This window comes from Globicephala melas, chromosome 17 (genome assembly GCF_963455315.2).
Source record: "Globicephala melas chromosome 17, mGloMel1.2, whole genome shotgun sequence".
Taxonomy (NCBI): domain Eukaryota; kingdom Metazoa; phylum Chordata; class Mammalia; order Artiodactyla; family Delphinidae; genus Globicephala; species Globicephala melas.
In genome coordinates this window covers 12,265,365-12,409,543 of record NC_083330.1, presented here as the reverse complement: position 1 = coordinate 12,409,543, position 144,179 = coordinate 12,265,365, and the positions used below count along the sequence as shown (strand labels likewise).

At 37.4% G+C, this 144,179-nt stretch overlaps 4 protein-coding genes, 2 long non-coding RNA genes and 1 other non-coding gene across 11 annotated transcripts in view; 6 read left to right on the top strand and 1 right to left on the bottom strand.

Moving 5' to 3' along the window:
* The window catches only part of COPS5 (COP9 signalosome subunit 5), a 21,900-nt gene extending 6,867 nt beyond the window's left edge, over positions 1 to 15,033 (top strand). For 2 of the 3 annotated variants that reach the window (XM_060287240.2, XM_030859619.3), the window contains exons 6-8: positions 3,779 to 3,890; positions 7,393 to 7,541; positions 9,235 to 15,033. In XM_060287240.2, coding sequence (XP_060143223.1) covers positions 3,779 to 3,890; positions 7,393 to 7,541; positions 9,235 to 9,319 — 346 coding nt within the window. In that variant the 3' untranslated portion in view covers positions 9,320 to 15,033. The remainder of the gene's footprint in view (positions 1 to 3,778; positions 3,891 to 7,392; positions 7,542 to 9,234) is intronic. The other variant, XM_030859617.3, reaches the window with a different exon arrangement.
* Positions 15,034 to 33,838: 18,805 nt separating this feature from the next.
* Positions 33,839 to 71,262, top strand: PPP1R42 (protein phosphatase 1 regulatory subunit 42). Its single transcript, XM_060287499.1, has 8 exons — positions 33,839 to 33,967; positions 35,903 to 36,069; positions 37,475 to 37,613; positions 39,481 to 39,597; positions 55,720 to 55,837; positions 57,710 to 57,841; positions 64,516 to 64,675; positions 71,151 to 71,262. The coding sequence occupies exons 1-8, from the start codon at positions 33,839 to 33,841 to the stop codon at positions 71,260 to 71,262; spliced, it is 1,074 nt and encodes a 357-aa protein (XP_060143482.1).
* Positions 71,263 to 72,915: 1,653 nt separating this feature from the next.
* Positions 72,916 to 79,949, top strand: TCF24 (transcription factor 24). The gene is made up of 3 exons (XM_030859622.2): positions 72,916 to 72,999; positions 73,603 to 74,015; positions 79,836 to 79,949. The coding sequence occupies exons 2-3, from the start codon at positions 73,626 to 73,628 to the stop codon at positions 79,947 to 79,949; spliced, it is 504 nt and encodes a 167-aa protein (XP_030715482.1). The 5' UTR covers positions 72,916 to 72,999; positions 73,603 to 73,625.
* Positions 79,950 to 95,148: 15,199 nt separating this feature from the next.
* On the top strand, positions 95,149 to 98,407 carry LOC115854959 (uncharacterized). Of its 3 annotated transcripts, none has more exons than XR_004040184.3 (5): positions 95,149 to 95,549; positions 95,858 to 96,125; positions 97,621 to 97,741; positions 97,979 to 98,047; positions 98,224 to 98,407. It is a non-coding gene; the product is annotated as an uncharacterized lncRNA (long non-coding RNA). The 3 variants fall into 3 exon arrangements; XR_011376870.1 differs by having other exon boundaries at positions 97,979 to 98,051; XR_009559583.2 differs by lacking the exon at positions 97,979 to 98,047 and having other exon boundaries at positions 95,150 to 95,549.
* On the top strand, positions 97,826 to 97,908 carry LOC115855087 (small nucleolar RNA SNORD87). Its single transcript, XR_004040276.1, has one exon. It is a non-coding gene; the product is annotated as a small nucleolar RNA SNORD87 (small nucleolar RNA).
* Positions 98,408 to 100,613: 2,206 nt separating the features above from the next.
* Positions 100,614 to 141,166, bottom strand: MCMDC2 (minichromosome maintenance domain containing 2). The gene is made up of 15 exons (XM_060287239.1): positions 141,103 to 141,166; positions 137,657 to 137,849; positions 137,439 to 137,569; positions 137,302 to 137,361; positions 135,270 to 135,465; positions 134,537 to 134,659; positions 134,314 to 134,418; positions 129,906 to 130,031; positions 127,693 to 127,930; positions 121,065 to 121,270; positions 114,528 to 114,694; positions 113,840 to 114,019; positions 111,413 to 111,555; positions 107,667 to 107,776; positions 100,614 to 101,912 (listed from the first exon to the last, which is right to left on the bottom strand). The coding sequence occupies exons 2-15, from the start codon at positions 137,748 to 137,750 to the stop codon at positions 101,746 to 101,748; spliced, it is 2,046 nt and encodes a 681-aa protein (XP_060143222.1). The 5' UTR covers positions 137,751 to 137,849; positions 141,103 to 141,166; the 3' UTR covers positions 100,614 to 101,745.
* LOC138842391 (uncharacterized) lies at positions 139,449 to 142,558 on the top strand. Its single transcript, XR_011376857.1, has 3 exons — positions 139,449 to 139,473; positions 139,673 to 139,770; positions 142,531 to 142,558. It is a non-coding gene; the product is annotated as an uncharacterized lncRNA (long non-coding RNA).
* The last annotated feature ends 1,621 nt before the right edge of the window (positions 142,559 to 144,179 follow it).

Genomic DNA, 144,179 nt, shown 5'->3' with positions numbered 1-144,179 from the left:
GGATTCTGTTTTATTTTTCAATGAGAGGTTTGGAATTAAATCACTTAATTTGCTCTACTGAAAAGAACTTAAACCATTCCTGTTTGAGAGAATTGCTCCTAAGCATGGAAACGCCTTTGCCGTGATACTTTAATTTTCAGAGTTAACAATTTTTTTCATTTATATTGAGTTGTGGTATCAAAAGCTTATACCTTTAATACCTGCTCTACTTCTATCACCACCAGCAGCAGCTTTTGAAACAAAAAAAGACTGCGGGAGTCTGTGCTTTCTGTATCCAAACAAATCTGCATTTCCTGTTTTTCTGAAATATAAGCCTATCAAAGAGGAGTTACTGCATTCTAGCTACCTGCACTGCTAAAGCGTAGAATTTTGAACCTGGAATTACTAGGATATTCAAAGATACTCTCTTACTTAGGATCAGTTCCTAAATAAAGAGTAAACTTTTTCATAGGGCAAATAAGTTGCTTAATTTATTTTTATTTCAAATCATTAATGAAATATAGTGCCAAGTTGAAAGAGCAGGGGTTTTGTACAGGCTCATTATATATCCATTTCCTTACTTATTTGACAATGAGCTATTATTTGTAGTTTATATTGATCTTTTTTTTTCTTTTCTACATTAAATTCTAGATCATAATCCAAAGTTTGTTTTAAACATAGAATCTAATATAGATACTAAATATATTTAACTTTGAAGAGGCTTAGTAAAAATAGGACACAAAGTGTTTTTTAAATTAGCTTGTATGTTATCAGTGTTATACAGGCACATAGTTTAAAGAGTCAAATGGTTCTTTGAAATTTATTATAAAATAAACAATCTTGTACCATTTCCTTTTGCATCTCCCAGAGGCAGTCACTTAAACTATTATAGTTATTCTGTTTAAGTATTTACCCCCGTATCTTCAGACAGCATGCTGATAGTGCTACTTCTTGATTTTCAGTTCTAGGCAGTATCTATTATTGACTTCCCATACAGAAGATGAGGCTTTAGCTCCACGAATAATTTTGAATATTCTCCTTGTTTTCAACTCTGCTACTGAGATTTGCAGCTAATCACTACATAGTAGACCAAAAATTTTCATTGCATCAACCTATGGAATTAAAACAGTAATAACATTAAGGTGGTCCATATATTTTAAAACATGAAAGTCTATTCTAGACCTCAAGTTTGAGTTCCCTTATTTTCCATCCTTTATAAATCTAAATATCTGTTACTGTGCTCATCCTCTCATGTCTTTTTCCCTCAAGTATCAGAGGTACAACCCCTCCTTTCTAAAACTGACCTTTCCACTTGAGCCCCTGCCTCCTCTCCCCATACCTAACCCCCTCAACTCCCAGGGCCTCACTTCTTAAACAATGTCTTAAATGTCTACACTCTGGATATAACAATTAAGACCGTGAGGTTTTGATAATAGACATAACTTAACATATCCTTTTGCTGCTACTTTCTAATTCTGTGGCTTTGAACAAGGTCTTTACTCTCTAGAGTTGTTTCTTCGTCTGTAGAATGGGAATAATAAATCCCTCCTTGTATGGTTGTAGGAAAGAATAAATGAGAATGTATGTAAAGCACCAGGACATAGTAAGTGCTCAAGAAATACACTATTCCACTTCCACATTTCACTATAGCTATGTCCCTTTCATATACACATATGCATGGATATCTTAATCTTGAACAAGCCTTTACTTAGAATTATCTTTAAATTCTTACTCTTTTTTTATTTCTTCACTCCTGAATTGAATGAACAAGAATTTTTTGTCGTATCCATGTGTGCTTATCTTTTACACCACCAACCTGAGTGTAAGCCTTTATCTCCTCACATCTGCCACGCTGCTGTGGCATCCCTTGTGGTATCCCTGCCTCCATTTTGTCTCCTTTAACACATCTTACCACAGCCAGCTTTCTAAACCACCTCTTTGGCTATATCATTGATCTGCTCAAACACTTCTATGAGTCCCAAGTACCTAGAAGATCATTTCTTAGCCTTTTATGTAATGTCCTCTGCCAGCTAGACCCCAACATAGCTTTCTAGGTTTCCCTTCACATAATTCTTCTGCTCCTGCTAAACTGTCCAGGCAAACTGATTAATTTATTATTCCCTTCACGACTTTCCTTTTTGTGAGTCAGTGCTCTCTGCCTAATACTACCTCCTCGTTCTCAGCATATCCATACTATAGACTCATGTAAGGGTTACTCTAAATTCTGCCTTTTCCCTGGGGCTTCTCAGGCAGTTCTGTCTATACTAAGAGTACTCATTATCTCTAACATTCAATTGGCAGGTGATTAATTTTAAATATGCACCATAGCACCACTTGTTATTCAACATATATCATTATATATTTAACATTTTGTGGATTCACCCCACATTTCCCATAAAAATGGTAAGCTCCTTAAGGTAAGCAAGTCCCTTGTGTTTCTTTGTATCCACTGATGTACAGAACATAATGAGATATTTATTATTTTTATTTATTTTTTATAAATTTATTTTATTTATTTAATTTTGGCTGCCTTGGGTCTTTGTTGCTGCGCGCGAGCTTTCTCTAGTTGCAGCGAGCAGGGGCTACTCTTCATTGCGGTGCGCGGGCGTCTCATTGCAGTGGCTTCTCTTGTTGCAGAGCACGGGCTCTAGGCATGCGGGCTTCAGTAGTTGTGGCTCTCAGGCTCTAGAGCACAGGCTCAGTAGTTGTGACACACGGGCTTAGTTGCTCCATGGCATGTGGGATCTTCCCGGACCAGGGATCGAACCCATGTCCCCTGCACCGGCAGGCTGGTTCTCAACCACTGCGCCACCAGGGAAGCCCCTGTGATATTTAAGTATTTATTACTTTAAAAAAATATATATGTTTCAGGGCTTCCCTGGTGGCGCAGTGGTTGAGAGTCCGCCTGCCGATGCAGGGGACACGGGTTCGTGCCCCAGTCCGAGAAGATCCCACATGCCGTGGAGTGGCTGGGCCCGTGAGCCATGGCCGCTGAGCCTGTGTGTCCGGAGCCTGTGCTCTGCAACGGGAGAGGCCACAGCAGTGAGAGGCCCGCATATTGCCAAAAAAAATTTATTTTTATATATATATATATATATATATATATATATATATATATATATATATTTCAGACATTTAACCAAATTTTCCTTGCTATCTGTGATTATAAATTAGGTACCTTTGGAAGCAGCAGTAATTCTTTTATGTGGCTTAAGGACCTACCTTAAAGTTTGCTTTTCCAAAAAGCAGTAGGTCCTTATTAGGGGATTAAAAAGGGAGGAATGGGGAGTCCACATGACATTTTCAGGAGCTTTTCCTTTGTTTTTGTTTTTTAATTTTTATTGGAGTATAGTTGATTTACAATGTTGTGTTAGTTTCAGGTGTACAGCAAAGTGAATCAGTTATATATTTTTGATATTTTTTAAAAGCCTAACAAAAGTTATAGTTGACCCTAGAGAGGTAGTTCATTAAGTTTGTGTGCTATTGGCCGGAATTTATGAACTCAATGACATGGATAAACATATGTCATTCAGAAGTGTTGATTAGTTCTTGATAATTTCTTGGGAATTTCTGGGCTCTACAGAGGGGAGAAATATAACAACAATGTTTATTTAGTTATCAGATTTGAAACCATACCCCTAAAGAGTAAGGAAACCGTGTTTACCTGTTATTCTATTAGACTAAAAATTAAAATATGACTATTTGGATATGAAATGTAATTCACTTAAATTTGGCCATAACCTTTATATGATGTGGTTGAATTTTTTTCACTCACTATATTTGTGCTTTTGTTTCATAGATATTATGCCTTAGAAGTCTCATATTTCAAATCCTCTTTGGATCGCAAATTGCTTGAGCTTTTGTGGAATAAATACTGGGTGAATACGCTGAGTTCCTCTAGCTTGCTTACTGTAAGTACTATACTTGCAAGGAATGTGTTTGAATTTTTTATCAATCTATGTAAGTTGTTTAATATCTGAAACTCTTTTTCATGGAAAGGCTATATCTGACTTGGCCAATATATTAATTAGGCCTGGGGGCAGATTCTATATGACCAGAGGTGGATTGTGATACTAGGCCAAGCCAAGATCTGTGTTGTGTACCACTGAGACTAAGCCTAATATATATACAAATATAGTGGCCAGATGAGGGTGAGGTCTCCCCCTGCCTTGAACAGACTCACAGAGAGAAAAATACAAATACTGTTTTTTGTTGTGTATGTCAGGTAGGTCTCTGGTTACAAGTGACAGGAGACCCAACCAAGCTGGCTTAAACAAAAAAGAGAATCATGTAAACTGCAAAGTGCAGGAGTAGGGCTTACTTCACGCACAACCTAAATTTGCATTCAGACAATATTATGAGGTCTTGGTCTTCCTCTCTCAGCTTTGATTTCAAGTCAGTTGGCTTCAGTTTCAGACTTCATGTGAAACCAAGATGGCAGCATTAGCGTAGATCTCCCAGCCTCTCAGTTTCACACTGAAAAGACCAAGATACACACATAGCCCCACATATTCCCAGGCAAAGCCTCATTGTGTCTGGAGTTTTGTAGGTCACATGCCCATCCTTAAACCTGCTCTGGGTGAAGGGCATGAACACCATGAGTTCATGGGCCAGGGCAAGTGCTTTACTGCTGGGCTGGGGTAGAAGAAACTCTCAGGAGCACGTGGACTAAGAATGTCCTCAGAAGGAAATCAGAATATCACTACCTTAAAGCAGCAGATGCTAAGCAGAAAAAAAAAAAAATAGTAGTGAATATATCATTAAAATCTAACATTTAGAAGAATATTTATTTAACAAACTTCTATCTAGAGCTTAGTAAGGAACAGTTTTGTTTTGGATTTTTTACTTTTTTTTTTTTTTTAAGTAAGCTACTTCATATAGCACAGTATAACATAGTGGTTAGAACCACAAAATTTGGAATAAAATAAACTCAGTTCAGAAACAACTCTGCCACTTTACTAGCTGTGTGTGACCTTCACAACATTATGTAATGTGACTAAGCTTTTCTAGTCTAATGATAATAGTACCCACATTGTTAAGTACACTGAGATTATATGAAATATTTTATATATAAAGTAATTAGCAAAGTACTAGGCATATAGTAAAGCCTCAATAAATTATTGTTTGTTTGATTCATTGTATTCATGGGAAAAGACCTCACTTGAGCATATTTACTATGGTTTTAAATATAATTCTGACAAGCTTCCTGTTATTTCTTTCTTTTTTTTTTTTTTTTTTGCGGTACGCAGGCCTCTCACTGTTGTGGCCTCCCGTTGCGGAGCACAGGCTCCGGACGCGCAGGCTCAGCGGCCATGGCTCATGGGCCCAGCCGCTCCGCGGCATGTAGGATCCTCCCGGACCGGGGCAGGCGGACTCTCAACCACTGCGCCACCAGGGAAGACCCCGTTATTTCTTATCCTCAACAGTCAGAAATAGCAAATTAGAAGGAAAGAGAGTGATCATAATAGCAAACATTTATTAAATGCTTCCTATGTACCAGGCATGGCTAAATGCCCCATGTGTGGTGTTTCCTTAGAGGCAAGTACACTAATAGCAGCCAGAAGTGACACATGATGGCAAGGGGAGGAAACAGTAAGACTGGAGCTTTCTGAACCTTTGTATAAAAGCATACAGCTCTGGGCTTCCCTGGTGGCACAGTGGTTAAGAATCCGCCTGCCAATGCAGGGGACACGGGTTGGAGCCCTGGTCCAGGAAGATCCCACATGCCACGGAGCAACTAAGCCCGTGCGCCACCACTACTGAGCCTGCATGCCACAGCTACTGAAGCCCGCACACCTAGAACCCGTGCTCCGCAACAACAGAAGCCACTGCAATGAGAAGCCCACGCACTGCAACGAAGAGTAGCCCCCGCTCGCTGCAACAAAAAAAGCCCGTGGGCAGCAACAAAGACCCAATGCAGCCAAAAATAAATAAATAAAATAAATAAATTTATTTTTAAAAAAAAAGCATACAATCCTGTTTACTCAGCCTGTGGCTGTCCCTGTATTCCAGAACTGCATATATTGAGGACATTAATAATCAAGAAAAGGTTAAATTATATTTCCTCCTTTTTTGTAGTTTTATACCTAGTACATTGCATTACTAAGCATTCTAAGAAAAAATATATAAATATATGTTCATCTCTTTCCCCAGCTAAAGCATGTAATCTAAAAGCTACAAGAAAAAATTTATTTTCTGATTTATATTATTTCTCTGTGTGTTTGAAATGTAATTGATTTATTTTTTCATTTTAATAGGATAACTCTTTCTGCCATCCTACATTTTTATTGGCTTGAGCTAAATCTTCCAAATGTGACATGGTCTACAGATATTAGTGTTTTCTCCAAATCTGTGGGGGAGAATGTATTGGTGGCCTAAACCATTTAGATCCAGAATATAATTGCATCTTTTTAAAAATATCATAAGTTTGTAAAATCATTGGAAAGCTGGTAGCATTTTAAAGGGCTCTTTGTAGTAACTATGATGACAGCAAATAATGTTTTTAAATGTCTTGTGATTGAACTGTATTTCCTACACACTATTTTACAGACTGAGCAAATAGAATAAAATAAAGATATTCCAGTAAAATGTTTTTTAAAAATATTACAGTTAAGTATACATATGTAATTATTAATTTTTTTGTTTTTAAAATGTATGAAATAGTAACAGCATATATGATATTTCAGCTTACTAAATGTGGGTATCCCTGTGAGTGTACAGCAATACTCTAAAATATAACTATGGCTATAGCTAGGTGGAGGGATTGGAGGTATTTCCTTTTTTTTTTAATACTGCTCTACATTTTCCACATTTTCTGTATAACTATTAATTTTATAATCAGAAAAGCTAAAACAAATGTAATTTTTAAAATACTGTCATAAATACTAATTCTGGAAGTTCAACATGAAAAAGTAACAAAATTAGCTAACAATTATTAAGGCTTCACCAGGTGTCATTGACAGTCCTACGAGCTTTATATACATCACTTCACATAGCTTTAAGATAGAAATTATCACCTTCCTCCCCCATTTTCACAAGAAGACTTGAAGGCACAGAAAAGTAAAGGAGTTCTCCCAAGGCCCCCCAGCTAATCTGCAGCAGGCCAGAACCTGGATTCAGATCTGTGTACTTCAAAGCCTCTCATAATAACAAATATTAGATTTAAGCAGTCAAAAAGAACAATTCCAAATTTAATCTTGAAATTATAAAAGGTGAAAAACTCTACACTTGAACTGCTTGAGCTTTGGAATCAGTTTTTGCGAGTATAATTTGACTTCTTCCTTCACTGACTATCCACTTAGATTTCATAGTGGAATTATTTGTAAATGAAACGTTCTATATGGAAGAAAATTTACATACTTTTTTAATGATAGACTAGTATCATATATTGACACAATATCATTTTCCCCACAGAATGCAGACTATACCACCGGTCAGGTCTTTGATTTGTCTGAAAAATTAGAACAGTCAGAAGCCCAGCTGGGACGAGGGAGTTTCATGTTGGGTCTAGAAACACATGACCGAAAGTCAGAAGACAAACTTGCCAAAGCTACACGAGACAGGTAAGTTAAGCAAATCTATTCCTACCTCTAACTTTTTTTCTTTCAAGATTTTCAAATAACAGGATTCAAATTCCTTACGGTTAAACTTAAAACTTACAATTGTACCTGAATATTAATTTATTTGGACCTTTAAGAGTTCTCAAATGCAGGTTTTGACTTTGAAAATTTAGGAGACAGTAGGTACATTAAAGGCTGTTAAGGGTCTAGGTAATGTTATGAAAAACTTGCAGTCACCTTTTCCAGGTTCAGCTAGAAAGTGTAAGAAAGAAAACCAATCCATTGCTGGATCTTTAAACAAAAACAAAAACAAAACCTTGCAAAAGGATGTCCTCAGCTATTCTAACCTAATCATCATCTGAAGGATTAAATTAGGATTTAAGTTTATCAAATTTCAAATTTTTATAAAGTTTTAAACCCCTAAATATCAGAGAAGTGGTTGTATCTCTCTTATTTTTCTGAAATAATCCTTTATACAGTAATTGAGTATCCCAAATTTCACTACAAGAATTTGTTAGGAACAAAGTTGGGCTGTGTTCTCTGATAACTCATGAAATAATTATGTGGTCCTTCAGATGCATACAGGATTGGGAAGACTACTAAATAACATTTACTTTCACAAAAATTTGAATTTTAATGTGATAATTAGGGGTAGAGAGGAAAGGAAGACTATGTTGACATCTATGTAAACCAGTACCTTGGTATCCATTTTAAGAAAAACTGGACTAGTTGATAGGAAAGAAAAGAGAGAAGGGAGGGTGCAAAGTGTATTAGGAGTAGAAGCCATCTTGGGTTAGAATGATCTCATTCCCTTCTTCTCCATGGGTTTTTAAAAGGTATAGAGGTAGTAGCCTGGATAAAAATTACATTTTTCTTTGGCACTAGGTCTTACTTTTGATACTTGCTCTGAGTATGTCATTTTGCTCATCTGTCTTTACATGTGTCTGATTTTTTAGTGTCTAATTTTATCTGCATTTACATCTCGATTTCTTATGAAGCAAAAATTTCACTGTGGGAATGTAGTTATGTAAGAAGAAAAGTAGGAAGGAGGAAAGTAGTAGTACAAAAGTAGAACATTTTCCTTCTGGGAATAACTTTACAAGAATTGCATCTCTTCTGAATTTTGGTGGGTTTTTATTGTGTTTTTTTGTTTTTGTCTTTTTGTCAATTTTAAAATGTAAGTCCTTCACCCACTAATCTAACTTTGGCTTTGAATTGTTTGAAGGATGTTTGTGATTATTTCAGGAAAAAAAGCATAAGATTCATTAAAATCATTTTTAAAAATTATTCTAAGTAATGAATAACAAGGAATAGCAGATTTTAATGTAACATTGGAATCAATCTATAATTATAAATTATAAATAACTTCGGTAACCTTCTAAAACAGAACTTTTCCCAAACCTTCTGACAAATAACAAAATTAACTGTTATGAATTATATCAAATTTTACATTGTCATTCTCTTGGGAAGGTGTTAGTAAGTAGTGAAATGATCAAAAGACATGCAGAAGGCTAAAAATCACTATAGTATACTATAAAGAGTAAACTATAAATTGGTATAGTATATTTTGTGGAGTATGAATAGGACCAAAAATCATTATTTGGGTGCAAGGATGGAAATGGGGGAGGGGGGATTTGCATGTTTGAAATAGTTCTCAGTTCTTGTGACATTATGTGATGTGTTTTTTTCTTTCCAGCTGTAAAACTACCATAGAAGCTATCCATGGATTGATGTCTCAGGTTATTAAGGATAAACTGTTTAATCAAATTAACATCTCTTAAAAAATCACTAAGTAGTACTTTTGCCTGAAAGCCAGTATGAGAAAAATACTCAAGTAACACTTTGAAACCAGTTACCAAAAATCTGATTAGAGGAATAAGGTGCTCTGAAGTATCCTAAATATTAACATTCTATAATAAAATTCTTTAAAATAAAATGGTTCTTTCATTGTTTTGTGGGAGGGTTACATTATTTTTCTAGTATCCTTTAATGTTCTTAAATATGAGAGAAAGAAATATTGTTAGAACCTTTCTGTTTTTTAAAGTCTTGCCTATATAAATTAGTCAAAAGATTGCAGCATTTCACTGCATATTATCAGAGCCACTTTTCAATTTGCCTAAACCTTCTTTTGATAGTCTGTTAGTAAAAATACAATTTAATGTAACATTTTTATGTTCCTGTGAAACACTGTCACACCATAAATTATTTTCCTGAAAATCAAATAACTTAAATTTGAGACAGAGCCTAGCACAGGTATCTAGTCATTCAAATATTCACCAAGTGCCTTTACTGTACCAGGCCTGGTTTTACTCTCGAGATATTCTGAACAAGACAGACCTGGCCACTGTCCTCACAGAACTTCCAGTGGTGGTTAAGTTAACAAGAACCTAAGTATACTGCTGTGAAGGGAGAAATAAAGTGTGCTGGGGAACTCTCAGGAGGAACACTTACCCCAGAGAGGAGTTACCCAGGTAGGCTTCCTGAAGCAAGTGACCTGACGTTAAGCTGAAATTTGAAAGATAGGAGGACTAGCCAGAAAAAGCGTTAAGAGAAGCTATTACTTTCTAAACAAAGAGTACAGCGATATGTGGAAGGCCTGAGGCAGAGAGCAAGAACTTAGAACCTTCAAGAACTGAGATTCATTTAGATCTGAGAGTGTTGAGTAGTACATGGGGAGAGACAAGAGATGACTTTATTCATTAAGATGAGCATAGATTCTGCAGGGGCCTTTTGGACTTTATCCTAACAGCAATAGGAAGTTAAAAGAGTTTTAAACAACAGAAATGTACTAGACGGATATTTCTAAGAGCACTCTGTTAAGAAAGCTGTGGTCGAGGGCTGGATGAGATCAGATGAGATGCTTTGTGGAAATAAAGACTGAGAAGAGGGCCCAAGATATGGCAAACATCAAATTTAAAATGGTCAGAGGAAGGGGAGACCACAAGAGGTGACTTCACATGTGGCCCAGAGGTCAAGGAAAACAAAGTCTAAAAGTTTCTGATTAGATTTAGCAAGGAGGGGTCTTTGGTAAGATGAGGATGCCAGTTAACATTAGTATCCAAATACTTTCTCAGACAGTTGATGATATAGTAGCGTTTTTGGTCTCATTTTATATCCCTTTAAATAAAAGCAGGCATCCCAATTTCAGATGGCTCAACCTCACCTCCATTTTTAGGCCTTTTTAAAAAAAAAATCATGACTGCCTCCAGTGAGCAGCTAAAAGCTGTGTTTACTGCCACAGCCTTCAGTGATACCAGCTCATACCGAGCCATTCAATTAGGAACAATAACAAGCTCACTGAGGTTTCTCTGACAGACATGATTGAAGGATTGAAGTTTTGACATGAAAGAGTGAGTCATTGAAGTTACCATGAAAACATACTAGCAGTTTTCATTCCAAGACTTGACTGTTATCCACATTTAATTTGACATTGGTGATCTAATCAATTAAGATATCTTGGTGTGATGGAAAATGCCTATGCTAACAACAGGGAATTGCCAGAAAAAGAAAACTTGTCAGTCCTAACTTCACTGGACTCAGTATTTCGGTTATGATGCCTTGGTTGCAAGTAATGACAAAAAAAAACAGTTGCTTAAACAAAGAGAATTTGTTGGTTCACCTAACTTCAGAGTCCAAACACTTATTTGGCTTAGGCATAGTTGGATTAAGCTTCCAGTAATGGTTCTCACAGCTCTGCCCTCCACATGTTGACCTAAACCTCAAGCTGGATTCCTCCACATTGGCTGTACACCACACCATCCAGTCACAGGGAAAAAGCTGCTCATGGTTTTCAAAGTAAGGTTCTGACTTCACTCTAATTGGTCTAACTTGGGTCATGAGCCCACTCCTAGGATTATATATGTATAGTGACTGGTTTAGACCAATTAAGGGTAACTCCTGGAGCTGGGAGTGGGGTCAGTAACACCCAAAATTCATGACTACTACACACTAAGGCTAAATGGATACTACAGAGCAACCAACAACGTCCCCTCTGCTTAACAGTCCAGCCCACGCAAAAATAGCCCCACAAAAGAGTATTTGCATTCTATTGTAAATGCAGTTACTTTATTAAAAGCAAGAACCTTTATAAATATTTTTAAAGTATATCTTTAAGTTTTAATGTATTGTCATGATCACTTTTGATATAAGTGCTCTAATTCATAATACTGAGATTTTAGGAAATCAAGGGTCAATTTGCAGCCATCATTCAGAAACTAACTCATGAATTGGCATTGCTTTTTCCTGCAAAGTGTTATCTTACAGCCTTGAGCTATTCAGGAGCTGAAAAGGCCATTTTCTAAGTGAAGTCTGGTTTTTGTTCAGCTTCAAATTTTTTCAGAGATAATTTCTCAAGCTCTATGGTGATAATATACAGGAAATGTCAATCATCGTCAAAAACTTAATCCCAATGTCCAAGTAATAAAACGAGCCAGAAGCACAGGCTGGAGCAGAGATAGAGAAGTCAGTGGATATGGGTTGGGGATTGGGACCAGATAAGGGTACAGCGAGATCCCAGAATCAAGGATGTTCCAACTTTTCCAGATTGTTTTAATATCTCAAGGTCCCAGTTCCAAACAAATCAACAACATTAACTTTGCTATATATTGTTGAGAATTTATGCATTTAGTATCATTTTTAGGTTATACTGTCCAGTTATATAAGTATGTCATTCACACATTTTATTTATTGATTAACAATAAGACACCACACAAGTTGTTATTTTGAAATCAGTAGTACTGCCAAGAACAAAGAGCCAACAGGGGCAGAGAAACCATTTGTGCTCCATTGTTTCTGAATTTGGAAAATTGGCTCTGAGACCAAACATCACGTGCTCCATTTGAGGGATCAAGTCTGAAGATTGTTGTCACAAATTAGTATGACTACCTGGTATTCAGGATTTTGAAAAATCACTGCATTGCATAATAGAATAATAAACTGCCCTATAATGCAGCCACTTGAAAATAAACACAGAAGAGCAGGAACATAAGTAACTTTACAACGAATCAGAGGAACTGTTTGGGAGTTGGAATGCTACATACTGCAGAGGTTCAGAGTTTCCAAAAACTGTTCTATGAGTGATGAGGTACAGATGCATAAGTCATGCATGCAGAGAAGAGTTCTTTTATATTGCTAAGTCTGCATTGTATCCACATGTAGCTGACTGAAATGAACTGAACACAGACTATTGAGTTTCCAAGGTTTCTTTCTAAATTTCTGGATTGTTTTAACTATAAACTCCAAAGATACATACATGGGTGAGCAATGTGTTTTTTTGTTTTTTGAAGATATAAAAATATACTACACGGAATGATGGCTCTGGTTTTGCTCATCCATATGATATAAAATAAAAGTTGATTATGTTCAAATTACAATGGGGTAATTATTTCATTCACTGTTTAATAATTGATGTGTCTATGTCACTGCATTTGAAAATTAAAAATCTACTTTTGTGTTCTCTCATTCTGGTCAATTTTCAATACAGCAAATATCTTTCGCAGCAAATAAATTTACCTTCTTAGGACCAAGTGCTAGTTTAAGGACTTCAAGTAATTTGTTCTGAGGTAATCAGTCTGTAAGTTTCTAAAAATTTCTAAACCTTTTATCCAAATATTACTGGAAGAAATACCATTTATCTTTATAAGTAAAAAGTTGTGATCTACTTATTTTAGAAAATTAGTTACACGAAACTCAGGTCAACTGTAACCAGACTGGCATATTTAAACTTTTGATCTCAGAAATCAGAATATTACAAAAATAAAATAAGGAACTCTGTCATTTCAGGTCAAATTTGGGAGGAAACAGCTAAAATCATAGCTTGATAACTAACACCAATGATTAATTGCTTTTTCAAATGTGGATTATCTTGGTGCCAAAAATTATGGAACAATTGCCTAACAAATTGGAGAGTCCCTGATGTCAGTACTCATATTTTCTTTGGATTATACTAGGCAATTATGCTAAACTTTCTAATGACTGAGTAAAATGGTATTGTGCCTTGGGGCACATTTTGATGAACTACAGTTGTACTTTTCATAACCTAAGAGGCATATGCATAAAGAAATACATTGTCAAGAACAGAGCTTTGTGACTTTTATGTTAGGTTATAGAGGGTTATAAATATCTATCATATAACTATGAATTTGCTTACCATTACAAAGCATAACAAACTACTTACCTTCCTGAAAATTTAGTTTCTACAAGCTCATCTGCAAATAAATGTTTTATTTAAATGATTCATTTTTGTTCCTAGAATTTTCGACTTTATACTCCATGCTCGATTTATTATTTGAATAAACTTCAATTTACTCTTTGCATGATTGACAACACTAAATAAGTCCTTTAAAACATGTATGTATTTAGCTTTAATCTTTTACTTCAACTCATATGTAATCCTTCTATCATTTCTTGCATGTGTTTCTAATATAATTGAGGCTATTAAGATTCTGCGCTTAAATAAAGTAACAAAAATTAGACTAAATAAAAAACTAATTTATGATCTTACGTATGAGGGCATACCGTGTTGAATAATTACAGTCATCTGAAAAGTTCTATACCTTCAGAGAAGTTAACTTGATATGCCACTGATGTGAGAATTATACACAAATACCACTTTCTAGGGGAGATTATTTTTAAACTTTCTAACTGGTCTTAATATTCAAGGTAAAACACTACATTACTTAAAACTAAGGAACTGTGGCCTGTTGTAATGGTAATTTATTTAGGCAGACATCAACACCATGGACTTCTAGTTATCCCAAGATCTAAAAATAGTTTATTAACAAGTGCTTTACCCTACTGTGGAAAACAGTATGGAGATTTCTCAGAAAGCTAAAAACAGAACTACCAGGACTTCCCCGGTGGTCCAGTGGTAGAGTCTGCCTTCCAATACAGGGGACACGGGTGCAATCCCTGGTCGGGGAACTAGGATCCCACATGCCACGGGGCAACTAAGCCCGCACACCACAACTTCTGAGCTTGCACGCCTCAACGAGAGAGCCCACATGCTGCAAACTACAGGGTCCACATGCCCCGGAGCACTCACGCCACAACTACAGAGAGAAAACCCACATGCCTCAACAAAGATCTTGCGTGCCACAACTAAGACCCAACACAGCCAAAAAAAATAAAGAAAATAAATAATAAAAATAAATATATTTTTAAAAAGATATAACTGAAATGTATTTTTTTAAAAAAAACAGGGCTTCCCTGGTGGTACACTGGTTAAGAATGTGCCTGCCAATGCAGGGGACGCAGGCTTGAGCCCTGGTCCGGGAAGATCCCACATGCCGTGGAGCAGATAAGCCTGTGCGCCACAACTACTGAGCCTGCTAGAGCCCACGAGCCACAACTACTGAGCCCATGCTCCGCAACAAAAGAAGCCACCACAATGAGAAGCCCGCACACTGCAACGAAGAGTAGCCCCCGCTCGCCACAACTAGAGAAAGCCCACGCACAGCAACGAAGACCCAACACAGCCAAAAATAAATAAATAAATATTTAAAAAATAAAAAATAAACAGAACTACTATATAACCCAGCAATTCCACTCCTGTGTACATATCTGAAAAAAACAAAAACACTAATTGCACCCCAATGTTCATAGTGGCATTATTTACAATTGCCAATATGTAATTGGCAATACAATATGGAAGTGACCTATCTATCAATCAACAGGTGAATGGATAAAGAAGATGTGGTGTTTGTATGTGTACATTTAGATATATACATACATACACACACAATGGAATACAACTCAGCCATTAAAACCAATGAAACTTTGTCATTTGCAACAACATGGATGGACTTGGAGGGTGTTATGCTAAGAGAAATAAGTCAGATAGAGAAATACTGTGTGATATCACTTGTATGTGAAATCTAAAAAATACAACAGACTAGCGAATAAAACAAAAAGCAGACTCACAGATATAGAGAACAAACTAGTGGTTACCAGTGGGGAGAGGGAAGGGGGAAGGGGTAATGAAGGATAGGGGATTAAGAGGTACAAACTATTATGTATAAAATAAGCTACATGATATACAACACAGGGAATATAGCTAATATTTTATAATAACTATAAATGGAATATAACCTTTAAAATTTGTTATATTGTATACCTGTAACTTATATAATACTGTACATCAACTGTAACTCAATTTAAAAAGTGTTTTACCTATTTCAGTAAAGAGCAAAACTGAAACAAAAGCTCTATTAAATTAGAGATTTGGGAGCACAAGTAGAAATTTTATTTTCTAATATAATATTTTCTGGTGGCTCCTGCTACCAGATTTCTAAGAACATCTTTGATGATACTATATTCATCACATTAATAGCACACTAGAAGAACATTACATTAAAAAAAAAGAAGAAGAACAGGGCTTCCCTGGTGGCGCAGTGGTTGAGAGTCCGTCTGCCAATGCAGGGGACACGGGTTCATGTCCCGGTCTGGGAAGATCCCACATGCCGTGGAGTGGCTAGGCCCGTGAGCCATGGCCGCTGAGCCTGTGCGTCTGGAGCCTGTGCTCCGCAACGGGAGAGGCCACAACAGTGAGAGGCCCGCGAACCGCAAAAAAAAAAAAGAACATTACATTTCAACCAAGACTTTGAATTTCAATTTATAATAATAAGTGGCCACTGTTCTTTCCTTCAAACTCTAAATGTAATATAATTTTTCTCACTAACAAAAGAAAAATTTGCCTTCTGCCTTATGACCTAAATGCTGCTATAAACCAAAATCCAAATTTATCACTGTGGCCTAAAGGCTGATCTATTTCCTGCTTTCCTCTCATTCTGTTCTCCCCCTCCACACTGCTCCAGCCACAGTGTCCTGGGGTCCTTATGCTCATCCAGCTCTTTCCCAACTCCGAGCCCTCACACTGGCTGCTTCCCGGGCCTGGAACACTTCCTCACAGGCTCTCAAAGGCCTGGCTCTTTAAGCTGCTCATTCTTCAAGTCTCAGCTCAAATTCTGCTTTCAGAGAGGCCTAGCCTGTCTCTCTCATCTAAAGAAAACACCTCTCTCCTTCCCTCCTTCTTCCTTACTTCTATACCCCAGTTATACAGTCATTTTATCCTATTTATTTCCTTCACAGAATGTACCACAACCTGAAATCATCTTGACCATTGAGTTGTTTACTTTTTCACTATCTGTCTCCCCTTCCTGGATGGTAAGTGCCACAGGGATGGGGACTTGATCAGAATACCTTCGACATCCTCAGCACCTTGAACAATGGCACATGGTAGGCAGTTGGTAAATATCTGTTCAATGAAGAAATAAATGCAATGGACATTTCAATTTGCTTTTAAGAAACATTAAAATATGTGTTTTTAGGATAACAAAATTAAATGTTTATCCCTTTTTATGGGAAGCTGACTTGTTTCACCATAAGATTATGATAAAATGAAAATCTTTTCACAAACTTCTTAACAGATTTAAAACAAGAGAGAAAAGTTTTTTTTTAATTTTTCAGTCAAGGATCACAACCGCAGAAATATGCAAATGGCTATACACAGTAGTAAAAAAAAAACACCAGCCATTTTCAAAAACAAGCATGAAAGAATGGAACTCTTTTCAAACAAGCTAACCAAAAAACAGACAGGAGCCAAAAAAATAAAGCAGTTAAATACAAATATACAAGATGTTTTCACTGATTTTAACAAATTGTTTTGCAAAATACAAGACTATAGTGTATTACATAGCTGAGTTTCACTCTTAGCTTCAATCCATCACCAACTAATTAAACTTTTGCTGAACTTATTATTGGCCTGATAAACTTAAGCAGTGTCTTGGATCTCTATTAGAAGACAGAGGTTCCCCACCCTTGTTTCGAAAGACAATTTTTTTAAAAATCCCTAAAACATAAGTAATGATCTGTTCCTGAAACCTAATCTAAACTTTTTCCAAAATTATAAGTCCGTTTCTTGCAAATACTTCCTCAAAGACTCAAACTAAAGTGTTAGGCTCTACTGACGACAGATTTTTCAGGAATCTTCATTCCTGAATAATCAATTAGAATATCTGTGGCAATGTTTACAAAAATACTTTTCAGAAAACAATTTTACTCTAAAATATATTTAGACATAAATGTTACTTTCAGGTAATGAAACTGATTTTCAGCCTAGATCCTTTAATTTACAGTCACATCTAATAGAACTTTAAAAATACAACTTGAGAAAATTTTGTGTACTAAAATAGAACTTTTAAAAAATTAATAGAACTTGTCCAAGTCCTTTCATGTCCATTCTTAGGTACTGATGGGAGCACGGAGAGACTGCTGGATTTGACAGTCGCTTCTGAGATTAAGTGGACTTGATGTGACCCAACGTGGGGGCACTAGTATATGAGAGAGTACTCAGGCTCTACTCTGAGTAGCAGGGTGGAACTGTGGGCAAGACAGGAACTAGAGGAGGCAGATCACATTTGTGCAGGATAGAAACGAGTTCAGTTCTTGACAGGTGCAGGGTTTTTTCCCTCTAGGACATTCATATTCAAGTGGAATGAATGTCCAGCAGCTGGTTGCATGCATAGGTCTAGAACTCATGAGAAATACCTTGGATTGTTTTATACAAAACCTATATAATCATCATTTACATTTATAGAATACATTATATAATAAATGACATAAATTGTTTAAGTAATCATTTAATTACTAAGTTAAGTTTTAAAGAAATTATTTATTATTGGTGCCCATATTGTGTACATCAAGCCATTAAAAACCCATGAAGCTCTCAATTTAACGATCATGACTAGGTTACAGAAATCAAGAGTAATCAAGCCTTGGATGGAAACTGCCTCATTCCTGAACAAAAAGGCTTCCTTTGTAGACTCTACAACTTAGAGCTTTTATAAATGGATACTTAATTTAAAATCTTTTGTTCCAGCTAAGCTACAACCTCCTATCATCACCTTCATTTCTCTCCTCTGAGCTTCCCCTCAGAAGGTCCTATGAAAATGGGAATCATGTCCCAAATTTCTAAGTAAAATTTCCCTCCTTAAAAAAGTTTTCCATTGTCCCCTGTATTAGTTAGTTATTATTGCATAAAAAATTACCCCAAAACTTAGTGGCTTCAAGTAACACACATTTATTATTTCACAGATTTTATGGGTCAGGAATTTGAGTTCTCTGCTTTAGGGTCCCTCATGAGGCTGTAATAAAGGTGTGGAATAGGTCACATCTGAAAGCTCAACTGGGGAAGGACTGACTTCCAAGCTTAAACAGTAGTTGTTGACATTTAGTTTCTCATTGGACTGAGAGTCTCAGTTCCTTACTAGTTGTTGGCTAGAGACCATCCTCAGTTCCTTGCCACATGGAGCTCTACTAAGTGACAGCTCCATCAAAGAGTGCACGCCAAAAAATGCAATAGAGTTTGCTAGCAAGACAATCTTTTGTAATCAAATCGCAGAAATGGTATCTCATCAACTTTGCCTTATTCTATTGCTTAGAACAAGTTACTAAGTCTATTCCACACTGAAGGGGAGGGGTTCACACAAGGGCATGAATCCCAAGAGGTGAAATCATTGACACCATGTTGGAAGTCTGCCTACCATACTTACTAATATTTACCAGTCTACAAGGTCAAAATAAAAAGAGGAGCTAACTCCAATAAATGATATTTCTGTATGGAGTTATGTGATGATATACATATCTGGGCCCTTTAATTTGTTGGTTTTTCAATGAAAGGAATAATTAAAGTGTTTTCTGTGTAGTATGTACTCTAGAAGGTCAGGAAACATACTAATTGACAAAGATACACAGAACAATATTCTAAATAAAAAATGTGTTTCTGTCTAAAGTTACTTGGAAACTCTACTGGAGGCTTCAGAAAATGTGCTCTTTAGCATATTATTCCAAGAGTGTCTTTTAAAATTATTCTCAAGACCTCACATTTTTTTTTAACAAATACAAATTTCTCAACATCTGTCAAAGTGTAAATCTTAGAGTATTATATGCTGAACTTACAGATGTGGCACTGAAGACAAGTATTTCTTGCAGTTTGCCAGATTTCTGCCATATTAGAAAATACACAGATGACTGTTTAACACTGTGTGTCACTAGACAGGAATTATATTTCACATCTTAATGAGAAAATACTGTCTCAAACTTGTTGCATTAAAAAATTAATTAGCAATTCAACCGTTTTAAAGTATTTTAAAAACTAGCTGTCACAAAGAGATTTTCAATTCTACAAACAGCAGAATCCGAAATGAACTTTCTGAATACAATGTTATCATTCTTAAAAACCTGATTACTAAAAAAGAAGGAAAAATAGGGCTTCCCTGGTGGCGCAGTGGTTGAGAGTCCGCCTGCCAATGCAGGGGACACGGGTTCATGCCCTGGTCCGGGAAGATCCCACATGCCGCGGAGTGGCTGGGCCCGTGAGCCATGGCCGCTGAGCCTGCGCGTCCGGAGCCTGTGCTCCGCAACGGGAGAGGCCACAACAGTGAGAGGCCCGCGTACCGCAAAAAAAAAAAAAAAAAAAAAGAAGGAAAAATAAACAGTCATAATCCCGCCACTATTAAATATTTTGGGATATAGATACAGGTATAGATCTACAGCTCTACATCTAAACCTATACATGTATAGACATAGACATATATCCTTTCAGACATTTAAATATGTAGATAATTTTACCACAAATGAGATCATACTCCTCTTTACAATGACATATGAAACTGTTATAAAACAAAGATTAACAGAGCAACTGGTTTTCAATGAGGCATTGCTAAACATGTTTCCAGTGAAGTAATGTTAGCAGCAAGTTAAATGAGAGCTACACAGAGCAATAGGATGGCCCTGCATATAGTGCTGGATCTATTGTTCCCAAATGAATGACCTTTAAAATAGATAAGACGGGCACCTGATTTGTGCTGTAGTGTTTTAACCATATTGTTTTGATCATTCTTTTACTTTGTCATATCCTTCTGTAGCTGTTTATTCTGTTAGGTACTCTTCTTAAATTCTTTCCTTCCCTAGTACCTGAATCTAATTTACTGGTTTCTAAATCACTGAATTATTATTTGTTCTTCTCAGAACAAATCTCACCTCTGATAAATCCTTCTCTGATATCTTAACTAGCTTTGCTTCCCTCTTCCATCCAAACTAGTTGGCATAGTTATTAACTTACTATTTCTCTTTTCCCCACTTTCTTCCTCACCACCATTTATGACCCCATGGTTTCAATGATTAGTTCTATTCTGGAAACTATTAAACCTATCTCACCTCAAGTTTAACATGTGTAAATGGAAATTCATTCACTTCCCCCAAAATTACTTGCCTCCCTCTCCAATTTCTCCAGTATTGTTCCTTTATTCTACTTAACACCCAGGAATTATCTTCAACTTCTCCCTCCCTTTATCCTATCCAATCTCTCTTTATTAAATCATGCTTCAAGATGCCTCCTAAATTTGTTCATCCCTTGTCATTTTCTTTGCCTTCACCCTAATACAGGCCAACACTGCTTCACAACTAGACATTAGCAACAGTGTCCTGAATGGGGTTAGGATATCTGTCCCCATGCCCCTGTCCCTCTTTCTAGGCTACTCTTACTGCAACAATCAGTGAGATATAAGGAAGGGGGACCTGTGCTTGAAATTAGGGGCTCAAGGGTAAATTCTCTCTCTGCTACCTCAGGTGTCACCTTCAGCATATCTCTTTTCTCTTTCTAGGCCTAAGAATTTCCTTATCTGCAAAATGGCACATTGGACTGTCCACGTGGGCTCTAAGCCTCTTTGTAATTCTAAAAATCTCCTACTCTGACACTTCTTTGTTCAAGGAACAGCAATGATTTTCCAGAGTGCCCCCACCCTAAAGATCAGAGCTATTACGGTTTTCTGGTTTGTACTGTCCCTTAATTCAGATTGCTCACTTTACCGTACCCCTAATGACAAGCCTTTCCACTTGTTCTACTGTTGTTCTCCTTCATTTGTAAACTATATATTTTCTAAATGTTTGGGAGTGACTCCTAATGTACAAAGCACTTTGCCAGGTCCTGGGAATAGCAAGGTAAAAGACATAATCCTTACCCTCAAAGAATTTACCATCTTATTGGAGATATGGGTAACAAACAGACAGTAGTGTGTTAAGTGCTATGCTAAAGAAGTTACCATATCCCAGTTGTTTGGGGGGCAGAAAAAAGCATCACTTAACATGACTGAGTACCTAGGAAGGCTTCAGAAAAAATGCACCAATTCCAAGCTGAGTCCTTCAATCTTAAAAGGGAAAACAAATATTAAGGAGGAAAGGTGTGTCCTATTGCTACCCTGAGCAGCAGGAGAGGGAGGGTAAAATTTTTTTAGTACTGGGCCAAGTGCCAGATTGTAAATACTGAAGAGGGAAAGAGGCAAGCAGTGAGGCTGGTCATTATAACCGGACTGGAATGCCACCCTAAGGAGTTTGGATTTTATCAGAGGAAAGGTGAAGTATGTCTGAATTTGATTCAGACAATTCATTTCCTGCCCTATTATTGGGAAAACGTGGTAACTGGGCACTAAAACGTTCAAAGCTGATGGCAAGGATAATCCAGTAGGGGGAAATGGTGACCTGCCAAAAATTGTTCTGGCTACTGGTTGGTCTACGAAAACGCTAATGTGACCGATGCCTTACGGCCTCATCCCACTAACCAACCTCCACTCGTACCCTGCCTAGTGGCTCCCATCAACCCCCGGCCGCCAAGACACAGAGCGCTGGGCCCGGGCTAGGACACAGAGGAGAGCGCTTCCGGAGACCTCGCGAGATTTCCTGTGAGCCGCGACCGACCAGACGCCTCTGTCTGGTCGCCCAGCAACCGCACCTGCTGCCGAGGAGGCCGGGCACCCGCGAAATTTACCAAACCTGAGTTACCGACCCGGCTCATCCCGCGAACGGTGAGATGCCCTCAAGGGAGAAGTGTGGGAACCGAGGAAACCCTACAGCCATGTTTCTCAAACTTACCTGCCAGTAAGATCTCCTGACATCAAGAATTTCCAGAAAAAGTCTGAAAGTCTGTATTTTAAACAAAGGGCTAGAATCAGGCAAGGTTGGGAAACAGCTCTAGGGGAGGGAGACACGGGTGGAGTGGTAGCCAAGAAGCTGAGGAAGCGGGATTTGTGGGTTTGAAAAGAGGAAAGCCTCACAGCCGGCGATTTAGAGCATCTGTAAGCCACTGGGTTTGGGGCTACCTAAGGGAAATATACAAACTGAATTCGGAAACGTCCCCCGCATCTAGCTAGTAGGAGCCCCAAATGATGAAAGCCAAGGGGTCTACTAAAATGGATTTCCAAAGCACTTGTATAGCAGCTCTAAGCTGTCCCCACTAGCGATCTGGAGAGCTAGAGACATCCTAGCAAATGGAGCCCTGAGAGTACAGAGATACGTAGTAGGCAAAAATTATGGAAAAGCAGTTTCTCAAACTTTAGAAAATAATGAACCACTTTTAAAAGAAAATCAAGGACATCTCACAAGTGTTGACATAATTATTTCAGTTTAAACTCCTGAAGCTTATAATATCTCTGAAACAAACTATAGTACCAATAAAGTTTAATATTCTATTAACAACATGAATGGTGGTGTTTTGATGAAACCAAATCCTCTCTTGTGGATTTGATTGCTATAATGCACATTCTTTTGAGTTAACAGTCTCTATCATTGTATGTTATGGGTTCAATTCTCTCCCTTTCCACATTCAAACCCCTGGAAAGTTTGCCTATAGCTTGTTGATGAGGTCCATTGGCCTTCCCCTGGTTTAATAAATACTTCACTTATATATTACATTAGCCTCTTTCCTTTTCTAGTTGTCTGAGAGAAATTTACTTCTATACAAACACCAATTTGTGCACTGGAACCTAGAGACAAAGTCCATTTATAGCATGGTCATTCATGAGGATTCAGATGATCCAAAATTTCTGTTTTAGCCCAGGTTAGAAAACAGAGCCTGAAGGAAAAACTCATGTGATAACACTTTTTGGGAGGCTGTAATCTCAGGGAAGGAAGAGAGAGGGAAAAAAGGAATGAGACAGAGATGGAAGGAGAGCAAATATAAGAGAATGTGTAAGGCAGAAGTCTACAGCATGTTTTCAGAGGGACCTTTTGAAATGGCTGTGTCTCTTAAAAGTCTATGGGGGAAAGAAGGGAGAATAAATCATTCATGGTTCCTGTCTCCCATTAGTAAAAGTTACTCCCAAAGGGCATTGCTTCCTTCATAGTATAGGCTATCTCCTGCATGGCCACCTGCACAGCAGTCTCCTGCCTCAGCTGTAAGGGAGAAACCCTGGGATGTATAACCTTTTTACGATGTGCATTTTTACCACAGTTATCGTGTAAAAAATATATTTGAAATTTCTAGAAAAGTATCTAAAATTTTAAAATATGGGCCAAAGAAATATTTTTAAAATACTTTAAATATTTAAATAATTTTAAAATATTGCATTTCGACACATTAGCTAGAGAGAATGTAATTCCTAAAAGAATGACATTTGCAATATAAACAAAAATATATGATCCCTAAAAATGACTCTAAAAAAAAACCCTTATGCATGGCCTTAATTAGGAGAAAATTATAAAACTACTGAAAGTCATTAAAGAAGCACTCCAAAAAAGGAGACATACCATAGTGATGGAAATGATAACTCAGTATTAGAGAGATGTTAGTGCTTCACAAATTATTTATAAATTCAATGCAATTCCTAACAAAATTCTGACAGGATTTTTCATGGAACATGACAAGTTGATTTTAAAATGTATATGAAAGAGTCAGGGAGGAGAGGATTCTGGGAATATGCCAGAATAGGGAGCATCTGTCTCCCCACCTAAACAACAGCTGCACTGGCAGAACCTGTCTGCTGTTAACTATTTTAGAATGCTGGAGTCTGCTGAATGCTTACAACTTCCAGGGGAAGGCTTAGACAATAGACTGCATAAGCTGTGGTTCATGTTGGTCAGTTTCAGATCTTACCTCTGCAATAGCTGCCCATCCCCCACACCCAACCTTGTGGCAGGAAGCTGTGCAGGGACTTCTGGAGCATCTTGCACACAGCTTACAGGAGCCAAGTGGGCAAAAAGCACTATCCACCAAATATTGAGGATCTGCCCGCTAATCATTCATTGCTGCTTCTGATCACAGAGATGCAGACAAAGAGGCTGTACCTCTCCCCACTGTTGCAAGCCCCACTCCCTCTGGCTGAAATGACTTCCAGAAGGATGTAAAGGGCTACTGCCCATTGTTTCCCCCCTCTTCCTTTACTTTTCTCTTTTTCCCCTTTTGGAAACCAGACATTAAACACTAGGGCATTCAAAAGCAGCTCTACATAAAGGGAAAAACAGAAAATGACCTGTACATGCCAAAAGAAAGGTTCAGACTTCGAAAAGACCTGAGAAGACCTTAAGTTTATACCTCAGGCTGATCCCCAGCACAGAGATAGCCTGTAACAATTAAAACAAAAACAAAAAAACAATAACCAAAAACAACAAATTCTGGGGAAGGAGGAGAATCTGATTTTCAGAGCTACCACATTATTAAATTAAAATGTCCAGTTTTCCACAACAACAACAACAACAAAAACCAAGGCATACAAAGAAATGGGAAAGTATGGTCTCTTCAAAAATACATAATCAGGGACTTCCCTGGTGGTCCAGTGGGTAAGACTCCATGTTCCCAACGTGGGGAGCCCAGGTGCAGAACCTGGTGGGGGAACTAGATCCCATATGCATGCTGCAACTAAGCATTCATATGTTGCAACTAAAGAATCCCACATGCCACAACAAAGATCCCGCATGCCACAACTAAGACCCAGCGCAGCCTAAGTATTTTTTTTAAAGTTTATTAAAAAAAAACAAACTACATAATCAGAAATTGTCCCCGAAAAAGACCCAGTGGCAGATATACTAGACAAAGACTTTAAAACTGTCTAAATGATGCTCAAAAATCTAAAGCAGTAGAGAAAGTCAAGAAAATAATGTATGAACAAAATGGAAATATCAATAAACATATAAATACTAAAGAGAAATTCTGGAGCTGAAAAGTATTGAAGAAAAATGAACAGAGCCTAAGGAACCTGTGAGACAGCATCAAGCAGACCAACATATGCACTGGGGGAGTCCCAGAAAGGAGGGAGGGAGGAGGGGAGGAGGGAGAGAGAGAGAGAGAGAGGAGAGAATATTTGAAGAAATAATGGCCGAAAACTTCCCTAACTTGATGAAAAACATAACTCTAAACATGCAAGAAGTTCAATGAACTCCAAGTAAAATGTACTCAAAGAGACCCACACTGAGACACATTACAATCAAATTTTCAAAAGACAAAGAATCTTGAAAGCAGCAAGAAATAACTCATCACATACAAGGAATCCTTAATAAGATTATCAGCACGTTATTCATCAGAAACTTTCAGGTCAGAAGACGGTGAGCCAATATATTCAAAGTGCTAAAGAAAACAACCTGCCAACAAAGAATCCAATATCGACAAAACTGTCCTCCAAAAGTGAGGCAAAAATAAAGACATTGCCAGAGAAACAAAAGCTGAGAGAGTTCATTACACTAGACTTGCCCTGCAATAATGCTCAAGGGAGTCCAGCAAGGTAAAATGAAAGAACACTGGATAGTAATTTGAAGCCACAAGAAGAAATAAAGATCTCAACAAATGTAAAAACAAGGGGAACTACAAAAGCTAGTATTTTTGTAAAAATGGTTAGTAATTCCACTTTCTGTTTTTCTACGTGATTTAACAGACTAACACATTTAAAAAGCAATGAGTCTAAAATCTAGTAGTATTGTAACTTTCGTTTGTAACTCCACATTTTGTTAAATAATTTAAGTGACTAATGCATTTAAAAGAATTGTTAGTTTATATTTTTGGGTACACAATGTATAAAGATGTAATTTTGTGAGATCAACAACCAAAAAGGTGGGACAGAGCTATAAAGACACAAAGTTTTATGTATTATTTAGGTTAAACTGGCATAAATCAAATTAGAGTGATATAACTTTAGGATGGTAAATGTAACCACATGTAAATGTAACCCCATGGTAACCACACAGAAAATAGCTCTGGAATATACACAAAAGGAAATGAGAAAAGAATTTAGTTTCACTGCAAAAAATCAACTCAACAAAAATAAGACAGGAAGACAGAAAATGAGGAGCAAAAACAGTATAAGACATATAGAAAATAAGTAACAAGATGACAGAGATAAACATTTATGCACCTAATGAAAAACCATCAAAACACAATATATGAAGCAAAAACTGACAACTGAAGAGAGAAATTATTACAGTTCTACAGTAATAATTGTAGACTTCAATATTCTACTCTCAATAATGGATAAAACAACCAAACAAAAGTAAGGAAATAGAGGTCTTAAACAACACAATAAAGAAACTAGGTCTAACAGATATATACAGGACGTTCTACCCAACAACAACAGCAAGCACATTCTTCTGAAATGCACATGAGACATTTTCCAGGATAAACCATACCTTAGACCACAAATTAAATTTCAATAGATTTTAAAAGATAGATATAATACAAAGTATCTTCTCCAACCACAATGGGATAAAGTTAAAGATCAGTAACAAAAAGAAAATTGGAAAATTAACAATAAGCAACGCATTTATGGATCAAACAATAAATCACAAGAGAAATTAGAAAATTCTGAGAGATGAGTGAAAATGACAACACAACATACCAAAACTTATGGGACACAGGAAAAGCAATTCTAAGAGGGAAATTTATAGCTATAAATGCTGACAGAAAAAACAAGAAAGATCTCAAATCAACAAGCTAACTTTACAACTTAAGGAACTAGAAAAATAACTAAGCCAAGGCTAGCAGAAAGAAGAAAATAATAAAGATTAGAGCATAAATAAATGAAATAGAGAATATAATAGAGAAAAAACCAATGAAACCAAAAGCTGGTTCTTTGAAAAGATCAACAAAATTGACAAAGTCTTAGCTAGATGGACTAAGAAAAAAAGAAGACGCAAATAACTAAAATGAGAAATGAAAGCAGGGATGTTACTACCAATTCTACAGAAATGAAAAGGATTATGCAAGTACTATGAAGAATTGTATGCCAAAAATTGGATAACCTAGATGAAATGGGAAAATTCCTAGAAACACAAAGCCTACCAACACTAAATCATGAAGAAATAAAAAATCTGGGGCTTCCCTGGTGGAGCAGTAGTTGGGAGTCCGCCTGCCAGTGCAGGGGACACGGATTCGAGCCCTGGTCTTGGAAGATCCCACATGCCGCGGAGCAGCTAAGCCCATGTGCCATGGCTGCTGAGCCTGTGCTCTAGAGCCCGCAAGCCACGACTACAGAGCCCGTGTGCCACAACTGCTGAGGCCTGCGCGCCTGGAGTCCGTGTTCCGCAACAAGAGAAGCCACCACAATGAGAGGCCTGCGCACCGCAATGAAGAGTGGCCCCTGCTCACTGCAACTAGAGAAAGCCCACGCAGAGCAATGAAGACCCAACGCAGCCAAAAATAAAAATAAATAAATAAATTTATTTTAAAAAAGAAATAAAAACTCTGAATAGACTTATAACTAGGAAGGAAATTGAATCAGTAATCCAAAACCTCCCAACAAAGAAAAGCCTTGGCTCTGATGGCTTCACTGGTGAATTCTATGCAACATTTTAAGAAAAACACCAATCCTTCTCCAACGTTTCCAAACTTTGAAGAGAAACAAACACATTCTTACTCATTCTGTGAGGCCAGCATTACTGTGATACCAAAGCCAGACAAAGACTACAACAAAAGAAAACTATAGACCAATATCCCTTATGAACACTGATGCTAAAATCCTCAACAAAACACTACCAAACCAAATTCAGCAGCATATTAAAAAGATTATACACCATGAATAAGTGAGTTTTATTCCTAGAATACAAGGATGGTCAACATGTAAAAACTGATGAACATAACATACTACATTAACAGAATGAAAGGAAAAAAACACATAATGCAGAAAAAACATTTAACAAAATTCAACAACCTGAATTTTCACAATAAAAACACTCAACTACCTAGTAATAGAAGGAAACTACCTCAACATAATAAAAGCTATATATGAAAAACCCAAAGTGAACATCAGACTTAATGGTGAAAGACTGAAAGCATTTCCTCTAAGGCAAGAATGCTCACTTTCACCACTTCTGTTCAACATCACACTGGAAGTTCTAGCCAGAAATATTTGGCAGGAAAAAGAAATAAAAGGCATCCAAAATGGAAAGAAAGAAGTAAAATTATCTCTGTTTGCAGATGATATGATCTTATATGTAGAAACTCTAAAGATTACATACACACACACACAAATGTTAGAACCAATAAGTGAATCCAGCAAAGTATCAGGATACAAAGTCAACAAACAAATATCAGTTGTGTGTCTATACACAAACAATGAACAACCTGAAAAGGAAATTTTTTAAAAATTCCATTTTCGGTAGCACCAAAAAGAATGAAACACCTAGGAACTAACCAAAGAGGTGAAAGATTTATTCACTGAAAACTACAAAACACTGTTGAAAAATTTTAAAGAAGACATAAATGAAAACATATCCCCTCTTCAGGGACTGGAAGACTTAATATTGTTTAAGATGTCAATAATACCCAAAGTGATCTACAGATTCAATGCAAGCCTTATCTAAATCCCAAAGATGGGTTTGGTTTTTTTTGTTTTGTTTTTTTGCAGAAATAGAAAAATGTATCCTAAAATTCATAAGGAATCTCAAGAGATCCAACTATCCAAAACAATTTTGAAAAAGAACAAAGCTAGAGGACTTGTACTTCCTGATTACTACAAAGCTATACTAATCAAAACAGCATGGTACTGGCATAAAGACAGAGATATAAACCAGTGGAATAAAACAGAAAGCGTAGAAATAAACCTGACATATACAGTCAAATGATTTTTGACACGGATGTCAAGACCATTCAATGGGGAAAGGACAGTCTTTTCAACAAATGAGGCTGGGAAAGCTGGATATCCACATGCAAAGAATGAAGTTGGACCCTTATTTAACACCATATACACAGATTAACTCAAAATGGATCAAAGACCCTAATGTAAGGCCTAAAACTGTAAAACTCTTACAAGAAAACACAGAGCAAAAGCTTCACAGTACTGGATTTGGCAATGATTTCTTAGAAATGACATCATTGACACAGGCAGCAAAATTAAAAATAGGCAAATTATAGTTCATGAAAATTTTTAAAATTTGTGCTATCAACAGAATAAAAAGACAATACAGAGAATGGGAAAAAATATTTGCAAGTCATATATCTGATAAGGGATTGATATCCAGAATATATAGAGAACTCTTAAACCTCAAGTGGGCAAAGAACTTGAAAATATTTGCAAATCATACACCTGATAGGGGTCTACAACTTAACAAGAAAACAACCTGATTAAAAAATGGGAAAGGACTTGAATACACATTTCTTCAAAGAAGATATACAAATGGCCAATAAGCACATGAAAAGATGCTCAACATCACTAGTCATTAGGGAAATGCATATCAAAACCACAATGAGATACCACGTCATGCCCATTAGGATGGCTACTATCAAAAATACAGATAATAACAAGTGTTAGCGAGGATGTGGAGTTATTGGAACACTTGTGCACTCTTGGTTGGAATGTAAAATGGTAAAGCCACTGTGGAAAACAATGTAGCAGTTACTCAGAAAATTAGAAGTAGAATTACCATAAGATCCAGCAATTCTGCTTCTGTATATATACCAAAAAGAATTGAAAACACAGTCTCGAAGAGATATTTGTACACGATGTTCACAGCAGCATTATTCACAATAGCTAAAACATGGAAGCAACCCAAATGTCCACAGATGGGTGAATGGTAAGCAAAATCTGGTAAATACATACAATGGAATATTATTCAATCATAAAAAGGAAGGAAATTCTGACTTATGCTACAATAAGGATGAATCTTGAGCACATTATGCTAAGTGAAATAAACTTAGCCACAAAAATAAAATATTATTCTACTTATATGAGGTTCTTAGAGTCATCAAAATCATAGAGACAAAATAGAATGGTGGTTACCTGGGCCAGCGAGGAGGAGGGAGAATGGAGAATTATTGTTTAACAGGGATAGAATTTCAGTTTTGCAAGGTGAAAAGAATACTGGAGATAGATTGTGGCAATGGTTGTACAATATTATAAATGTACTTAGTAAAACTGAACTGTACACTTATAAAATGGTTAAGATGGTAAATTTTATATTTTACCACAATAAAAAAATTGGAAAATAAAAAAGAGTTAAGAACCAAGACTAACCAAGGTGGAGCGATATTATTAAGCTGTACTAATTTAGACAGGGTTGCCCTGGGGATAGATACATAAATCAATAGAAGAGAAATGAACCATGCATATATGCTGGGATAATTGGTTCTCCATAAGAAAAAAATAAAATTAAGTCTCTATCTCACTGCTTATACATTAATCAATTCTAGATTAAGACCAAAATGTTCAAAGCAAAACTTTAATATATTTAGAAGAAAATATAGGTCTTTCTCTTAAAATTAGGATAGGGAAGGAGTTACTTAATAAGCTACAAAAAGCTTAAAACAGCAAAAAATTTCTTGATACATTTTACTATATTAAAAAATACGGCTTCCACTTTTTATAAGATGCCATTAAAACCAAACTGAAAAATCAAGGAGAAAAGACAAGCTACAGCTTGGAAATAGATATTTGCTACTATAAAATCAATAAAATATTAGTATCTGATAGAAATACACACGTATCTAAAAATTATTTATAGAAACAGAACCCAAAAGGAAAAATAGGCAAAATATAAGAAACCAAAATTAACAGAAAAGGAATTCCACATGGTCAATAACAGGAAAAGACTCTCATCGAATGGCAAATTCAAATCCATTTTTATTTCATTTTTATAAATAAAAATCTCTAAGAAAAGAAAAACAATGAGATATATCACACCCATCAGATTGGCAAAAAGTTAAAAACTGCAAATATCAAGGTTGACAGTGGTGTAAACCACATTGCAGAGCAACAGAAACTCTCTTAACTGCCAGTGGTAAAATTCTTTGGAGAACAATTTGGCAATATACAGTAACGCTGAAAATGTCAGGAAAAGCCATCCTTAGTTTTAAACCTTAAAGAAGCTCTTGCACACGTGCTAAAGATGTTGTATATACAAGAACCATAAAAGCAACACTGCAAAAGCAAAGAATTAAAACACAAAAAAATCTATCATCAGAAGAAATACATTTCTTACAATAGGATTTTATACAACAGTGCATATTTCCTAGAGCTAATACACATCAACTCTGATGATTCTCACAACCAAAATATTTTTAAAAAAGAAAGTTGGAATCAAAATAATACCATTTATGACTGTAAAAATGTAAAAAACGATACCATGTATTGTTTAGATACACACATATCTATAGCAAAAGTATAAAGACATGAATAGGGATGTCTAAATTTAGAATAAACCCTAAATTTGAGAATGGAGCAAGAGAAAGATATAGAGGGGTTCAAATGTATTTGTAATGTTTTATATTTTCAGCTGACCTATGGATTCATGGGTGTGGTGTTATTCTTTATCATGAAATATTTTTAAGGTCAGATTAAGAAAAGCTACTTATACTTAACTAGAAACTTTGTTCAGAATATTATTTTGTCATGTTTGAAATTTCATCTGTAAACAATAAGCTTAAATTTTTATTATAAAAATAATGAATTTATGGAAATTTCAAAAATCTATGAAGATTTCATAATTTTATTCTGTAGATTATATCTTGCATTCTGAAGAGCCTAAGGATACATTCTATATCTTAAAATACTTTATTGTGGGTATTTTATATAATATAGCCTGGGTAATTATATGCCAATGAGTGAGAACACAAATTTATCTTTCAGTGAATTCATTTTTTCCTCCTAAGCATTTATTTCACGTCCAGAATACCACACAAATTGAGGTGTATGGTTGGTGAAATTCCAGATACATTGGAGTAAAAATGCTTAATTTTAAACTGTATTTTTGGTTACATATTGAATAAGAGAATATAAAACACAATTGGGGAAACTGGGATATTTATCACTTAAATAGCTATACTTTCTGGATGATTGAAAACAATGGGTTATCTCAAACTTATGGACCACATATGGATATCTTACATAAAGGAATATTTTATTAATAGCATGTTTTCCTTATTCAGCAGCCTTAATATATTCCAGGTGAAATAATGAACAGTTATCTGTGAACAAAACAATTGTAGCATAATGACAGCAAACGTTTATTGACCTATATACCAGGTACTCTGTACATGATTATCTCATGTAATCCTCACAATATCCCTTGCAAGTAGGTACCATTATCCTACTTTTATAAGAACCTGAGGTAACATGCCCAAGATTGCCTAACCAGTGAGCAGTGGAGCCAAAATTTGAACCCAGGCAGTCTGGGTTGAGAAACACTGCATTATGTTGCCTCTTTCTGGATTACAGTTGTAGTAACATAAAATGTCAAGGCCAGCTCCATTTTTAAGTATTTTCACCACTGTCCTGTGAATATGCTCAAGGTTTGCATACCATGTGTTCTGACTTGGGAGACTAATAAATATGATCACTTGGTCTCATTTTCAACTGTCACTAACTTGAGTGGTTTGAGACAGATCTCTGGGCCTTAGTTTCTTCATGTGAGAACACTAAATGATACTGAGGTCATTTTCAACTCAAAGAAAAATAATCCTTTAAGAGATGCCCACAATAACAAGTCAACACTAGGAAGAGGAAAAGATTTAAAAGTGAAAGTGAATGTGTATAGTGATTTAATCAATTTTGGTGTTTTAAATATTTTTATGAAAATAATTAAGGCTATAAACTTAGAAAAAACCTAAATATCCCTAAAAATGTCTATGAACTAGTTTATCAAACAGTTTTATGTAAGAAAATTACAGATTGAGTCAAAATAATTTTTCCTAGGGCTTCCCTGGTGGCGCAGTGGTTGGGAGTCTGCCTACCGATGCAGGAGACACGGGTTCGTGCCCCGGTCCAGGAAGATCCCACATGCCGCAGAGCGGCTGGGCCCGTGAGCCATGGCCGCTGAGCCTGCGCGTCCGGAGCTTGTGCTCCGCAACGGGAGAGGCCACAACAGTGAGAGGCCCGCGTTCCGCAAAAAAAAAAAAGAAAAAAGAATAATAATTTTTTTTCCTAAATTGCTATGTACATAATACTTTTTTTCTTTAATTTTTAGAAAGTTGGGCATAAAAAAATACCTAAACCTGCTTCTTAACATGGTACCAGAAGAGAGCTATTGCCAAGAGTTTGATTTATAGAGAAATCATGGTTCGACTGACCTTGGATCTAATTGCCAAAAAGAGCAATCTTAAACCCCGAAAAGAAGAAACCACTTTACAATACCTGAAGAAAATAACTCATATAAATTTTTCAGCCAAAAATATAGATGCAATTGTAAGAACTGTGAAATTATTTCCTCTTTTTATATAATTAACAATGTAAAGTTTAGAAACTGGTATCAGGGCATACTTTCTTTTTAACTATATTTTGATTAGTCAGCTTTATATTATGTTTTTATTTTAGTTTCCTGCTTGTGATGTTAAACTTTAAAAATTAAGCCTCTATAAAATACACCATTGTAATTGTTAAATATATGTGTTAAATACATATGTTCCCCTAAAATTCTTTATAGTGTAGCAAACTAGATTTAGAAGTATATGCTGGAATAATTTCAAAGATAATTAGTTTTGGATAATTCCAAAGCCTTGGAATATGAATTTTTAACATATCAAAATATTAAGAATTATATGTAAGTACCATATTTCAAAACATGAACAGTGACATCTTTTTTGCACATAATTTGACTGGTTATATAAATGTAGGTTATACCATGTCAGTTATATCAGACAAGATTATGTTAACTTGGATATATACTCTGTGCTAAGCTAATTTTCTCTGTGCTAAGCTAGTTTTTGGCTATAATTTGGAAAATTTTAAAGGCAGCAATAACCCTTTTAGGCCATTTGTATTGGTATCCATTGTCTACAATAAAATGCTAAAGACTACAGATAAGCAAAATTTTCTTGGAAGCATAAGCTACATGAGGGCAGGGATCATGTCTTTTTTTTTTCACATCACTCTAAATCCCCTATCCAGTACAGTGCCCGACTCATATTAAGTGCTTTAATAAATATTTACTGAACGAATGAATGAATGAAAAAAACACAAAAGCTCCAGGCAAAATTGTCAATTAAGACAGTCAGGGTTTTTTTTTTTTGCAGAGACCTTCTTCAGCTCCCATTCTATATTCCTTTCCAGTTTCCAAGTGAGCCTTTTCCCTAACTGCCCAAACCTCATGTTTCCTTTTTCCCCAGAGAACTCTGCCTCATCATACCACCACAGACAGCTTTCTCCAGAGAGCTTCCATTTAATGTACTTTTGGCTCGTCACAATCAGTGCTCCTTCAATGTAGAGGACCTCTGTTAGGAGGAAAGCAAACTGGTTAAAATAATTCAACCAGTTCCTAAGATGTGGCTGTATTTTAAAAATCTTGTTGACTTAATGAAAGCTGAGATATTTTTGAGCAGAATTTCACTTTACCTCTTGCCTACTTACTCTAGACTAACTCTACCACCACACAAGAAATGACAGACTTTTTAAAATACCTTTATTTTCTTACCTCAAAAGTAAGTGGTGTTCATTTAAAAAACACATATAAATACATATAAAATAAATATAAAAAGAAAGAAACTGACTTGTAATCCGTCCGTGCAGAGAAAACCACTATTAACATTTAGGTGATGTCCTTTCAGTCTTTTTTCTAGGCATGTATTCACATAATTTTACAATAATGGGTCATGTTGAATATACTGTTTTCATTTTATTATTAGATCTACAAGATATTACTAAAGAAATTAAAGGATAATTAATGGTTATAAGGTATTCCCTTCAATAGCATTATCATAGTTTCTCTATTAATCCATTGTTCTTGAATATCTAGATGACTTCCAGTGGTTTTTCAGTTTATTTCCAATTTATTTCCAATTTATTTCCAATCCTACAGAAAGATTAAGCCCTGATTCATAATGTTGAAGCAATTATTTGTTAGATGCTTCAACTTCCAGAGGAGCCTAATTGCTTCCAAGGAAAACTGCTTGCCCTGAGAAAATCTTTCCTAACAAACACAATTTTATTGATAAGGTTACAGAATACTAAAACCTAGAACTAATTTTGTAATCATTCTAGTCTCGTTTTGACTGTGCTAAGAACAGAGGAATTCTATTCTTTTATATTAACCTTAACGAAATGTGTAGAATGATTAAGTGAAAAACTTCCTTAAAAACACAAGTTTTCAGGAGAAATTATCACCTGTTTTTATTTTTCTTTTAGGAAGACCTCTCTCTTTGCAAAAATCTTAGCGTTTTATATTTGTATGATAACTGTATTAGTCAAATCACTAATCTGAATTATGCCACAAATCTGACCCACTTATACCTACAAAACAATTGTATTTCATGCATAGAGAACCTCGGGTCATTAAAGAAACTGGAAAAACTGTAAGTGCTTTTATTTCTAAGTAATGTAATTGTCATCATTACAGTAATATTTTTGCATTCATGCATTTCCTTTATCTGCCTCATTTTTATTCTTTTGCAGTATTATTAGTACTAAATAGACTGTTATACATGTAATACTTGACAATTGGTGTTTTATTAACCCTGATAACTTCTTTTGAAGGAGGGTGAGTTGTCTTAAGGGCTTATAGGGATACATACCTGAAACCTGCTTATTTAGGCTCAACTGGTGAAAAAAGTTTCCATGGAACCCAAATGAGTTCTGTATCTTTTAGAATCACACATCTCAAAAAGGCAGGGTCATAGAACTGAAAACGTTGATATAGATTTGATTGTAAAAGGCATTTACTGCCTATGATGATTTTAGTTAAACAATAAGGCCCAGTGGATCCAATTTCCCCAGATTGGAGGAACGATCAGTGATTCTCAAAAAGCAGGTCAAGGGCCTCAGAATGGGGAAAATAAGTGGGGTGGGAGACGCTTATTAAAAATTCAGATTGCTATACAAAACAGATCAGCAACAAGGCTTTACTGTGTAACACAGGGAATTATATTCAATATCTTATAATAACCCATAATGGAAAAATAATCTGAAAAATATATATATACATAACTGAATCACTTTGCTGTACACCTGAAACTAAAACAATATTGTAAATCAACTATATGTCAATTAAAAAATGCAGATTGCTGGGTTCCAACCTAGGTAACCAAATCAGAATCTCTGGAGGTTAAGCTCAGAAATCTTCATTTTTAAACCTATGACCCAGGTGATTCTATGCACTTCAACACAACAGGAGCACTGGCAGACAGGACTATTTCTCTCACTTCAAAAAAATAAATATTTCTCAGACTTAATTAAGTGTAAGAATCAAATAAATAAACTTTTCATTGATTCAATATATAAAGAGAACATTCTGCACGTACAGTTGACCCGTGACCAACATAGGTTTGAACTGTGCAGATCCACTTACACATGGATTTTTTCCAATAGTAAATAATACAGGACTACACGAGCCATGATCCACAGTTGGTGGAATCTGCAGATGCAAAGTAACCAGAGATACAGAGTCCCCACTATAAGTTTTATGCAGATTTTCCACTGCATGGAGGTCAGCGCCCCTAACCACACACACCCCAACAATGTTCAATGGTCAACTGTATAATTTTCACATAGCTCCATGATTTTGTTATTATGTTTTTATCACTTCTAGACCATGATGCTCTCAGAATGTCTATTTTAAAATGGTTTACGGGATGGTGGTGGTGGTGTGATGAACTGGGAGATTGGGATTGACATGTATACACTGAGGTCTATAAAATGGATGACTAATAAGAACCTGCTGTATAAAAAAATAAATTTAAAAAAATGGTTTATATTTTGCAGATATCTGGGAGGCAACTACATTGCTGTCATAGAAGGCTTAGAAGGCTTAGAAGGACTAAGAGAGCTTCATGTTGAGAGTCAGAGGCTTCCCCTTGGAGAAAAGCTCCTGTTTGATCCAAGAACTCTTCATTCTCTGGCAGTAAGGCCAAATTTGAGTATTCTGACAAAGAATATAGTGATCAATGCTTATAATGAAAAAAGGAAGGTATATCTGGACGTTGTAATACTCTGCATGTTTATATGGCCAGTTGAGAATTTGAGAGCTAAAACTAATTTTTCCTAAATAATTTCTCAGAGACTCAGCAGCTATAAAATGGGAATAATAATTCCTGCCCCTAGGGTAACTGGAAGGATCAAAAGAAGGATGCGAAAAGGCTATATAAAGTATGAAGTTCTAATACAGATGTTAACTCATTCCTATTTTGACCTTGGTGTGATCATGATGACTTAAAACTTAAAATTTTAGGAAAAAAGCCTCAGGAAAGAGGAAAGCACAGTTATTTGGAAAAATTTAAACAACCTAGAGAATCATTATAATGATAAGTCATTTTCTCCCTGGATTCTGACTTGATTGTAGGTTGCATTACGTACAGCTCTGCCTCATCCAAAGCAGGTAGAACTGGGAACAGAGATAAGAGATTCCAGCTGTCACCTGACAACCGCTCAAATCACATAGAGGTGTCACAATGAGTTGAGAAGCAGGGAGTCAGAGGGTGCCAATCCTCAAAATGAGATTTGATAGGATAGGATATGCTACTTCCAATTCTGGAGCAAGGGATGTAAATGGAACAGATTTCGTTGGTTTTACTTTAGAGGGCCCAAAAACAGAGGGCAATAGAAGGTTTTTTTAACAAAATTTATAACAATTGAGGGGTAGTGCTATAAATTGAAAAAGAAAGGAGTGATCTGATTTCTGTCCTACCCTCCCTACTATCCCATAGAAACAACTGTGTCTCAGCTCAACCTCAGCTGAACCAAGCAGACTCATGCCACTGTGGAGATGGATAGTTTTATTACAGATTATGACCAAAAACGTTTTTGCTTGCTCATTTTTGCAGATTCAAGCAGATTCTGAAATTCTAAATATAAGGTATACTTTTTAAGCTGTACAGCAGGTCTTAAAAAGTACCAGGAAGTATCTTCTCTAAAGGTTAGCCATGTGTGGACACCTGGGTGGGTACTCTCCATCTTGGTAGAGAATCCCAGGCCTTAGATTTTAAGATGGCTCTGATTTAGTATTGCTCTATTGTATATTTATGTCCTCATTAACGGCTGATGTTGAACTTCTTGTTAATTAGATAATTATTATTTTAACTGGTTTCTGAACATATGGATTACCAAGAGAAAACTATATGGAGAGATAGACATAAAAATAAAAATCAGATATTCTTTCAATTCTTGGTCATGTTTCCTATTTAGAAAAATAAAGATAAAAACTATTTCTCCCAGGGACTTCCCTGGCGGTCCAGTGGTTAGATGCCACGCTTCCAATGCATGGCGCGCGGGTTCGAGCCCTGGTTGGGAACTAAGATCCCACATGCCACACAGTGTGGCCAAAAAAAACCCCAAACAAACAAACAAAAATTATTTCTCCCTAATCTTAGTGATATTTAACACAAAATGATAATTTGCTTGAACTGAAATAAGCATTTTTTCTATATTGTGTTATCATTTGCTTATTGGGATATCTTTGTTCTCTCTTTGCTTCTTTCTTGGCTTCTTTCTATAAATTTCTCTTATATCTTGGAAGAGAAATTGGACTTACAAAGGAACTTTAGACAAAAATAGTAAGTTACATTACAATTACTATATAGCTCTAAAAATTCCATCTGAAAAAAAGTATGACATAAAAACAAAATCTCCAAGGATTTTTATTTTCTTGCCTAAAGAGCAAAACAGCCTGAACTGATAAATTTTTAATTTTTCACAGATTAGGATTTCTGGTTTCTATATATAGTATTTAATTAGACTATTTATTAACCCTAATGTAGTTACCTTTCTTACAGAAATCCCTCTCTATATTGAATATCAGCAATAATAATATTGATGATGTAAGAGACTTAGAAATACTGGAGAATCTTAATCAGCTCATAGCAGTTGACAACCAACTTCTGCATGTGAAGGTAAGGTAAAGGAAAAATTCTTTAATATTTACATGAAATTGTGATTGAAAATACTTATTTTGCTAAATAACTATAAAATGTATTAATTTTAAAACGACTCTGAATTTGTCCTAAAACAAGTTTATGAATCTTTACTTCTTAATGCATTTATTTGCATAATTCTGTGTCTTACCTGGTTTTCTCTTCCATACCCCAATGCCTCCATCCCTCACCAACAGAAAAATGTTTCTCTGAGAAGGAAGTATATACTTTTTCCACTCTATATTATTTTTCTATCAAATGTTTCCCTCTGGAGACTAGATTTCTTGCCCCTTAACTCTGCTCTCCCAGCGAATGAGTTTCTAGTAACTGTGACTAGACTTGAACTCTCTCCCAGCTGCTCCTCCTTGGGGAACACCTGGATCTTTCATTTATTCTAATTTGCACTAGCTATATTCATGTCATGTTATGCCATATCATGCCATATTCATTCCATTACTCATTCATTCAAACATGTATTGGGCACCTACACATTTGCCAGGCACTATACTACTCCATGTATTGAAAGAACAGAGGAAGAAAGAGTAGAGTCCCAGAGATTAAAAAAAACCCATGGTCAACAAGTGATAAGACTACAATGTGATTCTGTTTTCATAAGTATTGTGGTATCACTAACTTAGCTTGGGGCTAGGGAAGGCTTCCTGGAAACAGTCATCTGTGAGCTGAACCATTGCCAAAACCTCATAGTTTCTGGTTTGGCAATGGGGTGGGCTATTATATAATTTTTTTAAAAAATAAATTTACTTATTTATTTATTATTGGCTGTGTTGGGTCTTCGTTGCTGCGTATGGGCTCTTCTCTAGTTGCAGCGTGCGGGGGCTACTCTTCATTGCGGTGTGCAGTCTTCTCATTGTGGTGGCTTCTCTTGTTGCAGAGCACGGGCTCTAGGTGCACAGGCTTCAGTAATTGTGGCACGCGGGCTCAGCAGTTGCAGCGCACAGGCTTAGTTGCTCCATGGCACATGGGATCTTCCTGGACCAGAGCTCGAACCTGTATCCCCTGCATTGGCAGGCAGATTCTTAACCACTGCGCCATCAGGGAAGCCCTGTGACATAATTTCTTTACATAGGACCATAGAAGGAAGAATAGGCTTCTTTCTCCCATAAACAGAGCTCTTATTTCAAAACCACTTTCAGACGGCTATCATCTGACCCTAAAAAAGTTACCCCTGGTCTTGTTTACAAATTCAGGACTATTACCTGGCTCATCTCATAACTACTGTAAGCAGTAGATAATTATGAAAAGAAATATTATTCTACTACAAATGAATTCCCCCAAATATTCAAAATGCCATTAAACAATCATGGTAGATATTTAAAATAAAAAGAAATAAGGAAGCATGACTCAATTAGTCATTTCAACTTACAACATGAAGGAATTAAGAAGTTCACGGGATAAATTCTGCATTCAAAATATTTTAAATTTTAGACTGCTCTTCTATGCTTTTTCACTGGGCATTTTGTATTCATCAGAATTATTTAATTTTCCTATGATTTCACAGTATTTGTATCCATACTGTGATAGATGGGTAGTCTTATATAAGATACTGTATACTATATATATGATCCTATTCAAAGTGACAGAGCCTGGAGTTTAGGTATTTGATTAAGTAGAGAGGGCCTGGGATGTGCACAGTGTTCAACATTCACCCCATGGGAAATGGGAACAGAGTGGCTAAAGACAGCAGCTCACCTTTCCTGGGGAGACAATGGTGGAGAAATCCGGTCTCCCAAATCTGCAAGATAAGTATTTTCCCTAAATGTTTTTGAAGGCCAGGTTCTAAGCACAATGCTTGGCAAATGTTCAGTAATGAGTGCTGAATATATCTTGAAAGATCTGGTTAGTTGTTAATTATCATAATTACCAAGATTCAATGTAGTTATTGTCATTACTTTTAAAGTCTTATTCTATTATGCTTTAAACTCTGAATAGAAGAGGAGAGTTTAATAGGACAAAAATGCTAGCCTATAAATACTCCCAAAGGAAGTTTTTCTGAATGACATAAAAACCAAGCTATTTTGCCTACAATGATCCTCTAAGGCCAAGTTAACATGAGATTAGAAAGGAAGGTATAGGGGCCATGGTCATGAAATTGACTATATTCTAAGTGCAACAGAAAGTCACTGCACTTAGAATAAAGGTCCTTTTAGGCCATGGTCATGAAGTTTACTATATTCTAAGTGCAACAGAAAGTCACTGGAAAGATTATATTTTTTAAAGATTTCCCTATCAGCTATGTGAAGAATGGGTTACAAGAATGACAGCAAAGAGATCAGTTGGGAGACTACAGCAAAGATTAAGAGAAGACGGCTGCTTGGAGATAAAAAGGGGTGGATGGATTGAAGGCATATTTAGATTGAACTCATGGAATCTGCTGATTAGTAGGATGTGTAGGAATAAAGAAAACAAGAATCAAGGTTTTTGTGTGAGGAACTAAGGAGACAGTGGTAGCCTTTACAAGTTGGGGGATACAAGGGAAGGAATAAAAGAATTCCTTCTATTGAGAAGCCTATTTGATACTGAAATGCACATGTAAAGTAGGCATCTGGAGTTCAAAGGAAAAGCAAGATTGGAAAGTTTGGGAGTCAACAGCATTTAAATGATATTTAGAGCCTTGGGACAGGGTGACAGACAAAGATAAAGAATAAATGAGGCCACTCCAATATTTAGAGATCATTTAGATGAGAAGGCACTAGTAGGAGTCAATGATGTAGGAGAAGACAAGAGAAAAAGGAGGTTTAAGGAAGAGGGAATGGCCACTTGACTTGAATGCTGTTGAGTAGCTGACATGAGGGCAGATAAGAGGTTAATAGAAATGCACTGAATCTGGCAATAGTGAGATTAGGTCTGGTCAACTGTGTTTTCTGCATATTTCAGAACAGAGTATTTAACAGGTGTTTGCATTGTTTTTTCTTGTAACCAAAGCCCCACATACCTGTTAGAAACTTCTTTCCATGTTATGGATTGAGAAATTTCAGGCTTTTCATGAAATACTTCCCCATACCTGAAATTTCAGTATATAAACTAAAGGACAAGAGAAGGGAAAATTAAAAGGCTAAAACACCTTAAAAACAAAGTTAGAGGGGACACGTTTAATTTGTTAAGAAGTTGAACCAGAGAGGCTGTCGTTCAAAAATCACAGCTCTGTGTCTATTAAATAAATCATATTAAATAAATCTATTAAATAAATCATATTTATAAGTAAAAACATTGCCACAAAGAAAACTCCAAGCCCAGATGGCTCCATTGCTGTATTCTATCATATACTTAAAAAGGAAATTATATCAAAATTACAAAAACTACTTCAGAAAAATAGATAAGCAGGGAATACTTCTCAACTCCTGTTATCATGCTAGCATCATCCTATCCCCAACACTATTGCAAGAAAACTACAATGAATAAAATAAATAAAAGCAATATCCCTCATGAACATAGATTCACAAGTCCCTACCAAAATATTATCAAATAAAATCCAGCAATATAGGACTTCCCTGGTGGCGCAGTGGTGAAGAATCCAGCTGCCAATGCAGGGGACACAGGTTCGAGCCCTGGTCTGGGAAGATCCCACATGCTGCGGAGCAACTAAGCCCATGCACCACAACTACTGAGCCTGAGCTCTAGAGTCCACGAGCCACAACCACTGAGCCCACGAGCCACAACTACTGAGCCTGCCTGCCACAACTACTGAAGCCCGCGTGCCAGGAGCCCGTGCTCTGCAACAAGAGAAGTCACTGCAATGAGAAGCCCGCACACCGCAAGGAAGAGGAGCCCCCACTCGCCGCAACTAGAGAAAGCCCACGCGCAGCAACAAAGACCCAACGCAGCCAAAAATAAATTAAGTTTTAAAAAAGTCCAGCAATATATAAAAAGATTATCCATAATGACCAAGTGAGATTTATCCCAGAAATCAAAGATTGGTTTGACATTCAAAAAATCAACGTGATGGGGACTTCCCTGGTGGCACAGTGGATAAGACTTCACGCTCCCAATGCAGTGAGCCTGGGTTCGATCCCTGGTCAGGGAACTAGATCCCACATGCATGCCGCAACTAAGAGTTTGCATGCCACAACTAGGGAGCCCACCTGCCATAACTAAGGAGTCCACATACTGCAACTAAGGAGCCCGCCTGCCTCAACTAAGACCTGGTGCAACCAAATAAATAAATAAATATTTTAAAAAATCAATGTGATGCACCAAAAAGATTAAAGGAGAAATATTCTATGATCATCTCAATAGATGCACAAAATGCATTTTTAAAAGTTCAACAAATTATAAATAGAAGGGAACTTAACCTGATAATTGGCATTCATGTAAAATCAACAAGAATATCATACTTGATGATTAAAGACTGGATTCTTTCCCCCTCAAGACAGGGAGTAAAGCAAGGATGTTTACTGTGCTCTATAGAAGGCTTAGCCAGCGCAATAGGCAAGAAAATGAAACAACACTCAGTTTGGAATGGAAGAAGTAAAACTATCTTTATCTGCTGACTACATGATAGGATATATATTTAAAATCACAATCTACAAAAAGCTATTAGAACTTACAAATTTAGTAATGTCATAGGATACAAGGTCAATATGCAAAAAAACAATTCTCACATACTAGCAGTGAACAACTGGAAAATGACATTTTTTAAAAATACCATTTACAATTTATGTCAAGAAAGATTAAATACTCAGTAATAAATTTACGAAAATACATGCAAGAGCTATAGAATAAAAACTATAAAATACTGGGAGAAATTAAAGAAGACCTAAATAAATGAAGAGAAATAACATTTTCATGGACTGGAAGACTCTATATTATTAAGGTGCTAATTCTTTCCAAATTAATGTATACATTCAACATAATCCGAGTCAAAATCCCAGCAGATTTTTTTTTAATTGACAAACTGATTCTAAAATTTACATGATAATGCAAAGGACCTAAAATACCAAAACAATATTGGTAAAAAGAATTAATGTTGGAGAACTTACACTACCTGATTTCATGACTTTAACATTATAATAATCAAGACAGTATGGTATTGGCATAGGATGGATACAGAGATCAAGGAAACAAATTAAAGACTTTATAAATAAATCTATACCTATGTTCAACTGATTTTTTTTTTTTACAGAGGTTCTAAGATAATTCAATGAGGGAAGGATAATCTTTTCAACAAATGCTGGTGAAACAACTGGACATCCAAATAGTGAGCCTTCACCCTTCATACTATATACAAAAACTTACTCAAAATATAACATATCCAAATTTAACTGCTAAAAAATAAAAGTTCTAGAAAAAAAACATACATTTGAGTTCTTTAAAAGAACACAAAAAACATAACCTATAAAAAATTGATAAACTGGACTTCATCAAAATTTAAAACCTGCCTTTTGAAAGACATTATTAATGAAACAGTGAACCACAGAGAGAAAATATTAGCTATCATGTACCTGACAAACAATTTTTATCCAAATATATATATATATTTATCCAAATATATATATATTTATCCAAATATATATATATCCAATATATTTTTAAAAACTTTTACAACTCTATGGTAAGAAGAAAAGCAACACATTAAAAATGGGCTAAAGATTTCAACAAAAACTTACAAAAGAGCATATACTAATGGTCAATAAACAAAAAAAAGATACTCAGTATCATTATTCATCAGGGAAATACAAATTAAAACAAAGATGTGATACCACTACAGACCCACTAGAATGGCTAAAAATAAAGAGACTGGCAGCATCAATTTTGCATGAGGATGTGGGGCAACTGGAACCCTCATTCATTGCTGAGGAAAATGTAAAATGGTACAACCTTTTTGGGAAACAGTTTAACAGTTTCTTATAGAGTTAAAAATGCACTTACCATATGACTCAGCAATCCCATTCTTAGGTATTTACCCAAGTGAAATGAAAACCTATGTTCACACAAATACCTGTATGCAAATATTTATAGTAACTTTATTTGTAATTTTGGAAACAACCAAATCTTCCTCAAACGGGAATGGAGAAACAAACTGTGTTCCATACAATGGGATATCACTCAGCAATAAAAAAGAATAAACTACTGACGCACACAACAACACGGATAAAAATCCGATTATACTGAGTGAAATAAGCCATACAAAAAAAAGAGTACATGCAGTATGACCCCATTTATATGAAACTCTTGAAAAGTAAAAACAAATGTATATGGTAACAGCAGATCAATGGCTGCCTGATGGGAATGGTAAGAGGCTGACTGGAAAGGGCCATAAGTGAATCTTTTGGGATGATGAAAATGCTTTTTTTTTTTAATTAATTAATTTATTTATTTTTATTTTGGGCTGTGTTGGGTCTTCATTGCTGTGCGTGGGCTTTCTCTAGTTGCGGCAAGTGGGGGCTACTCTTCGTTGCAGTGCGTGGACTTCTCATTGTCATGGCTTCTCTTGTTGCAGAGCACGGGCTCTAGGCACGCAGGCTTCAGTAGTTGTGGCACACAGGCTCAGTAGTTGTGGCTCATGGGTTCTAGAGCGCAGGCTCAGTAGTTGTGGTGCATGCGCTTAGTTGCTCCACGGCATGTGGGATCTTCCCAGGCCAGGGCTCGAACCCATGTCCCCTGCATTGGCCGGTGGATTCTTAACCACTGTGCCACCAGGGAAGCCCGAAAATGTTCTTTCTTGATTGGTGGTCATTGTATGGATGTACATGGTTTGGTCATTTAAATAAATGTATTTTGTTATATGTAAATTATAATTCAATAGTTAATTTTAATATTAGAAAAATTCTCCAGAACCAAAGGACATGAGTTTCCAGATTGAAACAGTCCCCCAAATGCCAGCACAGTGGATGAAAACTGACTCACACCCAGGTCTATCCTTAAAAGTTTTTAGAACACCAGGAGTAAAGAGTTCCTAAAGGCTTCTACAGAGGAAAAGAGGATCATAATGCAAAGAATCAGAAATCAAAATGGAATCAGAATCATCAGACTTTTCAATCTGGAAGATAGTAGAATAATGTCTTCAAATTTTTGAGTTAAAAATATTCTCTATCTAGAATTATATATTCAGTCAATTTTTCAAGCAATTATGGAGGTATGAAACATTTAAAAAATGCAAGGTTTCAAAAAAATTTATGTCCCACATACGTTTTTTAGGCAGCTCTTGGAAAATGTGTTCCACCTAAACAGGAGAGGAAAATAGGAAGAGGGAAGACATGGGATCTAGGAAACAGAAGAAAGGTTAAGGAAATTCCCAGAAAGAATCTGAAGGGAATTTGAAGTGAAGGAATGTCCTAGGAAAACATCTACTAGCCCAGGCTGCCTCAGGCTGAATTGGTGATAAATACATAGAAAACTAAGCAAATAAATAACCAACCAATTTTTAACTCTAGGGAAAATAAGAAACAACCATAGTGCATTATGTGGTTTAGCTCTGAACAATACTTAAGTGATCTTAGTAATATGGTCAATGGATATTAATCTTATTAATTTAAGTATGACTCTGTTGACAGGATGGAGGAAGGGAAGAGTCGTAGGGGTTGGAGTAATACTTATGAAAACTAAATCATCATCTTCCATAGTAGGAATTCAGTAAATACCTAAGATTTAAAAATCAATAAACAGCAGTTGTTATTTAGCAATGTGGAGGTAAGTGTGCATAGAAATAGCTGAAGTGGGACTTCCCTGGTGGTCCAGTGTAAAGAATACGCCTTGCAATGCAGGGAGCGTGGGTTCGATCCCTGGTTGGGGAACTAAGATGGGGCAACTAAGCATGCCCACCACAACTACTGAGCTCGCGCACCTTAACTAGAAACCCGACCCTGCATGCCGCAAACTACAGAGCCCATGGGCTCTGGAACCCGCACGCCACAACTACAGAGCCCACGCACCCTGGAGCCTGCATGCCACAACTAGAGAAGAGAAAAAGCGCACGCCATGACTACAGAGAAGCCCACGTGCCGCAACGAAAGATCCCGCATGCCTCAAGGAAGATCCCGCCTGCTGCTGCTAAGACCTGATGCAGCCAAAAATAAATAAAAATAAATAAAATGTATGTTTTTTAAAAAAAAAGAAAGAAAGAAACAGCTGAAGAAGTTGAATGTGGTTTTGTTTTAAGCCCAAAGGTACTCTTCACTTTTTGTTATAAACCCTATGGTCTTATTTGATTCTTTAACTGTGTTGATTGTATTGCTTTGATTAAAAAAAAAGAACATAATTTAAAAAACAGTGAATGGCTGGTAAGGAACAAATGGTTAATATCATTGTTATTGTATATCACCATATCCCCCATTAGACTGAGAGCCTTTAAGAGCAAGGAATTTTTGTTGATTTCAGGATTCCCTAGAGCTCAGCCCAGTGCCTGGCACATAGTACACACCTACTACATGTTTATAAAATGAATGAATACAAGAACAATTTAAAATATTCAACTATCTGGGGAAGGAATGCAAACCATTTAGCAAGTTCCAGAGGCTGGGATAAGCCAAAAGTTGCTTTTCCCTCCCATAGAGAAAAGATATTCAGGGAGTGAGGATGAAATCTGAAGTTCTTTTACTTCCAGCAAGAAGACACAAGCAATTAAAAATGCCTAGACACAGCTTCTTGGAGGCCTGAATATAGACTTGCCTAGGAGTCATCGGAAATGTGCTTTTGTGGTCCATTTTAAATCATCCTCTGAAGGCTTAGTCAAAGGACATGAATGTTAGCATCAGAATATTAACTTATTTCTCTGTATCTATTCCTGGGATCAGTGTCTCCATTTTTTGGATTTAAATTTTCCATTCTTTATACTCATTGATTGAAGTTGCCCAAAAGCTGCTGACATCAAACCCTGTGCCATGGGAGAGAAAGCTCAATGTGCCATACATAAAGTCGCTGACATCCATCCTAACTAAGAGTCTTCAACAACAGACAGCTTTGTGCCATGGGGAAAAAGAAGTGGACGTCATTAGAGAATTCTAACAAAACCACTATAATTACCAAAGGTTTTTAGCACTTAGACCAGCTGCCTTTAAATAGCCATTGTAGGTTCCTCATATGCATCTACAGAAAATACATGAAAAAAGAAAAAAATGAAAAAAATAATGATCACTTAGGATGGTTGCATAAGGACCTGGAAGAAGCTGGGCCAAGTGGCTTCTGTCCTTCCTGCTGTTTGGGATTTCATTCCCTTCCCTCTCACTTCTACAGACTCACAGCTGCCAAGGACTCCTTCCCCCAAGATCCTCTAACCCTGCCATCATCTCTCCTATTCCCTAGTCCAAAGTCCAGGGCAGAGACTTGGGGTGGGGGAGGAGAAGGTGAGAATGGCAGAGGAGTAGAGGAAAAAAATAGAAGATAAATCCTGTCTTTCCTCTCTTTCTCTATGTCTGCAGCACCTCTAACCAGCAAATTTTTCAAAACAGTTCCATATAATTTCTTGTTTAAAATTCTTATCCTGCTTCTAAACCATTCAATCATATATGCATTCATTATTTCTTCTTCTTCATTCATTCAAAACACCTACCACGTGGCAGCACTTCCTAGACAATGGGGGAGACAATAGTGAGCAAAAAGCAGATACAGGGCTTCCCTGGTGGCACAGTGGTTGAGAGTCCACCTGCCAATGCAGGGGACACGGGTGCGTGCACCGGCCCGGGAAGATCCCACATGCCGCGGGGTGGCTGGGCCCGTGAGCCATGGCCGCTGAGCCTGCGCGTCCGGAGCCTGTGATCCGCAACGGGAGAGGCCACAACAGTGAGAGGCCCGCGTACCGCGACAACAACAACAACAAAAAACAGATACAGTCCATGGACTCAAAGAGCTCTCGGCATTGAGAGGAAGAGAAACGTTAAGCACGTAATTACCCCAAAACAAAAGTAAAATTGCATCCGTGGCAAGTGAAACAAAGGAGAAGTATGTTGCTCTGAAAGCCTGTAACTGGGGGATTTGCCTTAGGGAGCCCAGTGAAGGCTTCCCTTAGGAAGGTATTGCTGAGCTGACCTCTGAGAGAACAGAAGGGCTTACCAGGTAAAGAGAATAACATGTGCAAAGGCCCTGGGGCAGGTAAGAGTATGACAAAGATGAGGAAAGAGAAGCAGAGACAGTAAAGATGGAGCATAGCGCAAATAGAGGCTGGTGGGCAGATGAGCTGCATAGGCCATGATAGAGTTTTGTCTTTATCCAAGAACAGTAGGGAGCCACTGAAGGTGTTTAAGCCAGGGGTGATGTAATTATAGATTAGCATTTTAAAAAGATCAGTGTGGATACAGTGTGGAGAATAGACTGAAAGAGGCCAGGCTGGTTAGGAAGTGAGAGATGGTGGAAACTTGAACAGGTAAAAATGAAGTGAGCCGACAGACTGGAAATCTGTTTAGGAAGTAAAGTGGACAAGACTTGATGGTGAGTTGGATATAGGGAGTGTGGAAGAGGGAGAGGTCAAGAATGGTTCTATAGCTTTGCCTTGAACAATGGAAAATAGGGAACTCAAGAGTCAGGTTTAGGCGAGAGAGAGATCATGAGTTTTGGTCACATAGAATCTGAGGTGTCTTTGAACTGTTCTAGAGAAAATATCAGTAAGACAATTGGTTATATGACGCCAGAGCTCAATGGACAGAAGAATGTGGGAGTCTTCAGCATATTGGTTAAGTGCCCACTGAAACTGTCATCATGGATGAGATTGCCTAGATACGGGAGGAGACAGTGTACGATAAAGTGCTCAATGTGGCTTCCCACAAAATCTGGTTCTTCCTCTCACATACAGATGACCCTTCCTTCCTTGGTGTAATAGATGTTTTACTATTTCCATCAATCTGGCCATCCTTTTTCTGTAAAGGGTCTGCTTATAAATGGAGAAGGTGGTGGGTTACAGGAGAAAAAGTTTTTCTAACCATGACTTTACATTCTTCTGTGGTCCATGGAAGAAAAACACTGTTTGAAAGGAATAAGTGTAGATTATAGAAAAGGATGCAAGAGAACTGATCCCTGATGGTCTGCTGCAGGGACACCTACTTCTGTCCCCAGAGGGTGCTCCACTGCTGGGGAAACATGGTGGTAAATTACAGGGAGGTTTTATTGCACTATCACTGCACAGATATTCTTTGGGCTTTTTCTTGACTAAATATTTTTATGGGCTGATTCAGGCAACAGTCCACTAGGCATAGCACTGTTTTTTTTTAACAAGATGTGTTCTCCATTCTCAAAAGCAACTTTTAGGAAGCAGCCTGTTTATATACTGGGGATTTCTAGGGCCAGAGGTTTGTTATTTGTGGGTCAAAGATTCATGCAGGATCCAGGGAGCCTGCAAGAAAAGTCATAAAGGGTGCGGTCAATAGGGTAAGTTGCTCCAAAGAATGAGACTAAGAAAGTCCGGGGAGTTCCCTGGTGCTCCAGTGGTTAAAACTCCACACTCCCAAAGCAGGGGGTGCTGGGTCGATATCTGGTCAAGGAACTAAGATCCCACATGCAGTGCGGTGCGGCCAAAAAAAAAAAGAGTCCGAAATTGTCAATGTGTAGCTCAATGATAATGTTAGCAGTGCCTGACCAAAAGCACCAGGCTGCAGGAGTGCCCAGTGACTGAGGAAGCAGAGGCAGCGATCTAGACTCATAACTCCAAATGTGGTCCTAGAACCAGCAGCATCAGCATCAGAAATGCAGAGTCTCAGCTTCTGCCCCAGACCTAATATATCAAAACCTGCATTTAAACAAGATCTCTAGGTGATTTGTAAGGACATAAAAGTTTGAGAAGAACTGGTCTGGACTCAAGAAGTGTAGTGATGGTATGTAAGAGGATAAAAGTCAGAGGTGAGGGATAGACTGGAAATGGAAATGCAAGAGAAAGATGATCCCAAGAGGAGGAGGCCTGTGGAGAGGGGAAGGGATAGAGAGAACTGATTAGTTTGGGAAAAGAGGTGGGACTTTTCCTTTGTTAATAAAAATCAGAAAGAAGAATGGAAGAGGAAGTGTGAGACCAAAGGCAGATAACTGAGAAAACTCTGTGCTTGATGACTCAGTTCTCCCCAATAAAACTGGTGGCAAAACCAATCACTGAGGAGGAGAAAAAAAGGTTGTAAGTCAAATACTCCATACTTTAGAAACTCCCTTCTTTAACTCTACGGCTCTAGTTTCAATGATATTTATTTTTGATTAACATTTCTTTCCTTTTTTTTCTGTAACTCCTTTAAATAAGCATGCAGCAATGTATTAAAATATTAAATTCTTTAATAACTATAATAAAACTTGGAGTTCTACAAGTAGCTTGATGAGCCATGAACTTTTCTAGGGCCAACATTATATATTTTGCTGACACTATTAGGTCAAATATCATGGTTGCAAAAATGTATAAAAACTTGAAAGAAAAAAATTTTAATCTTTACCTATAGTTTTTATTTCTGCAAAGTTTGCTAAATCAATAAAATGATCTGAAAAGTTCATCTCACAGTCAGATATATCAGTGATTTACTTCATTGGTTTTCTGATGACCATTTATCATGAGGTAAAGCATCTTAGAATGAATGGTGGAAATCAAAAATTTGACGTGCTTGCCTCTTAAATAAACTAAATATTTGATTTATAAGACACAAATGAACAAACCACTACGGCCTGTCATGTTTTTCCAGTTTCTAATTTATTCAACCTCTGCTCAATATTGATTCTGACAAGCAGAGTAACCCAAAGATAAATTTATTCACTCCACAGTTTAGTCAGGAACAAGCCAAAAATTATAGATTTTCCCAGGCAGATGATGACAGGCAGTCAGGGGGATGACAAATGGCTGTCTTTAGATTTAGTTAGGACAGTTGGGCTAGACGTTTCCGATAAAGATTGGAGCACTCTGGTCCAATACAGGTTCATCAGCAGCCATCATTAATTGTAGAGAGAGCACTGCCAGTGCAGCAGGCTCCTATACAGGAGCTGAGGCACCAACCCTGCATGGGAAATAGAATTGGCTCTTTAGTATTTTGCAGCACTCCTCTAAGTGATAGCGTGACATGATCATTTATCATACAGAGACTGTCCAGAAAAGTGTCTGCTCCCTTTAGTAACTTATTGAAGGTCAGGAAAGTGAAAGCATTTTATTAAAGACAGGAAGGCAATGAACAACCAGAGCGTATCCAAAGAGTAATCATATTGCAGCACAGGATTAGTTTAGTCTTAAATAAACATACACTGGAAGGAGTATGTTGAGGATAATTTATCAAGTGAGGAACAATTAACAAAAATCTACAGGATTCTTTTTATCTATATAAATTTAAAGTTCTCTTACTGCTATTATTAACTTTTGGATGATGGGCATCATATTCAACGATGTACAAAGATGCAATGCACAATTCCATCCTTAGAGTTTTTTAAACCAAGAGAAATACAGTGAAACTCTCACATAAAATAATTATGGCTGTATCAAAAGCTGTGGAACAAATGCTGTGAAGAGGGCATAATCCAGGGCCCAGGACTGAAGGATGAAGTTACAACTTCTGAAGAGAGCTTTCTTTTACGAAGTCAATTACTTGTCAGTGGATCAGAAGCTTATTCTCCCTTACAACAATTTTTGCTCTCTGCTGACCAAAATTAAGAGAAAGGGAATTAACTGAGGAGTGGCAGAGCAGGCAAAGAGGAAGAGAATTAACACATATATTCTTTACCTGCTTTGTTCCACGCACTTTATATCCCACAACTAACCCTAATTATCCTTACTTTATAAATGAGGATACAGACTTGCCTAAGGTCAAATAGTAAGAAGCAATGTCAGAAAGTTTAGGGTTGCCTGTATATTTTTAAAACAAGTCCTTATATTTTTCACATAAATTATTTATTTGAATACATTAGAGTCTAGCACAGAACTTAGCCCTTGACTCAATAAATATCTGATGAATAATGAAGTAGGCAGAACTCGAGCCACCATTTTATATACGAAGACATTGGTCTCAGCAAGATTAAAGTGCTCTGCAGTGGGTTCTGGACATCTGGCTGTCCAGCAGCCAGATGTTCAGCCAGATGAAAAGACAGCATTTCTTCATGTAGATGCAGGCACATATCTGGATGTTCCATATTTGTTACCTCCTGGATATGAAAGTTTGGGAAGGATTTTTAATATATAGAAGGGAACTGCTGTCAAAGCTTCATAGTAAGAAAAAAAATTTTTCTAAAACCTAAAGAGTAAATGCAGTCTTATCATAAGAAAAATTTCCAAAAGTGGAAAAATGAAATATCTAAGCAACAGTAAACATGGATCAAGCAAAGAATAAGATGGAAGGTATAAATAGTTAAATTAAATGGATATACAAAGCTGAATGGTATCAAGCTTTGCAGGTGAGGAAATGCTATGGGGAATAAAAATACCAGGCAATGCATTATCAATTACTTTCAGCTTTGCAATTAAGAATATGTATGAATTAATCCATAACTTTTATTTCCCAATTTTCCCTTATACCCTATGATAAGTTTGGTCTTGGCTTGAGGAAAACAGATAAAAGAATCATAGGTGTTTGTCTGCTGCTATCCTCTGGAACTTTTACTAACTTTGAAATCCTCATACCCATATTCTAAAGAAATGCAATCCTCCTGGATGTGTACAACATCACATATACGGCAGTGCTCTGACAACCAGAAAGCTCTCCACAGAATTAGTTATTATCAGTATTTATTATTAATATTAGCAAAACATTTGCTTTAAAGTAATGTTTTTGCCCTACTGAAGGTATTTTTCCTTTTCTTATTTTTCTGCCTGTGGCCACTGAATTTTTACAAATCAATCATGGGCTATAGAGTAGAAAAAGTTTTTCCATTACTTGTTTTGAGTAATTCTTTACAGATTAAGTTTGGGGCATATATTGATATAAGAAATAAAGTATAAAGTATATTTCACTTCCATTAAATAGTAGCTAAGGGACTTCCCTGCTGGCGCAGTGGTTAAGAATCGCCTGCCAATGCAGGGGACACGGGTTCGAGCCCTGGTCCAGGAGGATCCCACATGCCGTGGAGCAACAAAGCCCATGTGCCACAACTACTGAGCCTGCGATGTAGAGCCTGCGAGCCACAACTACTGAGCCCACATGCCACAACTACAAGTCCACATGCCTAGACCCTGTGCTCTGCAATAAGAGAAGCCACTGCAATGAGAAGCCCGCGCACCGCAACGAAGAGCAGCCCCTGCTCGCCGCAACTAGAGAAAGCCCGCGCACACCAACAAAGACCCAACGCAGCCAAAAATAAATTAATTAATTAATTTTTAAAAAAATAGTAGATAAAGTAAAATATATACATAAAAAATGAGGAAGGGGAGAAAGCAAGAAAAGGAATGAGAGAAAAACAAGGCATTGGAGACAGAGATATTGGATTGAAAAAAAATTCAAATAGGGAGAGAGAGGAGGTGAAGAGGGCAAACTGAGACAGCTGGTTCTTAAAGGCGATCAATCTGTTTTTCTCACATTTATTTGGATTTTCAACCATGGAATAACTTAATTATTCCTTTAAATATCAATAAGCTGATTTTCTTATGAGCTATTAAAACATGCAAATGTTTATGATGTACATAAAACAAAACTGTACCTACAGTATGATGACAATTAAAAAGGAAATCCCTATGCTCAAAAAGAAAACTAGAAGGATACATAACATATTAAAAGTGATCTTTGGGTGATAAGCACACAAGTTTTTTTTTTTCCCTCCTATTTTCCCCTTTGATATTTTTTTAACAGATTTTTTAAAAAGAAAAAGCAACAATAAATATTGCTTGTAATGTCAATGGACTGCTTACTTACTACTCCATAATGGCCTTAATCTGTAAACTTCCATAAGCTCCACTAAGAACAGGGCATCTTCTGTAGCATGGATAGCCAGAGGCAAAGTGGTTTCTGAGCTGCAGGTTGGGTCCATTTAAGGGAGTGTGACAGTAGAGTTCTGTGGCCCCCAACTCAGGACCCTACTTTTTGCCTCATCTTTAGTCCTCTCTATTATTAGTATAGACTATTTTATCAAATAAACATTTATTGTAACCTAAGTACCTGGCACTGAGCTAGAACTCCATGGAAAACAGTAATTACCTTTTAAAACAGTTAACTGACATGAAAGAAATATTGATAATATGAAATACCTGTGTCTTGCTTTTTTCTTCTCTAACGATAGGATTTGGAGTGTTTACTGAACAAGTTGACGAAGCTGTGGAAAATGGATCTAAACAGAAATCCTGTTTGTCTCAAACCGAAATACAGAGATAGACTAATATTGGTGTCCAAATCACTGGGTACATGTTTATATTATATTAATATGATTTTCTTAGAGAAAGAGAGCTGGTTAACTCTTTAGTTAATTTATCAGCAAGCCTTCAGAAATATGAATATGACATCTGGATCTACAAAAATGGTCAACTTTAAATTTGATATTTTAATAAAAGCAAAAGTTAAAATTGAGAAATAAAACATGAAAAAGATCTGCTGTTCAGAAATAATTAAGACATCAGACACTCTTTCTTTAAAAAGAAAATGTGGCTGTTACCAACAAAAATGGTTAGTCATAAATGTGTAGAACTTGCTGGCCGTTTGCCAAATTTTCACTGGCACAAATCCTCTGAAGATCCGGAGACTCTTGGTTCCGTAGATAAAATTGATCAAGGTTTTCATTGCTTGACACTTCCCAAACGGCACCTTAAGAACATACAGGAGTTCCTTTCATTTGAAAGGGGAGAAGGTGGGGAGTCCCTTTATGAGATCCGTACAAATAATAACATTCCTGAATCCGCACTATATAAGGGGAAATGGACCAATGCTCTTCAATAGGTACCAAGTTATACAGTATCAGAGAGATAATCACTGCCCTCTCACAGAGGAGATTTGTGAGAGTGTTTCTATGACATGCTGTACTTGAGTATAAAAACTAACGTATGGCAAAACCACTTCAAAGCTCATAGCTATAGTAAACTTGGTTAATCATAATGCTAGTACAGTGGTTCTCTTGGGGGAAAGAGGGGATGACAGAAGGTATATCAGAAACATCCAAGACGATTTTTCAAAACACATATGTGAGAGTCACACCTTACCTACCCTCTACCCCACCAGCCAAGAGTAGGAAACAGAGAATACACAGGAATAACAGTCATGTATATTTTTAAAGGTAAATTACTCGTATATTTGTACTTGGAACACTATCAGTCATTAAAAATTGTGTTTAAAGAAAGACGTGGTAAAATGCTCACAATACAATATTAAAAAGTAAAATGTGATACTGTATAAATAGAGAATTCCATTTTTATATAATACACACATATACACACAATACACACCTAGAAAACAAAACAATGCTAAGAAATATACTAAAGTGTTATCCGTGGTTGTCAGTGATTATTTCTGGTTGTGGAATACAGGCAATGTTTTGTTTTCTCCATTTCTTTGAATTTTCCAAATCTTACAACACACAAACTTATTTAATATGCTCAATTTTCAAAACTTTTTAAAGAAACAAAATGTAAAGATAACTGAAATCTCACTTCATAGAACGAAGAGGCCAGTTATGCGATTATTCCTATTATATCCTATATCTTAGGATATAATAAGCATTATTAATGTATGTATTTTTAAAATACCATGTTACATATATAAAACTTCTTAATGAAATTAACATAAAATATATTTTACTTTTTCCTATGAATAATCATAGAATTATTTAAATGAATAGATAATATTTAATTTTTGTTGAATATGACATTTTTGTTTTTTAAAATACTTTATGATCCAAGAAGGGTGACCATACATCAAATTGTTTATAATGATTACCTTTGCTAGTGATGGGAAGGAGAGATATGGATAGCAATTACAGAGCCTTTTTATGTTTTTTCCATCATGTTTCAGTTGTTTATAATATGCACATATTCTTTTTGAAATCAGAAAAAATAATTAAAATAAAAGCTCAACAAAAACAGAAGCTGTGTAAATAAGGTATTTTAAAAATAAATTTATTTCAGCCTATCGTGTAGCTGTTCATGTGTCCTAAACCAGAGGTATATATATTGTATGTGTATACATAATATTTATATATTGTATTTATAATGTTCATGCTGTATTGATACATAACATTTATAGCATTTATATACTACATTTTTTAACATATATATTTTCTCTAGAATTCCTTGATGGAAAAGAAATTAAAAATATGGAAAGACAATTCCTAATGAATTGGAAAGCATCCAAAGATGCCAAGAAAATCAGCAAAAAAGGGAACAGTAAGAACGAGGATATAAGTAACTCACACATAAGTAAGTAGACTGTCATTCATTAGTTAATCACTTCTACTAGCAAAGAGAATATTCTACTCAACAAAAAAAAATACCAGAAATAAGGGGGATTTGTGGGTACATGCATGTGTGTATAAGTGCTCCAAGGCACATAACTATAGAATGGAATGGAGAATATTTGTAATTTTTGAATTCTGAAATTGTGTGTTTTAAGATTTTGTGTTCACATTAATATTAGAATCCTTGTTACAAAATTAAAAATTAAGCTTTGCATTATCAAAAAGTCTTAAAAACAATGTTGTTATGAACTAGCACTGAAAAAATAAGAAAAAGAGTGTGTTTATTTAAAAGTAGATAAATTTTTATATAAACTATTTCTATTTAAGGTAAAGCAAATGGAACAAATATGGTGAAATGTACCCAACGTTAATTCTAGTTTGTTAGATTTTTGGATCACAGTTGTAGCTATTATTATTTATCACTGATTCAATAAATAAAATATAAATATATAAACAAACAAAAAAATAATGGGGGTTTGTTTAGATTTTTTATGGGCTTTTTTTAACTTGTTTACAATTCCTAGGAAATTTTTCCTATAATGTTTATATATGAAAATGGTAGTTACCATATATGAAAAAAGCTATGTTTAGTTCATATTGAGTATAACTATGCCAGCTATATAAACAGAGAGCCATGAGGGTGGGGAAAAGTGTATAATTTTATATCTGGCAAAAGTGCATGACACTAGTTATATAAATGGTGAAACAACAATCAGCTATGTAACTTGTGAAACAATTCACAAGTATATTTGTTTAGCAAAAGTGCAAAAATCACATTTTTCATCAGGATAAAAAATAAAAATGTATCACAACCACATATGTTCCGTATACTCTGTGGCCTGTCCTCTTTCTTAAGTACACACCCCAACATTTGAATATTTTGATTATAATATGTCTAAGGTTGTGTTACAAGGACACACCAACCTCCCCTGCCTAACTAATGAAACTAAATGTAGCTAAGTATGATGTGTAACAATCATCTTTAGCATACTGGGGAGTATCCTAGAATTCACTCTTCACAGATTCTATAGTCCACAAGGCTGAAATGAGGCCCTTGCTCTGTTCCGTGACAGTGTTTGAACGCTAATGGTCTTCTAATTCCACAGCTAACAGGGGATGGAGACACAGAAAGAGGTGAGACCAGGGGAACAGGGAAACGGAAACCAAAACAGTGTAGTGAGGCTTTATGCATAGATAGCATATCCTAGGAGCTCTATCACTCTAGGACTAGGAGGTTGAGGTGAAGAGAAGCAGAGATGGAAAGCTCTGATGATTTTGCCATATTGTATCCCCTGAATATGAATTGTTAACATTATTTCAAAGAATTGGACTTTTTAAGCTGACAATATTCACATGAGTGATGATATTGTGTTGGCAATATGAACTTCTCAACATCTAAAACCTATAAAATGGACAGGAGGCATTTCTCCTCCTCTGCTTATACCTGGCTGGCTGTGAAGAGCAAAACTAGACTCAGGATAAGGACTTGCATATTTTCAGTATTACCCCAAAGATGCCAAAGTACCACCAAAGCAATGTTGAGAAAGAACAAAGCCAAAGGGATCACACTCCCTGATTTCAAACTACAGTTGACCCTTGAATAGTGAGGAGGTTAGGGGTGCCGACCCTCCCCAAAGTCAAAAATCTGCATGTAACTTTACAGTCAGCCCTCCATATCCTTCGTTCCGCATCCAAGGATTCAACCAACCTCAGATCGTGTAATACTGTAGTATATACTATAGAAAAAACTCCACATAAAAGTGGACTTGAGGAGTTCAAACCTGTGTCATTCAAGGGTATACTACTGTATACTACAAAGCTACAGTAACCAAAACAGTATGGTACTGGCACAAAAATAGACAGATCAATGGAACAGAATAGAGAGACCAGAAATAAACCAACGCCTATATAGCCAATTAATCTACAACAAAGGAGGCAAGAATATGCAATGGGGAAAAGACAACCTCTTCATTAAATGGTGTGAGGAAGACTAGACAGCTACATGCAAAAGAATCAAACTGGACCAGTTTCTCACACCATATACAAAAATAAACTCAAAATGGATTAAAGGCTTAAACATAAGAGCTAAAACCATAAAACTCCTAGAAGAAAACATAGGCAGTGAGCTCTTTGACACTGGTCTTAGCAATATTTTTTTGGATCTGTCTCCTCAGGCAAGGGAAACAAAAGCAAAAACAAACAAATGGGATTACATCAAACTCAAAAGCTTTTGCATAGCGAAGGAGACTACCAACATAGTGAAAAGACAGCCTACTGAATGGGAGAAGAAAATTGCAAATGATAGGACTGATAAGGGGTTAATATCCAAAATACACAAAGAACTCATACAGCTCAGTATCAGAAAAACAAATAACCCAATTAAAAAATGGGCAGAGGACCTGAATAGACATTTTTCCAAAGAAGACATACAGATGGTCAAGAGACACATGAAAAGATGCTCAACATCACTAATCATCAGGGTAATGCAAATCAAAACCACAATGAGATACCACCTTACACCTATCAGAATGGCAATTATCAAAAAGACAACAAATAACAAGTGTTGGCAAGGATGTGGAGAAAAAGAAACCCTGGTGCACTGCTGGTGCAATTGTAAATTGGTGCAGCCATCATGGTAAACAATACAGAAGTTCCTCAAAAAATTAAAAATAGAACTGTCATATGATCTAGCAATTTCACTTCTGGGTATCTACCCAAAGGAAACAAAAACATTAATTCAAAAAGATATACACACACCAATGTCCACTGCAGCATTATTTACAATAACCAAGATATGGAAGCAACCTAAGTATCCTTCAATAGAGGAACGGATAGAGAAGATTTGTGATATATACAATGGAATATTACTCAGCCATTAAAAATAAAAATAAAATCTTACCATTTGTGACAACATGGATGGATATAGAGGGTATTATGCTAAGTAAAATAAGTCAGAAAGAGAAAGACCAACACTGAATGATCTCACTTATATGTGGAATTGAAAAAACGAAACAAAGAAAACAAAACAAAAACAGACTCATAGAAACAGAGAAGCAGTGGTTGCCGGGGAAGCGGGATGAAAAAGGTGAAGGGGATTAAGAGGTAAACCTCCAGTTATAAAATGAATAAGCCACAGGGACGTAATATACAACACAAAGAATATGGTCAACAATATTATAATAACTTTGCACAAGGACATATGGTTACTAGGCTTATGGTGGTCATCATTTCACAATGATACAAATGTCAAATTACTACATGGTACTCCTGAAGCTAGCAAGATATTGTACATCAACTATATTTCAATAAATAAATAAAGTGATTTCAGGCACACCTTGTTATATTGTGCTTTACTTTATTGCGCTTCACAGATAATGCATTTTATACAAATTGAAGGTTTGTGGCAACACTTTGTCAAGCAAGTTAATTGGCGCCATTTTCCCAACAGCATTTCCAATAGACATATCTCCAAAGAAGACCTACAAATGGCCAACAGGTATATTTTTTAAATGCTCAATGTCACTAATCAACAGGGAAAGTCAAATCAAAAACACAATGATGGGACTTCCCTGGTGGTCCAGTGGCTAAGACTCTGTACTCCCAATGCAGGGGGCCTGGGTTCAATCCCTGGTCAGGGAACTAGATCCCACGTGCCACAACTAAGAGTTCACATGCTGCAACTAAAAAAAACATCCTGCATGCCGCAACTAAAAATCCTGCACGCCACAACGAAGATCAAAGATCCCGCATGCCGCAACTAAGACGCGGCAAAGCCAAATAAATAAATAAATATTTTAAAAAAAAACACAATGAGATACTTCCTTATACCTGTCAGGATGGCTATTATCAAATGACAAAAAAAAAAATGTTGGTGAGGACATGGATAAAATTGGAACCCTTGCACACTGTCGGTGGGAATGCAAAATGGTGCAACCAATGTGAAAAACAGTATGGCAGTGCCTCAGTATTTTAAAATAGAATAACCGTATGATCCAGCAATCCCACTTCTGACTGTTTATCCAAAAGAACTGAAATCAGGATCTTGAAGACACGTTAACCCTCCTATGTTCACTGCAGTACTATTCACAATAACCAAGATGTAGAAACCTAAATGTCCACTGACAGATGAGTGGATAAAGAAAATAAGGTATATACAAACAATGGAATACTATTCAGCCTTAAAAAAGGGAAATTCTGTAATATGAAACAATGTGGATGAACCTTGAGGACATTATGCTGAATGAAATAAGCCAGTCACAGAAGGACAAATATTGCATAATTCCACATATATGAGGTATCTAAAATAGTCTAATTCATAGAATCAAAGAGTGGAATGGTGGCTGCCCAGGGCTACCGGTGGTGGGAGAAATGGGGAGTTACTAATCAACAGGCATAAAGTTTCAGTCAAGCAAGATGAATAAACTCTAGAGGTCTGCTGTACAAAGTTGCACCTAGAGTCAACAATAATGTATTTATTGTACACTTAAAAAATAAACAGGGTAGATTTCATGTTAAGTGTTTCTACCACAATTTTTTTTAAAAGCCATACAGAATGTTATATAGTACAGAAGCATCATTTCATACCTTGTTGTAGTTGCTATCATGATAATCATTAATAATTTAAAATGGAAAGCACTCCAGTCTAGGAAGCCAAGAAGAGGGGGCAAGGGAAGAAAAGAGAGCTAATATTTATTGTGCCAAACATTTCAGATATTTATGCGCACTACTGCTTTAATCATTGTAACTTGTGGAAAAGATAATTATTATATCCATTTTGCAGCTGAGAAAGCTGAGTTTTAGAAAGATGAAATAACTTGTCTAAGGTCACAAAGATAGCAGGGAGACAGTGATTAATCAGTTATCTGACTTCATCAAACAGCTTTGGCTTCTAGTGACCACTCTACTGATGACTGGCTGAATCATGCTTGGACCCAACGATAATAATGTCTGCTCTACGTAGAAATTCACTTCAGTTTAGTGGGAATTTAGAAAAATCTGCAAATGTGTAAATATGTGATATGTAAACATATAATTTTTATAAACAAAAAAGGAACTAGGGAGAAAAATGAGACTATATTATGAAAGAACTTTGAAATTTTAAAAGTATTCAAATAGGGGCTTCCCTGGTGGCGCAGTGGTTGAGAGTCCACCTGCCGATGCAGGGGATACGGGTTCGTGCCCCGGTCTGGGAAGATCCCACATGCCGCGGAGTGGCTAGGCCTGTGAGCCATGGCCGCTGAGCCTGCGCGTCCGGAGCCTGTGCTCCGCAACGGGAGAGGCCACAACAGTGAGAGGCCCGCGTATGGCTAAAAAAAAGTATTCAAATAGATTATATGATTTACTATATTGAAAAATAGACTGTAAGGTCAATTAAATTAAAATTAAACTGAAATTGAAAGCTGACTAGCTGTAATAGAAATTATGTGAGTTTTCCTCAGGAGTACTCAGTTATCCTCTCTTGGCCATCTATAGATGTCCTTCTTCCTCACCACCTACACATATTTGCCAACCCCATCCAAACAAATGGTACAGTTCTGAGCTTCCCAGGCTTACAACCTGTGATATCCCTGGATACACGTATTTAACACGCAATAACTCTGTCCTTAGGTATGTGGCCAATAGCTTACACTATAGTCTTTATGTAAAGTGTCTGTTATTGCCATTCAGGAGAAATGGAAAGAATGACTTAAAGTCTAGAAGATATACTGTGTATATTTTTAAATCTACAATATACCTTCAGGTCTTTAGAAGAGCTAAGACGAACCATTTAAAGATACCCCTGTACAACCAAATACATTATAAGTGAACAGGAATTCTTAGGAAGATAGTCATCTTTGTATTTCCTGACTACATATTTTTGGTAGCCCTATAAATTTGGAGCTCTATATGGTAAAATTACCTCAGACTTCAAGGATGTTACAATAAAATAATCTTGTCTTAAATATAGTCACACAACTATATAGCTCAAAATTAGAAGCAAAGTCAAACACTTTAACAAAATTCAAAATATCTGAATGCCCTTCAGCATTTTTTTTTTTTGGTTGAACTGGTTTTGTTTTATTCAGCATTTATTTTTGTAGTGCTTTGATGGAAATATTCATTTAGTCATTTAATAAACATTTGTTGAGCATCTTAGATGTGCCCAAGACTATGCTAGGCCCTGGGAATTAGAGGCAAATAAGGCAGTCTCCACTTGAAAGGAAATCATTGCTGGAAAGGAAGGAGGATCTTTAAACAGGGAAATGATGTGGAATGTTAAGTTTGGAAATAAAGGTATGAACATATTACAAAAACTATAATTGACTAATCTACTCCCTAGAGGTTAAACACACTGAAAAAATAAACTCATAACAGCAAAATGCAAGGGCAGTTAATATTTATATTAATGTTGGTATACCCATTTTGTCTCTGAGAGTTGACCATAAATTTTGCTGTGTAGGTTCTCATGTATGAAAGTCTGTGATATTTTTATCTTGGATATTAATTTTTTATTGGTTTTGCTGTGGATCTATATAACCTCATCTAATTCCATTTCATAAAACATAATTTTAGATAGTCTAATGCTTTTCTATGCTGTGTTTGCAATTTAGTTATTAGTTTCAAAGCAGAATGCTTTTAATTCTTTGTATGTTACAGGTAACTTTGAAACAATGTATCACATAGTTCCTGTTTATTACCCACAGATGGGTAAGCCAAAATTAGTTTTTTTCTCTGATACACAAAGATGCCTTGCAAATGGAAATGCATCTCCAGAAAGCTCCCAAGAAGATAACCCTAAAATTATTGAAGACATGGGGTAGGTTCTTTCAAATATTTTTGTGTGTGATTTATCTTTTGGGGGGAGGATGGGACACCCTCACTGTCAACAGCACAGAGGAAGAGAGCCCCTCCGTCTGTCTCCTCGTTCTCTGTTCTCAATTCTTCTTGACCAAGCACCAAAAAAAAAGAGTTTATTGTTCATCGGCCCAAACAGTCATAAAGTTGCAGTGGAAGGGTTGATTCAGGAAGAGCTGGGAGTCACAGACTAGATACACCTACTGAGGTAGGGCAGGTGACTCAGGAAAGTCCCAGAAGCAGCATGTAAAGATGTCTGAATGAGCAGGGATCATATCAAAGGAGCCAAAGGCCCAGATGATAATGGGTGGTCCATTAGTGAGTAGATGGCTACAGCAGGGCATCTGGTGGCAGAAAGGAGGAGAAGTCAGAGCACTGCAGAGATAGGCTACTTTCACCACTTCTCCAAACCAAAGGTTCTTAATCTGGTGTCCCTGAAGGATACATTAGAAGTTTCATTAGATTCTCAAAGAGATTTATGATCCAAAAAATAGTTTAAGAATCACTATTCTAAACCTTGAGTATATACATAATTTAGCTCATTATGAATCAGCTCTGAGTCTCCTAATGAGAAGAAAATTGCTTTTTTTAATCTTTAAAAAAGATGTTATTTCTCTGATGTAAAGATAAATCATACCAGAAAATAACTTCCTTTATTCATAAAACTAACAGCCACCTGCTATATGCCAGACAATACTCAATATAATAAAAACTCAAATGAGATAGTCCTGATCTCAAAGATCTTGCAACAAGTTAGTGTGAGAGTCAAATGTGACACCGCTACTATACACTGTGATAAATGCTATGGGCGTTATAAACCAGATCCTCATACATCCTACAAATTATCCATTCAACTTTTCTTCATTTATAATCAATACAATGATTGCTCTATTGATCTTTCCAATCATACCATAGTAGTCACTACAATATAATAAAGGGCAATAGTGTATTTCATTGAGAAAGCCATCAGAGCCAGTGGATGTACTCTGGAATAGATTTCCTTTTTCCAGAACTGCCTGATGAAGATCACGTGGGTTTGTCACCAGACCCTCTCTGCAGGGTCCAGTCAAGGGATGGTGATTTAGCATTCCTTAATGGAGCCCTCCTGAAGAAGACCCATGAACAACAGTGCTGCACTACCCTACCCCCATTCCCTGAAGAGTGGCTTAGGCTTGCCAGGAGAGGCTTAAGGGAGAGAGAGTCCTATGAGTCTGGAAAACGCTTTATCTGGGGAGAGGCGATAGGATATATAAGGAGTCCTAGTTTTGGTCTTGCCTCCTCTCCATTCACACACATAAAAAACAGAGGCTGTCTGAGAATTTGCCTTACTGATTATGTCCATTATCACTGCCATCAAAACCATAGCCAGTTTGTTCATAGCACCCCAACAGTTTCTTTTTTTTTTTTTTTTTGCGGTATGCGGGCCTCTCACTGTTGCGGCCTCTCCCGTTGCGGAGCACAGGCTCCGGACGCGCAGGCTCAGCGGCCATGGCTCACGGGCCCAGCCACTCCGCGGTATGTCGGATCTTCCCGGACCGGGGCACGAACCCGTGTCCCCTGCATCGGCAGGCGGACTCTCAACCACTGCGCCACCAGGGAAGCCCTAGTTTCTTAAAGATTTACATAACTCACGTCAATTCCACAACAGCGTTCTTGAGTCTTGTTTCTTTGCCAAGCATTTTGAAAGGTCTTGCTAGTATATCATCAAGGTGGAAAAGAAAATAATAAAAATGAACAGAGCCTCAGAAAACAATATTGGTAAATCTGTACATTGCCACACACACTGTTAGATCAGTGGCGAGCTATGGCACATACCACATATTCTATAGCCCCAAGCAAAACTCTAGTCACTTGGACTGCACTGACAAATCACTATATGCTCATTTTCCTAACTAGGAACACTAAACACAGAGCTAAATGCATTTTTAACTGCTAAGTACTGCTAAGATAGGCTACCCTAAAGAAACCAGCAGAATAGAGGGGTTCCTGTGAGAATAATATAAAGAATGCCCTGCTTCTGCCACTATCAGTGAAGTTTATTATGTTCAATCCTGATTCCTAAGTTTTATAATGTGAAAAAGTATTACATAAACATTTTCTTTTAAATATTTTTTATTTCCTCATGTAACATTTTCATTGAGGACATGCCAAAATATTGTTTTGGTATCACAAATGATCTAAATCTTATTAAATGGGAATATCAGTTCTACCTCTCTTTAATAAAAGATGACCAAATATATTACGGAATTTCATTAAGCTCTTGATAATAGATTGTTAGGGTATGCCTATTGCTAACATTTTACTAATTTAGTGTAAGGCTAAGAGACAATGAGGATAAAATTAGAAGGTTAGTAAAGTATTAAAAACAAAATATGCGGCCCAAATGTAAAGAACAGATTTTTAGTTTCTAAAAATGTTGATTAAACCAATTCCTTCCCTTAATTACTTGAAGGAGGATAATGAGCTGGCATCAGCAGAAGAGTCCCCTACAGTCTATATTTAAGATTCGAGGTGGGGAGCCTGTTTAGAGGTGGAAAGGAGCTTAGAGGCTTCTTCCAAAACGCTAAAAGTATGTGCCCCACACTCCTTTACGGTTTACACACTGAAAGCTGTGCCTGTATCCTATGTGGAACACAGTGAAGCAAAATCTGTCCAATGACAGGGGAATGTTTTCCACCTCCTTTATAAATGCATGCAGTCTGTGCTCATGTATATTTACACAAGCCTGCTTTCCCTACAGGGAGGAAAAAGTCAGACTCATTGACGTTGCTTTTGACCCTCAAACTGAACTTGATACTATCAACGTACACTTTAATTAAAGATTAGTTCAACACTATTTTTTATTTAAAGGCTGATTCTGAACAAATGCCTTCACTGTTCAATTAAAAATAACATATGTATTAAACAAAAAATGTGCACATATTGCTTCTTTCTATGTTTGTCACAGTAAATACTTCTGACAGATGTTTCCTCTCTTTTCAAACATGCTAGGAGGTACTTGAGCCTTAGTAATTTAAAAATAGACATTAAATGCAGTTATATATTGTAAATAAGATCCACTGAGAATACAGCACTGTACAACGAAAAAAGAAAACTGTTACTTGATTAACTATCTTTCAAGCCTAAGCGATGTCAATAGAGTCAATCCATCTCTTTTCTTAATGTAAAAATAATAACTTTCTATATGGGTTAGAATGTCCTTAGCTTCAGATACCTTTAAGGAATGTGAATCCCTGGGACCCATAATTCATAGGAAATGTTCACTGTATGTTATTTAACTATTTATAAAATACCTACTACCTTTAGTTAGAATATGGAAGCATTATGTTTCTTTGAGTTAAAAAATGACCTTTAAAAACAGTACAAATAATTTGTTTTTACCACTGTTAAGGTTATGTTTGAACAGTTGTAACAACAGATCTCCTATGTGCTTCAAGAAGAATTTTTTAAAACTTAGATAAGACTTTTAGTCATGAAAACTCTGGAATGATCTTATATAAACTCATCTGCAAAGCTCTAAATGTCTTCAGTTTTGCTGTATTCAACCTAACCTCTAATTAACTTTTATATGCAAAATAAATTTATGTATCAGTAACGTAGATATAACATTAAGATTCTGGTTTGCAGTTCTCAAAGAATCCTTTGAAATTAGGACAACCCCCACCTCCCTCAAAAAAAAGCAATAGTGGTGAGCGACACAGTGTTTCTTTAGAACAGTGTAAGCTCACTTTTGTGACTTCTAGTCTCAACTCTGTCAATGGCTTACTCTGTGAACAAGAGTTATGTAAGATCTAAGTTATAAAAATTGTATTAGTTATTTTCCATTTTAAAATGTCTACTTTGAAAGCTTAGTCTTCATTACCCAAACAAATTATAAAACACAGTAGGACCCTTTGAGATAAGAATACTATCAGCCCCATTTTATACATGGGGAAAATGAGTGTTGCAGAAGCCCAGTCAGAGGGGCCCAAAGTCACAGGATTACCGTGAGGCAGAGCTGGGACTTGTATCCAGGTCATTGACTGCAAAAGCCAAGCTCTTAACTACACTGCAAGGGGGTCTCAAAAACACCCTCAAGTACAGGCAGATAAAGTAAGGGAAGCAGGTGAGAATGTGACTGAGGTAAACTGGAGAGCACATGTCCAACTAAAGGCAACTGCAGCCTGCAGCTACTCAGCTCCAAAACAGTATAGCCAGGCAGACATGTTGAAGGTGAGAAATGAGACTAGCTAGCAAGCAAGATATCTAGATTGTGAAATCATCTGATTTTTAAAATGTTTTAAATATTGGATCAAGTCTTTTTCTTTAAAAATGTCCATTAAAGTGAATAAGAAGAAAAAAATCAAGTAATGCTAGCAAGGATATGGAGCAACTGGAACTCTCACACACTACTGGTGGGAATGCAAAAAATATTTCAGCCAATTTGGAAAATAGTTTGACATATTCTCACAAAGTTAAACACACACCACATTCAGCAGTCCCACTCCTAGGTATTTCCCCAGGTGGAATGAAAACCTATACTCACACAAAAATCTGAGCCCTAATGTTTTCAGTGGCTTACTCATAATCACCGAAAATTGGAAACGACCCAAAGGTCTCTCAACTAGGGAATGGATAAACAAACTGTGGTACATCCATCCAATGGAATACTACTACTCAGTATTAAAAAGGAATGAACTAGCAATACATGACACAACATGGATGGACCTCAAAAGCATTATGCTAAGCAAAAGAAGCCAGACTTCAGGGAGATCAGCTCGGCGCTTTGTGACCACCTAGAGGGGTGGGGTAGGGAGGGTGGGAGGGAGACGCAGAGGGAGAGGATATGGGGATATATGTATACGTATAGCTGATTCACTTTGTTATACAGGAGCAACTAACACAACAGTATAAAGCAATTATACTCCAATAAAGATGTTAAAAAAAATAAAATAAAGAAGACAGACTTAAAAGGCTACACACTGTATGATTCCATGACATTCTGGCAAAGGCAAAACTATAGAGAGAAAATATCGGTAGTTGCTGAGGACCTGGGGTTGACTACAAAGGGTCAACACAAGGGAATTTTGGGGGGGTGATGAAATGTTGCATATCTTTATTGTGGTAGCAGTTACATGACTGTTAGTGTTTTTCAAAACTGCTGAACTATACACTCAAAAGAGTGAATTTAAGTCTGTAAATTATACCTTAATTAAACAATGAGGGAAGTAGTTGACAGGTGAAAAAAAGCACCAACTCTATAAAATCCATTGATATAGATATATAACAAAACAATATATTTTCTTCACTGGTATGTGTGATTATTTTACAATATAAAGATAAGATGCCAAACTATTTGACACATTTAGAAAAAAGATAAGTATGATTTTAAGACCTACATCACGCTCAGTGAAATAAAATCTACGGCACTCTAAAACCAGATTAGACAAGAACTCCAAAGAAAGACATACTATAAAAATAGTATTTGGATTGTTCATAGGGAGTCAAGTCATTGAGATAGCAGATACAAAAAAAATGTTTTGCAAATAATGAAACACCCTACAAATAGTAAATAGAATAGTATGGTAAAAAGCACAAGTGTTAGGGTCAATCTGCCTGGCTTGACTTCTGTCTCTGCCACTTACTATGTGACATTGGACAAGTTACTTCAACCCTCTGAGCTTTATTTTTCTCAACTGTAAATGTAAAGTCCTCAAAGGGTTTTTGTAAAGACAAAATGAGAAAATAAAGTGCTTTTTGTAAAGCACTTAGCACTTAAGAAGTGCTAAATAAGGTACCTGTTACTAATTTATGTAATGTGGAAAATTTGAAGATTTTCATCTTCCATTTTGAATTTAATTGCAAATACTGGTTTCTTGCAGGAATTAGGACTACTCTAGAGTCATCAGAGGATTCGGAGATGCTGCTTAGAGTGGCAGTAGATAGGACAAGGGGGGTGGCCTGCAGTGGCTGGTCTTGTTACATCAGTCCTTTCTTTGGAACTTGACTGTTGGGCAACTCAGCAGGCAACTGGCCAGGCACTGTTAGCAGTGAAGTGCCTCTGCTGTGCCTGCACCTCCACCCCACCTCCTAAAGCAGCAGGAGACTCTAGCAGGCTAGGCTAGGGTGAGGTGTGTGAGGTGCCAGGGTGCAAAACATAAGGAGCCCTGAGCACCTAATTTGCCTACCCTAGTCGGCCCACCTTCCCTCCAGTATTCTTATTTCCACATCGCTCCCAACTCATAGATTTTCCACATTCTTCCCTTCCTCAGGGGGAAAAAATCTTTGTTTCTGCTTCCTTTCAAGCCTGAGAAGATGCACAGTTTAGTAACTAATCATTAGCCCTCACTATTGTTATTGTGTCCTAGATTATATATGTTTGCTACCTGTTGTGGATAACTTTCATTTTTGAAATAATTTAAACGCTGTTTTGTTTTGTTTTTTCTCTGTCAATACAGGAATCTCTCTTTGAAGGAATCTGAAAGCTTGCTGACAAAAAATGATGTATGTGAACCTCACCTTCTTCATAACTCAAAAGTAAAAGAAAATGTGTTTGTAAAACACCAGTAAATTCAGCCTTAAGCGATCTGAAACGTGTGACTCTTTACCTTTATAGTATTACTAGGCAACATCATCCTTTGTGGTTTGTAGCTTTATGGCATCTCATTATATAAGAAGAACCTTTTGAGTTCTTGTTTGATTTGCTTCTTTATAGAATCCGAAACAGTGCTTTCCAACTGCTTTATTCCTCATTACATACAATTCACAGGGGAAATAAAGGTGTGCTTTCTCATTCACCAAAAGAAAGTAATCCTTTTTTGAACCAATAGTATTTTGGTGTGCTTCTTTCTAAAGTGTAAATCGAACTACAGTTCTGAATGGGAATTGAGATGAAAACCTGAGGATTCTTTTGATTCACTAGTATACTTAAAGTGTGTGGAATTCTACACTCAAATACAATAAGTGCCACCATTACTATGCACTAGTCGGTAGCTCCAATTTTAAAGTCTATGGTAAAGGATGAAATTATGTCAGGTATACAAGAGCGGTTTCATTAATGCTATTTTAAATTCGATATTCAGTCTTGACCGCAAAGAAGGTGTTTTAACGTCCTGCTCTTCCCCACGCAGGCACTGTTTTCAAGGATGGACTAATCACGTCGCTGGGAAATACGGGGCGTCCGCTCAGACTTCACCTCTGAAGGCGATGGGTCCAAACGGGCGGAAGCCACAGAGGGTCGGGGGGCGTCCAGGGCCCAGGCTTCCTGGGCGGCTGGGAACGGGCCTCGCGGGGCAGCGCCCCCTTTTCTCAAGGAGGCCGGAGAGAGCCCCTCCCCGCACGGCCGCCGGCCCCGCTCCCCGGGGGGGCCACGAGGGCTAAACACTTCAGGCGAGTTCCCCGCAGGGAAACTCCAAATCCGTCCAAATAGAGAAACAAAGCGGGGGCCCCTGGGGGACGGGTGAGGCGCCGGAACCTCGGGGAGAAGCGACCGCGACTGGGGGAACTTCCTAAGGTACCACAGACAGTGGGCGCGCTCGAGCTAAGTGCAGTTTATCTCTGGGCGGCTCAGTAAACTGGTCACGGAATCCCGAGGGTGGAGGGACTACGCTTTAAGCAGTTAGGGCAGCGGGAGACATTTACCTTGTGGTAGAGTGAAAGGTGAGCGCCTCGAGGCGGCACACTCCACAGTTCCTCACAGAAAGTTACGTCACGCTCAACAAAACGGCCGCGTTCCCGCCTCGGCTCGGCGCCGGCCTGGAAGGTGCCGGAGCTCAGACTGGGCCCGAGGCGGAAGGGCGGCGGCGAGGCGAGCTAAGTTGCGAGGCCGCGCTGGGGTCCTACAGCCCAGACCGCGGCTCTGGCCCAGCCGGCCGCCAACCCCGCGGGCGCTGGACGTGCGGCTCTCGGAGTCCCGCCCCGGGGAGAACCTGGACGCGGAGGGGCGGGGCCAAGAAGACGCCCCGCCCCCTCTGGCCCGGCCCCTCCCCGCCGGACGGTTGCATTAATGACTCTCCCGAGGCGGACGGGCTGCTCGGAGAGGACTAAGTCCCCTGCACGGCACCTCAGGTGCCTGCGGACGTCAGCTGGTCCTTCTGCGGTCAATCCACGCCGAGCTTGGCCAGCACGCACGCCTCGCCTCGCAGGAGCCCGCATAAAAGGCGCGTCCGGCCCAGGCTGGAAGCGGCCGTAGCCTTCGGCTGGACGAGGATGGAGTGACCGGCGCGGTCCTGGCCACGCAGACCCAGCTCGACGCTCCTCGCCTGCTCTCGCAGCGGAGCCGAACCTCGTACGGCCGCTCCAGGAAAGGTGAGGGCCCCGGTCCGACCCCCGCCGCGCTGCTCCCGGGCTTGGAGGGGTAGCGGGTGCCTTAGTCCCGGGAGAGGCCACCGGTCCCCCGCTTCTCCGGCAGAAACTGCACTGAGCTCCTGCCGTCGCCCCTCAGGTCCCCGGGCCTCGGGAGCTGATGGTGCGAGGGCGGCCGGCGTGGGCACGGCTGGCCCTGGCGAGGCAGGGCTTCCCGCCACGCTCCACGAGTTGACCAGCTTCATCTTTACTGCTGGACAGGCGGGATAGCGTTCCAGAAGCGCTAACAAGTTCCGAACCGGAGCTGTGCTTCCGAAATCTTTTTCCGCGGTAGCGTAGCCCTTCCGATTAATTTGTCGGCGGAAAGTAAAGCCGGCACCGCGCCCCTCCTCACCCTTCCAAGCAGCCCAGGAACACTCGGGCCCCACCACTCACCCCAGACGCCGGGAGGCAAAAGTGCCCCAGTCAAAAGGTGCCCAACTCTGAGATCGCCTGGAGCCATGTCGGACGGCCGGGCACGGCGCGCAGGGGGAGCGGGAGGGCTGCGCCTCCCCGGGTTAAACTCGACCGGCGCCCCGGCCTCACCGCGCCTTCCGTCGTTTGCAGGGCGCGCAGCGCCGGAAGCCGCTATGGACAGCGGCGGTCCCGCAAGCAGCCACCTGATCGCCAGCAACGAGCCCGCGCCACCGGTAGCCGCCACCCGAGACTCGAGCCAGGGACGGACCGGACCGGGGCCAGCGGGCCCAGGCGGCGGCGCGCGCTCGGGGGGCGGGAGGCCGGCGGCAGCAAACGCGGCGCGGGAGCGCAGCCGCGTGCAGACTCTGCGGCACGCCTTTCTGGAGCTGCAGCGCACGCTGCCGTCGGTGCCGCCGGACACCAAGCTGTCCAAGCTGGACGTGCTGCTACTGGCCACCACCTACATCGCGCACCTCACTCGCAGCCTGCAGGACGACGCCGACGCACCGGCGGATCCCGGACTGGGCGCCCTGCGCGGGGATGGTTACCTACACCCTGTCAAGGTAGGCGGGCAGGGCGCACTGCGGAGCCGAGGCCGGGAGCATGGCACCTTGACCGCGGGGTCTGTCCCCGCCTGGGCAGATACCGCCCAGCTCTCACCCCTCCTTCAGCGTGAGGCGGGGAACAGATCAGGAGAGCGACCTTGGCCCGCGAAGGCACCCGTAGCGAGGTCCACACTGCACAAGGCTGCTCCTTGACGGTTTGCAGGTAGAGGGCTTAAACCCGGGCTGGCTTGGGTAGGGGAGTCTCAAGCCCCTTATAGGATGCAACCTACAGGATTCCTTTCCTAGATGAGAAGTTTCTTGTGGGTGCCTGGTGGGGTGCTTGGTTGCACGTCCTGATAATTTTTAGTGTCCGAGTTACATTTATGAGCCTTTGAGGGTTTTAAGTTTACATCATTGTTACCATTGTGGTGTTTATCAAATATTTGAAAAGTTTCAGGAATTAAACGGGGTGACGGAAGTATCTGCCCCTAACTAATCCTAGGAAACCAATGTTGAAAATTTTTTGTGAAGCTGGTAAAAACAAAAGGAGACGATTCTGCGTCCCCACACAGTAAATGTTCAGTCCGTTTTAATGAAGGTTAACGATCATGGACTAGACAACCACCAAGAATGTTAGAAAAACTATAATGAGTTTATGTGATTTTCATAATAAGTTGGCATATATGTTGTGTTCTGATTAAATATTCAAATTACATAATGTACAAAATTATCCAAGAGACTTCCTCTTGTATTTTTTCATTACATATAGGTAGAGTAGTCAGGGTTTTTGTTTAATACGGTATATATGATTATGATTCATTACCTATATTGCAGTATTTAGACTCTCATCATCCTTTTCTCCTAGATTTGTTTTCAAATCTTACATTGATCAGGTTTTCTGTTCAAAATGGATCACCTTCCCTATGTTTTCTAAAACTAAATGTTCAAATTTTTGATTCCACCATTCTGAAGCATTCTTTCTCTCTCTCTCTCTCTCTCTCACACACACACACACACACACACACATACATATACAAAATTAGAACTTTGCCTTAAGTATATCAATGTTCAATAAATTATTGAATAATCATTATCAAATTGAGGGTAAAGTACATCCTCTAATATTTACTGAACTTAAAATTCTGTGGTAAGGTTTAATAAAATTTACTTTGCACATTTAATCAACATGATGATAGACTCAAACTAGTTCAAATATTAAGTATAAAAATTTGAGATATCATTTATTCATAATTATGATAGATTATTCCATTCCATTCATGTGTTGTATAACCTCAGCTGGAAAGTTATTCATTATTAATTAAGGGGTTTTGTATTACTATTGATATTAGATGCTACTAATCTGTTAATATTAGATTGATATTAGGTACATTAGATTGCTATTCAAATATATCATTAATATTAGATTTCTTTTGACTTGACATTATACTCTAAGGAAGTTTATTTTAACATTAAGTAGGCTTTAATACAAAAGACATCTGTTAAATGCCTCTTTGTGGGAGAGAGAAATCAGATGAGAAATCCAGTTGTTTTTCACCTTAGTTTCTTGCAGTGCTTTTTTGAATGAGTAATGTTAAAACCATAATTTTCATGTAACAATAAGCTTAACAAGAGTTTTTTTGCCCTGACTCCCGTACCAAATGTTTTTGTAGTCATATAACTCTTTAAAGAAAAATTAAATCTCATTTGTCCTCTGAATCAATTATTTTTATTTTAAAAGACAATTCTAGGGATAATGAAAGAAAGCCAAAGATTACCTCTTAAAAATGAAATTGATGATGGTTGAACAAGTGACTAGTCTAGTTTAAAATCATTTACTGAGTGCCTGCTTTGTGCAAAGCACTGTTAAGAGAGTGAATGCAATTAAGGGTAAGACTCGATCCCTGCCCTAAATGAGCATATAATAGAGACAAAGACAGAAATATAAATAACAGTATTATAAGAGAGAATGTAGTATGTGCCATAAGAGAGGCTATAACCATATGCAGTGGAGGTGCAGAGGAAAGAGATTTTACATACATAATTGAAACTGCCTATGACACATTATTTTACAGAGACTACCAAAATGCTTAAAAATTAAGTCTATCATTGATTAATCTAATGCCAAAGAAATAAAGATATTCTGATTATTTGTACTTTTTGGTTTACATCGTTAAAGAGTGTTCCAAAATGACTTTTTCTGCCTTACAACGTAAGGGGGTCTTTACTTTGATCAAAGATCCATTAACAAGTATTTCAAGGCCATAATTTTGAATCATCAGTTCTTATTATCAGTATTGGGGATTTAGCACTGTTAGCATTGTTGGGAATTTACATTATGAGTACCTCAAATGAAACTGGAAGGTTTAAGAGACTGGAATCCCAGGGCATAGCCTAAAACAGCAGTTTTTATCCCTTTGGGATGTGAGCAGTTCTGATCAGCACCAGTGTCTGAAAGGGCAGTGCTTCTCCAAGGGAACAGGGGTATATTTCAGATACTTACATTGAAAGAAAAGCACAGATGGCTTTATTAATTGCATTACCCCTGGAGAATCATTGTTGATAATACAGGTAAACAATAATTTCAAAAAATAAATACAAAGTTTTGTTATTTTGGAGTCATTTAACTCCAAAAACCAGGAATATATTTTTAGTCTTCAGTTTCAGGTTCAGTTCTGGTTAATTGTATGAGTTTGCTAGATTGTTCTAAGCTAATGAAACTACATAATTTTAAGTATGACTTATTAGGTAAAGTAGAGGTCAGGACTGTGTTAATCTACACAATGCTAAAACAGACCATTGAGAAGTAAAATGTAAATCAGTCACCTGGCTTTTTTGGCATGAGGCTGACATGCAACCTAACCAATACTGTATTTATATTTTTATTTCTGACTCTTAAAACTATTTATGTATCTACATTAAATTCATTTGAATAAAATCATTTGAAAATCCAGGGACACAAAGTTATTAAAAAGGGAAGTTTTATTAAGTCCATGAAAAATCAAGCAAAAATCCACATATACATTTTTAGATTTGCTTCATAAATTACTTACATACTAGCAAGGCTGTAAAAAACAGATGCCTTCACTTGTCTCCACTCTTGGTTGCATGATTTAGAGTGATTCTCAGTACAGTGGAACCCAGGTAACAGAGAGAACTAACAGGGAGCATTCAGCAGTATTTTTATTTTATTTATACTTAGATGTGTTTAATTCACATTCTCAAATTATTATCTACATTTTCAAATGTAGAATTCTCACATTACATTTGAGGTTTGAGCATGAGATTTTTATGCTCATGAAAATGTGGCAGGAATGTAAAAGATTGAAAAGCACTGGTTTATAATATGCCTAAAATTCTGCACTTGAAATTGATGACCTATGCGCTACACTATTTGCTACATGTGAATATTAGTCTGCTCAGGCTGCAATAACAAAATACCATAGACTAGGTGGATTAAACAACAGAAATTTCTCACAGTTCTGGAGGCTGGAAAGTCCAAGATCAAGGTGCTGGCCAATTCACTTCCTAGTGAGAGCTCTCTTCCTGTCTTGCAGCTGGCTGACTTAACTCTTTCTCAAAGAAGGGGAGCTCTCCCCCTTCTTAAAAGGCCACTAACCCTATCATGAGGGACCCACCCTCATGACCTCATCTAACCAAAATTACCTCCCCAAATATCATCACATTGGGCGTTAGAGCATCAACAAATGAATTTGGGGGAACACATTCAATCCATAATACCATGACACTAGATTTTTCAGTATAATGCAGGCCTTAAATCTGATCTAACAATGCCAAATCCAAACATATAAAAAAATCCCAGGCTAGTTTCTAAAACACTTAATGTTACCAACTGGTAGCAGGGATCCCAAGAATAGGATCAACATGATATACCCAGAAAGTACAAGAATTCACATCTATGATTTAAAAAAACAAAACCTGAAATGGATTTGCAAAAATAAGTAACACAGTGTCAGTCTTATTACTGTATCAAACATAAAATACAAGTTTGTTTATAGGAAGATTATATAAGAATGGATCATTTAAATTCCAAGTAACACAGATGTTATATTTAATCTGTGTTAAAGTGTAGATTCCCAGCAGAATAATCTGAATTTAGGACTCTTAAATTCACTTATCCCATCTGGAGAAATAAAAATCACATGCCTACTTATTATTCCTGTGGCTACATTTTACATCTGGAATCCCAGTTTAGGTGACAGTAACTGTATTCGGAAGTATAGGGAAGGCTTATATTATTCCAGATAAGAACTGACTCTACCTTATACTTCTCCAAAGAGGTCCATTCTGATTTAAGTGGCCTGGAGTGTGAGTTGGCCATCAGTATTTTTTAAAGCTCCCATGTGATTCTAATATGCAACTTGTGTTGAAAACCCAGAGCTCTTACGGACTTTGGATTGTTAATAATTGTACCTCTGTTTGAGCACCGTGGATCATCTGCGAGGCATTTAAGAACATTTCATGGTGCTGTGTAACCAGCAGTCTCCCCATGAATGTTTGCTGGTGAAAAGAGCCTGCTGCTCACAGCATCATTTACTCTCTGGAGAGTGTGGGACCCCACTGCTGACCTTTAAGAGTTGCACTCTTTTAGTCTAAGGACTTATCTTTGTATTAAAAAAAAAAAAAGCACTATTTCTCTGATTAGTATTCCAAGGACCTTAGAACTAAAATTATATGACCCTCCTCTCTTAAAAAAAAGAAAGTCCATCCTAAAAGTACTACCTATGTAGTATATTTTTTCATCATCACGCTTGTTTGGAAATTAATTGTATTGTTTGAGAGGCTGTCCATTTTAAAGGTAAATTTAGAAAAGACACAATCAGAATACAAATGTGATGATGACTGAAAGGTTAGAGCTGTGTGATGCCAGTACAAGCAGTCATTTAACCTGGATGTTCTAGCTATGTAACACCAAACATTCTAATATGTGCAACTTCAAGATATTGCTTTTAGCTAGATAAAATGTTTAGATAGTCGAATTAGTCACTTTTCATTGTAGTCCTTTGACAAATGTAGATGCATAATACTTAACACATATAACTTTTTTTTTAGTATTTTTAAAAATTTTTATTTATTTTTGGCTGCATTGGGTCTTTGTTGCTGCGCGCGGGTTTTCTCTAGTTGCAGCACTCGGGGGCTACTCTTCGTTGCGGTGCGCGGGCTTCTCATTGTGGTGGCTTCTCTTATTGCGGAGCACGGGCTCTAGGCGTGCAAGCTTCAGTAGTTGTGGCACACGGGCTCAGTAGCGGTGGCTCGCGGTCTCTAGAGCAGACTCAGTAGTTGTGGCGCACGGGCTTAGTTGCTCCGTGGCATGTTGGATCTTCCTGGACCAGGGATGAACCTGTGTGCCCTGCATTCGCAGGTGGATTCTTAACCACTACACCACCAGGGAAGTCCTACATATAACTTTTAAAAATATTTTTAAAGCCAGGGATCTTGTTTTAGGCTTAATTTTGTTTTAGGTTTAGTTTAACATTAAAACATTGTGGGTAGATATATTTTCCTACATTTAAATATATTCATTCTCCATGATTTTTTGCAGTTCTGGTCCACATGCACACGTATTATTTCATATAATTATAATCAAAGTCTGGGTATGTTTTTACTTTTATTATTAGCACTAATAATTTTATTATTAGCATTATTTACTTTTATTATTAACTTTTTTTGTGTCATCACTTAGACTTCATAATTATCATCGTTACTAGCTACATGATATTGCATTTGCATTGAGGTATTTGGAATTTTTAATATTACTATTTACACTATATCTGTCACAGATACTAACTTTTGGATTCTTGTTTAAATATTCTTTTTCAGAAATGGCCCATGCGATCAAGATTGTACATTGGTGCTACTGGTCAGTTTCTGAAGCATTCTGTCTCTGGAGAAAAAATAAATCATGACAATATTCCAACAGACTCACAGCCTTAGGCTCTCCCCTGAGGGAGGCTGGTAGAAAGTGATGTCGTTGTTTTTAAATGATATGAAATAATTCTATATTTATTACATCAGACCTAACAAACATCATTTCTGAAAGTTTACATGTGAATCCATAGTTGGATGTTCAGATTTATCTAATCTAAATAAATGTGGAATGAAATAATCAGTCTGGTAAATAATGTAATAATAATGATGTAAAACACACAGCTTATCTATTCAGTGTGAGAGAGTCACTACTATATAGTGCAGGAGAAACTAATGGAAAAAAAGAAAGAGACATAGGAAAGCAAAGAATTGTGTATGTATCCAAAGAATACACACATTTTCTGTAGTATATCTGTTACAAACTGAAAGCTAACTAATATCTATGTATACAATCTTCCTGGTTTAAAAAAAATAAAAGCTGGGTTTGTAAAACACCAGTATTTCACTTTTGTGAAAACCAGTCTGTGCTTAATATTGGTCTAAGAAGCCGTTCCACTTGGAAGGTCTGAGATCATTTATTCAGTTTTAGCTGAATATGTGTGAAAAGACTGTTGAGGTAATATGACAATGCAGCAACTTCTATAACTATTTTTCCCTCTTAGAAAACTTGGAGTATTAGAAATGGTTTGCTTCCTAGGCCAGGGCTTGGCCACCTTCCTAGAGTATTATTAAATATCTTATTATGTTTCCAAATTGTGGAAGGCATTGGGAAACCCTGCAGCCCTGTGTGAACAGCAGACGGGTGTCACTGGGCAGCAGGGTTTGTCACCCTCCCCCCGGTCACTCCATATCCACCCCACTCTCTTTGAGGTCCCGGACTAGGTAAACAGGTGCAGCTGTAGCCCTGTAGAGAGAGTGGCACATTCAGGCCTGTCAGGGGCCTCCAGCGAACCCCCGTGACCTTCACAGTCACAGCTTTGGCCAGGTCCCTTCTCCCCATGTCAGTTGCTGTTCACAGTCTACCTACTTGGCCCTTATGAAATGGGAGAAATCCTGTCTGATTTGGGAATTCTGGCGCTGATCTGCACCTTGAGGGGGTCTGAGAACACAGAGTGGCCATCCTGTGATACAGGATGCCCTGATTTGGACCTACAAGCAAGGAAAGCCCTCTGCTATGGGCCTCTCCCACTGCCCTGCACATGAAGTGCCCAGGGAGCAGCTGTTCTGCCTGACTGAACCAGTGCTTTCAGTTTCACCAGGAGCCTGGGGGTCCTAGCTATGAAGTGGAGACATTTGTCAGGGAACACACTGAATCTCAGAACAACAGGGTGCAATAGAGACACCTGGAAAAAAAAAATCATCAGTCTCTTTTGTCATGTCTTTGCTGATTTCGATTCCCTTTATCTCCTTTTCTTGTTTTCCTCCTCACTCTTTACTAGTCCACTGTCCAGGTGTAAAGTTCATTCATTTCTCGATAACCCACAGTTTTAAAGTTGCTGGGTTTCATCCAAGATTATTAAATAGAAATGTGTATGAATGGACTTGGTTGAATTAAGATAGCAGCAGAACCACCATTTCATTTTCTCCTCCGTTTAACTCCAGCTTTTGGCAGTGAAATGAAGTAAAAGACTATCTGAAGGCAAAAACTATCATTCAGTTGATTCGAGGATGATCATGTTTTGACTCATGTCTTATAGTTAGTTTGTAATTTTTATTATTTTAATGTGAATATACTCCTTGTAATGTGACCAAAGCATGTCTCTAAAAGAAAAGCCATACAATGAAAGCTGTCTACATATTAATATGTAGCAAAAATGTTTGTATATTTAAATATTTGTGAGTATATTTACCTACTCATATACCATTGAAAGGAATAAAAAGTAAAATGAGATGGATTCAGCCATTCACTATCATAAGTTATTGGAATAAAAAGTGCTAAGAATAATCTTTTATCTAAAGGTATGAAATCAGAACTTTAAAGTTACCTGGAACTGAACTGTAAACACTAAATGTGCTAGCAAGAATTTCAGAAAAAAATGGTTTTATCGCTAATAATCTATTTGGTTATAGTTGTTAAAGCATTTAACTGGGGAAAAATTATGACTATTGTTGAATTATCAGACTTTTCTAAATCCTCCTGTTAAATCATTAGTCATTGTCTTAAACAGTATTACTTTTTATTTCTTCTTGTCCAGTTACAAATGTTTTAATGCCAAAGAACTATATTTCTGTCATAGGTTTTCATAACATTTTATTAAATTGCTAAATATGCTAACAGCTTTTGGTAGGTTGGGAAATCTGAGGTGAAATTGCATATTTTCACCCAAAGTTTCCAAGGAGCATGCTGTTTTGATTAATGGTGCATGGTCAAGATAAAGGATAAGATAAAATAAAGCACTAATTTGAAAAGTAATTTAGTCTGCTAAATTTATATCTGTCTCTATGGTCGTTTAACAAATAATGAAGGTACACTTGAAAATCTTTCTAGAAGATAGATACCTACTTGGTATTAGCTTCTTCAGCATGCTGTCCTTAGTGGAGTATATATAATAGGGCGGGGAGGGGGGTATATTTGGATCACAGTATTATCCCATAATCTGCAAGGGAAGTTCTCACTTAAATTTCTGTCAGTTCATTCACCTCTCTCAGTAATAGTCACAAAAAAAACATTTACAATTCCTCTATAGTGATAATTTGGGGGAATAAGGAAATACCTTTTTAGAAGCAGAACTAGTTCCAACAGACTTTAAAATATTGTTTCTTTTCCTGGTTGTAAAAATACTTGTAGTGCAGTTTATTGTATGTCAGTTATATATCAGTAAAGCTACATTAAAAAACTCAAAAATAGAACTACCATATGACCCAGCAATCCCACTACTGGGCATATACCCTGAGAAAACCATAATTCAAAAAGTCATGTACCACAATGTTCATTGCAGCACTATTTACAATAGCCAGGATATGGAAGTGACCTAAATGTCCATCAACAGTTGAATGGATAAAGAAAATGTGGCACATATATACAATGGAATATTACTGAGCCATAAAAAGGAACGAAATTGAGTCATTTGTAGTGAGGTGGATGGACCTAGAATCTGTCATACAGAGTGAAGTAAGTCAGAAAAAGAAAAACAAATACCGTATGCTAATGCATATATATGGGATTTTAAAAAGCAGTACTGATGAACCTAGTGGCAGGGCAGGAACAGAGACGCAGACGTAGAGACCGGACTTGAGGGCATGGGTGGAGGGGACGGGGAAGCTGGGATGAAGTTAGAGAGTGGCATGGACATGTACACACCACCAAATGTAAAATGGATGGCTAGTGGGAAGCTGCTGCATAGCACAGGGAGATCAGCTGGGTGCTTTGTGACCACCTAGAGGGGTGGGATAGGGAGGGTGGGAGGGAGACGCAAGAGGGTGGGGATATGGGGGTATATGTGTACATATGGCTGATTCATTTTGTTATACAACAGAAACTAACACAACATTGTGAAGCATTTATACTCCAATAAAGATGTGAAATAAATAAATAAAAATGGAAAAAAGAAAGTATATACGTAACTTTTAAAAAACAAACTTGGGCTTCCCTGGTGGTGCAGTGGTCGAGGGTCCGCCTACCGATGCATGGGACACGGGTTCGTGCCCCGGTCTGGGAAGATCCCACATGCCGCGGAGCGGATGGGCCCGTGAGCCATGGCCGCTGAGCCTGAGCGTCCGGAGCCTGTGCTCCGCAACGGGAGAGGCCACAGCAGTGAGAGGCCCGCGTACCGCAAAAGAAAAAAAAAAAAAAAAAAACTTAATAACAAAAAGAAATGAAGTGGAAAGTAAAAGTCCCACAGTGAGGTGGGTGTTTGGGATAGAACAAAGGTGAGGATATCTGTTTCACATGTTACTTGGTGATAAAAAAAAACACTGATTTTACATTTTGATAAGGGTTTTTTGACCCAACTACTTCAATCTGCAGAGTTACAGATATCCTAAACAGTAATTTTCTTATCTATTCATGGAGATTTTATTTAAACTTAGAAGAAGCTGTACGAAATAAATAAATAAATAAATAAATGCTGATTGTCCTCACTGAAATACACAGTATTTTAGTTGAAATTGCTTTTTAGGCTAAATTATTCAGTAATTTATCCTTCTTTCAAAAGACCTCATTTTATATTCACAAAAGCAACTAACCAGTTATTATCAGAGAGAAATTATGCAAGCTCTAGTAAGATCTCTTTTTTGGTTTGGTTTGTTTGTTCGTTTAAGGGGGAGGGGGAGAGGTATAGAGTTAATTCTATATATATTTTCCAGCAGTATTTAATCTTCTTCTTTAGTCCTCGGTGTGTCAATAGTGCCATTCTGAGGAAATAATCCAATACAGACAAAACATCTCCACCGTGGCCAACATAATTCCCTTAGAAATCAACACATGAACTGTATTTGGCATCTTTTAAGACAAATTGCTTCCTGGCTTTATATAAAATTGTATTCTTAGCTGGCAGGGAGAAGAAATGATAAGTCAAACAGATTGCTTCTGATCCAAATTCATGTATTAGATACCTTATTTTGAGAGAGGGGTTTAATCTAAATGCTCTTTCCCAACTCTGTATAGCTCATTGCAAATTATATCAATCATGTAATTTATTTGAAAACCTATGAACTTCAACTCTTCCAGCATTGGCAGATTCTGTCTTAATCTGATGACAAACTCTTTTTTTAAAAAAAAATCATTGATGCATGATGTGATATCTACAGTTTCCCAGATGACTTACCACTAGTAGTGTACTATTGCTGTCTTTCTCCATGGTACACACTTTTGATTTTTTAGTTTTGTTTTTCTTGTTATTGTAACCAAAAATATACAAAAGCTAAGATTCCAAATGTTTGAAAGGAGCACTAGGGGAATAGTATAAAATTGTATATCTCAAAGAAAATTAATATGTACTTTTATTTTGTTACATACTGGTGGCTCGTGGTCTTATACATGACTGTTTCACTGAAAAAAATAAATGCCCCTTAAATCCTATAGATTTGCTTCCTATAAACTTTGAGTACAGCACAGATGGTACTGCAGCACAGTTGGGAATGAGGGACATTAAATATTCTTGCCCGACTGCATAAACCCGGGAAAGGCTTCCCTTCCTATGTTTACACAAGTCTTAGTTTCAACTCATAAGAGAAACCAGCTCAGTGAAATATACCTCAATCACTCAAACTCTTTCATTATAAATTATACCATAGCATTTAGCTGTCAGAAGCTTTTAAATTATAAACTGAAGAATAATCTTAACTATTAGGCTTAAAGATTATGTCAATAGTCATTTCCTGTGCACATGAATGTTCCTGAAGAAACACGCATTCCTGCCCTCTCAGGACCAAGAACTATGTCCATGGGGAGGTCTGGGGATGGGCTTAAATCACTTGTCTCTGTTTTTATGGCCATTGAAAACTGGGGGCCATTTAAAACAATGTGAGGTCTAAATAAGAACTGATTTTAAACCTTATTTTCAAATAAGTTCTGAAATCACTCAATTAAAAAACTTTAAATGTGTGCTGTTATAAGGCATCTTAATACTTTACATAGACGGGTATATCATGTGGGTCAAATTTTTAAAATTAAGTTATATAATTTTTAAAGGCCCATGCAAGACTGTCTCTATTCTGTGTGTAGCACATCTGCACCTCCTGCTGACTGTAAGCCCCTAGACCAGAGTCTTCTTGAAATGTGGGCAATAAACAAGAGAAAAAAAGTGGGGTGCAATGGCAGAGACAGGAGAGTCAAGGGACGGAAGAAAGGTAGGAAGCAGGAAGCTATTTCCATATCCTCCTTTCAGAAGGAGGAGGCCTGTTCCACCCGTGTCCCATCAGGCTACAAGTGTGATGTCTGGGACATACAGGAGAGGCTGCCTTGGAAAAGAGACCTGACTTCAGGCCAAGCCCAATCACTCACTGTAATAAGCACTAGTGTTTGCCCTCAATAAACTTCCCTTGCCTTATCTCTTTCTTCCCCTAGGCTCACAAAGTTGATGTGAAACAATAGCTAAGAAAATACATGTCAGCAGCTCAAAGCAAGACAGGTTTGTCTTCTCTGGCTGGGTAGATGTTAGAAGAAGGTTAAAGATGGCAAGGTGAAACGTGACACAAAAACACAAGAAGCCATAAAGGAAAAGCTGGGTAATTTTGACTATAATAAAATAAATTCATAAAACAAAAGAAAAAAACATAAACAAGGTGAAAAGACAAAAACAAACAAACAATAAAAAAACCTAGAGAAAAAAGTCACAACAGATGATAGTCACAGTAGTAATTTCCTTTATATAAAAGCAGCTCTCAGAATTTAAAAAGACCAGCAACTCAGTAGAAAATTCCACAAATGATATGAGTAAGTGGTTCATAAAAAGAAATCAAACAGCTAATATCTTTATGAAAAGACACACAACTCACCTATGATAAGAAATATAAATTTAAAAAGCAATGAAATAACATATTTCACCTATCAGAATGATACAAACTGTCCAGTTATAAATAAGTCCTGGGGATGTAATAGAAAGCATGGTAAATATAGTTAACAAGACTGTATTGTGTATTTGAAAGTCGCTAAGAGAGTAGATCTTAAAAGTTCTCATCGCAAGAAACAATATATAACTATGTGAGGTGATGGATGTTAACTAGTAGGAATCATCTTGATATACATCAAATCATTATGTTGTACCCCTTAAACTTATACAGTGTTATATGCCAATTATATCTCAATAAAACTGGGGGGTAAATGGGTAAGTGATGATGACTAATTTTTCTGGCATACTAGAGTTAACTTGTTTTAGCCATAATGCTTGAGCATGTATGTTTTTAATGAAAATTAATCTTCGTAATTTTTATCCTCCTGCCTTTTTTTCCCCTTTAATATTAAATGGAGAAATGTGAAATAAAAGAATGACACAAAGGTAAAATACCCATTTTTGGTGAGGGTGGGGAAATGAGGATTATAGCACTGTTGGAGTATACGAGCTTTTTAAATACAATTTTGCAGTATCTCTCAATATTTTATGTGTACACGTTCTGACTTAGCAATTCCACATTGAAGAATTTCACTAATAATATACGTACATTCACAAAAGTCTGTGAGAATAATTATTGCAGGTATTCATCACCTTTCACCCACACTCTGTAAACGTAGAAGTTTTCCCTGCCTTCTGTATTGTCTGCACCCAAGTAACCTATCAAAAATGCAAACCTGAAGATGTAATGTATTTACTTGTGCAAAACCATTCAGTGGTTCCCCATCATGTAAGAGCAGGTTTAAACCCTTAACTTGGCTTATGAAACCCCTACCTATATCACTGCTCACTGTTCTCCACCACTGCCTATTTTATACTTTAAGTTGTAGTAAACACACACACACACACACACACACACAGAGCTATTTCATGCTTCAGTGCTTTTGTTCATCAATCATCAGTTGGTCGACAAATATTTTCTTAATACTATGGCAGGCATTGTTCATTGCTTACTATATCAGTTAGGAATTGCATTCAGCTGCTAACAAGAAAGACCGAACCATACTGGCTTAAATAAATTAGGACTTTATTCTCTTATGTTAAAAAAATCCACAAGTAGGCAGTCCAGGGCTGGTAAGATGGCTTCGTAAAGATATCAGGGGCCAAGGCTTCTACTTATTTCTCTTTTGCCAGAAGTGGGTCACAAGGTCACCCTCAGTTATAAGGAAGGAATATCAGTCTGGGTTTGGTGGCGGTATCTGCTCTAGCTAGTTTAAAAGGAAAGGGGTGTCTTATAAGGTATTAGTGACTTACAGAATCATTGGGATGAAACAAACTCGGGCTGGATTTACAGGAACAATTTCCTAAGTCATTCCATGCAACTGGGCTGCCAAAGCAGTTAATCTTCTGCCGTGACCTGGACCCTGCCAGCCCAGTGGAAGCTGCCCCTGCAGTGACTGACTCCAGAAACATGCGGCCTTTGCTGCATAAATACCAGCACAACGGATGCCTTGCAGCCTGCTTTTCTCCTCTCATAACTCAAGTTAGAATTCAGGTTTTGCACAGATGCATTTGATTGGCAGGACCTAATTCACATCCATAATCCAAGCTGCAAAAGAGTTTTGGAATACTATATAATACTTAGCTTTTCAACCTCTGAAGTACAGAAACATAGATAAAAGGAGGCTGGAGTAAGTACTGAGTGAGCCAGTTCTCAGCATCTACCACAGGAGATGGCAAACAGATTGAAATAATAGGCTGAGCCCAAGGACTGGGCACATAACACAAACAAAATCAGGGTTCCATTATCAGGGAAGAAGGCTGGCAATGGCTACGGGATGGCAATAAGGGTAACTGACACAGTCTTAAGAAATCAAGGAAGGCTTCCTGAGAAGGCAAAGAGGGACAAGAAGAGCAGTCTAGGCAAAGGAAAAACCAGGTGAGAAGAACATGCTGCTTTGAAAGAAAGTGCCTGGGGAAGAAGGATGGATACTTCACATATATTATCTCATTTAATCCTCACAACAATCCTAGGAATAAGTTATATTATTCCCAATTTTCAAATCAAGGAGGACCTTGAAAGGTACATTAAAGGATCTGGATTTAAGGGTAGCCAGAAATCTTGCATAGAAATGCAGAGGTATTGGGTACCAAGGAGCTATTCCTAAGCAGAGAGAAGAGTACAGAGTTCCAAACAACATAAAACACCATAACTAAAAAATAAAACCAAACTGAGAAAAGTTATTTGCAATGCATGTAACTGTTAATTGACAAAAGATTAGTATCTAGAATATAGAAAGAAATCCCATAAATCAATGTTTTAAATTAGATACTTCAATAAAAAATCGGGCAAAGCTCTGAAGGCTATGATTTACAGAAGAGAAAACCCAAATGATTAAAAATGTGAAAAAAAATTTAAGAGAAAAGCAAAACATTCATAAAGTTATCTTTTCAACCTTATAGCAAATGCAAATTAAAATAACAGTAAATACTATTTGATATTTATCATATTGACAAAAATGTTAAATTCTGAAAAGAGCAAGTTTTGACAAGGAAGTAGAGCAACTACTTGGAAAGCAATTGACAATATTATGTATGAAGATGCATGTATCCTTTAACCCAGAAATTCAGCTTCTAGGGACAACGGTGTGCTGGGAAAGCTAACTGTTAATTATTCAAGCATTCAGCTATCTTGTGAATCAGTTGTTAGTAGCTTGAAATCGCCAAAATGTATTAATAGCGTGGATATCTGCAAATGCTACAAATCAGGGTTTTGTTTTAGGGGAGTTGGGGTTTTGTTTGTTTGTTGTTGTTGTTGTTTTTTGGAGATCCTGTTTACCAAAATACCACCGGGCATAGAGAAATTCATGCATAAATACAAGGAGACATCATAGAAAAAACATTCAGAATCTACGCTGTATTTAAGTTTAACGGGGTGTTAATTTCAGGACATAATTTGTATTAGATCATCACTGAGGTAAAATAACATCATACTTTAACCTTAGTTTGAATTTTTCAATTACTTCCACATTCTCAACTCTCTATGTAATCATTCTTAAATAATTTTTTTTGAACAGTAATAAAAGTGTATTATTTCACATAACAAGAAGCTGGAGTGGCTCCCTGGCTGCTTAACTTGGTGACTATTCGATGTCTTTAAGTTGCTTGGTTCCTTTCCTTCCCACTTTGCCATCAACAGAAGCTCCCCTCATTTAACAAGAGGGCTGCAGCGATGCCAGGAATTCTTTCACCGTTGATCGATGATGATCATATCTAGGGGAAGAAGAGCTGTTTCTTCCCACATGTGCCTTTTCATCAAAGAAGAAAACTCACTGAAGTTCCCTAGCAGACTTCCCCTCAGGTCCCTTTGGTCAGCTTGAATAATTTTAATAACATTCCATTACATTCAGAATTTGTCATAGGATTTAAGTAGTTGTTTGCAAGGCTTACTTGTAACATAAAAGTTAAATTTTTAAACAGAAAAGGAAAACCCTAGGGTCTCACATTGACAATTAAAGCCACTCATTATTTTAGATCCGGGCAGAAATCATAAGTAATTTGGGTAATTTTCACCGAAATTATCTCGGTAAAGTTCATGTACTTCAAGTGTTTAAGAATCAACTTTCATTCAGATCAGTGCCCTATATTCTGACAACTTAATGTATTTTTCACAGATTTAGAACTTTAACCTTGACGAGAGGTATAAATGCTATGATTATCTTAATGTCAATATTATGTTTAAAAATAATCTTGCCTGAGGTAGAAGGATCATATATATGAAAGTCATGCATTTATGACTAGGGTCATTTACATTTCTCTTGCTTAACTCTATTTTGACATGCTTACCATTGAGCAAGGGAAAGCACAAGCATATGGTTATTATAGCCAACTTCCTTCCAGTTCCAACCTCATTTTTTGCTGCAAACATCTAGGGGAACCAGGAGGTTCTCCAAGTCATTCACTAATATGAAAAAGACTGAAGGCCAAATGTATTAATTTACTAATGAGATTTACATGTGTAAGTGCAGACTATAGATTCTGACAGGTTATAAGGGAATAATATCCTATATGCCCTGAATCCACACGTATGTCTATCTAAGAAATGGAAACTTTCTAAGATAATCCAAGTTATACTATCAAAAAATAGCTATTTTTTTAAAAGTTACTTTTGATAGGGACTTTCCTGGCAGTCCAGTGGTTAAGATTCTGTGCTTCCACTGCAGGGGGCACGGGTTCAATCCCTGGTCAGGGAACTAAGATCCTGCATGCTGCATGGCGTGGCCAAAAAAAAAAAGTTACTTTTGATAAACCACTATATCATATTTAAACCATGACACTTTTCTCTTGAAGTGGTTTTAGTTGTATTTGCAACTGGCAGCGTTAACTCACTTCAGCAACTTGGAGACCAGCAACCCCCAAGGATGTGCTCCTTGCTGGAGAATACCAAACACTTGTTATGATACCAGTCAGGGAATGATGGCTGAAGGGGCAAATCTTAGAAATGGTATATTTTTGCAGTCAGAAAAGAAAATGCACTACTTTAATAATTTTTCAACTTGATTTAATTTAATTATAAAATTGCATACACGTAAAATTCCAAACAGTAGAGAATGGTATACAATAAAAAATTAAAATATCACTTTCCCCACAAGTCCCAAGTTTCACTCCCTAGAGGCATGCACTGTAAAGTTTCGTCTGTTACCTCTCAAAAATATTTTATGTATAGTCATATAAATGCATGTTCTTTTTATTTAACCAAAAATGGGATTTTACTAAATACCTTCTGCATCTAGCTTTTAAAATTTAATATATCTTGAAAAAATTTCCAAATCAGCACATATTCATTTATTTATGCATTCAAGGGATATTTATTAAGTATTAGGTACTAGGAATAAAAAGGTAAGCAAAACAGATTAAGGTCTTTCCTCTCACAGAATGTATATTCCAGTGAGGGCAGCAAAAGTATATGTTTTTTTTTAGAGTATCATTACAGATTATGAAGGAAACAAAAAGGGGGATGTTTTATAGTAGACCCACTTTAGATAGGTGGGGCAAGGGTGGCCTCACTGGGAAACTGACATAGAAGCTGAGATCAAAGAAAATAATTAGTCACTCAAAAAGCTGGGACAAGAGAATTCTAGGCAGGAGCAAAGGCCTTGAGATGTGAAAATTGTTCGGCATGTTCCAAAAACTAAGCGTAGGCCAAGGTGACTGGTGTGTAACAAGAGAGGGGAAGCAAGAGATGTGGTAAACCATGTGAAAGGTGTGGATCTTTTTTCTCTTTTTAAAATATTTTGTATTTAATTTTATTGTGGTAAAGTATACATAACATAAATTTATCATTTTAACAATTTTTAAGTGTACAATACAGTGGCATTAAGTATATTCACAATTCAGTCACAAACCATCACCACTATACATTTCCAGAACTTTTTCATCATTCCAAACAGAAATTCTGTACCCATTAAACAGCAACTCCCATCCACTCTTCACCCCAGCCTCTGGTAACTCCTGTTTCACTTTCAATCTCTTTGAATTTGCCTATTGTAAGTACCTCATATAAGTGTAATCATACAATATTTGTCTTTTTTTGTCTGGCTTACTTCACTTAGCATAATGTCTTCAAGGTTCATCCATCTTATAGCATATATCAGAGTTTCCTTCCTTTTTAAGGCTGAATAATACTCCATTATATGTATGTACCACATTTTGTTTATCCATTCATCCACTGATGGCATTTGGGTTGTTTCTACCTTTCGGCAATTGTGAATAACGCTGCTATGAACACTGTTGTACAAGTATTTGAGTCTCTGCTTTCTATTTTTTAGGTCTATACCCTGAAGTGGAATTGCTGGATCACAGGGTAATTTTATGTTTAACATTTAGAGGAACCACCATACTGTTTTCCACAGTGGTTGCACCACTTTACATTCTCACCAGCAATGGTGCGTGGGTTCCAATTTCTCCACGTCCTTGCTAATACTTGTTATTTTGCTATTGTTTTTCAAATAATAGTCATCCTAATGGGTGTGAAGTGGTATCTCACTTTTTGAGATTAGTTTTGATTTACATTTTCTTAATGGTTAGTTACATGGAGCATCCGTTTCATGTGCTTATTGGCCATTGGTATATCTTCTTTGGAGAAATGTCTATTCATGTCGTTTGTCCATTTTTGAGCTGGGTTAAATTTGTTGTTGTTGTTGAGTTGTAGGAGTTCTTCATATATTCTGGATATTAATCCCTTATCAGATATATGCTTTGCAAATATTTTTTTCCATTCTGTGAATTGTCTTTGACAATCTCTTGATAGTGTCTTTTGATGCACAAAAATTTTTAATCTTGGTGAAGTCCAATTTATGTTTTTCTTTTGTGGCCTGTGCTTTTGTGTCATTTCCAAGAAATTATTGACAAATCAGTAATAGTGGCTGCCACACCTGCCCACCCAGCAAAGGCCTGGTGAAGGTGGCTGCCCATGTTGAAATTAGGTAGTGGAAGTAATATCCTTCCAGGAGTCTATGATGGCAGGCTGAGGCCCAAGTCACTACTTAACAGAAGAAACAGTGCCCACTTGGGGCCCCAAACAAAGAATTTTCCCCCCATTCTTGGCCTTCTTGGATATGACATCCTACCTTCACTCCATCCCTTGTGTATTAAGTAAACATTGGCCATGTCCTGCTTGGCTGGCATGATGGTAAGGCCCATCTGCTTTTCTTTGAGGTCTGGTTCACTCACAACTTGATCACCTAATCACATATGTTCTTCCTTTCTAAACTTCCATAATTATTTTTCTAAAATGAAAACTCTAATCATGTGCTTTTAATAATTTTTTAAGGCTAAAACTTACACCATGACCCATCATATGCTTCACAATTAGGCCCTGCACACTGTGTCACACTCCAGCCCCATGAAGGGGTTCAGAGGAAAGTTCAGTGCTAATGATATTGGCGGTCTTTTTCAAACAAAGAATTTTAAGCCCCTGTAAATGTTAGCAACCCGGGCTCTTGGACTCTTTAATCAATAGATATTGATAAGGGTCCAAATGAGAATTTCAGGCAAGGCTTTATTGGGGCTTGTGCTGCAGCACAAGGGAGCAAAAGAAGTACAGGTGTCCCTGTTCGCTCCCAGAGAGGAGCTGCTTGGGAGCTTAAATGGGATAACAACCAGGGCGGGTCTGTGGGTTGGTCAGGAGGCATGGCTTAGGTGGTCTGCCCACCCCCTTGGTGGTGCCCTGTGCAGGGATCATGCTTTTTGCTCCCAGCACCTCAGAAGTGGCAGTTGGTTTGTGGCCAATTTGTATCTTATTACTCATAATTGCCCCAACTGCACACGTATGCAGTTATTTTTAGTCCCTTATAGTTTCTTGTGCAAGCACTGGGTTAAAGGGTCCCAGGTCCCAGCCTATCACATAAAGATGAATTCTTTGATAAAGTGAGTATAATCACAATTTGTTTTGCTAGGTTTAGATTTTCACACCATGCTTCTTTGAGGCAAATATATTCTGCCCTGGATTTTGTATCAATTTCTTGGATTTTGTTAACCAAGAATTCCAAGAACAGAGACCTGGTTGAAATAAAGAGGTGTTTATTTGGGGTGTGTTAGGACTGCAGCCCGGGAGATACAGCTCCAGGGAGCACTTGAACTGTGTTCTGCCATACTACAAAATGGGGGAAGCTCATAAAGGCAGAAAACCATAAGATTACATAAATTGTTTGTCAAGAATTAGGATTGAAGCTGGCAAGAAGTAAGGGTGCTTGCTAAACATGGATTGTTTGGGCGTTGAAATGACTACATAGCTGCCATAGGTAGCGGGTAACCTTTGAGACTACAAGGTTGCAGCTAGCAGCTGCTAGCACATACTGTTTTAAAAACAGCTGGTGGTGTCCTGAGTTTGACACAGTGCAGAAAATTGAAGTTCTCAGTGATGCAGGAACATGTCTGAAACCACACCCAACACTGTCCACCCAGCTCAATTTTGAATGCCTGAAACCATAGTTACTCCATTTTGATTTTTAAATGACTTAAAATATGTCAACAACTTCCAGTTTATACAGGAGGGATGATGTGTCTTTTACGGATTCAACTGTTTAATTATATGCTTTCATATGTATTCTTTCTGGAAACAAGATCATCAGCCTGTCTCTCCTCTAGCACTAAGCCTAATGCTATGCAGCCAGGACTCAAGATACAGTGATTGCGAGAAACAAGCGTAATAAAACACAAAATCAACAGCAAATTATAACATGTTCACAAAAACAAGGCAAGTGACTGATTTATGAATGCTTTTTCTTAACGCTCTACTATTACTATCAATCAAATTAGTAACAATATCTATTGTTATAATATAGAGGAAATGTAACAGCTCCTTTTTTTTCTGGTAACTAGTTCTTCTGTGTGTGTTAAGGGGTCGATTCCAGATGCCCTTACTCTAAATTGGGATGTCCAATACCACCACTTTTTAAAGTACTGAACTACCCAAGAAAGTAGAAGACCAAGCAAATATAACTAGGAATGGGAGACCCTTTCTTTTTAGAGCATTTTCTGCTTGCTTGGATCCATTACAAACTAGTAGACTAATCACTTACATACTCAAGGGGAGAGCTCACAGCGAGGTCCTCAGGAGCCCCGAAAGCCTCTATGGAAATTCACAAAGCGCCTCCTCTGCGGGCCACGTAAACTTGAGGCGCTGCCGGAGTGCTCCGGATGCGGGGGCGGGGCCAGAGCAGGAAGGGGCGGGGCCAGAGCCGGAGCGCCGAGCGCCCCTCCCGGCCGCGGTGCTTTCTTTTCCGCCGGGCCGCGGGAGAAGGAAGGCGCCTCGGGAACCGTCGGCCTAGCGGGTGGGGCGGCAGCGCATGCGGGCCTGTCGCCGGGCTCTTTGAGGGGGTGGGGGGGAGTACCAGTCTGACAAGTACCAGTCCCTGCGGTGTTAGATCCTCGTCTTTTTTTCTGCCTGGAACCTGGCTCCGAGCCAGAGCGCGTGGGTCCGCCTCGGGCCTCTCCGCTCTGTGGGTCCCGCGCCCGGGGCCTCCATCCCGGTGCCCTCCGTCCACAGCCGGGCACAGCGGAGCGGTCGGCGCAGCCTCAGCCGCAAGGTCTTGTCAGGAGGCCCCTTCCTCTCCGCCTCCCCAGTTGACGCAGCCTCGAGCTTTCCTCCGCGCCTTCTGCTCAGTCGCATTTTGTGAGTAGCCGTTACCTGTCTTAGCTGACCCTTCTCCTTAGTAAGCGCCGATTAAGACTGTTCTCAGCTCAAACTAAGTAAGGGCCTTCTGCGATTCACTTGGTTCTGAGGCGGCTGGAAGGCGCGGCGGGTGGCTTGGCCGGAGCCCTTTTGTATCCCTAGTAAAGCTTTGTGTGCGACCTAGATGGTTTCAGGGTCCCTTAAATGGGCGCTCATTTATCCTTACTAAGGATAAGCGGGGGAAGGGATCTTAGGCCTCAAGACAACCTTGACATGACTTTGTGATTGGTTTTTAAATTTATTAACAGAGCACAGTTTACCTACTAACAATGAGTTCTCGACGCAGTGGAGCATTGTCGGCATTTGTTCCCGGATCTTCCTTTGTGAATATGCTCTGGAGACGTGGCATTGAAGTTGGAGAAGAATCCGTACAGTATAGGAGGCCCTGAGGCTGTAAATGCCGGCTATACCCTTAGATGCTTCGGGTCACAGAGATGTGTATTTCCCGATACGATACAGAAGAAACCGGTCAAGAGCTGGGAGACTGGGAGAACTTTTGCCTCTTCAAAAGCAAAGGTATAAGTGAACCTCGTCCATGGGACTTGGTATCGTCATACGTTTGTTTGTTTTTTTCCTCCCCCCAATTTGAAATACAGGTTGTTTCATCTAAAACAATTCAACGGTTAACTGTCAAGGCAAATGTGATGGCTGGTAGTTTATATTTGGTATCAGAGTCATCGTTTTTGAGGCCTAAGCGGCTTGAATACTATTTTCATTGCTAAAATTTTACAAAATAAATATTTGATTAAAGTTTTGATAATGTATGTAAGTCCTTAAGCATAATAAATATACAAAAGCCCACTGATCCATTTAAGAACTGGGATATTATCAATACCATAACATCTGTTTGCTTCCCTATCCCAGCCCTTCCTTCCTTCCTTCCTTCCTATCCCATGCCTTCCATCCTGAAGTGCCCATCATCTGGGATTTTGTGCCCAGACTCAGTTTTTTGAGGGGAGTAGGGTGGATAGCAGTTTTATTACACATACATATCCCTAAACATTCTTTGTTTTAGGCCTTAAACAAATAGGACTTTTCATGTATCAATAGTTGTCAGAAGTGCCATGAATCATATATTAAACTGAAGTTTTCCAAGTTGGAATTATTCATAAACAATAGTATGTGTTCCTAATATTATGTGAGAGATTTCAGCATTTCAAGACTTGAAAATGATAAATTGTCTTGCAAGGCCCAACATTTGATATGTCTTCATAAATCATTTCCAATAGCTGTCCAGTTCAATGATTTATCCTCCTGGGGTTCTGTAGGACATGATCTGTGGCCCTGGCCATGCCCTTTGCAGTACATAAATATGCTTCCAGGCAACTTGGGACTTAATTCTACAGGACTGTGTCCAGTAATGATGTCAACATAATGTATCTCTGCTCTGAAACTATATTAGATATGCCATAATAATGCTCTTAGTTAGAGGTCTGCACACTTGTTTTTATATATCTAACCTTTAACCTGGCTCATCTCATTCTTGTCAAGCTCTGAGGCAGAAAAGCAATGGTTGGGTACTCATTAGGACCATCATGTCTTAAAATCTGTACTGCCACAGTAAAAGAGCATCATAAATATATCCATCATTTTTGCCCATGCTAATGAATCCATTTCCAGCTTGGAAAGATCATTTATGGAATTATTAGGGCCTAACCGGTCAAAAGGACTAACACATCCTCAAGTCATTATAGATGTTTAAAATTGGGGACTTATCAGTTTGACTACCAAAAAAAGTATAATTAAGCAGCAAGCACATTCTTTTGTTCCTTCAGAGGTGTGTTAAACAACAGATAGAAAATGACTCCACTATATAGTCTTAATGTTAGTAGTTTTTATTATAAATTTGATTGGGAGTCAGGAAGATTGCAAGTTTTTTTTGTTTTTTTTTTTAATGGCTCCTGATAAGAACGGGAAAAAAAATCCTACTGGACCGTACTACATATAAGATGCCAGACAAACAGATACAAATACAAATGAGAATTCACAATGAAATATATTTAATTTCTAGGTACAACAGAGCCTATGAGTTGAAGATGAATGAACGTCGTTGTGATAAATGTTTTCCGAAAACTTGTCATAGAGGATGGCTGTGAAAAAACCACCAGGAGGACAGCTGTGCTCGTAACAAGGTACCAAAAGTTTAATGTAAATTGTGTGCTTTTTTATGTGTTTGTGGTATTGTTCCTGAAGCACAGTACCAAAAATGTTTAATAACTGGCACAATGATGACTTACTTTTTGCCGTTTACCCAGCTGAGGGTATCTTTGAAGACATGATTTAAGACTGAGATGCCAATAATATATATTATGTGAATTACTCAAATATAATGCAGTTTTTTATTAAAATGGATGAAATGTTCTTTTCAGCATGTAAGTACCTGCACATGAATGTTCAAGTCCTTAGCAGTGGTGTTTAAAAATTCTTCATTGCCTCAAGTAAGTAAGTAAGATTTATCAAGCAACCGCATCTAGAGATAATTTGAAAGTACCTGATAAATTCCAAAGGGCTGAGGCCGTTTCCTGTTAAAGGTGCCTTTGTGTGTCAGGTTTTGATTTTCTTCGAGATTTGATTATGGATTGATTTTCACTGTTGGTTTCTGATTTTTTTCCAGAGGTGTGGCATACAACATTTTGGAATGGAAAATGAAGAATTGGTCAAGAGGACATGAATTAAAGCAAATGATGAAAATTAATATTTTATTTAACATTGATCATCTCACAGTAAATTATGTAGAAAAATATAAGTTCAAATGATTTTAATTGCTGGGCAATAAAGTCTCTTTTCTTTAAAATATATCAGGTCTTTAAACAGCTTCATTTTCTCTTTTTTTTTAGATTTTTTTATAAGTTTATTTTATTTTAAAAATTTATTTATTTATTTTTGGCTGCATTGGGTCTTTGTTGCTGTGTGTGGGCTTTCTCTTGTAGCGGTGAGCAGGGGCTACTTTTGTTGCGGTGTGCAGCCTTCTCATTGTGGTGGCTTCTCTCGTTGCGGAGCACAGGCTCTAGGTGTGCGGGCTCTAGAGCACAGGCTTAGTTGTGGCGCACGGGCTTAGTTGCTCTGCAGCATGTGGGATCGTCCCGGACCAGGGCTCGAACCCGTGTCCCCTGCATTGGCAGGCGGATTCTTAACCACTGCGCCACCAGAGAAGCCCCTAAACAGCTTCATTTTCATAGTTAGTAGTCAGACTTGTTTTTAACATACTTTAGGGATAGTATATTCTTGTCAGTAACTAGCTTCTCTGTGGATAGTGATTCTCTTTGAAGTGTCAGGTGGTGGGCAGCTGGGGAGACTTTTTAGTACATCCAGTTCTCATACCCTTTCTTGCTTTACTGGGTTTCTGGAGAGGTGCTAATCACTGCGTACTAAATAACTATGAAGGCCTCCCCTTTAGAACCTGCTGTTGTTCCTGAAAAACAAGCATTAGTTGACCCTTGACCCTTAGGGGCACCAACACTCCCTAAAGTCAAAAATCCAAGTATAGCTTTATAGTCCACCCATTGTATCCAAGGTTCCACATCCTCTGATTCAGTCAGATGCAGATTGTATAGTGTAGTATGTATGTATTGATAAAAGAAAATCCACCCTTTATGTGGCCCCATGCAGTTCAAAGCTGTGTTCAAGGGTTAACTAGTTGAAATTTTCTCAAATTACCCATTATAAGTAAAGGTTTCACCTATGACCTACAGATTTTTTAATTTTAATTTTATTCTTTGTTTGCTTTTACATTTGTGAAGAAAAAAGGATTTGGGAATTAATTTAGGACAAATTAGGATTTGTCCTAATCCTAGTACTAGTAATAATCTAGATTAAGGCAAATAATGACTGGACAGTCCAATCTGTCCAGGGCATGCAAATTTACAAGAATTCAAAAACAACTGAAATCCTACCCAGGTGAAGATTTAAATTTAGCTAAATCTTGCTTTTCCCCTGTTGAGTCCCACAGTACATAAATTCCTTGCTTTTATCAAGGTTATAATTTCAATATGGTAAGTCAAACAGTATGAATTGTACAGCAATATCACTTCCCATCAAAGGCAACATTTTTTTTTGAAAAGCACTTACATAATGAATCTCCCACCATGTTGCTTCAAGCTACCAGGAAACAAGCCCCACCAACACCCTTAATCTTCTCAGCTCTTCTGAAGAATTTGGCCTTCATGATGACAGGCTGCTTCGGGAGCTTTCCCTTCCCCAGAACTTTGTAGTAACTGATTGCACCACATCAATGATAGGAGCAGCTCTAGAACTACCATATGACCCAGGAATCCCACTACTGGGCATATACCCTGAGAAAACCATAATTCAAAAAGAGTCATGTACCAAAATGTTCATTGCAGCTCTATTTACAATAGCCCAGAGATGGAAACAACCTAAGTGTCCATCATCAGATGAATGGATAAAGAAGATGTGGCACATATATACAATGGAATATTACTCAGCCATAAAAAGAGACGAAATTGAGCTATTTGTAATGAGGTGGATAGACCTAGAGTCTGTCATATAGAGTGAAGTAAGTCAGAAAGAGAGAGACAAATACCGTATGCTAACACATATATATGGAATTTAAGGAAAAAAAATGTCATGAAAAACCTAGGGGTGAAACAGGAATAAAGACACAAACTTACTAGAGAATGGACTTGAGGCTATGGGGACGGGGAAGGGTAAACGGTGACAAAGCGATAAAGAGGCATGGACATATATACACTACCAAACGTAAGGTAGATAGCTAGTGGGAAGCAGCCGCATAGCACAGGGAGATCAGCTCCGTGCTTTGTGACCGCCTGGAGGGGTGGGATAGGGAGGGTGGGAGGGAGGGAGACGCAAGCGGGAAGAGATATGGGAACATGTATATATATAACTGATTCATTTTGTTGTGAAGCTGAAACTAACATACCATTGTAAAGCAATTATACTCCAATAAAGATGTTTAAAAAAAAAAAGTGTAAAATGGGGGCTATTTTATGGATCCTAGTTTTATAAAACATGTTTTGACTTCACACCATAGAGAACAAAAAACTGAAATATAGTATATAAGAAGCCACAAAATAAGGTCTTTAATTTGTAATATATGATTTTTTTTTTTTAGACTAGGTTTGCCTTCTGAAAACAACACTGTATAGTCTCTGGCACTAGTGGATATTCAGTAAATACTGTTGAATGAACTGCAAGGAAAGAAAGTAGTAAGTGACTTGTTAAAAAGTCCTCTAGAGAGTGAGAGAGCTGTCTGCCTTCACAGTTAAACTCCATGAAGTACCTATTTCTAAAGAATTGATGCATGACAGTGTCTTGGTTAATAAGGTGGCAATTTTGTGATGACATTTTCCTATTAGTGAGTAGAACTGTCTTTTTAATTAAAACTTTGGAAAATAAAAACAAGGATTTGGGGATTTTACAAGATAAGTATATTTTTGCACGGTGTTCCTACCTTTTCAGAGCAGATATCTTCCCTCCAAAAATGAAGACGGTTTGCAAATTGGTTTCTTTGGCTTTTGGTACCTTTCTTGTAACTAGTTAGGTTTAAGGAGCCAATTACTGCTCCTTGATTCAATGGAACTTCTTTTCATTTAACCTGGTTTAAAAATGGAAAATTTCCAGGGCTTTTCCTGATCCCATAATTAGGGCTTCTAAAACAACATAATAGACATGTCAGTATCTAGCATGAAAAGTCCTTACACTGAAGGCTTCTGGTTATATAAATGCTGTTATTTACTCATCAATTTTTCAGGTTCACAAATGAAGAAAAAAATGGTTTTACTTTGTAAGTAAATATTTAAAGTGTTATTGCCATCTTGTGACAAATAGAGGGAACTACACAAAAGTTACTATTTTTTTTCCATTGCTTAGTTTGCAACATTCTTTATATTTTAATCTGTGGACCACTGGTACCCTGGGCTAACCAGAAGTTTTTTTAATAAGATTATCCTAAATTATAAATTCTACTATTGGCTTTGAGATTTGTATTAGTGTTTATTCCATTAGCAATTAATTTGAAGAAATCATATTTTATATTTTTTAAGGTGGCATTCTAATGTACCCCTACACACAAGATTACCTGAAGCATTACTTGAAAATCACTCACACTTTTTTCCACTGCTTAAAAAGGAATGAAGGAAAAATTTCCTCAGATTGCCTATTCATCGCTAGCAAAGATAGCTGTCCCAGGTCCATATGTGGCAATAAACTGTTGGAGCTGTTGTTGGCACTCAGTCAGATAGATATCCCTTTGCTCTAAATATTCTTCATTATACAGTTCAAATGGAAATACTGCATTTGGAGCAACACAAAGTACAGCGGCCCCTAAGTGAAGAAGGAAAAAGTATAAATGAGAAAAAATGCTAAATATGAAATCATATTTTCAACAAAATAGTGAAAGTTTTACAATTAAGTTCTGATCTATCTAATAGAGTATTTCAATAGCTATTATTTAAAAAAAAATTTTGAGACCCAGGAAACAGTTTCAGTAAATGCACAAACTGGTACCAGGGCCAATGGAAGAAACATTGATATTTAAATTTTAAAGTTTGGAAACTAGAAATTTGTCATCCATTGAAATAGCCATTAGTGTTCTGAAGCTGAATACTGATGTGAGGAGGTGGAAGAAGTAAGGAGAGAAGGTATTGGAAGGTAGAGAAACAATAAAAAGATAAATCTATGGAATAGAAGAGAAATAACCTTGCATATATATTTAAATGATTTTTGACAAGGGTGTCAAGACCATTCAATGGGGAAAAGATGGTCTTTCCAACAAATGGTGCTGTGAAAGTGATATCCATGTGCAAAAGAATGACGTTGGTTCCTTACCTTACATTATAAAAATTAGCTCAGTGAATCAAAGACCTACATGTAAGAACTAAGACTATAAAACTCTTAGAAAAACACACTGGGGAAATGCTTTATGACATTGAATTTGGCAATGTTTTCTATGATATAACACCAAAAGCATAGGCAATGAAAGAGAATAGATAAAATAGGCCACATCAAAATTAAAAACTTTTGTGCATCAAAAGTTACAATCAACAAAGTGAAAAGGCAACTCACAGAATGGGAGAAAATATTTGCAAGCCATGTATCAGATAGGGGGTCTACAACTGAACAAGAAAACAGCCTGATTAAAAAATGGGCAAAAGACTTGAATAGACATTTCACCAAAGAAGATATACAAATGGCCAATAAGTACATGAAAAGATACTCAACATCAGTAATCATTAGAAAAATTCAAATGAAAACCACAATGAGATACCACTTCACACCAATAAGAATGGCTACTATCAAAACCAAAATAAAACAGAAGAAAGTAACAAGTCTTGGCAAGGATGTGGAGAAATTGGAACCCTTGTGCACTGTTAGTGGAAATGTAAAATGGTGCAACCCCTAAGGAAAACAGTATGGCAGTTCATCAGAAAATTAAACAGAATTACAGATCCTGCAATTTGACTTCTGGGTATATACCCAAAAGAATTGAAAGCAAGGTCTCAAAGAGATATTTGCACACTCATGTTCATTAGCAGCATTATTCACAATAGCCAAAGGCAGAAGCAACCTAAGTGTCCATTGATGGGTGAAGAGATTAACAAAATGTGGTATATATATATAGAGAGAGAGAGACAACGGAATATTCTTCAATCTTAGAAACGAAATTCTAATGCATGCTACAATGTGGATGAACCTTAAGGACATTATACTATTTGAAATTAGCCAGACAAAATAGGACAAACATATGATTCCACTTAGATGAGGTACCTAGAGAAGTCAAGTCCAGACAGACAGAAAGTAGAATAGTGCTTGCCAGGAGCTGGGGGAAGGGGAGAATAGAGAGTTATTGTTTAATGGGTATGGAGTTTCAGTTTGGGAAAATGAAAAGGTTATGGAGTTGGTGTGAATGTCCCTTACACCAATAAACTGTATACTTAAAAATGGTTAAGAAGGTAAATTTTATGTCTATTTTACCACAATTGAAAAAACAAAACAAAACAAAACCTTTGACTCATATTGCAGAAGTTAAGCTCTTAAATTCTATTTCATTGATTCACTAAATGAGTATCTAAATGTAACTGGCTGGGAGTACAACTGCTGGCCAAGCAGACAGTGCCTACCTTCCTAGAGCTGTCTGTCATTAGTAAACACAAGTAGCCTCAGACTTCTGTGACTGCTCCCTGTACTGCTTTACCTTACCTGAAACCTTGCTGTCCCTTGAGAACACTGCTTTCCTTGTGGCTCTCAAACACCCCACATACCTTAGTGTCACAAGAAAGAGTCAGTGCCTAAATTGCTGCACCTTTGCGGCTTCCAGACCGTTCTTTCCTCTTGTTAAAAATCTTTCTTCCTTTGATGCCCAGTGCCACCTGGGCTTTATCATCCTTTCCCCTTCCACAGTGAAGTCAACAATCAGCTCTCAGTACTTGGCTCACAATCTTCCTCTGTTCCCTAATACCTGCCATTCAGCGATTTCCATGTGAATGACCCATTTAACTGCCAATCTCCAAGTGTCCTGACCTTTTCCCTCTACCTCCACCACACATTCCCAGAATCAGAGGAAACCAATATCTCCAGAAACTTACTTCAAAACCATGAGTTCAAATGTCCCTCTTCTCTATGCTACCTCCTATGCTTCCAGGTCTTCTATCTCAGAGACCTCCAATCTGCTTCCTTCAATTCACTTCCCTCTTTTAGCCAATTTGAGTCCCTCCCTTGCCAGTCCCCACACTCCCTTGCCCCCTCTGCAACACTGCCACACTCATCTATCAAAACCTCAACTCTGCATGAACCCAACCATTTACCTTGTGCCTGCATTCAGGCTGCTAGGCAGAAAAACACATAATTGGCATTGCTTGGTTTCACTTTAAATGAATCACAGAAACCTGAGATGGTCAGTTGCACTGCCTGACAACCCTGTTGAGTTTCTCCAACACATTTGCTCTTCTTCCCCCCCCCCCCCGCCCCGCACCCCACCCCAAAATGACTATTACATTCCATTCTTTTCTCCTCAAACCTTTCATTTTTAGCTGATGACCTTGTTGACCTTGTGGAGAGTAAAAGACCAAATCTACAGACCTGATTCTGTATCCATTGTTTTCCCTCCTATAAAATGAAGTGACTCTTCTATAAGAGGCCTTTACCTTCACATGTGCTCTGGATCCCATCCCCTCTCACCTTTTTAAGGACTTTACACCTTTGATCTTCCCCTCTTTCTGTAGTTTCATTAGTTTACTTTCTACTGCACATCATATGAGCTATTATCTTCTATCTTAAAAAAAAAATCCCTTCCTGGAACACGCATCCTTCTCCAGCTAATACCCTATTTCTTTCCTCATCTTCATAGTCAAACTTCTCAAAGTTGTCTATATGTGCTGTCTCCATATCTTCACTTCCTACCCCACCTGAATCCCCACTCCATTGAAATAGCACTAATCACGACCACCTACAACCTCTAGATGGCCAAATCTAATCTTATTCAAACTCGCAACACATGTTACAGTTGACCACTACACTCCTTTCTTGAAACACTCTCTTTCTTGGCTTCTATAATACAACTGCTTCTCGGTCTCATTTGTTAGTTCCTCCTCCTCAACTCCATTTCTAAGTATTGGAATTCTTCAAAGGCAGTCCTGGGGTTCTCCGTATAGTCTCTCTCTCTGTGATTTCATCCATTCCATGGCTTTGAGTACCATCTCTGTGCTGATGATCCCTAAATTGTATTTCTAGGTTAGAACTCTCTTCTAAACTCCAGATTATTATATCTGTCTATTGATATCTCTGCAGGATGTCTCAAACTTATATCTATAATTTGATCCCCGCCCCAGCCCAAACCTTTTTCTCTTTCTTCCTAGTCCTGGTAAATGGCACCATGATCCACTCAGTTGCTCAAGGCAGAAACCTGAGAGTTTCCTTAATTCTTCCCTCTCCCCACCGCCCAACTCCTAAATCTAGTTCATAAATGTAACTATTGGTTTTTGCATCCAAGAAAAATGTCCCTGAGTAGGGATTATTTTCTTGCTATGTTTAAAGTAAAATTTAAGGAGCTCTTAACATTGTTTTGCTAAGACTTGAAAAAGAATATACCTAACTGCAACTTATTATGAAAACAAAAAGTAACTAAAGGAATAAAAACTTCATATAGTTTTATTTCTCTCAACAAAATCTTTCTTATATGCTTCAAGAAAGTCCTGACAAAATAGTTATCAAGTGAAAATAGCCATATTCAGTCACAAGAGTCCTTAATATTATAATACCACAGTTTCTAAGTTCAAAGACACACATTTTTGTCTTCTTACTGAAATCTAGTTGTATCTTAACAATTTTGATGGTGATAGCATGTCACAGTAAAATTGGCAGCATGGTATGTAAAATTGGCAGCATGGTATGTAAAATAATGTCTTAGATTTTATCAAGTATATTTTAAAATATAGAATAAGAAGATAAAGATAAAGCAAGTTAAACACAAAAATTCCTATCCTTCTTATTTAATATTGGTTGAGAACAAGCGATTTTCTCTTTTGGTAGGTAAAACTAATTCAGGATGATAAGTAACCTTTTCTGGGGGTTATGAAACTCTAAAACATACTTCAAAAAACTTATGATTGGGGGAAAGTGGCAGGGGTGGTGGTGGTGGGATGAACTGGGAGATTGGGATTGACATGTACACACTAGTATGTATAAAATGGGTAACTAATAAGAACCTGCTGTATAAAAAAATAAAACTAAATAAAAAAAACTTATGATTCCTCTCCCTAAGCAAAAAAGGTAGAAAGCACATGCATATACAAATTTTCATATAATTTAGGGATTCACAAGCCCCTAGGACTCTCTCAGTATCCATGGATCCTAGGTTAAGAATTCTTGATTTAGATAATTATAGAACAAAGTTCTAATGTTCTAATGGATCTCTGTGAAAAGTTATTACAAAATAAATTGAATTTGAAGCAAATTTAAACACTAAACATACACATACAGGAAAGTCAGTGTTAATACATCCTTTCACTCCCAGGGTTGGAACTGAAATAAAGTAAAAATCTCACTAAAATAGAGTCAGGAGGCCAGAAGGGGGAGCTCTCATGCATGTACCTCTCAACATCAATACAGATCTCAACAGGAAGAGACATACCCTGCATCTCCAGCAGGAGGTAACTATTGGTTTTTGCACACTACTTTACTACCACCAGCAGGAGGAAGAAAGATTTTCTCCTTGCCCGGCAATAGCGCCACTAAAGAGAGACTGCCACAACGCAGCCAATGAAAAGCCACTATACTTGGAACTCCCAGTTTCCTCCAATGGACTTTCTGTTATAACAACCCTCCCAACTCCACTTCTCCTCTACAGAAGAGTTTCTTCTTTGCTTTACCAGACTTGCATGTGATTTACCATAGTTGCAATGTCCTGAATTGCAATTCTTTCCTGTTCCTGAATAAAACTGTTTTGCTGATAAAATAACTGGCTGTTTTATTGTTTTAGGTTAGCAGAACCAAAGTTTGGTTTGAAGGATGGTAAATCTCATCGAAATTAATGTCTCATATAATTCAAAAAGAACTTTGTGAGGATAATTCTCTTTACTCTTACCTTTAAGAGCCCCTTTATGTTTTTATTAGCAAAACCATGATAAGCTCCTTTGATTTCAAATAATTAAATGCTATAGTCACAGTATTATAACTAGCAATTGAGAGAAGGTGGTGATGCAAGATGATCACATTTTCTTTGGCTATGTGTCTAACTCCACTCTGGGGGATTGCTTGACAATTAAATGTTGCATGCTATTTTAAAAGGAAGATAAATTTTAAATCATTTCATGTGTCATACTTTTTTTTCAGAATTCTCTAAGCAATGCAAAAGTTCAAGCATAGAAACAATCATGCACAATTAGGAACTTGATACCAGATAATGATACTACCTGTAAATAATTACTAAATGTTTAAATTCAAACAGGACTTACGTGGTAGAAATTTATTATTCTTTAAAATATTGTTTAAAATATATGTAACATCTTAATTTACCGGATTAAGAATATTCAAGTTTAAATATAATTATTTGTAGTGATCACTAATAACTTAATAGATTACCATATTTCAATGTTAGAGATGTTTCAAATAATAAGGCTGCAATAAGTACATCTTCTTTAAGCACTTTATTCCTTAGGTTCAGTCGAGCATGGGCTTCAGATAGGGAAACTCTAAAAAAGAAAACTGATGCCAATCAAAATATGTTGATATTATAAAGATAATATATATTTTGGCAGGAACAAACCAAGATATGTGTGAGCAGAAGCCACACCTTAAATATCAGCATATTCTTATTTTTAAAAAATTTTATTTTCTTTTCAAAGCATTTTTTCCTACCAAGTTGAATAGACTGTTGCAGAACAAGGAAGTATCCTGACTTATTATCAAAGAATTGGTTTCTATCCTGGCTTTTCTTTATTATTCTACACCCTGCGCTCCCCAAGTTCTGTTCAGTTAAATACACAGTTGGAAAAATTAACCTAACTAAATATCTCTTATAGACACATCCTTTGTATTTTCTCCTAGTTCTTAATCCATTTGAAGTCCTCATAGAATCTTGAAATTTCAGTGTTGGAAGACATTTTAGACAGCAAATTTCAAATCCCATCATGTAACTGAATTTTCTCTACAACATCCCAGGCTACTTATTATTCGGTCCCTTTTGAACTTCACCTAGGATTCACTAGGAATCATGAGGCAATCCATTCCTTTATTTTTTATTTTTAAGCTAGCTTTAATGTACTTGAATGATTGCTGGATGTGGGAATCAGAAAACCTGGGTTATGTCTCTAGAATTTACTAGCTGTGTGAGTTTGTATGAATCATTTAACTTCTGAGATTTTTTGAAGCTCTGCTATAAAATGGGGATAATAATAATTAATAGGGTTATTGTGATTTCAAATAAGGTATTTGAAAATTTTGGGACTCACCCACAAAGATTATATAAATGTAAGCTGAAATTGGTTTCACTGCAATGTATACCAACTGGTCCCTGTTTTGTCTTCTGGGATTACAAAACAAGTCTAATACTTCTTAAATGTGACAGCTCTTCAAATATTCAAAGACAGCTTTTCTAGTTGCTCCATGCTTTATTTTCTCCAAAATAAATATTCCTAGTTCTTTTTTTTTTTTTTTGGTGCGGGGGCTGCACCACGCAGCATATGATCTTGGTTCCCCCAACCAGGGATGGATCCCGTGCCCCCTGCTTTGGAAGCGCGGAGTCATAACCACTGGACCGCCAGGAAAGTTCCTCCTAGTTCTTTTAATATGTCATGTGACATAATTTTCAAGCCCCTTGTCATCTTGGCTATTCTCCTTGTGACCAGATTTGGTTAATATTCCTTTTCAGTACAGTGCTACAGGTGTGATTTGATCAGCAGGGTACAGGTGGGGCAGAATTAGCATCTTCTCACTCTTGATACTATGTTCTATTACTACAACCCCAAATCACAGTATTATTTACAGCCATATTACCTTGCTTACTCATATTATATGTAAAAATAATGAAATCTCAAATCTTCTTCATATTAAGCCAGATCACCCCTTTCCAATGTATTCACACTTATACCAGGGAGGTTGGGACCTAATTAAAGACATTACAGGGACTTCCCTGGTGGTCCAGTGGTTAAGACTCCACACTCCCAATGCAGGGGGTCTGGGTTCAATTCCTGGTCGGGGAACTAAGGTCCCACATACCACAACTAAGCCTGCATGCCTCAACTACTGAGGCCGCATGCTCCAGAGTCTTTGAGCTGCAACTAGAGAAGCCCGCACACTGCAACAAACGCACAGCAAGGCCAAAAGTAAAAAAAAAAAAAAAGACATTACATTTGTCCTATTAATTTTCTTCTTGCTAGACTAAAATCATAATCTGAGCCTGTGAAGATCTCTCCAGAGTTGTTTATTTACAAATTTGATTATCATGTTCCTGATGTCCTCACCCAAGCTTCTTCTAAAATTGTTGACCAGGACAGAATATGAATACAGCCTTTCAAGGAAAGAAAAGAGCATTGTTCAGCTCCACTTCTCTAGAAAAGCAAGGCTGGTGTTATTAGGTACCTGTCTATAGAAGGAGGAGAAAAAGTCAAGGTTTATGACTCTTCTGAGTAGTGCTTCATTTACTTTGCTATTTCATAAAACCCATCTGCATCTCTAATGTTTATTTCTAAAATAGGAAAAAGTAGAGTTGTCATATTAAAATTAACTCTGCTTTATTCTTGGATCAGTATAGTCAAATGTAAACTGAGGCTATGTGAGTTTAAATAAAAAATATCTTTTTACTACAGAGAAAAAGCATTATGAGAAAATAGGACTTTCAAACCTTTTAAGCTTTGAGTATTGAATATTTGAAATATTACTTCAGAAAATGGAAAGCATTATACAATTCTGTTTACCATTTTAAAACGTCACAATTAATTTCTTCCTTGCCCTATCTTTAGCAATTTTTTAGCTCTATGAAGGTAAATATACAGTTGGAGAAATTAACTGAACATATTTATCTCTTATAGTCCTATACTTGTCACATCCTATCAGTCCTTCACTTGTCTTATTTTGTATTGCAGTCATAAAAAGATATTTATTTATTTATTTAATGGATTATTTTACCCCTGGTCCTACTTCATAATTTGGTTGAGATTATACGTTAATCTATATTAAATGAAGTAATGGTCTATCAACAGGGGGCTGTTTAAATTATGGTACAGCCATATGACAACATAGTAAAACTGTAATGCAGCTATTAAAACAGTATGAGGTAATTCTTTATGCGCTGATAGTATGACATCATGATATGTATACCTGCATGATTCCATTTGGGCAAAAAGAGAATATCTATCCATATAGGTATATACCGATTTATATATTATAAAAATATTTTTATATAATATATTTAAATAACATATTCATCTAAAATATATAACATAGTCAAATAAAATATGTATTTGATATACATCACATATTTAAATTACATATTTGTATACGCTAGTATTTGAATGAATAATATCTGGAAGGATACACAAAAACTCTTGCCAGTGATTATCTCTAGGGAGTGGAATAGTAATAGGTAGGGTTAGCAGGGCACTTTACTCATTATTTTAGACTTTTCTTTCAGTATGTCTGTACTTTACTTTTACAATAAAAATTAGTTTAAAAAAAACCTTTCAAGGAACAATAATACATGAGTGTACTAAAGTATTTAAAAGTACAAGGAACAGGGGACTTCCCTGGTGGCAAAGTGGTTAAGACTCTGAGCTCTCTATGCAGGGGACCCCGGTTTGATCCCTGGTGAGGGAACTAGGTCCCATATGCATGCCACAACTAAGGAGCCCATGAGCTTCAACTAAGGAGCCCGCCTGCCACAGCTAAAACCTGGTGCAACCAAATAAATAAATAATTAAAATAAATTAAAAATTTAAAAAGGTGTTACAGATGTTAACACTTAAAAAATAATAAGAGTACAAGGAACAATATACTTAACTTTTTTTCTAGGTTCAACTACAAAATATCTAGAATGTAAACAGCCCCATTTTAAAAAACAGTCATTTTCACTTGAATTCAGTGCATTTTTCTCAGACATATCTGATACAGGGTATCCAATAAAAATTAATTTAGTGAAAACAAACTGCTGGAGGTTCAAATGATGCAATACTACAACAGAAGGAATTATTGTCACCTTAAATTCTTTTGGAACAAGGTATATTATAAACCAACCAACCAGCAATCAAACAAACAAACAAAAAAAACAAGTGAGACAGTTAATAAAACACATCATTTAAAGGTCAATAATGGTTTTAAAATTGAATACCTACAAATATTTTAATGCAGATGCTGACAGCTTTGATCCACATATAGAATCTGTTCTGATTCTGCGACTTGCTAGGTAATAGCCATGAATCATTCTTTCTGCCTCCAAGCTGAATTCAACATTCAAATTCTTTGCAAAAGCAAGCAGCTAAATTGAAAGTGTGAAAATTTAAGAGATTCAAACTTTATTATAGAACCTATATTACAAAAATCCAAAGTATACTTTCACCATCTGTGTTGTTTTCTGGTTTGTCAAGTCATAGAACCAAAAGGAAAAATCACCCATAATAAAATGTTGCTATTAACTATTATATCTATATTTTATAAATTTTTATTTAGTTTTGGCTGCGTTGGGTCTTCGTTGCTGTGCACGGGCTTTCTCTAGTAGCAGCGAGCAGGGGCTACTCTTCGTTGCGGTGGGCGGGCTTCTCATGGCGGTGGCTTCTCTTGTTGCGGAGCACTGGCTCTAGGCGTGTGGACTTCAGTAGCTGTGGTACACAGGCTCAGTAGTTGTGGCTCATGGGCTCTAGAGCACAGGCTCAGTAGTTGTGGTGCACGGGCTTAGTTGCTCCGTGGCATGTGGGATCTCCCCAGACCAGGGCTCAAACCCATGTCCCCTGCATTGGCAGGCGGATTCTTAACCACTGCACCACCAGGTAAGTCCCAATATCTATATTTTAAATATAACCTTTTAAAAAGATCTGGATATGTCCTGGGTTGGATATGTCCTGTCTTTATTCTCCTTATACTCCACAATTCCCTCCAGGCCTTCAGAACTAGATAATAATAAAACTATTAATAACATTGGTAGCTCTCTCTAGATTTTATGCTATGGGGGCACAGTGATATGCCATCTATATCCCCTTTCAGTAAAGGACCCGTTGTCCCTGCTACTGAGAGTGCAGCACTGGGAGTTAGCATTAGCCTCCAGTTGTCAACTTCTGCAAGAACTACCTACCTTGATGACTTCATAATACAATTTTTGCTCCAGTCGGGCAGGTTTTCTCACAGTTTTCCATTTATACTCATCTCTACTTTATGTCTTTGCTCCTATTTTTATTTTTTGAATGCCCATCCTTCCTGTCATCTAAATCTTACCTTTTCTTAAGGCCCAAGTAAAATCTCACCACCTCCTGAAGTCTTCCTAACTCTTGCATTCTACTTGATATCTTTCTTTCTGAATTGATGAAATACTTATAGTCAGCACCACTCAGCTTAGCACTTAAGTTGTCCCTAATTGTTTCATGTCTCAATTAAATAATAAACTATTTAAGGAAGAAAAATGTACATTTCTTAGAGAACATAAAAGAACAGAAAGAGGCTCAAATATATAAAGTATTCAGTAAATGCCTGACTAATAAATCCATAGATTTTTTTTGTTTGTCTTTCAGGGAAAAACTGGGCAAAAATTTCTCCAGGTCATTAGCGTGTCTATATTATTTAGCATCCCAATTCCTAGAGACTACTTTTTTTTATATACTAAAACAAACAAAAAGACCTTATCATAAATATTATTCTTTTTCTGTTCTAATTTATGTGAATAAATTATGCTTATATTTCATTTTTAAATCCACCTCACCTTTCAACCTTTTATCCATGCAATTTGGGCTACAAGGAAGGCAGGTATGAACAAAAAATTTAATGACCCATGGATTCCCACTTCCCAACATTCCATGCCTTTTAGCTATCCTACACAGATACTTTAACTCTACTGTGGACAGATTTCTGAATAGTTAATATTAAAAGGGCTTCACTTGTAAATACCTGACTACCTTTAATAGCTATGAGAAGCATTACTAAATTTGCATCATCTACTCTCAGGTTCTCTGAACATACCACACGTGTTTTCAGGTCAGGACATTAAAATAAATGGGTTTGTGAGTCATGAGAGATATCCCCTATAGTCAGAACTCTGCAGGCATTCATATAAAGTTTCCCTTTGAATAGTCTGTAAAATGTAGAAAGCTGTATACTTATAAAGCCTCTCAACATAATGTTTTATAGAAATATTCTATTTTGAATCTTTTCATGGAAATGCTTTAAGATATGGTGATTTGCTCAGTGGTTCAAAGAATAAACTCAATGTTTTAATATCTATGTCCTTATAGTTTTTTAAAAATATTTATTTATTTATTTATTTTGGTTGCACTGGGTCTTAGTTGCAGCATGCATGTGGGATCTAATTCCCCGACCAGGGGTCGAACCCGGGCCCCCTGCACTGGGAGCATGGAGTCTTACCCACTGGACGGCCAGGGAAGTCCCTATGTCCTTACAGTTTCTAGTTTAATTATAAACCTAAATTTTTTCTATACAATGTCCTTAAAATCCTTAAAAGCTGGAAGCAAATTAGAATAAAAGAATTCTAAATAAGGAAAATTAAATGTTCAAAGGGAGTTTTATTTACATTGAGAAACATTAGCACATACTTTTACCTTTTCAAAATCTTCAGTTGTGAACTGTTTAGAAGCTACATAAAGCAGCCCTTCAGGATCAATGGCTTTCTTTAAAGTATGTTGCACAGTAGGAAGAAGTGGGTGGCAAGGAGATGACTCATTGCAGTTAATCAATAATCCAAATGCCTCTATGAGATTAGCTGGAATCAAACTGCAATCCTACATCAAACAAAAATGTAAAAGGCAAATATTAAACACTGGCATTTTCATAAACACTTCAAATTAACTATTATTTAGAATTATTATTTAAATTATTAGAATTATATTATTATAATATTAATTAAATTATGAAACTATAATTGTAATAATTTTATTATTTGTTATTATTAATTATTATTTAAAGTGATTCCCAAATAGCATGGGAACTTTGTGATAATAAATTTTTCTAAAATGCTTTTTACTGAGTATCTTCTTACACATTATTCATTAAAGCCTCTCCCACTACCTATTCAAATAATAATTTCTAGTGAGCAGACACCTGCTTTGCATGACTAAAAACTGAAAATTTTCAAACAACTGTGTCATTATTTAGTTCTAGTACCCAATTAAGTATAGAAATTAAGCACAGAAATAAAAAAACATTAAGAACAATAAAAACATTAAGATTAAAATCTGTGACTAAATTCCCTGAACAACACTCTAACAATAAGATACACATATACTTTACCATCTGACCAATTAGAGTATTGGTTTTCTGTACATTTCTTCTTGAAGATGAATCCATATCAACAAAAGACCAAAAACTGCACTGAACTGGAAAAGTCATTTGCTGATCCATATCATCCCCAAACTTCTTTCCCGAGATGTATACTGTGATGCTTCTACTTTCCACAGCTAAGTCAAAAGACATTATCCATTTGTTATTTAAGTTCACTTTGGTCTACATGTCTATAAATTAATAAATATTATTATACAGAATTTTACAGTCTAAATTTGGATAGTAAAAACACAAGTAAATTTGATTGTTTTGCAAGATATGGCTAAATTAGAGGATCTGCCATAAAAAAGAAGAAGGAAAGAAAAACATTTGAATGTTTATGTGTCCCCTGACGATGAGTATCATCAGTCCAAAGCATGTAGCTAGAATCGTGAATTGGGAGGAATAGGCAGAGAGTAAGGAGAATGGTCATATAGTGCAGGTAGTGCAGGCTTACAAGGGAGGCTGAAATTAAACAATGTTCTGGGGGTTTTTTTGTTTTGTTTTGTTTTGTTTTGGCTGTGTCATGCGGCATGTGGGACCTTAGTTCCCTGCCCAGGGATCGAACCCACGCCCCCTGCATTGGGAGCGTGGAGTCTTAACTATTGGACTGCCAGGGAAGTCCCCAACAATGTTCTTTTATGTGCCAAAACAAATAATAGAAAGTGGGCCATCTAAGTAGGAGTGACTAGGAGAAAATATATCTCAAATTCAACATGTGAGAAACCAAATTCATCATTTCTCCTCCTCAAATGGCTATTGTGCATTACTCACAATTAGGAGAATCACCACTGATCCACTTAAAACCCAAACAAAAAATGTGGAAACATCCCATTCTCCTTTCTGTCCTCCCCTTATCCCTTATAAGCATTCAATCTATGGATTCATTTCTATTCCTAGGATGCTATCTCCCAAATATTTCTCAAATTAGTCTTCTCTCCGATCACGATAAGAGTTTTTTGTATACATGTTTATTTTTCTTTTGGATCATAAGGTAAATATATATTTAACTATATAGAAACTGCCAGAGCAGTTTGCAAAATGGTTGTACTATTCTATACTCTCATCAACAATATATGAGAACTCCAACTTCTCTACATCCTTGGTAACATCTGTTGTTGTCGGTCTTTTTAATTTTTGTAATTCTAGTAGCCAGGGCCAGCCACATAATTTGTAGGGTCCAATGTAAAATGAAAATATGGGCCTCTTATTCAAAAAGCAGAGGAAAATGCTTTTTTTTATATAAAGCTTTTTCTTTTAAGAATATTTTATTACTTATAAAATGTAATAGGGGTGATGTGGAGAGATCAGAACCCTTGTGCATTACTGGTGGGAATGTAAAATGGTGTGGCCACTGTGGAAAGCAGTTTGGTGGATCCTCATAAAGTTAAACATAGAATGACCACATGATCCAGCAATTCCACTTATAGGTGTATATGCAAAAGAGTTGAAAGCAGGCACTTAAACAGATACTTTTACACCAATGTTCACAGCAGCATTATAATAGCCAAAAGGTAGAAACAACCCAAGGGTCCATTAACAGATGAATGATTTTTTAAGTGATTTTATATATATATATAAAATCCCCTATATATATTGGAATATCATTCAGCCATAAAAAGGAATGAGATTCTGTGAAGAGGCAAATTCATAGAGACAGAAAGTCAAATAGAGGTTTCCAGGGGCTAGAGATAGGGGGGAATAAAGAGTTATTGTTTAATGAGTACAGACTTTCTGTTGGGGATTATGAAAAAGTTCTAGAAATGGATAGTGGTGATGATTGTGTAACATTGTGAATGTACTTAATGCCACTGAACTGTACATTGGAAAATGGTTAAAATGGTCAATTTTACATTGTGTATTTTATCAATATTTTTTAAAAAAGGAATGAAGTGATACATGCTACAACATGGATGAACCTCAAAAACATTATGCTAAGCGAAAGAAGCCAGTAATAAAAGACCACAAATTGTATGATTCCATTTATATGAAATGTCCAGAACAGGCAACTCCATAGAGACAGAAAGCAGATTAGGTTTCCGGGAACTCTGGGGAGAGGGGGCATGGGGGGTGACTGCTAATGAGTACAGGGTTTCCTTTGGGGTAATGAAAATGTTCTGAAAGTATAACAGATAGTGGTGATGGTTGTACAACTCTGTGAATATTCAAAAAGCCACTGAACTGTACATTTTAGGTGGGTGAATTTTATGGTGTGCAAGTTATACTTCAATAAAGCTATTACCAGAAAATGTAATAGAAGTAGCTGTCAGTCTAATACTAAAATTTTAAATTATTGACACGAATTTTACCATTTATATTGTACAATTCCAGTCTTAAATACAAATATTTGAGCATTTAACTCATATGCAGCATCATCAGTATTTTGTAGGAAGTATTAATACACAGTTATGTATTTTTGTTCTTATCAGAACAGGGGAAATATTTTTATTTTGCACAAAACTGTTTTTAATTTGTTTCTTGATATTCACACATTTCACCAGCACTCTCTACTGATGAGTATGGAAGGACTAAAAGGAAAAGGAACAACGGGTTGCCCTATCTTTCCCTTCCCTCCTATATTATCATTTTCAGTGTAAGAGGTTGGCAAATACAGGGAAGTAGCCACGTAAGAAAGGATATGATGGGGTTCCTCGGTCATTTGTGTTTCTTAGAATGCAACTGCCTATTACAGAAGCAAGTCTGATTCAAATGGAAAGCTTGGCCTCCTTGGGGCTATCAGCTCCCCATCTCACTCAGCGGAAGATGTTTTGAAATGGAACATGGGCACTGAATTGCAGTGTAGTCACAATGCATGAGAGTCCAGCAAGAATCAAACTGATTACAAATTGTGTTAACAAGCCTCATAGTGATCGCAAATGCTATTTGAAATAGGGCAGCAAGGCATGGTGGACACAGGCATGGATGTATCCCCTCTGCTCACGTTGAAGCTCCACTGTCTTCCTTACAAAACAACTTCAAAGATAAAATCATTAAAATTTTCTTTTTATAAAAATTTATTTTATTTATTTATTTATTTTTGACTGTGTTGGGTCTTCATTGCTGTGTGCGGGCTTTCTCTAGGTGCAGCGAGTGGGGGCTGCTCTTCGTTGGGGTGCACGGGCTTCTCATTGTGGTGGCTTCTCTTGTTGCGGAGCACGGGCTCTAGGCGCGCGGGCTTCAGCAGTTGTGGCTCATGGGCTGTAGAGCGCAGGCTCAGTAGTTGTGACACACGGGCTTAGTTGCTATGTGGCATGTGGGATCTTCCTGGACCAGGGCTCGAACCCGTGTCCCCTGCATTGGCAGGCGGATTCTTAACCACTGAGCCACCAGGGAAGCCCTAAAATCATTTAAAATTTGAAGATGGTGACAGTAGAGTTTTAACCAAGTGTCAGGCTCTTCTAGGGGGAGCTATTCTTATTCCCACACATGAAGCAGCACCTGCTAGTATGTGTAAGTAGTGGTATCTCATTGTGGTTTATTTTTCATTTCCCCAATATCCAACTAATGATATTAAGCACTATTTCATGCACTTATTTGTCATTTTGTATACATTCCTTTGTGAAGTCACTAAGTCTTTAGACCATTTTTTTGCTGGGTCCTTTGTGTGTATGTGTTTTTAAGTTGAAGAATGTTTGATTTACAATGTTGTGTTAATTTCTGCTGTACAGAAATATATACATAAATATACGTTCTTTTTTATATTCTTTTCCATTATGGTTTATCTCTATGTCTATGCGTCTGTTTCTGTTTTGTAGGTAAGTTCGTTTGTATCATACTTTAGATTCCACATATAAGTGATATCATATGATATTTGTCTTTCTCTGTCTGCCTTACTTCCCTTAGTATGACAATCTCTAGGTCCATCCCTGTTGCTGCAAATGGCATTATTTCATTCTTTTTTATGGCTGAGTAGTATTGACAAAGTACATCTTCTTTATCCATACATCCGTCAAGGGACATTTAGGCTGTTTCCATGTCTTGGCTATTGTGAACAGTGCTGCTATGAACATAGGGGTGCAAATATCTTTTTGAATTATAATTTTGTCTGGATATATGCCCAGGAGTGGGATTGCTGGATCATATGGCAACTCTATTTTTAGTTTTTTGAGGAGCCTCCATACTGTTTTCCATAGTGGCTGCACCAACTTACATTCCCACCAACTCTGTAGGAGGGTTCCGTTTTTTCCACATCCTCTCCAGCATTTGTTATTTGTAGACTTTTTAATGATGGCCATTCTGACTGGTGTGAGGCAGTATCTCATTGTAGTTGTTTTTTTTTTTTTTTTGCGGTACACAGGCCTCTCACTGTTGTGGCCTCTCCCGTTGTGGAGCACAGGCTCCGGACACAAAGGCTCACGGGCCCAGCCACTCCACGGCATGTGGGATCTTCCCGGACCGGGGCACGAACCCGTGTCCCCTGCATCGGCAGGCGGACTCTCAACCACTGCGCCACCAGGGAAGCCCTCATTGTAGTTTTGATTTGCATTTTTCTAATAATTAGTGATGTTGAGCATCTTTCCATGTGCCTGTTGACCATGTATGTCTTCTTTGGAGAAATGTCTATTGAGGTCTTCAGCCCATTTTTTGATTGGATTGTTTGTTTTTTTTGTTGTTGAGTTGTATGAGCTGTTTGTAGTATATTTTGGAGATTAAGCCTTGTCAGTCACATCCTTTGCAAATATTTTCTCCCATTCTGTAGGCTGTCTGGTTCTTTGTTTTTCAAATTACTGACTTGTTAGAATTGTTTCTATGTTCTAGGTGTATGTCCTATGTCAAATATATGTATTGCAATTATTTTCTTTTTCTTTGCTTGCCTATTCACTTTTTAAATGGCCTTTTTGATGTGTATAACTTTTTAGTTTTGATGAAGTCCAATTCATCAATTATTTTCTGTTTATTGCTTTCTGGGTTTTGTCTAAAAAATCTTTGCCTACCCTAAGGTCATGAAGATTTCCCATGTTTTCTTCTAGTAGCTATATAATTTTAGTTTTTACATTTAGGTTTATGATCCATCTTTAATTAATTATTGTATACAGTTGTGAGGTATGAGTCAATATTAATTTTTTCCATATATATAGCCATATGTTCCACTATCATTTGTTGAAAAAACTTTCCTTTGTCCATTTTCTTGCTTTGATGCTGTGGTCAAAAATCAAGTAAGCAGGGCTTCCCTGGTGGCGCAGTGGTTAAGAATCCACCTGCCAATGCAGGAGACACGGCTTTGAGCCCTGGTCCGGGAAGATCCCACATGCCGCAGAGCAACTAAGCCCGTGCGCCGCAACTGAGCCTGCGCTCTAGAGCCCGCGAGCCATAACTCCTGAGCCTGTGCTCTAGAGCCCACGAGCCACAACTACTGAGCCCGCACACCTAGAACCTGTGCTCCGCAATGAGAGAAGCCACCACAATGAGAAGGCTTTGCACCGCAACAAAGAGTAGCCCCTGCTCGCTGCTACAAGAGAAAGCCCATGCACAGCAACAAAGACCCAACACAGCCAAAAATAAACAAATTAAATACATAAATTTAAAAAAAATCAAGTAAGCATACTAGTGTGGGTCTATTTCTGCATTCTCTTGTAGGGAGAGGCAATATACTATGTGCCCTGAGTATTGCTGCACATTCTTGCCGGTATGCTAAGAGTGTAAGGCCCTAACTTCTCTTGGCCCGATACTTATCTGTCCATATCCTTGTTAGTTATAAATCTGGCCCAAGCAGCATTATCCTAATACTAAAACCAGACAAAAGATATTATAGGAAAACTACAGACCAATATCTCTTGTGAATATACAGGCAAAAATCCTCAACAAAATAACAGCAAATCAAGTCCAACAATGTATAAAAAGAATTATACACCACAGCCAGGTAGGGTTTATGTTAGGTATGCAAAGCTGGTTCAACATTTGAAAATCGATTAATGTAGTCCATAATATCAACAGGCATTCATTTATCAACAGGCATATCACATTTTTCAATATGTGATTGAAAAATCACATTATCATATCAATAGGTGTAGAAAAAGCACTTGATAAAATTCAGCACCAATGCATTATTAAAAAACTCTTAGTAGATTAAGAATAGAGCGAAATTCCTTCAACTTGCAAGAGAACTTCTACAAAAAACCTACAGCTAACATCATACTCAATGGTGAGAAGCATGAAACTTTCCTGTTAAGATCAGGAGCAAGACAAGATCAGGATGTTCCTTCTCACCACTGTTTTTCAACATCATATTGGAAGTCCTAGCTAATGCAATAAGACAAGAAAAGGAAATAAATCTGGTCTAATACAAACTCATGTGTTAGCACAACTGAGAGCAAAGCCTAAAATAATGCATTTGCACATTAAATTCCTCTGTTTTTATTTATAAAGGTAAAATGAGAAATGTCATTTAATATAATTTCTCTATTCCTAAAACGTGTACAATACAATCTTAATTGTTAAGTAACCCCTTGACACTGATAAGACTATAAGTTAAACAGGTGAAAATTAATTTGAAAAAATACTGTTTACCTGATTGAAGCTGTTCAAGTTTATCTTTTTTGTGTGAAGCCAAGTCTCCTATAAAGCAGATACCACCTTTAGCTAGCAAAGCACTGCCACCTTGAATGCTAACTGCTCCAGTTCCATACTTATTCCTGGATAGAGTAGGAAAAATTTCAGTAGAGACTGGATGACGTATACCACGGGGCACAAGGTTTATACTAAAATTCAAAAGCCTAAGGGAAAAAATAAATTATTCATTACTTATTCATTATTCATTACAAATATTACTTATTTAATATTTGATTTTCAGAAGTCATAATGTATAATAGCTATACAATTAGATTTAATTTGATTCAATGTCTATTGAGCACTAGTGTTATGGATAAAAACGTATATGTAGGACTTCCCTGGTGGTGCAGTGGTTAAGAATCCTCCTGCCAATGCAGGGGACACGGGTTCGAGCCCTGATCCGGGAGGATCCCACATGCCGCGGAGCAACTAAGCCTGTGTGCCACAACTACTGATCCTGTGCTCTAGAGCCTGTGAGCCACAACTACTGAGCCCGCATGCCACAACTACTGAAGCCCACACGCCTAGAGCCTGTGCGCCACAACAAGAGAAGCCACCCCAATGAGAAGCCCATGCACCGCAACGAAGAGTAGCCCTCACTCACTGCAACGAAGAGTAGCCCTTGCTTGCTGCAACTAGAGAAAGCCCACACGCAGCAACAAAGACCCAATGCAGCAAAAAATAATTAATTAATTAAAAAAAAAGAATTTGTCTTTGCTATGTATTGTCTCAGGTTATTAACAATATATATATATGAGATTTGGTCCTTAACTTGGAAAGCTCACAGCCTAGAGAGATGTAAACAAAAAACTAAAACACGATGTGATAAGTACTAACATAATGTCATGAGGACATCCATAAAAGATCATTATTTCCTCCTGGATGGACGTCAGAGAAAGCTATAGAGAAATGACATTTGAACGGCGACTTCCTTTTTTTATGAATTGCTTTCTTTCGTTTATTCAAAATTTTTGCATTTAGGCTTGCCAATAGTTCATCATGACTACCCCTGTTACCTATGTATCAAGATAACTCTTGATACATCCTTTTGCTTTCTAATCTCTTTGCCAATTGCCTCAAGCTCTTCATTTCTCAAATTTAAATTATAAGAAAGGAATATGATTATCTTAGCTTAGCTTTTAAATCCTTGCCACAGAAATCATAGCTTGCTGGTGCAATCTACTATGATGAATAGAGACATGGTACAAAAAGGGTGAAGCAGTATCTCTTAAATGTGGATAGGCAGATGCTATAAAATGTCTAGTGTATGTGTCATTCCAAAGAATTTAGATGCTAGTTTGAAGATATACAATATGGGTGAGTAAGATTTAGAAAGAAAATTTGCAAGCCTATAGAGCAGTGGTTCTCAACCCTAGCTCACATTAAAATTACCTGGGGAACCAACAGGCACATGAAAAGACGGTCAAATCACTACTCATCAGGGGAATGCAAATCAACACCATGATGAGATATCACATCACACCTGTCAGAATGGCTGTTATCAAAAAGACAAAAAAAACAACAAAAAACAACCCAAGCGTCGGCAAGAATGTGGAGAAAAGGGACTACTTATACACTGTTGGTGGGAATGTAAATTGTTGCAGCCACTGTGGAAAATAGTAAGGAGGTTCCTCAAAAAACTAAAAATAGAGTTACCATATGATCCAGCAATCCCACTCCTGGGTATTAATCCAAAGAAAACAAAAACACTAATTAGAAAAGATATATGCTCCCCTATGTTCATTGCAGCATTATTTACAATAGCCAAGATATGGAAACAAGCTAAGTGTCTATGAATAGATGAATTGATAAAGAAGATGTGGTATATATATAATGGAATATCATTCAGCAATAAAAAGTATGAAATCTTGACATTTGTGACAACATGGATGGGCCTAGAGGGTATTATGCTAAGTAAAGTAAGTCAGATAGAAAAAGATAATTGTTATATACGATTTCACTTATATGTGGAATCTAAAAAAAAAAAAAAAAGAACAAACAAAACAAGACAGAATAGATATAGAAAACAAACTTGTTGCCAGAGGGGAGGGGGATTGGGAAAGTGAAATAAGTAAAAGGGATTAAGAGGTACAAACTTCTAGTTATAAAATAAATGTCACGAGGATGTAAGGTACAGCATAGAGAATATGGTCAATAATATTGTAATAACTTTGTATGGTGACAGATGGTAACTAGACTTATTGTGGTGACCATTTTGAAATGTATATAAATATTGAATCACTATGATGTACACGAACATGATATTGCATGTCAATTATACTTTTTAACAAAAAAAATTGCCTGGGGTTTTTTAAAAATTCTAATGCCAAGCTCCATCCCAAACGATGTAAATTAGAATCTCTAGGGGTGAGCCACAGTCATAATTTTTTTTAATAAATTTATTTATTTTTGGCTGTGTTGGGTCTTCGTTGCTGCGCATGGGCTTTCTCTAGTTGCAGTGAGTGGGGGCCACGTTTCGTTGTGGTGCGTGGGCTTCTCATTGTCGTGTCTTCTCTTGTTGCGAACCACGGGCTCAGTAATTGTGGCTCGCAGGCTCTAGAGCGCAGGCTCAGTAGTTGTGGCGCGCGGGCTTTGTTGCTCCGCGGCATGTGGGATCTTCCCAGACCAGGGCTCGAAGCCGTGTCCCCTGCATTGGCAGGCGGATTCTTAACCACTGCGCCACCAGGGAAGCCCCATAAATTTTTTTTTTTAATATTATCCCAGATGATTCTAACATGCAGTCAGGCTGAGAACCTAGTAATATAGAACAATGGGCCTCAAACTTGGCTAATCATTGGAATCAGCTGAGGAATTTTTTGAACTACTGATACAAGGTCACAGAGTAAAAGATCCAAATACAAAAATCAATTGTATCTCTATATACTCACAGCAAATATTTGAAAAATAAAATTAATAAAACACTACCATTTTTCATAGCATCAAAAATACCAAATACTTAGAAATCAACTTAAATTATGTGCATGACCTTTACAAAACATTGCTGAAAGAAATTAAGATTTAAATAAATGGAGATATATACCATATTCACAGATTGGAAGACTCAACATTGTTAAGATGTAAATTCTTCCCAAATTGATTTATAAGTTAAATGCAGTTCCGTCAAAATCCTTAAAGGCTCTTTTGGGGTGATGGGGATAGAGGCTGGTATTAACATATAGATTCTAAACTTTTTTTTTTTTACGGTACGCGTTGTGGCCTCTCCCATTGCGGAGCACAGGCTCCGGACGCGCAGGCTCGGCCATGGCTCATGGGCCCAGCCGCTCCGCGGCATGTGGGATCTTCCCAGACCGGGGCACGAACCTGTGTCCCCTGCATCGGCACGCAGACTCAACCACTGCGCCACCAGGGAAGCGATTCTAAACTTTATAAGAACATGTAAACGACCTAAAATAGTGCAAACAAATCTTAAAAATGAAGAATAAAGTTGCACTACCTGATTCAAAACTTAATATAGAGCTACAATAACCAAGAATGTGAGGTATAATTATAGACATAAAGGTCAAAATAACAGAAAAGAACGTTTAAATAGATATATACCCAGTTCAATTTTACACCTAAAATTGTTTATAACCAGTTTATAACCACTGTTTATAACCAGTTCAACTAATTTGCAACATTGGTAGCAAAGCAATTCAATGGGGAAAGGAAAGTCTTTTAAACAAATGGTATGGAAAAATTAGATAAATGCATAGGAAAAATATTAATCTTGGCTCCTACCTTGTATCATATACAAAAATTGACTTGTAATAGAAAACAGACCAATGTAAAAACAAATACTTCTAGAAGAAAACATAAAAGAATATTTTCATGACCTTGGGGTAGACAAAGATTTCTTAAACAGAACCCAGAAAACACTAAACATAAAAGAAAATAATAACCTAAACTAAAAGGACTGCTCATCAACGATATCTTTAAGAAAATAACTCAAGCTTTAGACTGGGAGAAAAATTTCATGATACATATGTGACAATGGATGTGCATCTGGAAGAGCCCCATTTAAAAGTGAACAAAGGACCTGACACTTCAGAAAAGGAGATACATGAGTAACTAATAAGCACATGAAAAAGAGCTTGAATCAGTAGTCATCAAGGAAATGCAACTTAGAACTGTAGTGAGACACCATTTCACATATACTAGAATGGCTAAATTGAGAAAGACTGACCACACTGGATGTTGGTGAGGATAGAAACAACTGGAGCCTTAACTCATTGTTAGGAATGTAAAATTGTAAAACCACTTTAAAAAACTGTTTGGCAGTTTCTTATAAAGTTATATAAACCTACCTTATGACATAATAATTCCACTCCTAGGTATTTACCCAAGATAATAAAAACCTAAGTCTACAAAAAGACTTATACAAGAGATGTTTATAGCAGCCTTACTTATATAGTCAAAATATGCAAAACCCAGGGCTTCCCTGGTGGCGCAGTGGTTAAGAATCCGCCTGCCAATGCAGGGGACATGGGTTCAAGCCCTGGTCCAGGAAGATCCCACATGCCTTGGAGCAACTAAGCCCGTGTGCCACAACTACTGAGCCTGGACTCTGGAGCCTGCGAGCCACAACTACTGAGCCCATGGGCACAACTACTGGAGCCCATGCTCTGCAACAAGAGAGGCCACTACAATGAGAAGCCTGCACACCGCAACTAAGAGTAGCCCCTGCTTGCTGCAACTAGAGAGAGTCCATGCGCAGCAATGAAGACCCAAAACGCAGCCAAAAAACCCCCACAAATCCATTCATTGATTCATTCATCAAATAGCAATTGATCATCTTCTGTGTGCCATGCCCTGTCCTAGGACTTTGCTTTAATAATGAAAAAAAAACCAAAACAAAACCAAAACAAAACATGCAAAACCCAAATGTCTATTACGAGAAGAACAGATAAACAAATTCTGGTATATATATATATATATAATGGAACACTACTCATCAATAAAAACAATGAACTTCTGATACACACAACAGGGCCAATCTCAAAAACACGTTAAGTGGGGCTTCCCTGGTGGCACAGTGGTTGAGAGTCCGCCTGCCAATGCAGGGGACGCAGGTTCGTGCCCTGGTCCGGGAAGATCCCACATGCCGCGGAGCGGCTGGGCCCGTGAGCCATGGCCGCTGAGCCTGCGCGTCCGGAGCCTGTGCTCCGCAACGGGAGAGGCCACAACAGTGAGAGGCCCGCGTATCACAAAACAAAAAACAAAAAACACGTTAAGCGAAAGAAGCTAGACCCAAAAGAGTGTGTACTGTATGATCCTAGTTATACGAAGTTCAAGAACAGGAAGATTAACCTATGGTGACAGAAATCACCCGTGGAGATAGGAACTAATTGGAAGAGAGAATGAAGGACCTTTGCAAGGTAAAGGAAAATGGAAATGTTCCATATCTTATTGAGGTGATGGCTATAGGAGTGTATGTCATCTGTCAACACTCATCGAATTGTATACCTAAGATCTCATTACTTCACTTTATTTATGTAAATTTTACCTAAAAAACAAAACAAAACACCAAGTCTCTCATACAGCCCCAAATACCACAGGAAAAGATTAATGACAAACAGAAAAAGAGACAAAGGCTTTAATTTACAAGAGGTATCACAAATCAGTAAGAAATAAACAACTTAATTTAAAAAATGGACAATGGTCAAGGAGTTCATAGAAAAATAATAAAAAGCGTTTAACAAATTCTAAATGATGCTAAAACTTACTTCTAGTTAAAGAAATGCAAATTAAAATAAAATACCACTTTCCATCCATCAAATGGCAAAATTTTAAAGTTTGATAATACCCAGTGTTGGTGAGGCTGTTAGGAAACAAATATTCTCATGCTCATTAGTGTAAGATTAAATTGGTGCAATCTGTAGCAGTTAGCACTATACTTACATTGTGATTTAATTTTAATTTTAGCAAAACATCATCTGTCCAATTAAGTTAGAGCTAATTTGAATTTTATTTTTTTAATTTAAAATTCATTCTATAAATTTGTTTTTGCTTTATATTTGCATACATGATTTTAATATATGAAGCTTATTCCTAGCTCTTTGCACATTTAAGTAACTTTTTAAAAAGGGTACTTGCTAGTGGGGAGCCCCAATATGCTGAGTAGAGGCTTACTCCAAGGTTAGAGTGACACCCCCAAAACAGTAATTTTGGCACTTTTAACAGCCTTATTTGGGCACAGTGAATCAATACTATTGAATGGAATCTTGAAGAAAAAGAAGAAAACAGCTTGTTAGCTCTAGCGGGGAGATTATTTTGAAGTGAAAACAAAGTACAAAAGCAGAACACTGATCTAGGGAATGGAGGACAAGGAAGCCTGCAAAGGAGCCATTTATTTAAAAAGGTCTGAGTGGGGAAACAAGTTGAAACTTCGAGTGGTTAGATTCTCAAAATGTTGAAAGCAAATATCCCATTTCTCAATTCATGTTTTAAAAAGTTTTGAACTTCATTGATAAAAGTTTATTTAAATATTTATACTGCTCAGATAAATTCCAAATATTTGTCTTGTAATAATGCTCATGGAAAAGATGTATGCAAATCTGTGACCAATTCATAATGTCATATATTTTACCTGTCTACGAGTAGAATATCACTTGTTATAATTAAAAGATCCAGGCAATCTTCCAGTTCCTTGTTACGGTCACTTGTCTGTACTAGACTCATCAACAAACAGAGCTTGAGCAAATTGTAAGTCCCAGGAGGAACAATTTGTGATGCAAAGACATTGGCAAGTATTGCTGTAAACTTCCAGTACGAGCTGGAAGTCAAAGAGAGGAGACACCTGAAATTGTCGCTAATTCCTGAAGGAACTGAAAGTAAATATTACATATATGTTAAAAAGAGTTTTTTAAAACAAGAAAATGATATTATAGACATCTAATTCCATTTATCTAAAATATTATCAAATTGCAGTTCTTTTAATGATGCCACATTCAAATTATTACAATGATATTAAATTATGATCAGAGGTCACTCTGGTCTATCATTTCTATCCCAAGGAATGCAGTAAGAAGCAGCAGTCAACCTTTGTGCCCACACAGACTGGCTGTGGGTTGCAAGCAAATCTCTCATTTTTTTCCTTTTAAGTAAGACCTATGTGAGCAAAGCCAGATCATGGGGCTCTTGTACTGCAGTGTTTGCTTCTACATATCTATGTTTGAAATATTATCACCTTTAGTGAGGTCTAAAAAGCAGAATGGGAAATATTTGATTATTGCTGTTAAAAGGGGAGATTTATACTCTACTACTTCAACATATACTGTAACATTCTAGACCTTCTCCACTACCTTATTCTGTCCAACTCCTGAAAGAGATGAGTGTTTTAATCCAGTTGGTCAGTTTGGGAGAAACAGCTGTGCACATGTAACCCAGTCCCTTTCTCCTTCCTCTTAGGCTGTCATCACAGGGCAATGATTTCTTCTACTCATCAATGCCCATGGACCAAGGGAGGCCTACATTAGTGTAGCTCTTGCCACATTTGGGTGGTTAAATCTGCCTAATTCTGGAGTTCAGCAGGAGAAAGTACACTTCACCTACATATATATCATGTTCTGCCACCAAATCAGTAAATCTTAAAGCACTTCACAGCAGAAAATATTTTAAATATCTTTAAAATGCCTATTGTTCATTAGTAGTTTCTTTCTTCAATATTTTTATTCTTTTAAGAAGTTTTTCTCTGGAATTCCCTGGTTGTCCAGTGGTTAGGACTCTGTGCTTCCAATGCAGGGGGCATGGGCCCGATCCCTGGTCGGGGAACTAAGATCCCCACAAACCACACATCGCAGCCAAAAAATAAATAAATAAATAAAGCTTTCTCTTCTAAATAAGCAGAGGTATCTAGAATCCATTGCATTTAAATTCAACTTGGGCCTCTGTTATTGCAGATGGTTATCTAGGGAACAGAAAAAAAATCTAACTTCATTATTTAAGATTTAAATAGCCTGTCCTATATTTAGATATTTGTGTGCCAAGTTAAGAGTAGGTCTGCTCTCCGCTTTTGTTTACTTAATTCTTAATTAGGTTGCAAGGAAATTATCAGTAATAAGGGTGATATTTTGGGGACCAACTGCCTTTCTCTTTTGTCTTATTTCTCGATTGGTTCAAAACTCAGCTGAGGAAAAGGATGCCATTTTTTTCGGCTCTTTTTCTCAGACCACAACAGTTACTTAGTTAGAAAACAAAGGGCTGGATAGAAAAACCTTTAAACTAATCTCTAACTCTTGGCATCTTAACACATTTTTCTTGTTGGTAATTATTAAAAAAAAAAAAAAATCTAGGGGCTTCCCTGGTGGCGCAGTGGTTGAGAGTCCGTCTGTCGATGCAGGGGACACAGGTTCGTGCCCTGGTTCAGGAAGATCCCACATGCCGTGGAGCGGCTGGGCCCGTGAGCCATGGCCGCTAAGCCTGCGCGTCTGGAGCCTGTGCTCCGCAACGGGAGAAGCCACAGCAGTGAGAGGCCTGCGTACCACCAAAAAAAAAAAAAAAAAAAAATCTAAATAAGGTTTAGCCAAAAGAAAGGAGTCCTTCCTGTGGGCAAGGTTTCACATTATCTTGCTTTATTTCCTTTGCAGCATTTATTATCTAAAATTGTCTTATTAATTAGTTTACAGATTTATTGACTGTCTACCATATGATTTAAGAGTAGGAACCCTGACTGTCCTCATCACAACTGTATCCCTAGTGCTTTGAAGAGTGTCCAGCACATAGGCAACCAATACTTATTTCCTGAACAAATGGATTTAAATTTAAATATTTGTTAATATATGATACTAACATTTTTCTTACCTTTTGGATTGAAAAAAGTGATACTATTTGCCTCTATACAGAGAGCAGTTTGTGATGTTTTTACACAGGTTGGAATTCCAATAATCTTATACTCATTTCCTATATTCATTTCATTCACTAATTCATCTAAAATTGTTAAACACAAAAGAAAATAACTATTTACTAAACGAAACTTTTACATGATCATATGGTTCAAAGATCTAAAACCAGTAACAATTCAGTAGTTCAATTAGTTGCTATTTACTTTTGTTTAGTATAATATGCATATTGAGTGGCATTAATATCAATACTGTCAAAGTGACTATACTAACCAAGGCAATCTACAGATTCCATGCAATCCCTATAAAATTACCAGTGGCATTTTTCACAGAACTAGAACAAAAAATCTTAAAATTTGTATGGAGACACAGAAGACCCCAAATAGCCAAAGCAATCTTGAGAAAGAAAAACAGAGCTGGGCGAATCAGGCTTCCTGACTTCAGACTATACTACAAAGCTCTAGTCATCAAAACAGTATGGTACTGGCACAAAAATAGAAATATAGATCAATGGAACAGGATAGAAAGCCCAGAAATAAACTCATGCACCTATGGTCACTTAATATATGACAAAGGAGATAAGACTATACAATGGAGGAAAGACAGTCTCTTCAGTAAATAATGCTGGAAAAACTGGACAGCTAGATATACATAAATGAAATTAGAACATTCTTTAACACCATACACAAAAATAAACTCAGAACAGATTAAAGACCTAAATGTGAAACTGGACACTATAAAACTCTTAGAGGGGAACATAGGCAGAACACTCTCTGGCATAAATCACAGCAATATCTTTTTCGATCCATCTCCCAGAGAAATGGAAATAAAAACAAAAATAAACAAATGGGACCTAATTAAACTCAAAAGCTTTTGCACAGCAAAAGAAACCATAAACAAAATGAAAAGACAACCCACAGAATGGGAGAAAATATTTGCAAATGATGTGACTGACAAGGGATTAGCCTCCAAAATTTACAAACAGCTCATGCAGCTTAATATCATCAAAACAAACAACCCAATCAAAAAATGTGCAGAAGACCTAAATAGACATTTCTTCAAAGAAGACATACAGATGGCCAAGAAGCACATGAAAAGATGTTCAACATTGCTAATTATTAGAGAAATGCAAATCAAAACTACAATGAGATACCACCTCACACCAGTCTGAATGCCTATCATCAAAAAAATCCACAAACAACAAATGCTGGAGAGGGTGTGGAGAGAACGGACCCCTCCTACACTGCTGGTGGGAATGTAAATTGATACAACCACTATGGAGAACAGTATGGAGGTTCCCTAAAAAACTAATAATAGGACTACCATATGATCCTGCAATCCCACTCCTGGGCATATATCTGGAGAGAAACATGGTCCGAAAGGATGCATGCACTCCAATGTTCATTGCAGCACTGTTTATAATAGCCAAGACACGGAAGCAACCTAAATGTCCATTGACAGAGGAATGGATAAAGAAGATGTGGTACATATGTACAATGGAATATTACTCAGCCATTAAAAAGAGTGAAATAGTGCCATTTGCAGCAACATGGATGGACCTGGAGATTGTCATACTGAATGAAGTCTGACAGAGAAAGGGAACTATCATATGATATTGCTTATATGTGGAATCTAAAAAGAAATGATACTAATGAATTTATTTACAAAACAGAAACAGACTCACAGACTTAGAGAACGAACTTATGGCTACCAGGGGGGACGTGGGGGGAGAAGGGATAGTTAGGGAGTGTGGGATTGACATGTACACACTGCTGTATTTAAAATGGATAACCAACAAGGACCTACTGTATAACACAGGGAACTCTGCTTAATACTATGTAACAACCTAAATGGGAAAAGAATTTGAAGAACAATAGATACATGTGTATGTATAGCAGAATCACTTTACTGTACACCTGCAACTATCACAACATTGTTAATCAACTATACTCCAATATAAAATTAAAAATTAAAAACAAATAAAACCAGCAACAATTTAGTAGTTCAGTTAGTTGCTAAGTAGTTACTTTTGTTTAGTATACTATGCATATTGAGTGGCATTAATAATATAAATTGAGAAAATTTTGTTGCTGATAAATTTTGATACTTATAGGTGATGAATTAACTTCAAGAAGCATGTGACATAGCAACTAGATAGTCTCCTATAATAGTCAAAAGGCAAAATAAGATCACTGTGTTTAAAATGAAACATCTTTCCATTAAATGACAAGAGATGTTAATAAAAATGACCTTATAAGTAATAATTTTATTTGGGAAGAAAATCATTTTAAAAAGTATTATTCACAGTCTATAATATAGGCAAGTCACTTTTATACACATTATCTAATTGTAAACTATAAGACAGATATTGTTATCCCCACTTTATATATGAAGAAACTGAGAGGTTAAGTGATTTGCACGAGGCTAAGTAGTTAAGTAGCAGAACTGAAATTCCCATCTGGGTCTGCCCATGTCTAAAGTCTACCCAGCACAGGGAACTCTACTTAATGCACTATGGTGACCTAAGTGGGAAGGAAATCCAAAAAAGAGGGGATACATGTATATGTATAGCTGATTCATTTTGCTGTACAGTAGAAACTAACACAACATTGTAAAGCAACTATGCTCCAACAAAAATTAATTTAAAAAAAAAGAAAAACAAATACCGTCAATGAAAATGTATCCATTTGTAATACAAATAAACTCTTTTGAATCAAAATAAATAAATAAATAAAGTCTACCCAAAAGACAATTTACTAGATTCCTCTCTCACCTCTACAGACTGAGCAAAGCTTTTGCACAAGTTCAAAATTTATTCTAAAAAACATACGCTAAAAATCTTGAGCCTCCATTATACAGTTAGAATTTGGATGGTTGTAAAACTATGAAAGAAAGGCTTACAAGGAGGAGCAAGGATTAACTTCCCTCTGTGATCAAACACTGATCTCCATTTCTTTCCTCCTCTCTGTTTCTCTCTCTATCTCTCTGTCTCTCTGTCTCTTTTAGAGCCGGAGAGCATATTGATATACCCTGTAGAACTAGATGGGAAGAATCAGCCCCAAGATTTGAGAAAATAAAAACCCCAAACCAAATAAACAAACATTCCCCCTGTCCCACCCCCCAAAAAACCCATGAAGGATACAGTATGAATTACAAGGAGAAAATTAAAGCAGATCATTTTTCAACTGTTCCTTGGAATCGTGGATGTGTCCTGAAGTCAAGAAAGGGTCAAGAGGAAGGCTAGGAGGCTGGGAAGTCTGGGTATCTCTGCTGAAAACCCCCAAAGGCCTGCTTTTATTAATTTAACTTTTAAAAATGTATTTGGGTTCTATTAAGAGTTTATTAGAAGAAAGGGTTTTCTACTAAAATATAAGTTGGATAGTCACTTAAATTTCTATATTGTAATGTACGGTTTGTATATAATAGAATTAAGTAGTTAAAATCATAGACTTTGAAGCTAGAATGCCTGAGTTTGAATCATGGCTGTGCCATATACTAGCTGTGTAACCTTGGAAAAGTTACTTAACTTCTCTGTGTGTCCATTTCTACATTGTAAAATGGAGATAACAATAGAACCTACTTCAAAGAGTTGCTGTGACTAAATGAGTTAATATATGTAAAAGTGCCTGGCACATAGTAATTGATATTAAAAATTACCTATTATCATCTGGGCTTACATGCCTGCCTTGTCCTTGCCAGGCCATGGTGAAAAGACTTCTTGTTTGAGTCTCTGCTTTCTAACCCTTGAGTTTCCTACACATGGTTGACATTCAAGATCTCTCTTTACGAAAAGTTTAATTCTTCCAATTTTAGCCCAAGAAAAGAGACTGAACCCCATCCTCATTTTCACAGTTCTGGCTTCTCAACTATGACTCACTCTTCCATGGGTGATTGACACTGATAATGATTTCCTCCTTTATGGCAGAATCTGTCTACTCACAGGTCTTTACCCATGCAGTTCTCAACAGTTAATCATATGTCAACGCTCATTCATTGATTTAACAAACATTTATTGAGTTTTTACTATGTGCAGTAAAAAACCCAAATCCCTACCCTCCTGAAGCTTATAGTTTAAAACAATAACTCCAATATTTATATAAGACATACACATACAATAATGGGAGATTATTACTGTAAATAATTGTGACCCTGAGACTTAGCATAGTGCTTGAGACATAGCAGGTGCTAATATCTTAAGTGAATGTTGTATGACTGAATGAATAATTGCTACATTAGCTAAATATGACTCTTTAAAATACTCAAGGAAGAGAAGACCTATTATTTTCAAGCTTTTGAAGTACCATTTATAATATATAAGCATAAACAAGTCAATTATATAGTTTATATATTTTAGTGCAAATAGAACTTACCTCTGAGGAAGACTGTGAGAGATTGAAACCTAAATGGCTGGTTGTTAGAATATCCTTGAAAAGCACGAAGTGCCTTTGTGGTAATTATTTCAACTATCTGTTTATCTTAAGGCAAAGAGTAAAAAAGAATCAATTATTAGAATATATATTCAATTTAATTTCCACATTAAAATGAGACATTATTTTAAAAATTGTAATTGTAAAACGTAAATGCATTTTTTACCACCAAGTACTCTAAATTTTCTGTCTTCTTGAAGTGAAGATGAACATAGATTACACAAAAAGTCATTTCTTATTGTTGCAGACTCTGTAGCACCAGGTACATGCACTCTTATATACTGAAATCCTGAAAGAAAACAGTTAAGCTAAATTTGCCTTCAGATTTAGCTTTCCATTTTCAATCCTTTAAAATGAATCTAATTCAACATACAATTAAATCAGTTTTGCATGTGGGTTCATAGCAGTTCAATTAACATTTATTGCATGGCTATTTCTTGCCAGGCACTGGTGATATGGATACTTAAGCACACAATTTCAATAGGTGGCAATAAGAAACAGATAATTTCAATATGCAGTATTCATATACAAAGTGTTCAGAGAGAAGAGAGGAGAGGCATCCAACCCAATAAGAGGTGGGGATGAATGGAAAAGATGTCCTGGAAGTTAAGCCAAAGGGTTGAGAGAGGACATTACATGGAGAGGGAACAGCATGAACAGTCATGAAACAGCGTGTGAGAAAAACAAGTACTTCAGCAACACAAGAGCATCTGTTAAATTATAGGGGAGAGGTGTGGAAGAAAGAACGAATTTCAAGATTATGCAAAGCAGACTTGTAAACATTAGGAGACACCTAATTTTACTCCATTCTTTCTATGCTGTGAATGTTTTTTAACTAATTGTAAACATGATTTAAGATTAAACAATAAATTGCTTTGATTTTACATTTTAATATTTACCTTTTGAAAGAGGGCATGCTTCATCTGAACAAAGAAATCTTGCACCTTGTGTATACTTGGTTACAGTTGTCATTGCAATCACAATTCCTTGCATCATATAAAATCTTTGAGATGTATAATCAAGCGGAAACTCACAAAGATCAAGACTATAACTTGGCAGAGGAGGTAAATGTGTTAACTTCAGCAGTATATTAATCTAATAAGAACACAAAAATAGTATTAATAAAAATTGCAGATCCAATTGGACTTACATTACAATATAGTAAGTATATTTGTAGGTTAAATCAAACAGATAATTTGTTAGTAGTATTAGGAAACAATCTTTTGAGCATTAACAGAAAAGTGATTTAAATATAAAATTAAAGATGCAAAATCCTTATAATCTGATATTTTAATTGAAAATATCATTATGAACTCATTTTTCTTTAAAAATACACATTTCTGGCTATATTCACTGAAAAGACTTATTTATAAAACAATGAGAACTCAATAGCAACAAACACTTCTAGTGCCCAGATCTCTAAATATAATTTCTCATGAAAAGGAACCAGAGCTCCTTAGGGGAAATGGCTGATTCCATGGGGCAGAAAATACACCAGATGGACCTCCTTGTACATCTCCTTGTGATAGAAACCAGGGGCGCTTAAAAACTAATGAAATGTGTCAAAAGGACATAAGAACAAATTTTAAGGAGCTCCCAATGACCAAAGTTAGATAATATAGGCATCAAAAAGAATGACAAAGATTCATTGAAACCTATCAGATATATTTAAAAATTCATGTAATTCCTCATAATTTAAAAAAGGAAAAACAAACAAAAAATATTGGTCATCATTGGAGGCTGTTATATTTCAACTCATCACTATGAAAATTTATAGATGGAAAGAATCAAACATTCCTTCTACTTTTCCTGTACAAATTGTATTGCAGGGTAACCAAATAGTTGATGAGAGGAAAAACCTCTCTTACAGGATAGTTTCAGCCAGTAAATATAGAAAGTTTGCTAAAATTAGGAAAATCACAATTTTGAAACTCTTAATGAAATAATGGAATCTAGGCAGTGACTATCAATAGCTGCGAAAACCATTAGGTGACAGTTGATGGGAGACTGTATATTAGAGGAATCAGACTGACATCATCTGCACCCACTGCTCAATTGTGGCATTGCTAAAAGTGGGATAACAAACAGGACAGTTCTCCTAATGTAGGGCAGTATGAAACACATGACACTATGATATATTCTCATCAAAATGAGTTGAATTTGAATCTAAGCAAGTCTTTAGAGCCAACTTTTTTCCCAGAAATTTGGTGTCTAGGGGTATAAGTTAAATACTACAAGAACATAATCAGACAAGTCCAGATGAGACATTTTACAGGACAATTAACTAGCTTCTTCAAAAATTCAATGGCATAAAAAAGGAGGGGGAGGAAATGGCTCTAGATTAAAAGAGACTTAGGGAGATGTAAGAACCAGTTATAATGTGTGTACCTTGTTTTAGTCCTGACTTGAACACATCAATTGTGAGACAGTCTTGAGACCCCAACTGGGTAAATTTCAATATGGACTGGATATTAGATGATACCAAGGAATTATTATTTTTTTTGTAAATGGTAATAATGGCATTGTGGTTTTATAACAAAAATGTCCACAATTTTTAGAGGTTGATACATACCGAAGTATGTAGGGGTGAAATACAGAATGTATTTTAAAGATTTGCTTTAAAACATTTCAGAAAAAGTGACGATGCCAGTATGGCAAAATATTGCAAACGATTAAATCTGCGTGATAGATATATGGAGGTTCACTGTATTATTCTCTTTATTTGGGGGTATGTTTGAAATGTTTTATTATAAAAATGTTTAATGTTATAAGTGATAAAACAGGAAGTAAAGATGCATATGTAAGATAATTTATTAAACTTTGAAAATATGTTTAAACAAAAAATATATATGAATATAAAAATATTTATTTACAAGGTATCTTGAAAGTATTGTGCCTTAGTTTTCTTTGTTAAATTTAACTAAAACTTACTTGAGCTTCAGTCTGTAATTGTTCAATTAATGAGAGAGTCTTAACAGCAATAAAACAGACCTGTGATTTCAAACAAAAAATCAAAGAAGTTAGCAAAAATTCCATGTGGCATAAAATTATCTCTTTCTTTAACTTACTGATTGAAAAACTTGAGCAGCTTTTAAAGGCTGGTGTAAAATATGATTTCCAAGTTCAGCATCCAACTCAATAATATCAGAGGGATTTATTAAAATACTGAATCGATAGACAGCATAACTTTGTTTTGAATCTGTAAAAATACACAAGTATAAAAATGAGGACAGTTATACGTAGGACTTTAAAGTTTCTAAAATAAAGTCAACTTTGCTGAACATACCACTGTAGGATTTGCAATTGTCTATGAACTTTTGGAGGCCTCCACTTCTGTCAAGATAGATAAGGGCTGCCTCTTTCATTTTTAGATTTGACATTTTCTCCTAGTTAATGATTCTTCTCTTTTACTGAATGATTAAACCACAGCTGCTGGTGAAGACTACAGAGAGTGAAATTCATAGAAAAGACAGGAACACCTAGAAATAAAATAAAAGTTACATTTAAGGATCTATAATAAAACTGTTTAAACTATTAAATGTAAAATTGAGGGTGAAATAAAATAAGGTAAAATTTCCAACTTAAAAAATTCCTGGGAGTTCCCTGGTGTCCTAGTGGTTACGATTCCCGGCTTTCACTGCCATGGCCTGGGTTCAATCCGTGGTCCGGGAACTGAGATCTGGTAAGCCGTGCGATGCACAAAAAAAAAAATCCTACTCAAAGAGAAACAAAACTGGTTTCTCTTGCCAAATGATATTTTTATCAACACTAGGTTATGAGCCTCTCCATAAGATTTCAAATTTAAGAACAGGAGCCTCAAATGTCTCTCTACAGAGTAGGTATACCAAAAATGCTTGTTGAAACTAATATTGGATAATGAGGTCCCCTTGCAGGCGTTGTTTAAAAAAATGAAAGTGGTAAAAGCTGTTTCACAAATTCAATATAAGTAACAAAGTATAGCTAGCCTAAGAAGTCTGAAAACCTGGATCTAGATCCAGCATTTGCTAGTTGCTATGGGTAAATCACCCAACCTCTCTTGGTTCATCTGTAGGAAATTAAGGGGTTGTATTAGATGATAAGGCCTCTTCTGGCTTTAAATTTTCTATCAGTGACCAACATAAAACACTAAACCATAGTAATGAGAGTGGAATACGTAAAATTCATTTAAAGACAGCAAACACCAATTGGAAACAATATATGCCAAACATTGTATTAGGGTCTAGGGATAAAATGAATAAAATTGAATCCTGCCTTCAATGGCTGCCAATTTAGAGGAGTCAGAAATAATGACTATCACATGTATTCATTATCAAGTATTTATTGGGCATTTACTATTTATTGGGTATCAGACTGTCCTAGGCACTGGGGATACAAAGATCAGTAAAATATAGTCCCTACTGTTCAGAGAGGACAGTGAGGGAAAATAGATATGTAAAAACTTATAATTCTGTACAACTTACGTGCTATTAAAGAAATATTAATGTACTAGAGAGCACAGAAGGAACAACATACACGAAATAGCTCAGAAAATTTGGGGTCATCCTCGTGTAGGGGTCATAATATTTTCTATTGTTTTAGGACATTTTGATTTAATACAGTGGGGACATAGACATGAAGTGATAAATTCTACTTTAAAGGTGACATTTGATAGGTAAGATGTCACTAATTGAAGGAGAGGTGAAGAGAGGAAGAGAAAGTTTTCCAAGGAGACAGGTAATCCCCCTTCCCCTAATTTTCAGACCCACACTGTTGAATCCATACCCCTGCTCCTTGGAGTTCAGGTCACTTTCCAAAGAAAAGTAATCGAGACTGTCCTTCTCCCTGTTATATGGTGGGGGGTGGGGAGGGGTGGAGGGACGCACGGGGGGAGGGAGCGGGGAGAGAAACTTCGGAGTTTCTCTGTGGCCCTAAGTTCAACCATCTTAAAGTGTGTGCTGTGTTCAGAACGTTCCATCTGTGCTTCATGAGAACATAAGGTTTCCGGGGCCAAATGAAGGGAGGCTGCTAAAAAGGAAATGGCTGGGTGGAGCTCAACCAGATTGAAAAATTTTGAAGTCCACGATGATTATACAGACAAAGGGAAACCATCAAAGTTTTTAACAGGTGAGTAATATGGTCAGATTTTTATTTTGTAAATCAGTACTTGCCGCCAGTGCGGAAAGTGGGTTGGAATAGAGGAAGAAGTGTCAATAATCAGTTTCTAAGTATTGAAAATAGTCCTGGGAGATGGATGGCCCAATCTAGGGCATTAGGGGTGAAATGGAATGGAGGGGCTGGATTCCGGACATTTTTTTTTTTAAAGATTTCACCCTGGACATGGTACCCGGTCTGTGAGAGTGGGTGGATGATGCCGCTCTAATGGAAATATGGAAGCCAGGAGAAGACGAGGGAAATAATAAGGTAAAGCTCCTTTGAAATATGCTGACTCTGACGGGCTCCTGGGACATCCAGATAGAAGCACTGGGGCGACATAAACCAGGGCCTGGCGTTCAGGAACTTAAAAAAGGCTAGAGAGAACGCTGCTCTGGGCATCACCTGGGTAAAGCGGGCGTCGTCCTGGGAGGGGATGCATTTCCAAGGTATGGAAAAGTGGAGGAAAAGACACGGACGCCTTTGGAAAAGCACCCAATAAGCGAACCGGGATAAAATTCTACAGGTCTTCCCACAGCCTAAAGAACCCAAGTGTTGGTTCCCTTGAAACAGACGCGGGGGCGTGTCTTCTCTGAGGGCCGCGGCAGCAAGAAACCACCTCACAACCAAAGTGGATGGAAAGCGAATCCGGCCTCACACCCTGGGCTCCAGGGCCTGTCCCACCCTCAGAAGCAACCTCCAGCACTGCGGACCCCAGCCCAGCAGTGTGTGACCACCCCCCGCCCTTCCCCCGACTCTTGCACCCACCGAGCTTCACCCGTCGCGCGCCACCTCGAGCCCGAGCCCGGGAACCAGCAGGCCCACGCGCGCATGCGCGCACCTCCCGGCCGTTGGCTGCGTGGAGCCTTCCGGGACCGCCCCTTCCGGTCACCAAGGCAACTACCCTGACATGCGCTCCACCCTTTTTATTAATATAGTCGCTCGTGCTTCCTCCCTGCAGGGCGAAGGATAGAGAGAAAGATAGAGACCCTCGGTTTTCGTTGTTATCGCAGGCCAAGGGTGTCCCTGTTTGTTTAAAAATACTTACTAAAAACTCTCCTGGTGGGAATGCAAAACGGTGGAGACAATTTGGAAAACTTTCCCTGATAAAGAACCACAGAGTTATTTATATGACCCAACAATTGCATGTCACATATTACATATTATACATAGATAATATGAGAGGGAATATAGAACATATGTTGACACAAGTACTTATATGTGAATTTTTAGAGTATTGATGTTTATAGTATTATAATAGCCAAAAAGTGGAAACAACTGATAAATAGGTAAATAAAATGTGGTATATCCATACAACGTAATGTTATTTGGCCATAAAAAGGAATGAGGTCCTAATAATGTGCTACAACATGGATGACCCTTGGAAATACTATGTAAAGCAAAAGATTTAGCTAGATAGGAAAGGCCAAATATTGTATGATTCCGCTTATGTGCAATGTCCCAAATAGACAAATCTGAGAGACAGAAAATAAATTAGTGGTTGCCTGGGGCTTAAGGGGTGGAGAGTGACTGCTATTGGGTATGTTTTTTTTTTTCTTTTTAAAATTAAAAAATTTTTTCTTTAATATACATAAAACTTACCACTTTAGGTTAAGAATCCGCCTGTCGGGCTTCCCTGGTGGCGCGGTGGTTGAGAGTCCGCCTGCCGATTCAGGGGACACGGGTTCGTGTCCCGGTCCGCGAAGATCCCATATGCCACGGAGCGGCTGGGCCCGTGAGCCATGGCCGCTGAGCCTGCGCGTCTGGAGCCTGTGCTCCGCAACGGAAGAGGTCACAACAGTGAGAGGCCCACGTACCACAAAAAAAAAAAAAAAAAAGAATCCTTCTGTCAATGCAGGGAACACGGGTTCGACCCCTGGTCCCGTTAGATCCCACATGCCGTGAAGCAGCTAGGCCCGAGTGCCACAACTACTGAGTACGCTCGCTAGAGCCTGCAAGCCACAACTACTGAGCCTGCGTGCCTAGAGCCCGTGCTCTGCACGAGAAGCCACCGCAATGAGAGGCCCACGCACCGCAACGAAGAGTAGCCCCCATGGGGGCTTCCCTAGTGGTGCAGTGGTTGAGAGTCCGCCTGCCGATGCAGGGGACACGGGCTCGTGCCCCGGTCTGGTAAGATCCCACATGCCGTGGAGCGGCTGGGCCCGTGAGCCATGGCAGCTGAGCCTGCGCGTCCGAAGCCTCCGCGTCCGGAGCCTGTGCTCCGCAACGGGAGAGACCACAACAGTGAGAGGCCCACATACCGCAAAAAAAAAAAAAAAAAAGAGAGTAGCCCCTGCTCGACCCAACTAGAGAAAGCCTGCACACAGCAATGAAGACACAAAGCAGCCAAAAATAAAATAAATAAAATGAATAGATAAATACAAGAAAAATTAATTTTAAAAAAAACTTACCACTTTAACCATTTTTTTTGTGTGTGTGTGGTATGCGGGCCTCTCACCGACGCGGCCCCTCCCGTTGCGGAGCACAGGCTCTGGACGCGCAGGCCCAGCAGACATGGCCCACGGGCCCAGCTGCTCCGACGCAGGCGGGATCCTCCCGCACCGGGGAACGAACCCGCGTCCCCCGCATCGGCAGGCGGACTCCCAACCACTGCGCCACCAGGGAAGCCCCACTTTAACCATTTTTAAGTGTACAGTTCAGCGATGTTAAGTACATCCACACTGTGAAACCTCACCACGATCCACCTCCAGAACTTTTTCATCTTCCCAAATGGAAACTTGGTCCCCGTTAAACAATAACTCCCCATTTCCAGGCTCCCCACTCTCCCACCTGCCCCTGACAACCAGCATGCTATGGTCTGTCTCTGTGAATTTGACTACTCTAGGTACCTCATGGAAGTGGCATCATATAGTACTTGCCCTTTGTGACTGACTTATTTCACTTGACAAAATGTTTCAAGGTTCATCCATGTCATAACACGTCAGTACTTCCTCTTAAAGGCCGAATAATATTCCATTTTATGTATATACCACATTTTGTTTATCCACCCACACACGGTTTCTTTTCAAGGTGATGAAAACGTTCAAAATTGATTGTGGTGATAGTTGCACAACTCTGAAGAAACCAAAAGCCAGTGGATTTGACACTTCAAATGGGTTAATTCTAAGGTATGTGAATTAAATATCAATAAAGCTGTTAGCAAAAAAACAAAACTTGTGCTGAGTCCTCCCCCGTTAGTATTTCTTGGTGCAGTTATGCATGGGGGTGGGGCATCAGGAGGTGGAAGGTTGGACCACATGCCATGGAAAAGTAATTGAAGCCACCCCTTCAGTATTTAACAGGGTTGACAAAACACCACAGAATTTGTTTCTCTGGGGGGGAATATAATCTATACGAGTGACGAGGTGAGGAAAATATTTTGCTGAACTAGAAATCAATTTGCAACAGCAAAGGGCTGTTAAAACTGTCTCGTACTACAATTCTGTGGTCATGAACACTATTGATATTTTAGATGAGAAGAACTAGGCTATGGTCTGCTGATGGATCTTGTGTTTTATGGTAGAATCAATTCTTCAAAAAGGCATTCATATATAGTTTAAAGTTTTGCAGGGGAACCCATGTCCCCTGCATTGGCAGGCGGGTTCTTAACCACTGCTCCACAAGGGAAGTCCCGCCAATCTGTTTTTAATAAGGAAAGCAGCCGCTCCAGTCCTCCTTGGAAACCCTGAGAAGTCTTCTCTTTTCTCCCCTACCAGTCAAATAAGAAGCACTGAAATTTTGATTCTAGATATCACTATCATTTTCAGAGAGTTTGCAATGTGCAGTAGTGGACTGAATACTTAAAAATTTACGTGCAAAAAAAAATTTAAGTGCTTTTCTTATGTCTAACATATTTTAAAGTATTATTAAAAACATAAAAACCTATTAGAAGATTCTACTGGACTTGGTTGATTTAAAACTCCATTATTACTTTGGCATGGAAATGAATTGTTATGGTTAACTGATTAACCAAAACTTATTGATACACGGCTGTAAATACTCAGCATTTTATTATTACAGAATATCACTGAACATCACAAGTTTTCAGTGGCAGGCTGAGAATTAGAAGCCCCCCCAATAGGTTAAAATTTTAAATTTTAAAGTAGATATCCCATGTGTAAAACTAGTAACTTATGCAAGAAGCAACATTTATTTTTAGGTACACTCATATAGGGCATTTGTTAGGCAGATTCATAAAGATGAATACTTCATAAGTGATAGGTTCATTTTAATTTTTTAACTTGGGGGTGGTGGTGTGGAAGAGGACTGTTTTATGCAAATCAAAGTCCTTTCCCTTTCCATTCCCATCCCCTCTCCCATTTTTCTTTTTCAGCAGCTACACAGGACCTGCTCTCATGCTTTTCTTTTAATTTTTTTAGAGCAGTTTTTAGGTTCACAGCAAAACTGAGTAAAAGTTACAGAGTTCCCTCTGCCTTCCCTTCTTTTTCTAGTTTCCTAAGGTAGAAACGTAGTGATTTTAGCTCTTTCTTCCTTTCTAATATATGCATTCAATGCTATAAATCTCCCTCTAAGCACTACTTTCTTTGTATCCACAAATTTTGATATTTTGTTTTCATTTAGTTCAAAGCATTTTAAAATTTCTCTTGATATTTCTTCTTTGATCCATGTATTATTTTTAAGTATGTTGTTTAATCTTCATGTATACAACTGGGACTTTC

Bases quoted from the DNA above. Each gene is read 5' to 3' on its own strand.
- PPP1R42 (XM_060287499.1), top strand. From the start codon at position 33,839: ATGGTTCGACTGACCTTGGATCTAATTGCCAAAAAGAGCAATCTTAAA. The intron at 33,968-35,902 runs GTAAGAACTGTG...TTTTTCTTTTAG, and splicing joins CCAAAAATATAGATGCAATT to GAAGACCTCTCTCTTTGCAA. The intron at 36,070-37,474 runs GTAAGTGCTTTT...TATATTTTGCAG, and splicing joins TTAAAGAAACTGGAAAAACT to ATATCTGGGAGGCAACTACA.
- TCF24 (XM_030859622.2), top strand. From the start codon at position 73,626: ATGGACAGCGGCGGTCCCGCAAGCAGCCACCTGATCGCCAGCAACGAG. The intron at 74,016-79,835 runs GTAGGCGGGCAG...ATTCTTTTTCAG, and splicing joins GTTACCTACACCCTGTCAAG to AAATGGCCCATGCGATCAAG.
- MCMDC2 (XM_060287239.1), bottom strand. From the start codon at position 137,750: ATGTCAAATCTAAAAATGAAAGAGGCAGCCCTTATCTATCTTGACAGA. The intron at 137,362-137,438 runs GTAAGTTAAAGA...TTGAAATCACAG, and splicing joins CTGCTCAAGTTTTTCAATCA to GTCTGTTTTATTGCTGTTAA. The intron at 114,695-121,064 runs GTAAACAGTATT...CTTTTGACTTAG, and splicing joins ACTTGAACAGCTTCAATCAG to CTGTGGAAAGTAGAAGCATC.